This window comes from Carica papaya, chromosome 5, assembly GCF_054855325.1.
Source record: "Carica papaya isolate Zhongbai chromosome 5, ASM5485532v1, whole genome shotgun sequence".
NCBI classification, from domain to species: Eukaryota; Viridiplantae; Streptophyta; class Magnoliopsida; order Brassicales; family Caricaceae; genus Carica; species Carica papaya.
In genome coordinates this window covers 13,756,823-13,901,001 of record NC_142313.1, presented here as the reverse complement: position 1 = coordinate 13,901,001, position 144,179 = coordinate 13,756,823, and the positions used below count along the sequence as shown (strand labels likewise).

At 34.8% G+C, this 144,179-nt stretch overlaps 3 protein-coding genes and 1 long non-coding RNA gene across 12 annotated transcripts; 3 read left to right on the top strand and 1 right to left on the bottom strand.

Moving 5' to 3' along the window:
- Nucleotides 1-47,528: 47,528 nt before the first annotated feature.
- LOC110807178 (squamosa promoter-binding-like protein 1) lies at nt 47,529-59,242 on the top strand. 2 transcript variants are annotated; one of them, XM_088219476.1, is made up of 11 exons: nt 47,529-47,833; nt 47,949-48,844; nt 49,147-49,328; nt 50,157-50,674; nt 55,291-55,365; nt 55,449-55,556; nt 55,666-55,783; nt 55,903-56,044; nt 56,307-56,457; nt 57,309-57,944; nt 58,525-59,242. In XM_088219476.1, exons 2-11 carry the CDS (start codon nt 48,246-48,248, stop codon nt 58,966-58,968), a joined length of 2,973 nt encoding a protein of 990 aa, XP_088075602.1. In that variant the 5' UTR covers nt 47,529-47,833; nt 47,949-48,245; the 3' UTR covers nt 58,969-59,242. The 2 variants fall into 2 exon arrangements, with proteins under 2 accessions (XP_088075602.1, XP_088075603.1); XM_088219477.1 differs by having other exon boundaries at nt 47,529-47,837; nt 47,953-48,844.
- A 6,235-nt stretch (nt 59,243-65,477) lies between these two features.
- On the top strand, nt 65,478-101,668 carry LOC110807179 (general transcription and DNA repair factor IIH subunit TFB1-1-like). 8 transcript variants are annotated; one of them, XM_088219834.1, is made up of 21 exons: nt 65,478-66,231; nt 68,030-68,110; nt 79,505-79,583; nt 79,890-79,951; nt 80,060-80,123; nt 82,716-82,830; nt 91,552-91,627; nt 91,786-91,881; nt 92,007-92,051; nt 97,246-97,302; nt 97,441-97,596; nt 97,736-97,801; nt 98,378-98,501; nt 98,698-98,754; nt 98,923-99,050; nt 99,164-99,352; nt 99,446-99,559; nt 99,751-99,828; nt 100,034-100,081; nt 100,542-100,610; nt 101,153-101,668. In XM_088219834.1, the coding sequence occupies exons 2-21, from the start codon at nt 68,030-68,032 to the stop codon at nt 101,240-101,242; spliced, it is 1,794 nt and encodes a 597-aa protein (XP_088075960.1). In that variant the 5' UTR covers nt 65,478-66,231; the 3' UTR covers nt 101,243-101,668. The 8 variants fall into 8 exon arrangements, 7 of the variants coding, with proteins under 7 accessions (XP_088075960.1, XP_088075961.1, XP_088075959.1 ...); XM_088219835.1 differs by having other exon boundaries at nt 68,016-68,110; XM_088219833.1 differs by having other exon boundaries at nt 67,985-68,110.
- LOC148253768 (uncharacterized) lies at nt 92,058-97,239 on the top strand. The gene is made up of 3 exons (XR_015819069.1): nt 92,058-95,247; nt 95,593-95,618; nt 95,700-97,239. It is a non-coding gene; the product is annotated as an uncharacterized LOC148253768 (long non-coding RNA).
- A 1,837-nt stretch (nt 101,669-103,505) lies between the features above and the next one.
- LOC110807174 (uncharacterized) lies at nt 103,506-105,720 on the bottom strand. The gene is made up of 2 exons (XM_022032214.2): nt 105,494-105,720; nt 103,506-105,349 (listed from the first exon to the last, which is right to left on the bottom strand). The coding sequence occupies exon 2, from the start codon at nt 104,890-104,892 to the stop codon at nt 103,711-103,713; it is 1,182 nt and encodes a 393-aa protein (XP_021887906.2). The 5' UTR covers nt 104,893-105,349; nt 105,494-105,720; the 3' UTR covers nt 103,506-103,710.
- Between the last annotated feature and the right edge of the window lie 38,459 nt (nt 105,721-144,179).

Sequence of the window (144,179 nt, the reverse complement as noted above, 5' to 3'; positions counted from 1 at the left end):
CCTTCTTCTTATTAATTTTATCAATAATTTGATAATTATTAACTCCAGTCTTAATATTTTTATTACTCTTAGTATCAATATCAACCCACGACTCAATATCGACCTTGTTTCTAAGACAAAAGTTGAGAATTCTCCAATCTAAATATTTTCGATCCAGAATTTTCTCGCTATAAAAAAACGATCTTTTCCGAAATAATTAGAGACTAGATAATTATGGATAGGGATACCTACGAGGATATCAAAAAATTTCTGTTTATCCATGTTGTAATTAAAAAAAATATTGTCTTTAGAATTAATAGATTTAGATGATAAAAGATCATATCTCTCATTTTTTTTAAAATTCTATTTTTGATTCAGCAATTAGTCCACTTCGAAAGAGTTTTGTCTTTCGTAATAACTTAATTTGTCCTTTTCATATGAATCCCATTTGTTTAAATCTTTATTTTGAACTCTACAGTATTCTTTGACTCTATTTCGCCATTTTTCTAGTACTAATCTAGGTCATCTAATCTGAGGTAAATCATATTAATAATGACTTCTTAACCAGTTTTTCCATAGATTTTTTTCGTAATTAAAAGGGGGTTTATGTCTTAATTGGTAATCAAATATTCCTTGTTCTTCAAAAGAATCCTTTATTTCATTCTTAAAGAAAAAAAGATGTTCTGTTATATTGATATTGAAGGACAGACCTTAACTTATACAAGTTAATAACTTTTATTTGTGATAATTTGTAAAATACATATGCTTTTGAGAAGGAGGATAGATTACAATAATTTTTTGAATTCTTATTTCTAATATTAGTATTAGAAAGTGAGTTTTTTATATTCAAAATAAATTGACTGGTATTTTTATTTCTTTTATTAATTCTTTCTTGATTTACTTCATTATTGTAAATGTATTTATCAAAAAAAAAAAAAATTGTTGATTCAAGAAAAAGTTGTGTATTCATCCTTGGAATATTAATGATACATAGAAAAATATCTATATATATCCTTTCAATGAAAAATTTTATAAAATAATATGATTTACGAACTAATCGAGCATTTTTTCTTTTTAATATTTGCCAAATATTTTTTGATGATGCTAATATTTTAGCATGATAACTTGGTTTGTTAGAACTAATATTTATTTCTTGAGTTTGGGTTATAAATCCGTTTTTCTTCTCTTTTGTAATTTGTTCTATTTGATTTCTAATTGTACTTTCTCTATCAGTCAAATCTTTTATTTTGTTTTCTGTCCGAGAATAATTTGTCCACTCCATAGATCGAATTTGAACAGATGATTCAGGAATCCTCTGATTACTAATTCTTGAATCTTTTTTCATTTCACTTAATTCACATATTTCTTTCAATCCAAATAATGGACTTCGGTTTATTTTTGAAAATTCTTTTATTATTCCACGTCAACAACTCGGTCAGCAGCCCTGGCCAACCAGGACACGCCGCATGGCAGAGACGCTGACGCGGGAGACCACGCGGAAGGGAGTCGCGTGGCGATCCACGTGCGCTCGATCGAACGGCTGAGATCCATTCCCACACGCACGGACGGCCCAGATCAAAAGTGCGTACGGATGGCCCAGATTGCATGCGTACGGACGGCTAGATCGAATCGCGCAAGGATGGCCCAGATTGCATCCTGATGAACGGCCCAGATTTATTTCCTATTTAATCGCGATCGGATGACCAGATTAAATCGTGATGGCCCAGATTAAATCGCGATGGATGGCTCAGATTAAAAACAAAAGGTTATAAATAATCTCATCCACACCCAAACCCTAACCCTAGCCGCTAGAGCCATCGCCGGAGAAGACAGCCCAGCCACCGGAGAACTGACCGCCGCCACCCGCTGGAGCACCTTCCTGCCGCCAAACGAGGTAAAAATTCTCCCATTGGCTCGGATTTCGATTCTAAACCCACCTGTGGCCAAATCAGAGCCAAAACACTGGCCAATTGGGTAGAAAACACCGCTGAAGCCCAGCAGTGTTGCCGCAAGTTTTCTCAATTTTTACCTCCGATGAAGCCCTTCCCGATTCCCGTTCGATATAATTTTTACACCATTGTGACCACCGTTCCTTCCTCTACAGGTTGACCAGAGCAAAACACCAAATTGTGACTCAAGCCGGAGGCGCCACCGCACCTAAGAGCCCTGCCGCCGGTAAGTTTCAGTTTTCGGTGTTTTTTTTGCCCACAGAGGGCCCTAGGGGTGTTTTATCATAGGAACCAATGCAAATTTGGCCGAATTCGGTCGAAAATGGCCGGAAACGGCTAACCCGAGGCGAATCACCGCCACAATCGGTTGTGCTGTCGTCGGAGCACTGCGGAGCCGCCGTGCCGAAATTCTGAAAGTGCTCGAGTAGGCCCTAGGTCTGATTTTGAGTTATTTGGGGACATGTACAGGTACCATAAGTGTCTTTCAGTTCCCGATAAAAAAAATTCAGGGAATTTAGGGATTGTCCATAGGCGCAGTGAAAAACTAGTTTTAGACTTCGAATCAAGTAAAGATCCCTCACCCTATTTCCTATCGCGGAATTAAAGTTCAATTAAATGATAAAACTGTATTTTATGAATTATATAGATACACGTAATTAATTAAGGTTACTAATGGAGCCCGAATCTAATATATTTTTCGGTCAGTTCCTATTTTATTTATTTTACAGTTTTAAATGCGTTACGATATGTGGCTTATTTATTATATGGTGTCAGATGCATGAATCATTATTTACTTCACTGCTGCTTGGTTTCGTGGATTTAAAGTATGCTTGCCTCGTTGAATGCACGTTACTTGTTTAAGTATTCACGTTTATGTGAGAAATAGAAAACTAAGAAAAGAATGAAAAATGGTATGTGAATTGATAAATGGATAAGTTGATAGCCTCACTAGATATCCTAGGAGATGGTGGACGGATTGGGTCCATAGGGAACCCTACCGGGAATGTTGTCTCATACTGGACGGGGTATGGAGACTTTAAATGTTTTGGCACCCATATCGGACGAGGTATGGAGACGGCCCTGAAATTAAGTTGTTTAAATTAATGGTTCACGTGTAGCGGGGACCCCTATGGATCCCCATGGATACTGATAGGCTGATAAAAGAGGAAAATTGTTATTTGATGATTGAAAAATAGAAGTATGACATGTGCTATGTTACAGAGTATGTATGAATTCACGATATTTTTGATGTTATTGTTTCTATGGGTCGTTTTCATAAATCTCACCGAAGTAAGTGGACAGTAAAGAGTTTTATTATTGATTAATGAATTTGTTAAAAATTGTGCTCCATTGGTCGTTTTTATTTTTCTACTAACCTTTATTTCTGTGACAGTGATATAGTGTGACGTCTTTACTGAGGTAGTGTAGCTCATTCCTTACTTAACTATTTCAAATCAAGAGGATTTGGTTCCCGAGCCCATTCCGCAGGAAGTTGGCGAGTAGATGCTTAAATATTTTATAGTTTTCCTTATAGTATTTCATTTCTAGTATTTTCTTTAGTTAACTTATTCTTTCATATTGTTAGTACGTTTCGGTTATTGTGTAAGAGATATTAATCAGAACTTTTTATTTTGCTTCCGCACTCAAAATTTATATATACATTTCCTTTTTAATTTCCAGGGTCGTTACATTTTATATTAACAAATGAAAAGAAACTAAACATGGAAAACTTTGGAAACCAATTTGTAACAAAACAAAATGTAACACCCACAAATTTTTTGTGGTGATTAAATAATTAGTAAATATAAATTTTATTATTTTATTTTATTTTAATATATTTTGTTTTATTTAATTTAGAGTATAAAAAACGAAATAAAAATTGGAAGATTTAATTGAAAATAATTTTGGAAAAATTGAGTAAAAATTTGGGTTCTAATGGTATTTTTAAAAAGAAATCGAAAACAGGGGCCAAAACGTAATTTTAGAAAGTTTCACCACGTCATATGCCGGGTCAGCAGCCTTGTTCAACCAGGACGCGCCAAGTGGCAGAGACCACATGGGCGATCCGCATGCCCGCGATCGAACGGCTGAGTTCCTTTCCCGCGCGCAAGGACGGCCTGGATGCGCTCCCTCCCAAACGCAATCGAACGGTCAGATTCAAACGCGATCAGACAGTTCAGATCAAATGCGATGGATGACCCAGATCAAAAGCGGATGGATATAATAACCCCCATCTGCATCAAATCCTAACCCTAGCCGCCAGAACCCCTCGCCGAAGAAGACGACACAGCTGCCGGGGAGTTGATCGTTGCCACTCGCCGCTGCACCAGAACCCTTTCCGATCGCCAAAAAAGGTAAAAACTTTTCTTTTTGCAGGAAATTCAATTTTAAGCTCACCTATGGCTAAATCGAAGTGAAAAAATCGGCCAATTAGCTGGAAAACACCGACGAAGCCTGGTGGCGCCGTCGCGAAGAATTTTACAAAATACCTCTGATGAGGCCCTTCCCGATTCTCGTTCGGCGTAATTTTTCCACTATTGTAATCACTGTTCTTTTCTCTATAGGTTGACCATAGCAAAACACCCAACCGCAACTTGAGCCGGAGGAGCCGCCGCATCGGAGCGCCCTGCCGTCAGTGAGTTTTAGTTTTCTGTACTTTTTTGGCCAACCGAGGCATCTAAATGTATTTTATCACAAGGATTGACGCAAAATCAGCTGAATTCGGTCGAAAACAGCTGAAAATAGCCAACCCAGGGCGGGACGCCGCCGCAGGCGGCGGCACCATCACCAGAGCATGGGAGAGCCGCCATGCCGAATTTCTAAAATTGGCCGAGTGGGCCCTTGGACTAATTTTGGGTTTAATTAGAACATTTTTAGGTACTATATGTAACACCCAACATTCATTTTTTTTATAAATATAATTATTTATTTTATTTTATTTTAATTTGATTTAATGAAAATAATAATAATAATAATAATAATAATAATAAGGATGAAAAAATTAGTTAAAGATTTAATTGAAAATAATTTTGGAAAAAATAGGTGAAAATTTTGGTTCTAAATGTATTTTTGAAAGAAAAATCGAAAACCGGAGGTCAAAATGCAATTTAGAAAAGTTATGCCATGTCAGATGCCTAGTCAGCAGCCCCGATCAACCAGGACGTGCCAAGTAGCAGAGGTGCTGATGCGGGAGGCCACGCGGGGGGAGCCACGTTGGCAATCCGCGTGTTCGCGATCGAACGGCTGAGATCCGTTTCCGCGCGCACAGACGGCCCATATTGAAAACGTGCATGGACGGCCCAGATTGCATTGCGCACGGATGACCCAAATTGAATCGCGCACGGACGGCCCAGATTGAATCGCGATGAATAGCTCAGGTTCACTTCCTATTTAATTGCGATCGGACGGTTCAGATTAAAAGCGATGGACGGTCATGATCAAAAGAGGATGGGTATAAATAACCCCATCCGCCCCCAAACCCTAACCCTAGCTTCCAGAGCCCCTCGTCGGAGAAGACAACCCAGCTGCCTGCGAGCCGATCGCCGCCACCCGCCGCCGCACCGGAGTAATTTTTGATCGCCAAACGAGGTAAAAAATGTTCCTCTTGCACGAAATTAAATTTTAAACACACCCATGGCCAAATCGGAGTAAAAGAACCAGCCAATTGGCCTGAAAACGCTGTCAACGCTCGGTAGTGCCGTCGCGGGGTGTTTCGAAAAACGCCTCCGATAAGGCCCTTCCTAATTCCTGTTCGATGTGATCTTTCTGCCATTGTGATCACCGTTTCCTTCTCTACAGGTTAATCGAAGCAAAACACTCAACCGCAACGTGAGCCGGAGGAGCCGCCGCACCGGAGAGCCGCACCGTCGGTGAGTTTCGATTTTTACATTTTTTCAGCCCACCGAGGGCCCTAAGTGTGTTTTCTCGCAGGAACCGATGTAAATTTGACTGAATTAGATCGAAGATGGCTGAAAACAGCCAACCCGAGGTGGATCGCCGCCGTGCTAGAATTTTAAAATTTGCTGAGTAGGCCTTGGGTCTGATTTTTGGGTTATTTAGGACATTTTTAGGTACTGTAATTGCATTTCAGTACTCGAAGAAAAAATCAAGGAACTAAGGGACCGCCCATAGGCGCAGTAACTACTTAGCTTTCGGTGTCAAATCAAGTAAGGACCCCTCACCCTATTTTCTATCATAGATGTGAAATTTGAATAAATAATAATACGGTGTTTTGTACAAGTTAGATAAATATGCATAATTACTTATGGATATCTAATGGAGCCTGAAATCAGACATTGTTCTATGTTGATTCTTGTTGATTTATTTTACAGTATAAAGCATGATGGTATCTGGTTTAGGGTTTTAAATGGATGTATTACTGTCTTACTTGACCACTGTATGATTTTAAGATTTAAGATATGATTGTATTATCGGGTGCATGTTCATTGTTTATGTGATTGTGTTTAATTTGATAACGGAGATTAAGGAGAAACAGGAAAGGGATGTGATCTAATAAACAAATAAGGTGACAGCCTCACTAGATATCTTGGGAGATGGTAGACGGACATGGTTCATAGGGAACATCACTGTGAATGTTGTCTCATACCGGACGGGGTATGCGGACGGCCCGCTTTACCCTCATATCAGACGGAGTATTGAGGTTTAATGTCTTGGTGCTCATATTGGACGGGGTATGGGAACGGCCCTAGAGTTAAGATTGTTAAGGAAAAAGGTTCACATGTAGCGGGGATACCCCTATGGATCCCCATGGATACTAATAGGCTGTGAAACGAGAAACGGTGATGATTAGTTATTTTAATGAATATAAATTTATTATATGTTCTATGTTACTGATTCTACATGAAGTTATGATCTATATGATGTTATTGTCTTTATAGGTTATTTTCACAGATTCTCCAATGGTAAGTAAAATAGTAAATAGTTTTACTTTTAATGAATGTATTGGTTTAAAATTTGTGCTCAATTGGTTGTTTTTGGTTTTCTACCAACCTTTACTTTTGTACCGGCGATATAGTGTGTTGTCCTTACTGCGCTAGTGTAGCTCACCCCTTATTTAACAATTTCATATCAGGAGGACTTGGTTCTCGAGCCCGATCCGCAAGAAAGCTGCGAGTATATGCTAGATACTTTATAGTTTCCTTTATTTTTCTCATTTCTCGTGTTTCTTTCAAATAATTCATTCTGTGATGTTTGTTTAGTACTTTTAAGTTATTGTGTAAGAGATGTAAACCTTAACTTTTTATTTCGCTTCCGCACTTAAATTAGTATATATTTTCTTTTGGATTTCCTGGGTTGTTACAATTGATATCAGAGCCGCATTCCTCATACCCATCCCTTACACAATAATACTTAGAGAAACACCAAACAATGAATTATCACTCAACCCTTCCTTATGAAATGCAGGTACAGAGAGATGAGAAGAGGAAGACCCCCACTAAACTGAGCAGTCCAGGATGATTCGCTCAGGGAAGACGTAGACAGGATATTTGAGATATTAGAGAGACTCATTGCTGCCCAGCAGGGTCGAGAGGAGAGGAGGGAGCTACCTGACCCTCCCCAGTTGTCACAAGTTGAGCCACCACTGCAACAAGAGGATCTCGAGCCACCTCGGTACGACCCTACTCCTCCACAGTGCCACCCGGCACTACCGCAGTATGATCCTGTGCCCCAGCAACAGTACCGCCCGACACCACCACAGTACAATCCGTGCCCCCACCGTATTAGCAAGTACCACCATAGGGCCCCCCAGTCTACCCTCAGCCTGGCCCAGTCCCTTTTCCATGGGACCTAGTTTCTCCCATGATTGACCCGGGCTATATAGAGAGGTACAAGAGACTAAACCCATTCACTTTTGCAGGAAGATTCTCTTTTGAAGATGCTGAGTACAGTTTGGTAAAGACAGAGAAGGCCTTCAAGACCTTAGGGGTGACTTCTGAGTAGAAGGTCACCCTTGCTACCTACATGCTAGTGCTCCAGAAGCAGACCGCTGGTGGGAAAACAAATAGACTACCTTGCCTGTTCCAGTTACTTGGGAATATTTCCTAGCAGCCTTTCATGCAGAGTACCTCCCAGAGCATCTCCGACATCTAAAGGAGATGGAGTTCGTCCACTTAGTCGAGGGGAACATGACTGTATCAGAATATGCCCGTAAGTTCCTAGAGTTGGGCCAATACTCCCTTGAGACGTTGTTGGATGAGGGCAGGAAGACTAAGAGGTTTCAGTGGGGCCTCTACCCAGAGATCAGGCAGCATTTGTTCGTGCTGGAGCTCAGGACCTATTCTGCCATTCTGGCCAGCACCTACTGTGTCTGTCAACAAGAGGCTCAAGCCGGTGATCCAGGCTCCCTCTCAGGCTCTAGTGGTAGGACGTGGTAAGATCTGTCAATATTGCGGCAGGGATCACGGGGACTGACTTTGCTACAGCTTCAACAACACCTGTCGCATATGTGGTAGTGTCTAACATTATGCGAGAGAGTGCCTAAGGAACCAGAATCAGGACAGACCTCCTTTTTAGGGCAGGGCTTACAACCTCACCTAACAGGATGCCGAAGCCGACCCGGACGTGGTACAGGGTATGTACACTATCTGTAACCATCTTGCTCATGTTTTGATTGACACTGGTGCATCGCATTCATTTGTTTCACCTATTTTTGCATCAAAATTTAATGTATTACCTGATAAACTTGATTCTATATTGTTTGTGTCTATTGTTGGGAGTATGACATTATTGGGAGAAGTTGTCTACAGGGCTTGTGCCGTAGAGATAGCAGATAGGAAACTGAGTGTAGACATAATAGAATTAGATACGGGGGATTTTGATGTAATTTTAGGGATGAATTGGCTAGCGACATATCACACCACCGTAGATTGTTTTAGCAAGAATGTTATATTCAATCCTTCTAATGAGGAGCCATTTACAAATTAATAAAATCATTTAGTACTTATTCCTTGATGACAAGTTTTCTTATTCAACGAGTACTTTAACCTTGTCGTTTTCTCTAACTAGGCAAACCTAAGAAAGAGAATTGTATTCAAGAGATTTCGGTAGTCTGAGACTTTCCCGATGTGTTTTCGGATGAACAACCCGGATTGCCAGTGGACAGGAAAGTTGAGCTCACTATAGATCTACAACCAGGAATCCAACCAATTTCGGTTTCTCCTTACCGCATGAGCCGCGTTGAGATGGAGGAGCTAAAGAAACAGATTATTGAATTGCAGGACAGTGGTTTTATCAGACATAGTGTGTCCCCTTGGGGTACCGAAGTCACTTTTTCCAGAAAGGGAGATGGAACATTGAGACTATGTATTGATTACAGAGAATTGAACAGGGTCACAATCAAGAACAAGTATCCCCATCCCAGGACTGATGACTTCTTTAATCAATTGTAGGGTGCGCAGGTCTTCTCCAAAATAGACCTACGATCAGGTTACCATCAGGTGAAAATAAGGACAGAAAACATCCCCAAGACAGCTTTTCGAACCATGTACGGACACTATGAGTTCCTGGTCATGCCATTTGGGCTAACCAACGTCCAATCCATCTTTATGGATCTAATGAACAAGGTCTTCAAACAATTCTTAGATCAATTTGTCATCGTATTCATTGATGACATCCTAATTTATTCAAAAAGCAGAGAGGAACATGTTCACCATGTAGCTCAGGTTTTGTAGGTTCTCAGAGGAAAGAAGCTATATGCAAAGTTAAGTAAGTATGAATTTTGGCTAAAGCAGACCACATTCCTGGGACAAATCATATCAAAGTATGGAGTATCAGTGAACCATGAAAAGGTTGAAGCAGTGCTCGGTTGGGAAAAATTGATATCAGTTAAAGAAATCCGTAGCTTTCTAGGAATGGCGGGCTATTACCACAGGTTTGTTGAAGGATTTTCTAGTTTAGCTGCTCCCCTAACTCGACTCACAAAGAAAAATGCCAAGTTTGAGAGGAATGATGACTGTGAAAGAAGTTTTTTAAAACTAAAGAAGCGGCTGATACTGCACCTGTGCTAGCCTTACCGAGTGGATCGGGGGGATATATAATTTACAGTGATGCCTCCTATCTAGGCCTGGGTTGTGTTCTAATGCAGTATGGGAAGGTCATAGCCTATGGGTTCAGACAGTTAAAGAGTCATGAGAAAAATTATCCCACCCATGATTTAAAGCTTGCTGCAATCATACATGCCCTGAAGACTTGGCGCCATTATTTATATGGAGAGACCTTTCAGATGTATACCGATCACAAGAGTTTGAAACACATATTCACTCAAAAAAATCTCAACATGCGTCAGAGAATGTGGATAGAACTTCTTAAGGACTATGATTGTGATATCTTGTACCATTCGGGTAAGGGCAACGTGGTAGCCGATACACTCAGCAGAAAAAGTACAGGTATATTAGCCCATTTGATGGTTTCAGAATACAAGCAAATTGAGGCCACACAGCAGGTTCAGCTTCAGCACTTGAGTAGAATCATATGTTTGGGTCATCTGACCGTTCAACCTGAGTTAATCCAGAGAATAAGAGAAACTCAGTCAGCTGATCCCGCCTTAGTAGCCCTCAAGAATGATGCAAACCAGGGAGTTAACTCAGAATTCTGAGTCTCCACCGATGGGTTACTCCGATTCTAAGGTAGGGTGTGTATTCCAGGTTACAGTGAGTTAAAGAGAGACATCATGAGAGATGCTCATAACTTAAAGTATGTCACGTATCCCGGAAGCACTAAAATGACTCAAAATATGCGACTCCAGTTTTGGTAGAACGAGATAAAAAGAGACATAGCTGACTTTGTGTCTAAGTGCTTGGTATATCAGCAAGTCAAGGCAGAGCATCAGCGCCCAGGCGAGTTACTTTAACCATTATCGATCCAGAATAGAAGTGGGAACATATCACTATGGATTTCGTGACAGGGTTACCTAAGGCACACTCAGGACATTATGCCATCTTGGTAATTGTTGACCGGCTTACCAAGTCTTCCCACTTCTTGGCCATCAGGATGACCGATCCCTTGGACAAGTTAGCAAGAATGTATATCTGAAAAATAGTCAAATTGCATAGAGTCTTAGTGACAGTGGTGTCCAACAGGGACCCTAGGTTCACTTCTCGATTTTGGAGTAGCTTTCAGCAAGCCATGGGAACGAAGCTGTCCCTCAGTACTATCTTCAACCCTCAGACTGACAGACAGTCAGAAAAGACAATCCGTACACTTGAGGATATGCTCCGAGCTTGTGTTCTTAACTTCGAGGGCCATTGGGACGACCATCTACCCCTGATAGAGTTCGCCTATAACAACAGCTACCAAGCGAGTATTGGCATGGCTTCGTATGAGGCGTTATATGGGCGCCTATGCAAATTGCCGATTTGTTAGGAAGAAGTGGGTGATAGAAAACTATTCAGCCCAGAACTGGTAGAAGAGACTACATCCAAAATAGTTAAGGTCAAGAAGAAAATTCAGATGGCTCAGAGCAAGCAGAAGAGTTATGCGGACACCCGGAGGAGAGATTTAGAATTTAAGAAAGGCGATCGGGTGTTCATCAAGGTCACTTCCTTCAAGGGAATCAGTAGGTTCGGTAGGAGGAAAAAACTGAACTCCTAATTTATTGGACCATTTGAAGTCTTAGACAAGATTGGTACCACCGCCTACAGACTAGCACTGCCTTCGGAACTTTTTAAAATCCACAATGTGTTTCATGTGTCCATACTATGCAAGTACAACCCGAACCTCTCTCATATCTTGGCCCACAAACCCATTCCACTCCAAGATGATTTATCCTACGAGGAAGTACCAGTCGGCATTGCGGATCGAAAGAGCAAGTTACTCCGCAACCGAAAAATATCTTTTGTAAAGGTCATATGACAGAACCACACACCAATGGAGGCTACATGAGAGCTAGAATCAGACTTTAGAGCCCAGTATCCCCAGCTGTTCGATCGAGAGTATGAGACAAATTTGAGGGACCAAATTTCTTTTAAGGGGGGGAGAGTTGTAACACTCAACATTCATTTTTTTTTTATAAATATAATTTTTTATTAATGGAATTTAATTTAATTTATTTTATTTTAATTTGATTTAATGAAAATAAATAATAATAATAATAATAATAAGGGTTAAAAAATTAGTTAAGGATTTAATTGAAAACAATTTTAGAAAAAATTGGATGAAAATTTGGATTCTGGGAGTATTTTTGAAAGAAAAATTAGAAATCCGGAGTCAAAACACAATTTAAAAAAGTTACACCACGTCATATGTCCAGTCAGCAGTCTTGACCAACCAGGACGCGCCAGGTGGCAGAGGCACTGATGCGGGAGGCCACGCGGGGGGAGCCACATTGGTGATCCGCGTGCGCGCAATCGAACAGCTGAGATCCGTTCCTGCGCGCATGGACGGCCCATATTGAAAATGTGCACGGACAACACAGATTGCATTGTGTACGGACGGCCCAGATTGAATCGCGCACGGACATATGACGCGATGAACGGTCCAGATTCATTCCCTATTTAATCGCGATCGAACGGTCCAGATTAAAAGCGATGGACGGCCCATATCAAAAGCGAATGGGTATAAATAACCACATCCACACCCAAACCCTAACCTTAGCCGCTAGAGCCCCTCGTCGGAGAAGACAACCCAGCTGTCAGGGAGCCGACCACCGCCACCCGCCGCCGCACCGGAACTATTTTCGACCGCCAAATAAGATAAAAATTTCTCCTCTTGCACGAAATTCAATTTTAAACCCACCCATAGCCAAATCAAAGTGAAACAACAGGTCAATTGGCTGAACAATACCGCCGAAGCTCGGCGGCACCACAGCAGTGTGTTTCAAAAAATGTCTTGGATGAGGCCCTTCACGATTCCCGTTCGATGTGATTTTTTCACCGTTGTGATCAAAGTTTTCTTTTCTACAGGTTGACCGAAGCAAAACATCCAACCGCAACATGAACCGAGGAGCCACCGCACCAGAGAGCCCCACCGCCGGTGAGTTTTAGTTTTCTACATTTTTTCAGCCCACCGAGGGCCCTAAGTGTGTTTTCTCACAGGAACCGATGCAAATTTAGCTGAATTCGGTCGAAATGGCTGAAAACAGCCAGCCTGATGTGGATCGCCGCCGAGAGCATCGGTACCATCGTCGAAGCACGGCGGAGCTGCCGTTGCCGAAGCAATGCGGAGCTGCCATCACAGGAGCATGACGGAGCCGCCGTCATGAAATTTTGAATTTGGCAGAGTAGGCCATGGATCTGATTTTTAGGTTATTTGGGACATTTGTAGGTACCATAAACACATTTCAGTTTCCGAAGAAAAATTCAGAGAACCCAGGGACCGCCCGTAGGCGCAGTAACCACTTAGGTTTCGGCATTGAATCAAGTAAGGACTCTTCACCCTATTTCTTATCATAGATGTGAAGTTTGAATAAATAATAATACGATCTTTTGTACAAGTTGGATAAATATGAATGATTAATTACGGATATCTAATGGAGCCCGAAATTGAACATTGTTCTCTGTTGATTTCTATTGATTTTTTTACAGTTTAAAGGCATGATGGTATCTGGTTTAGGGTTTTAAATGCATGTATTACTGTCTTACTTTACTACTATATAATTTTGGGATTTAATATATGATTGTATTATCGGGTGCATGTTCATTGTTTATGTAATTGTGTTTAATTTGGTAATAGAGATTAAGGAGAAACAGGAAAGGGATATGATCTAATAAACAGATAAGGTGACAACCTTACTAGATATCCTAGGGGATGGTGGATGGATCGGGTTCATAAAGAACCCTACCGTGAAGGTTGTCTCATACCGGACGTGGTATGGAGACTTGGTTATTCGGTACTCATACCGAACCGAGTATGGGAACAGCCCGCTTCACCCTCATACCGAACGGGGTATTGAACTTTAATATCTTGGTGCTCATACCGGACGGGGTATGGGGACGGCCCTGGAATTAAGATTGTTAAGGAAAATTGTTCACGTGTAGCGGGGACACCCCTATGGATCCTCATGGATACTAGTAGGCTGGTGAAACGAGAAACAGTGATAATTAGTTATTGATAATAAATATGAATTTATGATATGTTCTATGTTACTGATTGTGCATGAAGTTATGATCTGTATGATGTTATTATCTTTATATGTTGTTTTCACATATTCCCCAATGGTAAGTAAAAGGGTAAATGGTTTTACTTTTCATGAATGTATTGGTTTAAAATTTATGCTCCACTGGTTATTTTTTATTTTCTACCAACCTTTACTTCTGTGCCGGCGATATAGTGTGATGTTCTTACTGGGTTAGTGTAACTCACCCCTTATTTAACCATTTCAGATCAGGAGGACCTGGTTCCCGAGCCTGATCCACAAGAAAGCTGCAAGTAGATGCTAGATACTTTATAGTTTCCTTTGTTTTAATCATTTCTCGTGTTTCTTTCATATAATTTATTCTGTGATATTTATTTAGTACTTTTAAGTTATTGTGTAAGGGATGTAAACTTTAACTTTTTATTTTGCTTCCGCACTTAAATTAGTATATATTTCCTTTTGGATTTCCGGAGTCGTTATATTATAAGCGCGTTTCAGTTTCCGAAAAAAAAAATTTAGGGAACTCAGGGACTGCCTGTAGGCAATAAACCGTTTAGCTCTTCGGCGTTAAATCGAGTAAGGGTCCCTCATCCTATTCTCTATCATAGAATTGAAGTCTAAATAAATAATAATATGGTATTTTGTGCGATTTTAGTAAACATGCATAATTAATTACTGATTGCTAATGGAGCTCAAACCAAAAATTATTCTTTGTTAATCTTTGTTGATGTATTTTACGGTTTAAAAGTATGATAGTGTCTTATCAATTTATTTTATGGTTTGAATGCATGAATTGCTGTCTTACGTGACTACTGTTTGATTTGGGATTTGAGACATGATTGCATTACCTGATGCCTGTTTATTTACTTATGTGATTACGTTTGATTTGGAAATGGAGACTAAAGAAAAATGAAAAAGTGGTGTGATTAAATAAGCAGATGGAACGACAGCCTTACTAGATATCATGAGAGATGGTGGACGGATCGGGTACATAGGAAACCCTACTGTGAACGTTGTTTCATACCGAACGGGGTATGGAGACTGAATAATTTGGCGTTTATACCGGACGGGGTATGGGGATGGCCTGCTTCACCCTCATATCGGACGGGGTATGAGGACGGCCCTGTAATTAAGATTGTTAAAGAAAATAGTTCACGTGTAGCGCAGACATCCCTATGAACCCCCATGGATACTAGTAGGCTGGTGAAAAGAGAAACAGTTATGGTTTGGTTTATTGTTAATGGATATGGAATTATAATATGTTCTATGTTACTGATTGTTCATGAAGTTATGATATGTATGGTATTATTGTCTTTATAGGTTGTTTTTATAAATTCCACTATGGTAAGTGAACGGCAAATGGTTTTATTTTTAATAAATGTATTGGTTTAAATTTAATGTTTCATCAGTGGTTTTCAATTTTATACCAACCTTTGTTTCTGTGCCGGTAATATAGTGTGATATCCTTACTAGGCTAGTATAGCTCAGCCTTCATTTAACCATTTCAGATCAAGAGAACCATGTTCTAAAGCCTAATCCGCAAGAAGATTTCGAGTAGATGCTAGATATTTTCTATTTTCTATTTGTTTCCTTATTTCTCGTGTTTCTTTCAAAGAATTAATTTCATAATGTTGTTCAGTACTTTTAAGTTATTATGTAAGGAATGTAAATCTTAACATTTTATTTCGTTTCCGCACTTAAGTTATTATATATTTCCTTTTGGATTTTCGGGGTCATTACAAAAAATATCATAAACTAAATTATAACAAGTGTCAAATTTAAAAATTATTTTTGTAATTTGACCAAAAGACTAAAGAGTTTTTTATGTGTTAATAGATAAATGATCATATAGATTTCATCTTTAGGCTACTATGATTTCGATAAGATTTTAATGATACAGATTATTTACTTGATGTTATAAAGGCAGTACCATGAAATTAAAAATCTTTATTTTATGATACCATATTTATATGTTTGTTCATGTATTTTAATGCCCATAGTCCCTTTATGGCTTATAATAAGTTATTTGTGTTAATCAATTTTACTTAAAGGTGATCACCAAGTGCACACACTCTCATAATGGTTAAGATAATAAGGCATGTGCAAATTATTTAATTTGTGCTATAAGGTGGGTACCTCACATCTTTCGCTCTTGTATCATTTTGACTCAGATTTTTATTTTAGATCAGTTAACGATAATAATGTAAGAATTTCACTTCCAGTATTATCACTAGCAACTATCTTCTATTTTTCACTATTATTTTATATTTTTTAGAGTGCATATGTTTTACTATCACGATACCAACCCAAAGTGAACCACAAATATTAGATTTTTGTGATGTTATAATTAAAAAACTTGTAAGGACATGTAAATTAGGTCTTCGATTTTTATAATCTCTATATGATAATAGTTTCTTCAAAGAGTTATACAAATTTTATCATTGTAGAATTATTTTACAATTATTCATATTAAGGAATAACATATAGTATATCTCTTTCTATCATCCAAAAATTTATATTATTTTGTATTCAGGGAAGTGTATATTACTAATAATAGATTGCTAACAATTTTTCTAATATATATCAAGATTTATTATTTGGATCCTGAAATATATTAAAAATGTCTAAAAGAATTAAAACCTCTTTAAGTATCAATTATGATGCTTAATGAGAAAGACAATTGCATTTAGTGGCACAAGGGGCATGCCATTTTCACTAACATCTCCTTTATATGACACTACTTTTCAATTAATGTACTCCGTCCATCCTCTGTAATATGCTTAAGAAGAATGGTATATATCATATTAAAAAAGACTCTAATATTTTTATTCCAATGTGACTTCTCAATATTTTCTCGAGACTTCAAAATAATTTCATTTTTGTATTATTTTTTGGTTTAATTTAGTTTATGTTCTAATTATGCGCCAAATTAGTTCATATACTTTCTAAAAATGTCCAAATTAATCCATTTCATTAGTGCATACTGATCTTGTTAATGTTTGACACATATTACCATATTTGACACGTTGCATAATTTAATTAGATATTTTCACATTAGATGTCATGTGATATGTGATGTGTAAAAATATAAATTAATTGAACTAGTTTAAACTAGTCCAAAAATAAAAAGAAATAAAATGAAGCACCTCTCTTTTTATACTTCTTCATTTACTTCGGCTTCCTTTTCTTCTTTCTCATCTTTATCTTATCACAATGTGGGTAAGCAATACCATAACTCAGAAGAAATAAAATTTATGTCCAAAAGGAATGAGGGTTACCATTAATCCTTTCACGGTGAAATTAGACAACAGATCACTTATTGATCTTTATTTAAACAAAATCTAGGTTCAAGAATAATATCAGACGGGAGAGGTTGAGGCACCTGTTTGACACGACATTAATGTTAATTTAGGGTAATAAAATTATCATAAGACACAAGAAAAAAAAAAAGAAAACTATAAATGACATAACAACCAAGGATTGGCAAAACATGGTGGAATATAAATCCTAGAAAAGGTTCCCAAGTATTTATTGTAAAAAAAGGAACGTTCTTTTCAAAAAAAAAAAATCAAACATTTTCTTTTTTGGCCTCTTATTTCTTTAAGGCACTTCTATTCTTTAGGTTCTAGAAATTATCAAGATTCTTCATTTTTATACCTACAGTAAACAAACTCCTGATTCAATAACCCAATGCAACCAAAACATACATTTTATTATATTAAAAATGTCATTAAGTCGATATAAAAGAAACCTAAAAATAACATTAATGGATTTCAGGCAAAAAAATAGATTAGATGTGAAGAAAATATGTTTCTAGAGGTTCCTATAACCCTCAAAATAGTGTTCCAATTTTCTCTTGGCAAAGGTCAATAGAATCTATCAAGCACCCTTTTAAAATGTTTCACATTGTCCAAGAAAAATTTAGGGAAAGGTACAACCAATTTTTTTCTACTGAGGAGAACTAATAACCATTAAACTATGCATATATAACTAGAACTTCCATGTTCAAACGATATTTACAAAAATGGAGCTCAATAATTAGATTCGAAGAAACTTAACGCCCTAACCTCCTTTCCCATTTTCCAAGTCATGGCAATATTTGAAATACCAAAAAAAGGCAACAATATGAGTAATTATTGAATAGAAAAGATAAATGGATAAAACCATAAGGGAAATAATTTTTTTTAACGTTTCCAAATATTTAGGCTACATTTGAATTAGAATGATTATCCGAGATCCCAAAAAAAAAAATAGTAAAGACCAATCCTTTTAGCAAAATTGTCCAGTACAAACTTTTTTAAGTGAATGTGAGTTACAAAGGGTGTTTTTGATTTTTAAGGGGGAATTGAATTGCAAAAAAGTTTAAACCATTTTACCATGAACTGCAATTGAAATGGACATTCCTTTGATTTAACATCTTCTTTCTTTAAATCAATAGAGTCCCCATCATTATGACATGGATGCAAACTCACATAACATTCAAATATTATTAAAATAGTAATTTGTTGACATTAGCATTCATATCCTTAAATAATGGCCAATATAATCTTACAAAGAAAAGAGCTTGTGATATAAAAAAACTAAAATCGTTGTTTTAAATCAAACATAAAATTTCTTAGATTTATAAGAAAAGTTAATTAGTTATCTTTGTTATGAACTCATTCCACTTCATCGAGCTTGACCTATATTATGGCATACAATGAAGATGCTTCGATTTTTATGGGTAGCACTGCTCGTTGGTGTTTAATCAACTTTGTGTAGGTTTGTATATGGGTTTATCTTGCATAAATGATTATTAATTTAATTAGTTCCATTTAAAATTGATTAGTTAAATTTAACATATATTGGGCTCTTAATGAACCAAATTAAGTGTAAGATTTTTTATGTGCAGAGATCAAAAGTATTATTTCTGATTTAAGATTGATCAAATTATAAATAATGAAAATTTAAAGATATAAATATGTAGTTATGGTCACCAAATCATATGTAGGGCTTTTCTATTATGTTATCTCGTCACCAGAAATAGTAAAAGTGTGACAACTCTAAAAGACTACATGTTGATTTGGATGATCTACTACACGATATACAGATTTTGTCTGTTATAAATTCAGGTATACTTCCATTTTAGATATAATTTCTTTTATTTAATATGAGTATGGTAATTTAGATTTAGATCTAATTTTATAAAATCTCTGCAAGTGATATAAGAGTCATCTCATATTAAATCTTTGAAATTTATACGGTAAATTTTTGGATTTAAGATTTTGAAAATATATGTGATTTTTATTTGGATTTTCAGATTATTTTTAAATAAAATAAAACAAAATTTTTAGATTTTGGGATTTAGGTCGCACGATCACGTGACCTTTTCATTACACAATCACATGGCCTCATAGCCGTTAGGCGGCATGGCCTCATAACCGATCAACTTCAGTAAGCTGACATGTTGTGGCTGTCAGCAAAAGGAATAAAAGTGGTGGGTAAAAGTCGCTGCATAAAAAAGAAAAGAAAAAGGTTAATTGGTGACCAAAAAACCCCCCGCGAGGCGACTATGCCAGCAATGAAGTTGTGGTTGTCTGGCCGCAGCATTAAGCATGCACCAATGTAGTAGGCGGTCGCTCGATTGCTTTCAGAAGAAGACCAAAAGAAGGAAAAAATAATTTAGGGGTTCTTTTTTTGGATTTAAGCTTCGGGTCGTGGGCCCAATTGAGCAGTGCAATTTTTGGGCTATGGGCTGCGATCCAGGCCAAATAAGAAACAAAGAAGAAAGAAAATGAAAAGAAAAGAAAAAATGAGGGGAGGCCCGCATTTACGTGGGCCCAATGGCCATATGGATTGGGGCTAGGCCCAACTCAGTTCTGAACCTGACCTAGTCAACAACTCGGTCAATGACTCGATCAACCTGGCATGGCTCGGTTAACGATTTGGTCTGGCCCAATCAATATTGACAGGTCAAAGATCAACGGTTAACAGTTAAATCATTGAATAGACAAAAGAAATTACAATTAATTTTTATTTTTAAGGATATTTTAGATATTTTGAATGATATTTTGAATATTTTTCTTCCTTATACAGAACAAATTTAGTATAATTTTAAATTTAAATATTGATTAATGTGTATATATTTTGAAATGAACCTATTTACACAACATGTCATCAAAGTAACATCTCTTGTGTTAAGTTGATTTATTTTAAAATATAAATAGTCGTATGAGTGTTATTTATGTAAATGTTAATCGGCTTAGAGGAAGATTAATATTTAACATGATTGCATTCCTATTTGTGGTAATAAATGCGTGACAGTTATTTGAGTTTGTATGTGAACTATAAATCGGCCCAAAGAAAAATTTATTATTTAGTATGTTCTTACAGTCAAAATTTATTTATTATGTCAAGATATCACTTATAAGTTAATATTTTGTTCAAAGATAGAGTGTTAATGGAGTGTTGAGTATCTTAAGATGTGATTTACCTTTATTTAAATTCATTGTTATTGTTTATACTTTAAATACTTATGTGAGTTTTTGTTTATTCTCTATTCACTTCCTGGTTCTACTGTAAATATCTCCGCAAATGTTAATTCCATTCCAATGTTAAATGATACAAACTTCAAGGCATGAAAAGAGAATGTTCTCATTATTTTCGGAGTAATGGATTTAGACCTTACTTTACGGGTGAATCAACCCGATCCGCTTACTATTGAAAGTACCTCTGATGGTAAGAAGGAGTCTGACAAGTGAAAACGATTGAACAGTATAAGTTTGATGATTATAAAATGTGTTAAATCATAAACCTTTTAGGGCACTATATCCAATCAGATAACTATGGCTAGGAGTTTTTTTGGGAACCTTAAGAAATTTTTTACCAATAATGAGAAGGCTGAAACTAGTACACTCTTAACAAACCTTGTTTTCATGAGATACAAAGAGAAATGAAACGTAAAGAAATATATTATAGAAATGTTTCATACTACTTCCAAACTCAAGGCACTTACACTAGACTTATCAAAAGAATTACTAGTACACTTGGTTTTGATATCTCTTCTGCCACAGTTTTGTTAGTTTAAGGTGAGTTAAACTATCAGAAGAACTCTTAGTCCCTTAATGAGTTCATCTCTTAATGTGTTTAGAAGGAGGAAAGGCTGAAGCATGAAAATATAAAAAGTGTTCATTTAGCCACAGTCTCAAAGGACAAAAATACTAATAAGAAGAAAAAGGGCAATAGTATTGCAGTTCAATCACTACAAAAGAAATAATAAACAAAACAAAATGTAAATTTTTGTTTCTTCTATTAAGCTGTAGGTCATCAGAAGAAGCAATGCACCAACTATCACACATGGTGTGCAAAAAAATGTACGTTTCTTAACTTTATTTATTATGAGATTAATTTAACTCAGGTACCTAAACACACTTAGTGGATAAATTCTTGTGCAATAACTCACATTAGTATATCTATGCAGGGTTACCTTAGTTACCAAAATCCAAGTGAATATGCCATATTCATTTATGTTGGTGACGATAAATTAGTTGAAGTTGAGGCAATTGACACATTTAGATTATTGTTAAGAACTTGTTATTATTAGGATTTAAATTAGACTTATGTTGTACTGTTATTTAGATAGATTTTATTTCTATTTTTGTTTTGGAAAAATTTGGTTATTTTTATTCTTTTATAAATAGATAATTTAGTCTTTTTCATGATTCAAAGTTGGTTGGTACTGGTTCTTTATTAGGTCACGATAATCTTTATTTGCTTGATATAATTACTTCTTTTAATAAATCTTTACATGTGAATATATGAGATATAAAATAAAAATTGACCAGTGAGAATTCTGCCTCATTATGGCACAAACAATTAGGTCATATCTCTAATAGGAGAATTCAGATACTTGTGTCGGATGGAATTCATAATAACCTTGACTTTGTAGATTTTATCATGGGTGTTACTTACATCAAGGGGAAATAGGCTAACATCAGGAGATTGGGTGCCAACAGGGTTATGGATGTATTAGAGCTTATATATACGGACATTTGTGGACCATTCTCTATGGCTTCTTAGAATGGTCGACAATTCTTCATAACGTTCATAGATAACTATTCTACACATGACTACTTTTATCTCATCCATGAAAAATCATAGTCACTTGATGTATTTAAGAATTTTAAAGCTAAAATTGAGAACCAACTCTACAAAAGAATTAAAGTTGTCATATATGATTATGGTCGTGAATATTATGTCAGATATGATGGATCAAGTGAATAACGTCCAGATCTGTTTGCTAAATTCTTAGAGAAATGTTGTATTGTCCCATAGTACGCCGTCAAACATGAATAATGTTGTTGAAATGCAAAATAAAATGCTTAAGGATATGGTGAAGAGTATGATTAGTCATTCAACCTTATCTTAATATCTCTAGAGAAAATCATTAAAAACTGTAACATATATACTCAATAAAGCTATAACTAAAGCAACTGCAAAGAAATCTTATGAGATTTAAACGTGTAAGAAGCCTAGTTTAAAACATTTACACATTTGAAGATGTCCAGCTGAAGTTATGCCTTATAGGCCAAATGAAAGGAAAATGGATTCAAGAATTGTTAGTTGTTATTTTGTTAGTTATTTTAAATGATCCAAGGATTACAAGTTTTACAATCCCACGATTAAATCCATTTTTGAGACAAAAATGTCAAATTCTTTGAAAATGTTAAGTTTTGGGGGGGGGGGGGGGATAGAGAATTCAGAACCTTATCTTTGAAGAAGAATATATTGATATTCTCTCAGTTACTATTGACAATATTCAGGATCAAATTCTTATATTTGACATTATTCAAGAAATAATTCAAAATTAGACAATGTCATAATACATTCTATGCATGCTCAAGAAGTTATTTCAGAATAGCAAACCCTATAAGCTCAAGAACCAATTCCATTAAGAAGATCCACTAGAGAGAGGAGAAGTATAATTCTAGATGATTATATTATATTTTTCTAAGAGTATGAAGTTGACATCGGAATGATAGAAGATAATCCAATCAACTTCCATCAAGTCATGGAAAACTTTAACTCTCAAAAGTGGATTAATATCATGAATGAAGAGATCAAGTACATAAAGGGCAATAACGTATGCATATTATCGCATTGCTTGAATATACGAAATTCATTAGTTGCAAATGAATATTTAAGACCGATAGGGATTTGAAATGTGATATGGAGAGGTACAAGACCTGTATTCTTGTTAAAGTCTTTACATAGAAAGAATGCATCGATTATAAAGAGTTTTCTCTCTGATTTCATCGAAAGACTCTTTCAAAATTATAATGGCTTTAGTGGTGCATTTTGATCTTAAGTTCATTATATGGATGTTAAGATAGTATTTCTTAATAGTGACATTGATGAGGCAATTTTTATAGTGCAACTAGAAAATTTTATATCGGGCGATGTGAAGTAAATGATTTACAAACTATAGAAATCTATCAATGGACTTAAGCAGACTTTCCTTCAATTGTGTCATAAATTCTATCAAGTTATCATCTTGTTTGATTTTGAGATAAATATAGTGGATGATTGTGTATACCATAAGTTTAGTGGGAGTAAATGTATTTTTCTACTTTTATATGTTGATGACATATTGTTTGCTAGTAACGATATAGGCTTATTGTATTAAACCAAAAAAATTTTGATAAAAAATTTGAAATGAAAAATCTTAGGGATGCCTCTTTTGTCTTAGGGATCCATATATATTGGGATCATTATCGGGATATTATTAAATTATCGTAAAAGATGTATATCAGAAAAGTTCTTAAGAGATTTAACATGCAGGATTATAAACCAGGTGACACTTATGTATCTAAAGGAGATATGTTTACTCTAAATTAATCCCCAAGAACGACTTTGAGACTTAGGAAATACAAAAGATTCTTTATTCTTCAGTTGTAAGGACTCTTATGTTTGTGCAAGGTTGTATGCGTCCAGATATTGTGTACACTATTGGGATATTAAAGAGATATCTGAGTAATCTAAGTATAGATCATTAGAAAGTAGTCAAACGTGTCATGTGATATCTATAGAGAACAAATGACTGTATGCTCATATACATGAGGTCAGATCAATTGGAGATCATAGATTATTCTCATTTTGATTTTTTCAGATGCCAAGATAGTAAAAAATCCACATCAAACTAGATCTACTTGTTTGCTATGGGAGCTGTTTCTTAAAAGAGTATTAAGCAAACACTCAAAGTCTCTTTCACCGTAGCAGCATAGTTCATAGCTTATTATGAGATATCTAATCATAGAATACGACTGCGAAATTTTGTCATTAAGTTGCACATTATAGATAGAATTAAAATACCACTAAAGATATTTCGTGATACTAAGTTTGTAATTATGTATTATAATAACAATAGAAGCTCAACAAAGTCAAATTATATAGACATCAAGTTTCTAATTGTTTAATAAAAAGTTTAAAGTAAACATATATCAATAGAGCACATTGAGACGAACTCCATGGTTGCGAATCTACTCACTAAGGTATTACCACCCAAGGTCTTTCATGAGCATATTGTTCATATGGGTGTTGTATCTCTTGATTTTGTATAGTTTCAATGGAATTTTTGTACTATAGTTATTTTTATGATATAGACATGTCTTGAGTTTTGTATTATGGATATAGTTTATATATTTAGTAATTAATTTCAGTTATAGTGGTTTGGTTTATATTTTATCTTTAAATTTGCTTAAAGTTTATCTTACTAAAGTTAAGAAAGGACCAGTTAGAAATAAACATGCTCATATCACATATCATGTAATTTTCATGTTGTACATTTATCCCTGATCCATGTCATTCGGTCATATTGATATACGTGACTCTTGAAAGGTTTAGCTACAACAATTGTAGCAAAGACCGTTTAGTCCTATGTTGATATGATTGATAGACCAGATTGTTTAGAGATACATTCAGGTATTGATGGCAAAATTCTGGGTATTCATAAAGTTGTTAATGCACAATTATAAGGTGATACATATAGTCCAAGTGAGAGATTATTAGATTTTAATCAACCGTATATGGGCTTGTATATGAGTTTATTGTGCATAAATAGCTATTAATTTAATTGGGTCTATTTAAGAGTGATCTGTTAACATTAAACAGATATTGAGCTTTAATATATCAAATAAAATGTGAGTAATTTTATGTGCAGAGATAAAAAATATTATTTTTGATTTTATGATTGGTCAAATTAGAAATACTAAAAATTTAAGGATATAAATAGACGATTATAGTCCCCAAATCATACGTAGGACTTCTTATTATGTTATTCTGTCACCAAAAATAGAGAAAGCTTGACAACTCTAAAAGACTACGTATTGATTTGAAAAATGTATCGCGGAATATACAGATTTCTTTCACTGTGGATTCAGGATGTTTCCGTTTCAAATCTAATCTTTTTTATTTAATATGAGCGTGGTAATTTAGATTCATATATAATTTTATGAGATCCCTACACTACTTCCATGCCATAGATAAGAGAATAAGTAATTGCTCCTTTTAAAGTCCTTATAGAGGTACAACATGCATGCAAGGCAAAGAGAAACATCTCATGCCAATTTTTGTATGTTTGGGTCCTATTTGTCAAAATTTTATTGATGTTCTTATTTATTACTTCATAGCTCCATTCATCTTTGGCATTTACAGGGAAACATTATAATGTTAAACTTGAAATTCCTTGCATACCTCTTTAATCAAGTCATTATTTAAATTCCTAGCATTGACGGTTGTAATCTTCTTTTGTAATCCATACTTGTAAATAAACTCTTTATTAATGAAGCATGTTACCACCTTCTTAGTTATATTGGCATATGATGTAGCTTTGACCCACTTTATAAATAATTAATTGCTAAAAAGATGGAACTCTATGACCGTTTGATGTTGTTGAAAAACATTTGTGCAATAACAAAATGAAAAAAAAAAAAATAGTTAAATAGAGGACACGCTAAATTAGTTCATGCATAATTACGAGATGTATTCTCATATAGTCAGATATGAACCAAAAAATCACCACATCCATAACCAAGTGAAGCAACGTAAAATAAAGAGATATACAAGAAAAAAACAATATAGATAATTTTATATGGATTACTTAGAATATAATCAAAGTCTTATTAGATATATATTTTTTCTTAAGGTAAAAAAGACTCAAAACTATGTTTTTGGTTTATTGAATTTTTCTTTGTGGCCTAAATTTGTCTCAATGCTAAAAATATTTAAGAATGCCCTATGATCAACTAGAAAAATCAAGCTTTTCTTATGAATTGTATAAAGTTTTGGAAATAAATATAATTCCAACTTAATTACTAAAAAATCGTGTTTAATTGGCTTTCCTTTTGGTTACAGATCATAGTTGATGAGATGGTGTAATTAACAATTGGAGCCAGCTGTAACGGCCCCGGAAAATATTAAAAAGAAATGAGTATTTAAATATATCGAATGCGGAAGCGAGATCAAAATTTCAGTTAACATCCCTTACACGAAAAACCAAAAACGTACTTAAAATATAAAAGGTTAAACTAACTAAGAAAGAAAACTCGAAAATAAACTATGCGTATGACTACAGAGTCTCTAGGCATCCCCTTCGTCGTCCTCCTGCGGAACGGGCTCGGGAACCATGTCTTCCTGATCTGAAATGGTTAATTAAGGAGTGAGCTACACTAGCCCAGTAAGAACATCACGATATCTCACCGTCACGGAGATAAAGGTGGGTAGAAAAACACAAAAAGACCAATGGAGCATAATTTACAACAAACTCGTTTATTAACATGAAAACCTTTACCATCCACTTACCTCGGTGGAATTTATGAAAACAATATAAGAAAAATAATAACATTATCACAATCATGGAATAATATAAGCTGTAAAACATAGCACTTATCACGCCTTTTATAATTCAATTATTGTACAACATATCTTTTTCTCATTTACCAGCCTACTAGTATCCGTGGGGGTCCCTAGGGGTCCCGCTACCCGTTAACCTTTAACATTCATAATCAGTTTCCAGGGCCGTCCCCATACCCCGTCCGGTATGGGCGCCAAAACCATAAACCTCAATACCCCGTCCGGTATGAGGGTGAAACGGGCCGTCCCCATACCCCGTCCGGTATGGGCGCCAAAACCATAAGATCTCCATACCCCGTCCGGCATGTGAGACCACAATCCCGGTAGGGTTCCCTACGGACCCGGTCCGTCCACCATCTCCCAGGATATCTAGTCAGGCTGACCCCATCATACAATTATCAGTCTATACAATGTTTCATTTCCCTTTTTCCTCAATAAGCATCATCAATTCACATTTAAACAAGCAAATCGTAATTCATGCCGAACAGACAACATACAGTATCAGTTCTTCAGTCATTCAACCCATAATTAATAAAACAGTAATATATGCATTCGAAACTATAAAATGAACACATCAAACCCCATAATGCATTTAAAGCTGTAAAACAGTGTAAAACAGGCCAAATAACAGTAAATCATCAATCACACTAGACTCGGGCTCCATTAGCAACCTTAAGCAATTTCACACATGCGTTAATTCAAGAAATACCGTTTTATCATTTTGAACTTTAATACCGTGATAGGAAATAGGGTGAGGGGTCCTTACTTGTTTTCGGGATCCGAATACGATTCACAGTGCGCCTGCAGGCCGTCCCTAATTTTCCCTGAATTTTTCCCGGGGAACTGAAACACACTAACAGTACCTGCACGTGTTCCAAAAAAATCCAAATTAGGCCCAGGGCCCCTTTCGGACCAAATCGCAACTCCGGCACGGCGGCTCCGCCGTGCTCCGGCGACGGCACCGCCGCTGGCGGCGGCGAGTCGCCTCGGGTTGGCTGTTTTCGGCCGTTTTCGGCCGAATTCGGCCACACTCGCATTGGTCCTTGTCAGAAAACAACCCTAGGGCCCTCGGGGGGCCAAAAAATCACGGAAAAACGGAGCTTACCGGCGGCGGCGCTCTCGGGTGCAGCGGCTCTCCGGCGAGGTTCGTGTTTTGGTGATTCGGCTCCGGTCAACCTGTAGAGAAAAGAATGGTGATCACGGTGATATAAAAATTGCATCGAACGGAGGCCGGGAAGGGCCTCGTCGGAGGCAAAAACCGAGAGGGGGCGCGGCGGCGCCGCTGGGCTTCGGCCGCGTATTCCGGCCGTTTGGCCGGGATTTCGGCCTCGATTTGGCCATAGGAGGAATCAGCGGGGAAAAACGAGTCGGGGGTATGAAATTTACCTCGATCGGCGGTCGGAAATTTCCCCGGTGCGGCGGCGAGTGGCGGCGGGTGGCGGCGGTCGGCCTCTGGTTCGTCTTCTCCGGCGAGCGGCTGGCGGCTAGGGTTTTTGGTCTGGTGTGGGGGTTCTATTTATAACCCCTTGCCTTTTGATCGCAGCCGTTCATTTCGTTTTAATCTGGGCCGTTCGTTTTTGATTGAATCTGGGCCGTCCGTGCGTTTGAATCTGGGCCGTCCGATCGCGCGATTGATCTGGGCCGTCGGATCGCACCCACGTGGATCGCCAACGTGGCTCCTTTCGGAGTGACGCAATCTTGCCACGTGGCAGGCCCTGGTTGGCCGGGACTGCTGACCGGGCCTGCTGACGTGGCCCCCCCCTTTTTTTTTTTTTTTTTTCCTCCTTTCCGGGTGCTACACCAGCGGACTATATAGAGGGAGAATGAAAGTTGTTCCTTTAGGGGGATAGCTTTGTTGATGGTCGTTAACTCCAGTTGCAGTAACAAAGGATGAAGCTGAAAAAGAAGCTAATGTTACTTCCTCATTTGTCTCGTGTCTTCCATTTACTTTTGTATATTCTAATCTTGTTTTTGGTTGAAATTGGAGGAAGAAAATAACAAGAAGAAAGGGAGGCTCGAGGGGCTCAAAGAGAATTATGTGAATTTTAATCTAATGTGGCATTATCGTGATATGACACGTCATTGATTGTGTGTCATGATTTTGATAAGTCACCTAACTCGTATCCTAGATTTAACAACAACCAAATAATATGACTATTATTTAGATAGAAAATAATATGATATTTTATCATTTGAAGGTTTTATTCTCATATAAAAAATAGATTATGGATCATGCCAAAAGAAAATTAGCAAGGTGTTATTTATATAATTACAATTATTATAACAAAAATGTAATTTATACAACTGCAATGATTTAGATTTTTTTCAAAAAAAAAAATGATTATAATGCATTTTGGCATTTTAAGATGTTATTCTCACATGAAATAGATTGTAGATCATGCAAGGAGAAAATTAGGTAGTATTATTTATATGATTACAATTATTATAAACATAATGTAATTATTACCCATTAGATAACATGTTGGGAGGAATCATAATTTCTAATTAGGCGGTTAAATATTTTTAATTTCTTTTAAATTAATTTGTCTCATCATATGATTGGTCAGGTTGGAAAGGAACCTTGCCAAAATTACGCCTCAACAAGTCACGTTGTTTAGAGATTTTGCTAACTGAAACTGCCATTTTTTTTTTTAATAATTTTTCTTTTTCTTTAATTTATAAAAACACTTTTTGATTTAATATTTAATTAATATATTATTTTTGAAAAATATATGTATGATGTTGGATTTTATTAAATAAAAATTGCAAAGAATATATATGCATGATGTTGGATTTTAATAAGTTCCATCATGTGGTCGGTTGCAGCCCTCTGGAATAAAAATCTCTTATTTGATTAGAGTTTTGTTTCCTATTCTGGAATAAGTCAAAGCGTCGAGAATAATTTGCCGGTTCATGATGGGAGTTTTGTTTCCTATATTATAAAATAATCATCTAAAGTAACAATAATATTATAACAACAATAGAGCTTGTGTGCGAACATCGATTATGCTAATAAAATTAATGTAATTTTAATGGAATACCGATTTAATCGTTATTTGATTATGTTAATGTAAAAATTAAAAAATATTTTACTAATTAAAATTTTTATATAAACTAAACAACTAGAATAGATTAAAACAAATAGTTCAAATTTAACCAAACCATAAATTATTTGATTTTATAACGGCCCGAAACTTAAAAGTAAATAAATTATAAATTGAATGCGGAAGCAAAATAATAGAGTTAGGTTTACAGTTCTTACACAATAATTTAGAATACCCAATTGGACTACGAGAATGACTATTCTAACAAAACAAACGAAAAATCAAGAAACAAATGAAATATAAATAATTAGGTATCCTAAGACGACCTTCATTAGTTTTCGAAGAGAGTTCGGGTGGTGAACTATTCACAACCCACTTATTGATTGGGATTTGGATCTTGATTCTCTTTATCTAAAATGATTAATAAAAGGGTAAGCTACACTACCCCAGTAAGAATATCACACTACTTTCTGATACAGAAATGAAGGTTGGTAAAAATCATAAAAACAACTAATGGAGCTCTTAAATTAAGTAAATTCATTTATTATAAATAAAATTATTTATTACATACTTATCGTAGCGAGATTTTCAAAACCGACCTATAAAAACAATAACATAAATAACATCATAATCTCATATTCAATTAGCCAGAACCACAGCTTTCTCTTTTTATTTGCTTATTAATATCTTCGGGGGTCTATAGGGATGTCCCACTACATGTGAATCTATAACAAATTTGTCAACTAACCAGCCGTCCTCATATCCCGTCTGATATGAGTGCCAAAAGTATCATCCCTCAATACTCCGTCCGGCATGAGGGTGAATCGGGTTGTCCCATATCTCATCCGGTATGAGAGTAAATCAAGCCGTCCCCATACCCCATTCGGTATGAGTGCCAAATGTATCATCCTTCAATACTCCGTCCGGTATGATGGTGAATCGAGTCATCCTTATACCCCGTCCGGTATGAGCGCCAAAAATACCATTTCTCGATATCTCGTCTGGTATGAGATAATGTTCACGGTAAGATTCTCTATGTACTCGGTCCGTTCACTATCTCTCAGGATATCTAGTAAGGCTATCATTCATACATTCAAACAATCAATTTTCCATTTATATTTAATTTTCAGTTTTATAATTTAACTATAAATCATGTAAGACAAACAATATATGTATCAAGAAAATACAATTAAATCGTCTTATCAATTCCAGTATATTATCATACATTTAAAACTGTAAAATCAAACAATCAGTTAAAACATGACAAACAGTAATAAATAACTAGTTCCGGCTTTATTAGTAACATATAATTAATTATCAAAAAATTCTAAATTTTTCAAAATACCGTATTATTTATAATTAAATTTCAATTCTATAATAGAGAATAAAGTGATGAATTTTTACCCGAATAGTGTCCGAAACACTGAACTTTCTATTGCGCAAACTAGCAGTCCTTGAGTTTTTCAAATTTTTATGCGGAGAGTAAAACACACTTCACGTACCTAGAAATACCCCAAAAAATTCAAAATCAGTGTTAAAAATCTTTTTCGATAAATTTCAGAATTCTGGCATGGCAGCACCGTCGTGCTCTCGGACTGGCCGTTTTCGGCCAGTTTTAGCCAGTTTCAGCTGGTTTTATACCAATCCATGCGAAAAAACACGTTAAAGAGTCTTGGTTAGCCGGAAAAATTCGAAAAATAAAAATTTATCAGCGGCAGAATTTTTCAGTGCGACAACTTCGCCAGCTCACCTTCACAGTTACGCATTTTTCTTCAGTCAACCTGTAGAAAACAGAATGATGAACACAATGGTAGAAAAATTGCACAAAACGAGAAACGAGAATGAGCTCATCGAAGGTGATTTTTACTTTTTTTTTCGCGACGCTGCCGCCGAGCTTTACCCGTAGTTTCCAGTTTATCTGCCGTTTCTTTTGCTCCGATTTGGCCATGGAGGTGTTCAAAATTAAATTTCGAGCGAATAGGAGAATTTTTACCTTTTGTGGGGTCAAAGGTGGCTCCGGCACAGCAGCGAACGGTGGTCGGCTCCCTTCTCCGGTGATTGGTTCTTCTTCTCCAGCAGGGGGCTGGCAGTTAGGGTTTGAGTTTGACGTGAAGTGAGATATTTATACCTGTCTCCCTTAAATCTGGGTATTTCATCGCATTTGATCTCGACCGTTCAACCTCATTTAAAGAGAAAATGAATCTGAACCGTACAATCGCATTTAAAGAGAGAATGAATATGAACTGTTCATCGCGTTTAATCGTGACCGTCCGATTGCGCTTGAGGAATGAATGGATCCAGACCGTTCACGCACACGAGAACACATACGAGCCGTCCGATCGCGAGCATGCAGATTGCCAATGTGGCCTCCCGCATGGCACCGAGTCAACATGTCTTGCCACGCGGCACACTCCGGTTCATCGAAGCTACTGACTGGACGTTCCTACATGGCACAATTTTTTAAAATTATATTTTGACCCCCAGTTTTAAATTTTTCTTTCAAAAATACCCCTCGAACCCAAATTTTCACCTCTTTTTTTCAAAATTATTTTTAATTTCATCTTCTACCTATTTTTCTTAATTTTACATTAAATAAATATTTATAAATTTAAAATTTATATTTATATATATATTTTTTCAATTTTAAAATTAATTCTATGGCCAAATTTTGGGCTCGAGTATTACAGATTTTGTCTTTGGACCGAACATTAATGGACTGAAAAAAGTGAGTCCAATTCGGTCCAACACCCTTAGTGTTCATAACTATTTGAATTAAAATATTTTTTCTGATAATTTTTAAAATATTTAAGTCATTACATGCTGACCAAACACAATCATACAAAATTGATGTGTTCAAAAACGCTTGTCTTCTTCCTCGCTCTGATACTAATTATTAAAAAACAAATCTCAGTTTGCACATAATCACACAAAGTTAAGAATAAAATAAGAAAATGCACATTATTTAACATTGTTCAACAAGTATACTTAGATTCACAGATAAATCGAGAAAAAAAATTTCACTATGATAAAAATTAAGAGTGTATCGTTAATATGATTGTAAATTCATATATTGACAAAATATTATGATTTTTTTCCAAAATATTCTCAAGATTTGCACAAAATATTTCATATAATATATACAAAATATTCTCTGATATATACACAAACTTCTTCATCCTGAATCTCTTTCTCAGCTCTTGAGCCCCTTTCTAAGCAATCTCTTTCCATATTCCCCATGGTACATACATAATATTTTCAGAATCAAATCATATCAACATATTTGAATTAAAATATTTTTTCTTATAATTTTGTAAATAAAAAAATAAAACAAGACTTTTTTTAATTGGGAGTTGGGTTTTTCAAGGCCCATTAAGACAAAAAGATGTGGGCCTATGACCTACGACTATTTAGTAAAGACCTGCTTCACTACGAAGAAGACTTGGCTTTTAATTGGTCAGAGTCAACTCATCAGGTTTAAGAAAAAACGAGACATAATTGAGTGCGGATCCATTGTATCAGTGCATCCATTAATAATTGATAAATAGGAATTGATAGCAAATCATGTTCCTGTCTTAATCGCATTTATTATTATTATTATTATTATTATTATTTCATTTGCTTTTGTTTATTTTAGGTAACGACCTTTTTTATTTCAAGTAAATTATTAAATTTATTATTTGAATTATAAATTATATTTGTAATCTAATTTTTTTAGTTAACTAATAAATTTGTTTCAAAAAATGATTATTTAATAAACTTTGCTTATAAATATAAAATTTTATGTTCAAGACTAAGAATTTAAAAATTTTAAACAAATAGTTACTACATATTTATTCTACTCTTGTATGGTGTTACCATTTGTATAATTTATATAAAATAAATAAATTATTCTTATTAAGTTTATTAAATTTAATATTTAGCTGCTATATTTTTTAAATTTTATAAAAAAATATGGACAATAAAAAAAAAATTTATTAAAATTTTCACTTTGTACAGACATCATGAATCATAATAATTTTAAAAACTAAATTTAAAAAAAATTGAAACAAAAATTATTACATGGAGAATAATTAAATTATTAAAATGATAATTTTATTTATATTATAATTTTAAATTTGGTTTCTTTGTTTTGTTTAAATCCTTTTTAACATTTTAAATTTCAAAGTACAAACTACTTTTTTATTTTACTCTTAGTATTTCTATTAAAATAATTAACCAAATATATTATAGTCTAACTCATCATCCATGTTAGTAGAGTATCACCTGGTACATATTTTAGAATCATGTTAAGGCATAATTGCTCAAGCATATTATATGAAGTTGCTTAGACTATTGAGGAACTAGATGGTATCTCATTACTCAAGCATTTAAAATGTAACATCCTAAGTCCAAAATTTAGACTTGGGATGACATAAATTAATTTTAATAATATTATAAAAATATTTAATTTAATTTTTTTAGAATTTTTTTTGAGATATATGCATTTTGAATATTTTTGAAAATAATTTCAAAAGGAATAACCCAAAGTAGAAATAAGAGAGGACCCAATTGAAAAAAAAAACTAAAAACAGGGGTCAAATTGTAAAAAAAAAAAAGAGAAAGGCGGCCACGTAGGACGACTACGTCAACAGCACGGCTAGTCACCATATGCCGTGTGGCAAACACGCCAATACACATTCTACGCGAGAAGCCATGCGGGCAATCTGCATGTCAAGCCGATTGAATGGCTCAGGGCCTCTCCCGTACGCACGAACGACCCAAATTAGTTCTCTAGATAAGCGCGATCAAACGGTCATCGTGTCTACAATTGAACGGCCTAAATTTGTTTCCCGAATAAGTGAGATTTGACGGTTGAGATTTTTCCATGCGGGCCCAGATGGATGGCCCAAATCGACATGAGGGGAGTATTTAAGCATCGCTTCAGATGACCCCCAAAACCCTAGCCACACGCTTGCTCGTTGGAAAAGAAGAAGAAGGGCGACTGAAGGAGAAGACAGCCACCGGTGCCGCCGCACTGGAAACCAAAATCAACACTGGTAAGTGCAATTTTCTCCCGTTTGTTCTAGTTTTCTATTTTAATCCACCCAAAATATTTCTTGATGTAGAAAAATTGGAGGAAAAGCCATAAACAGAGGGTGGAGCTTGGTTGAGCCGCCATACCCAAAATTGAAAAACGCTTCGGTGAACCCAAAATTCTCTCCTGTTTCTTCTGTCTCTCGACCCTAAGCTATCTAACGTGTCTTTCAGTGTAAGGTAGCCGAAGAAAAACTGCAACTATGAGGAAGAAACGGCGGAGCTCAGCGAAGCCACCACACTGGAAAGCTAAAACCACTGGTAAGCTTTAATTTTTTCCCCTTTTTTCGCCGATAGACACCCCCTAATCATGATTTTAAAAAGTTTGTATTAGGAATTGGGCAAAATGATATGACTGAGAGTAAGAGTTGCTGTAGAAGGAGGAATCGGTGGCAGAGCACGGCGGTGACGTTGCACCAGAATGTATTTTCATATAATTTTGACGTAAATTTTATTTTTCCAGAAAAATCTAAGAAATTCAAAAACTAGAAACTGTCAGAAAGTGTAGTAAAAAAGTTAGTGTTTCGAACATCGATTTAGGGTAAGAATCTCTCACCCATTTTTCTTGTTCGGTAAAATTGAAGCTAAACTTATAAATAAAAAAAATAGTTAATCTGCGGTTCTCTAATTGATTAAAGTACAGGTTGCCAATGAGTAAATAACTAGTCAGTTTGCGTCTGTTTGAGTTCTTAATTACAGTTAATATTTCTATAATTGTTATTATATGATTTCGTTCACTGTACTGTTTATTTTGATATATTTGTTTTGCATTCTATAGTGAACACGGTAAGGCCCCCCTTATACATTTTGTCCGTTATCCAGTTGTGTGTTTAATATGTTTCTATCGGTATAATGCATTCTTATTTCATGTACTTACCTTAAAATATAAACGTAGTTGTTATATAGATATACGGGCCCTTTGAGCTAAATAGTAAATAAAAAAGAGGATATGCATAAATTAATTGTGTTAAATAAAAAGGGTTTATCGAGTGATTTTAGAAAGAGTGTACAAACTTGGTGCATAAGGTAAACCCTGCTGTGGGCATTACTCTTAGTCGAACGTAACTGAGAAGTTTCATACGAGAAGGGGTTGATAATTGTTTTGATTACACTTATATCGGACAGGGTATTGAGGCGGTTGTATATTTTGAGCGCCCATTACCAGACGGGATATGGGGATGAGCGTTTAATTAATAGAATGATCCACGTGTAGTGGGAACCCCTATGGACCCCCAGTGACACCGATAGATAAGTTAAAATGATAAAGGTGAATAAGATCGTAACCCAGCTCTGGGAAATAATGAAAGGTTAATTATTTCATGTCTTTTAGAATGCATAGTGTAGATCACTATTCTGATTCTTATTTTCATAAATAGTATTTAGGAACTTATAGGTGAGTTAAGAAAATTAACTTTTTTAGTTAAACGAGTTTTATTTAAAAATGAGCTCCATTGGTTGTTTTACTATTTCTACAAACCTTTGATTTTCAGTATCAGCAGTAAGGTGTTGATATTCTTACTGAGCTAGTGTAGTTTACCTCTTTATTATTAACCATTTTAGATCTGGACGACCAAGATCCGGATCTTAAACAACAAGAAAACTAGCTAGAAGATTGCCTCTCCATTCCTCCAGTTTCAAGCAGAGTTTGATCACATTAGTTTTCTTTATTATTCTTTTTTATTATATTATTTAGGGGTATTCTCGTAACCCTATTAAGCATTTTTAAGCAAACTGTACAAAAAATGTAATACTAGACTCTAAACTGCTTCCGCTAATTTATAAATTTCAGTATTATTTTATTTCGCTATTTTTTGGCCTTTATATAAAATATCTAATTACGCTTGATATTTGACATCTTATTAATGATATTTGGCATTAGCAAGGTACCATAATTATCATATATCTTTTTTTGAATATTAATTATTAGACATCTCACCATATAATACTTAATACTTATTTATTATTGAACATCAAATCAAGTAATTCGTAATAGTAATAATCAGTAAGTAATATTTGGCTAGTCAACCCTTATTAATAGTACCTATTATTAACTAACTAGTTGATAACTTAAATAAGTACTATATGTCTTTATGCTGCCTATAAAACTAACTAGGTAGTATATAATGATATCAAATTATACGAGATCCATATTACTTGGTTATCAAACATCCTACTGTATAATATCTCATGTTATGTTTTTGTTTCTGTTTTACCATATCATATATGATGCTATTGAGCTATATGGTGTCAAAAATTATTGAGTACTAGTACTGTATCAGATAGTACTTAACATTATATAGATAGTAAACACTCTAACAAATAGTATGTAATATTGTCAAGCCACCAAATACCATGTATTATTTGGTTTATTCAAACATTTGCCATGTAATACATACTATTAAATAGTTATTGAGGCATCATATTACATAGTGCCTATTATTAATTACTTGAAAACCTTAATAAGTACCATATACGCCTTATTATTGTTATAGTATCTTAATCCTACTTGAGACTGGACACTATAACCTCATTATTTTGATATAATGAAATAGATATTCTACTAATATATTGATAAGGTGCTTATAGATTTTATATAGTAAAATTATATTAAAAAAAAACAAATAAAGGAACAAATAATGCTAAAATTATAAAGATAAACTACATTTCTATCTCTTAATACACCCCTTAAAAGCTTATGTAAGGTGGACTAAATTGAATTGTAGATCATGAATATTAGTTTCATTCTTAAGAATTTGGTATGACTAAACCCTTTAGATACATGTCATTGATGAAACTAAATATACACTCATGTTTGTTGTTATTGACCAAGATGATTTATGATGGACACTACTAGCATAATGATGTTAATTCCAACAATTAAGTAGATGACTCATTAACCTAGTGTTTTATTTTTTTATCTATTTATAACGATTGAAGTTAACTAAAAGTATGTTTAAATAATAATAAATAACTGTTACAAAGGAAAATATGTCTTAATAAAGTAGGTGACCTTAAAATAAAATATAATTATTATAGTTTATGAGAATTAACATATAATAATTATATTTTATGAGAATTAAATATAATTATTATACTTTATAAGAACTAAAATATAATAATTATATTTAATTATAGAAAAACAGTTATCAACACATTCAATTATCATGAATGTATTTTGTCATCTTTTCTAATTTATAAAAATAGCACAAATTTTTCTTTCATAGTATACTTTCATCAACTAAAGTTTTAAAATACTTATGCATAATAGTTAGATAGAGAGAAGAAGAGAGTAAAAAAATTAGGAATTTTTATCAAAGGAATATCTCAATTACGCTATGGCTACATCATCTTTGAACGGTATGTAATTTTAATTTTTTATTTTCTTAAAATATATTGAATTCAATAAAATTGGGCAAATTAACTTCTATTTTAAAATTTCTTACATGTGGTATCAGAGCAACTTGAATTCATGCAATTTAGAATTTTGGCTTTATTCTAATATTATTTAGAATTATAACTTTATTCTAATATTGACAATTCACATGTTTATTTATAAGAACAAGACATGTTAATATGTTGTGATTTTATTGCATTTGACTTATGTTTATATATTATAGTTGTATATATAAAGATAACATGCATAATTATATATCATAATGAATTTTAATTATGCCAACTATTAAATGTGGAGTTGGATTTGACCAATTTTGTGGTGTACATTAACAGTCAATTTTGGAATGTAAATATATACGAATATATTTTTTATATAAATTATGATTGTATAGTTCTATGACATAAGGTTTATTAACTTAGAACGTTATCAAAGTAACCTAAGTTGATGAGTCTTGCATTAATTAAATTACATCAAAAAATTAAGGGAGACTTATAAAAGAATAATATATATATATATTTAATATTCATAATTAGGAAACTAAGATTAGTCCGAAGGAGAGTCACTTTTTATTAATTATGAACTGATAAATTATTTTATATCATTTAGATGGAGACCCAAAGGTACCACATAAATGCCACAAAATATTAAGTATTTTAAGCTCCATTCGAGTGGATAATAGATATGCTAAAGTTTTTTCCAAATAAAAAACTATAGTGATATCAATAGTTCATTGTTTATAAATTTTAATTCTATATTATTAGTATATTTGAGGACTTACTGTGAGTATTACCTTATTTGAATGTTCTCACTTCATTGTATTTTCTTGTATCTAGAATAACAACTTTTGATGGATCCAATTTTTCGAATTGATACGAAAGGATCCAATTCTCACTAGGTGTGCTAGATCTTGACATGACTTTAATAATTTAAAAACCTCCTAAAACTACCATGATAGTATTCTAGAGCAGGTGGAGCAATTAAAAGCTTAGATAAGGTTGAATAGACTCAGTCTTATGTTTATGAGTATGATCTTTCCTATTAACATCAAGATCTCCCTTCCTCAAATTGAGATAGCCTTAGAATTTCTGAAATTTATGGAGGAGCATTTCAGACGCATCAATAAGTCTCTTACAGACACATTAATGACTGAATTAACCACTATGAAATATGATGGTCATAAAATAATTCAACAACACATTTTGAATATGGCTAAAAAGGATGCAAAATTTAAGGCATTGGACATGAATATGGATGAATCCTTCTTACTATAGTTTGTCCTTAACTCAATTCCTTTGTAATTTACTCCATTCAAGATCTACTATAACATTAGTAATGAGCAATGGAACATAAATGTTCTTATTAGTACGTGTATTTGAAAGGAAATAAGATTAAAGAAATATGAAAATAATTTTGCCTTTGCCGTAACTCATGAAGCTATGAAGAATAAAGTCAAAGTGGACCTGGGGAGAATAACTAGAATCATAATGAAAAATTCACTTTGAATTGCTACTTTTGTGGCAAGAAATGTCATGTGAAGAAAGTCTGTATTAAGCGTAAGACTTGGTTCAAAAAAAGAGGTATAAATATTTCTTTTGTATGTTATGAATCAAATCTTGCTGAGATTCTTTATATTACTTTATAGGTTGATTCTAGAGTCATAACTCATATTATTAATTTAATGCAAAGATTCCTTATAACTCGAAAACAAAAACAAAAAGTAAAAAGTTCCTCTATATGAGAAACCCGTCTCAAAGTAAAAGTGGTAGTTATGAGTACCTATCACTTGTTGTTAGAGACTGATCATCAGATAAATCTTTTGAATACTTTTTATGTACCTTCGATTTGTATAAATTTAATTTTTCGATCCAAATTAGATGTTGTTAGATATTCAGTTTATTTTAATTATGAAAAATTAAGTTTGTTGTTTCATTTGATGACAATTAGCTATGATATTTTATATGATGATTTATATAAAAATTGTTTAAATCATAAATTTGCACAAGCTTTAGTTACACTATATTTAAATATTGGTTCAAAACATGGTTTAGTTAATAAAATCCTTCTTTCTTGTGGCACAAAAGGTTATGGCATATCTTTAGAGAGAGAATTAAGAGATTACTGAATGATGAAATTTTAGAAAGTCTTAACTTCACTTTTTTTTTCAAACATGCATAGATTGTACTAAAAGAAAGCAAACTAAGCATGCAAAGAAAAGTGTCACAAAAGTAATGAGTTTCTTGAGATAATTCATATAGACATTTGCGAATCATACTCTATTCCTTGTTCCACAAGAGAGAGATATTTTATCACTCTTATAGATGATCTATCTCTATATGATTATATATATTAATGGATGATAAATTTCAAGCCATTGTCATCTTTGAGGTGTACATTACAGGGGTTGAGAGAAAATTAGATAGAAAAGTTAAAATTATGAGATCAAGTTGAGATAGTGAATACTAAAGTAGATATGATAAGTCAGGATAAAATCTTGAACTCTTTGCCAAATTCCTAGAAAAGCATGACATTTTTGCTCAATACACAATGCCATATACGCTATGGCAGATTGATATTGTCGAAAAATATAATCGTACTTTAATAAAAATGGTTAGGAGTATGATGAGTTACTATTTTATACATATTTTTTTATGGCGTGATGCCTTAAAAACCATAATGTATATCTTGAATAGAGTTCCTAGTAAGTAATTCTTACAACTACTTTTGAGTGCGAACTAGTAGAAAACTAATTTAAGACATTTACATATATATGGTTATTTAACGGAGGCAAGAATTTTTAATCTTCATGAGAAAAAACTAGATTCAAGAACAATATTTGGATATTTTATTGGTTATCTGAATAAGTCTAAATGGTATAGATTTTATCTTAACCATGGTATGAGAATAGTTGAAACTGGTAATGCCAAATTATTAGAGAATAGTGAAATTAGTGGGAGTCCTGAACTAAAAAAAATAGACATGAAGGAAATAAGAATGGATATCCCACCACCCTTTATGCCTCAAGAAATAATTATTGCTCAACGTTCTCAGTAAGCTACGTGAAATGAGCTACATAATAAAAATAGTTTATTACCACAAGAAGATATCGTCATTGAAAATATTGTAAAACAACTTTGATCAATGTCTTTGAGAAGATTTCAAAGGGACATGAAATCTGCTATATCAAATGATTATGTGTATACCTACAAGAATTTAATTTTGATATTAAGATGGGAACATATTTGGTTACATTTTCACAAGCCGTAGAATGATGATTCTAATAAATAGATAGAAATTGTGAAAGAAGAGTTGAAATCTATGCATCATAATGGTGTCTAGGATCTTATTGAATTGTTTGAGAATTGTAAAAGTGCTGGCTGTAAATGGGTCTTCAAGACCAAATAGGATGCTAAAAGCAATGTTGAAATATTTAAAGCCACACTAGTGGTCAAAGGTTTAACTCAAAAGGAAGGTATATATTACAAAGATACATTATCTCCAATTTCTAAGAAGGACTCTTTTAGAATCAGCATAACATTTATAACACATTTCGATTTAAAGTTATATCAAATAAATGTGAAAAAGTTTTCTTGAATAAGAATTTGGATGAAGATATCTATATGGAACAACATGAATGGTTCATAAATAAATGAAAAGAACACCTAGTTTGCAAATTAAACAAATTAATTTATGGTCTTAAGCAAGCTTCCAGACAATAATATATAAAGTTTAATGATATCATTATATCTTTCTGATTTAAGGAAAATATTGTTGATTAGTGCATATACTTGAAAATTAGTGGGAGCAAGTTTATATTTTTTATACTATATGTGGATAATATTGTGCTAGCTAGTAGTGATATTACTTTGTTATATGAAACCAAGAAATGTCTCTCCAAAAATTTTCAGATGGTTGATCTGGGTGAGACAACGTATATTATTGGAATAAAAATCTTTAGAGATTGATCTTGAGGATTGTTAAGCTTGTCTCAAAAAAGATATATTAACCAAGTTTTAGAAAGATTCAATATGCAGTTATGTTCAGTCAGTGTTGCGCCCATTCTGAAGGATGATAGATTAAGTAAAAGTCAGTATCCAAAGAATGACTTAGAATGAGAATTGATGAAGAACATTCCTTATGCATATGTTGTGGGAAGTTTGATGCATACTCAAAGCTGTACTAGACAAGATATAACACATCACTCACCACTGTGCTTAATTATATTTGAAAAATCTTATTTATTCGGTTCTTAAGGCCACACGAAACTCATTTATTTTATTCAACAGCTTCTTATCATAATTTGTAAATTATGTCAATTTTTATTTTATTTAATTTTATCTTGATTTTATTATTAAATAGTTATTTTTAAAAAATAAACAATTTTCATAAAAAATGAAAAAACAAGAGGAAAATTCTGTGAGAAAATCCCACAAAAAGGTGTCGCCGCTTGAGGTGCCATCGCCAGTGGAGGAGGTTTTTCCTTAGTTTTTTGTGTCGCGTCAAATCAAGCATCTTTTATTTTTCAACACTCTCTTTCTTCACCGGATTTCACCACTTGGTGCAAATCTAACGACCCTTGTTTCCTATAAATAGGGGCCCTTCCTTCCATTTTCTTTTCACTTCTATTCTTCCACATTTCAAAAGTTAGAGAGAGAAAAAGAGAGTGATCTAGAGAGAGAATGAGAGGATGATAAGAATAATGGTGTAAGACAAATTATCAAGGTTTCGGTAAAGAATTTAATATTTTTTTAAACGTCTTAAGGAGTATTTTTAGACAAAATTAAATTAATGATTTTGTGATTTTATCTGTTTACATGTTACGTGTCTGGTAGATCTGATACATTGAATTGTTCTTGATTTCAAGCATATTATGTGATTTATAGACACTTGATGATTTGAATGTAAATAAAATAATGTGAAACCGGTTAAGTTATCTGGAAAATAATAAACAGAAAAAAAAAGTGGAATGAAGCATAAATGGTCTGTGCATAATGCATCAAGTATCTCGTTAGACTTTTTATCTCTGAGGGGTATATATTCCCCTATTCTCATCCGGAGTATATGTTTTCTCCCTCCCCCATTTGGTCTGGAAAGATCTAAGAGAACCTCTAATTGTGGATGACAGAGTACCGTCTGATGAGAGTGGTGATACGAATATCTATTAGGGGTCATATTTTACTAAGTACTGTCGTGACTGTAGAATATTTAATAGAACCACTATGGTTGGTACGACCGTGATCATAAAACATACCATAGTTTAGCAAGCCAGAAATGTGTCTGAGCAAATTTTCGTTATCTGTATCTGATCTGATCATTCCACACGGGTAGTCAAAATCTGTATCTATCTTTAGAGATGGAAGTCGTAACGACTTTATGAAGCATGACACAAAAATCTGAGTATTTCATGATTTATTTGATTTTCTCTATTGTCAGGTATGTTGTGTGTTTTATCTTGATGGTTGTGACTATAACATGATGTTTTTCTTTAAATAAATAAATTATTTTCATAAGGTAAGTTACGACTACGACGTGACCTAATGATAAGTGTTTGTGTTATAATTATTCACATTTTAAAACCTTACGATGTTATCTAAATATTATTTTTCTTACTGAGCATATAAAACTCACAATTTCCATGCCCCCGTCAGATGAGGAAGATAGTGAGGAATTGTCAGCTGACCTACTCATTGAAGTCTATAAGGATCTCGTGGATCCACAAGCCTTGAGTGCATGATTGTTTCCGTACTCTGATGAGTCCAATAGTATAATGATAGAAGTAGTCATCTTTTGTATTTTGACATTGTATTTTGCAGCCACTTCTGCCCTTAGTTATATATATATAATTGAAACTCATATATTTTAATAGATTTGTATTAATTTGCTCTACTGCATATAATTTTTATTATGCACTCGTAATCTATTTTTGTATTTGACACCCTTATATATTAATTAGTATTTGGGATATCACACCAGAAATCAGCTTTGATGTTGGTATGTTGAGAAGGTATTAAAGTGATCCCGTCATTGAACACTAAAAAGCTGCAAAGAAGGTTATGAGGTATCTTTAAGGAACATAGGATTATATACTCACATATAAAAGATCATAATAATTAAAGGTGATTGGATACTCAGAATCGCATGTGATGATTGTCGTGATAACTTAAAGTTTATTTCAAGGTTTGTCTTTATGCTATTAAATAAAGCAATCTCGTGGAAGAGTATAAAATAGTCCATTACTACCTCATCCACCACAGAGGTCGAGTTTATAACATGTTTTGAAGGCTTAAGTCATGCTTGTGGTTGTAGAATTTCATCTCATGATTTGATGTTGTCGACTCTATTGCCAAACCACTAAGAATATTTTATGATAACGCGACAATTGTTTTCTTTTTTAAGAATGATAAATATTTTAGTAAATCCAAAAACATGAATTTAAAGTATCTATTTCTTAGAGGAAGAGTTCAGAAACAACAAATGTCAATTAAAAATATTAATACCACAGTTATGATTACTGATCAAGTGACTAAAGGACTACCTCCAAAGACATATACGAAACATGTAGTAAGGATGAGTCTTTTGAGTAATCCTAAATGTATATGGTGATAGATATTTCAATAGTTGTATAATTAACATTTTGCACATTAAAGTTTGTTTTTATTTTTTCATGTTATTTTAAGTTATGGGTGCACAATTTTTTTGTATTTAATCAAAAAAAAATATTTTGACAAGACAAATTCTATGAGCTATTTTGGCATTATGGACTGAATTAGTAAGAATTATTAATGTGTGATGCATAAAAAGAAATATGACATTGAAGTCGTATGACTGTTATAATTCACATTTATAATCTAAGTTATTTCAATATTATGGTATAGTATTTTTGGACATGTTAGCTGATTTTATTGTGATCATGTATCAAATTTATTTTACAAATAAATATATTTTAGTATAAAATGTATATATATTATTATAAGTTTTATAATCGATTTAGTGAGTCAAGTGGGAGAATATTAATTCTAGCAATTAAGTAGATGATCCACAAATTTAGTGTTTTATTTTTGTTATCCACTTATAATGGATGGAGGATCCACTAACTTAGTATTTTATTTTTGTTATCCATTTATAACGGATGGAGTCAATTAAAAGTATGTCTAAATAATAATAGATAACCATTAAAAAGGAAAAAGTACTTTGATGAAATGAGTAATCTTAAAATAAAATATTATTATTATAGTTTATGAGGATTAAATATAATTATTATATTTTATGAGGATTAAATATAATTATTTTATTTTATGAGTATCAAAATATAATAATTATATATTAATTATAAAAAAATAATTATTAACACATTCAATTATCATGAATGTACTTTATCTTCTTCTCTTATCTATAAAATAAGCACAAATTCTTTTTTTACAATATGTTTCCATCAGCTGAAGTTCTAAACTACTTGTGCATAATAGTTAGATAGAGAGAAAAAGAGAGTAAGAGAATTAGAAATTTTTATTAAATGAATCTCTCAATCATACTTTGTTGCATCATATTTGAACGATATGTAATTTTAATTTTTTATTTTTTTAAGATGTATTGAATTTAATAAGATTGAGCAAATTAGCTCCTGCTTTAAAATTTCTTAAATATGAAACTCTTATATGTTGTGTGTTTTTTACAAAAAGACCTGTTGTACTCTAAGAGTTTTAATCTATCTTAAAATTATCATATAGATATAATTTTTTTAAATCTTTTTAATAAGGTAATGAATACAATCATACTACTATATAGTATAACATATACATTTATACTCTTCTAAGGTGTTTGTAAAAAATCCTTGAACAAAGTTAAAACATATTTTAAAGGTTTTTCTCTTCTTTTCTATATAGTGGACCATTAATCTTTCTCCATCTATTTCCATTTAGCATAGAAAGAGATATTCTCATATAATAATAGTTCTAAATATGATATTTGGTCTATCTTTTTTGTATTGTCTTGGTTTGATTAATTAATGATCATACAAAAATTTAATACTGATATATTCATAACTGTTGTAATATTTTTGGGAAGATTATGCACGAGTATGAATACGTGAGAATTTATTAGAAAATCACATTTCTATAAACTTTAATATAAGGTTTATTGTTGAGGTTTCTTTTAGGGTTTGAGATTATTTTTAGATTCATTATTGGCATACTAAGTTTTAAATTATTAAGTTATTATAATCTACTACTATTGGATCAGTATTCAATTCTTGAACAACCTTTTTATTATATTCAAACTTTGTTTATATATATACTTATAAGAATTGTAATTAATGTGGATGAACCTCTTTTTTGGAATTCAATAAAAATCATTTTGTCTATAACATTCATTTGTTAAATCTTTTGCAATTTGAAATGACGAGTGATTTAGTTTGAATTTGCAAACATTGTTCAGGATAAAGTCATAAAATTTTTTAGCTTTGAACATATCGTAGAATTTCTTTTTAAATCATATTAAGTTTTATTTGTGTATATTATTTAAAAATTAAGAAACCGATATGTATTGCTTCTCTCATTTATGATAAGTTATCCGAACAAAAAGTTATAGAATTTATTTTAAATAAGATAATATAATTTTATTTAATATTCTGTTCAATTGTGATATAACGATAACAAATATAATAAAAGTTTGATCAATATAGAATCTTATAGAGGGAAGGAAGAAAGTTCTTATATATATATATATATATATTTCATTTTTGTGTATTTGAATTATTTTTCTCTCCTTTTTTTAATGACTTAATTTAGTTAGTTATATTCTTGATAAAGACCGCTAACATGTTTCTACTTCAATTCGGACGCAAAGTAAAAAATGCAAAACTAAATTGTAATTACTTACTTCATATCACTGAGTGAGTACATTGCATTTTTCTATAATATATTATTTAGATTAAATTTTTGTACGTTGATGTTACTTATCAAGGATATCATTTGAAATTGATAAAATTGAGATATAACGAAAAAATTATGTATGTATAGATTGAGATGTGGAGAAAATAGTGAAAGGAGAAGAAGCGTGAAGTAACACGAGGAGGGAAAGTCTGGTTAGGGTGCATAATTCGGTGGCGTGCACTTGTGGGCAATTTGGTAGTGGGAAGCACTGGATAGAAAACTCTCATAAGGAAGAGAGTCGTACAAAGCATCTTTTTGGATTGTGAGCTCGAGAGGGACACGCGGTGTGCAATTCCTGACCCACCATTTTTATCTTCATTACCCCATTTAATTTAATAATTTAATAATATTTCTTTCCTACCACTGTCCATCTTCATCACCTTCATCATCACCTCTCGCACTTTCCTTCTACCTGTTTTGGATTCGAGCACTTCTGGGCAACTACTCTGCTCTACCTGCTGTTTCTTTCCGATTATCAACGGTTTCTGGCAAGTACTTTTTACTTTATTTGTTCAATTGAACTTATTTTTCAGACTCCTTTCTGTTGGTTCTTTTACTTTATATGTGAAAAGCTCAGTTTTAAAATTTGGGTTTTCATGGCAGGAAGGGATTAATTACTGATTCGGGACTACTGGGCATGTGGGTTGCTCTTAATTGGAACCATGGATGTGTCGCCGTACTGTTTCTGGACTTTTGGGGAAGAAATGAAGCTGATTGGGATTATTTAGAAGTTAATAGTTGAGTGTTTTTACCTCTGATCTGTACTCGGCGGTGGGTTTCTTTTTCAGCCTTGTGCTTTCCTTTCACGTTCTTGAGAGGGGTTTAATCTTTTTGGATTCTTCTTCTTTTTTGGATTTAGAGTACTGGATTTGGATCTTTTTAGTTATCTGCGTTTGATTAATGGAAACCAGATTAGGAACTCAAGCTCACCATTTTTATGACATGAGCTCCGCGGATATGCGGGGAGTAGGGAAAAGGAGACATGAATGGGATTTGAATGAATGGAAATGGGATGGTGATCTTTTTATCGCTCGCCAGTTGAATCCAGGTTCCCCTGATGTCATGGGCCAACAATTTTTCCCGCTCGGTAGTGGGATTTCTCTGCCGGGTAATTTATCAAATAGCTCCTCATCCTGCTCTGATGAAGTTAATGTGGGATTTGAAAAAGGTAAAACTGAATTGGAGAAGAGGAGGAGGGTTGTTACAGAGGAAGAAGACGCTTTGAACGAGGAAGTTGGTAATCTTACTTTGAAGCTTGGTGGGCATGGTTATCCAATTAGGGGACGGGGGGTAGGGAATTGGGAGGGAACTAGTGGGAAAAAGACAAAACTGGGTGGAGCTGCTTCAAATCGTGCAGTTTGTCAGGTGGAAGACTGTGGAACTGATCTCAGTAATTCCAAGGATTATCACAGACGGCATAAGGTATGTGAGATGCATTCAAAGGCCAGTAGAGCCCTTGTGGGAGGTCTTATGCAGCGGTTCTGTCAGCAGTGTAGTAGGTAAGCATTTGTTTGTGTGAATTTCTATTGACTGTTTATGTTTACTTACTTTCTTAGACTCTTGCTACTAGTCATGTTCTAGCCAATATAGACTAGACGCAGTATGTCCTTTAAACATTGACATAGCTGTAAATATTTTTGCTTCTAAATGAATTGCTGGATTTCATTAAAGTGATACCTGCCTCCTAAAAAAATCTTTGAGGATCATTGTTTCGTAATTGTTAAAAGGTCAGAAGTTCATATGTCTAAATTATGATTCAGGAACTTATAGCATTACTAAATTATGCTCTCAAACGTTACAGATTTCATGTTCTTCAAGAATTTGATGAAGGAAAGAGAAGTTGCCGCAGACGGTTGGCTGGGCATAATAAACGTAGGAGGAAAACAAATCCTGATGCTGGTGCAAATGGGAATCCTTTAAAAGATGATCAGACTAGTAGTTATTTATTGATAAGTCTCTTAAGGATACTTTCCAACATGCATTGTAAGTAACTTTCTTACTATAACATGATATTTTGTTCTGGGAATGATTTTCAGCTTTTTACTTGGGTGTAATTTACCTTCCTTACATGTAAATAATACTTCAATTTTCTTTCACATGCATGGGTTCACTCTTTTTACAAGGCTATAAACTTTCATGGATTAAATAAGCTAGGAGGACTGACTTGAAAACCAAGACGGACCAGAATGATTTTGAACATAATCATAATTTCAAAATTTTCAAAAAGAAGATTGAAGGGTTTGTAGGTGAACCAGGTAACTACTGCGAAGTTACTTGGTTAACTTTGTAGAGATAAAAAAAGATTTATTTTTTTTTAATAATGTAAATGGTAGTACCAAACATTAATAAAGGAGAAAGCACTTGCAATAACCTATTCTGGCTTTTTTCCTCCCATAATTCATGTTTAATAGAAACATTATATTTTTAAGTCATTCCTTGCATCACTCAAGTAAAACTGAAAGCACCAAAACTGTTTCTGTGAAATATTTTCATTTAAAAAGCACCTTTTAAAAGAATATTGTAAGTTATGCGACTAAAATTATGATGAAAATAACTTTGAGACTGAATTGCATCATAGCTCATGGTTCAAGGGTTAAATCCTTTGGGTCTTTCTTAAAATATTAGACATGGGTCTGAAAAAGTAACACCATTTTTCTTTTATTTTCTTTCTCCATGTTCAGTTCCTTGTAGGGATGGGGTAAAGGAAACTTTTTGTTTCTGGCTGTCTCAATACCCTATTTATCATTCTTCTGCTTGGAATTGTTATGGCACCATTAGGTTTGGATTAAGTGGTTCTGTCTTAAATTGCAGCCAATAGGTCAGGCCAGATCACTGATCAGGATCTGCTAACCCATCTTCTAAGGAGCCTTGCTGGCAATGCTGGTGAAAATGGTGGAAGAAACATATCTGGGCTTCTGCAGGAACCTCAAGATATGCTAAATGATGTTACTTCTGTAGGGAATTCAGAAGTGGTATCAGCTCTTCTATCCAATGGACAGGCCCCTTCTAGGGCTTTCAAACATATTATGGTACCTGTGTCTGAGATTCCACGTCAAGGGCTACATTCCCATGAAGCTAGAGGTGCAGAACTTCGCAGTTCTGCTGGACTGGTTAAGATAAACAATTTTGATTTAAATGACATATATATTGACTCAGATGATGGCACTGAGGAAATTGGGAGATCGTCAGTTCCTACAAATCTAGGGACTACCTCCGTTGATACTCCTTGGATGCAGCAAGACTCTCATCAGTCAAGTCCACCGCAAACAAGTGGAAATTCAGATTCAGCATCTGCACAATCACCTTCTAGTTCTAGTGGGGATACTCAGGTATGTGTTTGTAGCAAGTAATCTACATGTGTTTTTTCTTTTCCACAATGTTTGAAAATTACAGTATTATATTCAGATATACAATTGCAGAATCTACTTGCTATATTCAAATTAGATTAGCGTGATTTTGGATTTCTTGATAAAATTTTGAACTTCCTCCAGATCGCTCAATTTACAATTGTCACTTTGGCCTGGAACAGAAATCAGAAAGAGCTAAAAAAAGTGGAATGAAACTATGCAGTGACTTTTTTTTTTTTTTTTTTCATATTTTACCTTCGCGAGATTAATGTGAGATACAACAATTGTCTCTATAGTCGATTGTTTAATTGATTTGTAAAGTTTTTGTAAATGGGTGGTGCCCCTTTGGCACCTTTACTTCAATTCAACTTCATACTTTTATTTCAAAAAAAAAATGTGAGATACAACAATTCCAGAGTGTACTTGATGATGCTATAAAATGAGATTAGTATGATTCCACAGTTCTTGATTAAGTTTTAAAACTTTTTTTATATCTCCCAACTTCCACACCTTGCCCTCCCCAATAAAGGAAAGAATAAACGGATAAAGAGAGGGGAATGAAACTACAAAGTGAACTCAAATTCTTTGGGCATGAGAACTATTTTTTTTAATAGTAAAAATGAATATACTCAAGAGCACCTAGGGGGTGGAACTCTTGTATAAAGATTTACAAATCAATCAAAATATCAATAAATTCCCTAAGATTCTCGTTGTAATAAAGCAAATGACCCTCGACCAAAAAGTTTAGAGTCTAGAACCAAGAATCTATGAAGTGAACAAAATTAGATTTAGAACCCAAAAAAGCCCTTTTATTCATCTCGTTTTAGATAATTCAAAAAGTAGTCCGAGGGATAAGTTCTTTTTTTTCTTTTTTTTGAAATAAAGTCATAGGGATAAGTCTTATCCTCTTATCCCCTTCCGTGCTTCTCTAAGCACAAAGTTCCTCCTTAACGAATCCAACAATAACCCAATTCAAACCCAACAAATTATAAGCGAAGCTCGAAGGTCGATATGCAAACGGACACCACAAGAGAATATGCCTGCAAGATTTGGCATACTTCTGGCATAGAAAACATTCATTCACTAAAATGTGTATGGGTAGGGACATATGACAAAAGTTGGTACGCTAGTACACTATCAAGACCTCATGGGAAAGCAATGTAGAAAAAAATATGCATAGGTAGGAACATATTCCAGAACTGTATTTAATGGGGGGTTGGCAAGGTGACAGAGTCAGTTTTTGTTAGGACTGGTGGCTGGAAAGTTCCGCTTTCTTAGAGACCAATATCCTCAGATTTTTGTTATAGCACAACAAAAAGATATTTTGATAAGTGACTTTTTCAGAGAAATGGGGGCCGTCTAAAGGAGTGGCATGTAAATTTGCCGAGAGATCTTAATGATTGAGAGATTAATGAGTATGAGAATCTCCTAACTACTTTGTCACTCATAACTTTGGACGGCAGCAACGATCAAACTGTGTGGAATCTTACTACTCAAGGGTCTTTTTCAGTAAGATCATTCTACGAGCATCTTACTAAGCAGGAATGCTCTGGTTACAGGTTTCCTTTTAGACAAATATGGAAGGTTGAAGTCCCTCGCAAATTGGCTTTCTTTGCGTGGGAGGCCAGAAGGGGGTACATCCTGACTATTGATAAATTAATGAGGGAAATGACTATGGTGAACCATGCTACTTGTGTAAAAGGACAATGGAATCTTGTAATCATGTCCTTTTATGGTTTCCGGTTGCGTACAAGCTATGGTATACGGTTTATAGATTATTGGGTATTAGTTGTACGATGGCGGGGTCGGTTAGAGATGAAATATGGGCATAGACCTTATCCCACTTACCATCATTTGGATAATCCAGAAGGAGAGGATAAAAGAGCTTTTGAGAGGGTAAATGATGTGGGAGATTTTGATAGGATTAAGAATAGATGTTTCCAAATTCTTAGCTTTTTTATCTTCGGTCATTCTCTCTATTATATGGAGGATTTTAGGAACCATGTTGACATTTTGGTAGATATGTAAATACTTTGTATATGAGTTGACATCCTCTTAGTGCCTTTTAACACATTATTTTACATTTTTATTTCAAATAAAAATTTTCCCCTCAACTTTCTAAAGTCAAGATGCATTATTTTGTTGTCTCCCAAGCACAGAAAGCTACCCTTGGTGTTGCTTTAGCCTTCCAATCTGCCTGGCTTAAAAATCTCCACTGCTTACCTCACCAGCTATCAAATGCCCATAAAAAGATTTCACTGAAAAGATTTCAGATGAGGTCAACTTCCAGACTGGCTCATCGTCAGAATTATGATCATTTTTTTTTGGGAATGCCATCAAATTCATATATTCTGTTATCCCCCATTTCTTTAAATTTCTAATCAACTCCATACACTAAGCCTCATTGCCTCAGGTACTCATCCAGGACTCTTAGTAGTGGCGTCCTTATTATGAGCAACAACATATATATTAGAGAGCTGTGGGATAAAGGCCCCTCAATCTTATCCAAACATCCCGCCAAAATCTCACTCTTTCCTCTGCCCCCATCCCCCTACTGATACATCCCCAAAATCCCCCGGTTCCCATGCTTATTCTTTTCAACAACCCCACCCCATGAAAACCCCTAGGGAAGTTAGTGAATAATCCCAGCCCTGCTACCCCATATTTTGCCTCAGTTATCCTTCTCCTAAACCTTACTTGCTCCTTAAACCTCCATAACCACTTATCTTAAAATGCTATATAAAACCCATTGAATATTCTTTTGAAATAAAATATAAAACCCCTCCAGTGATCTCAACCCCAATCTTTCCCTCTGAATAGGTTGTTTCACCCAATCCCATGCCACTAGGTGATATCTTCTCCTCTATGCACTATCACCCCACAAGAGATTACACTGCATTTTCTCCAACCTCTTCGCCGCATTAGAGGGAATCATGGACAGGAATATTAAATAGATTGGAATGCTCGCTAATGTGCTCTTTTTGAGTGTCAGCCTTCCTCCTTTAGATAACAACCACCTTTTCCTGCTGGCCAACCTAGATTCAACTCTTCTCACTACTGGGTCCCAAGTTGCAATCTCCTTGAATTTTGTTCCTAGTGGCATCCCCAGGTAATTCATTGAAATGTCCATGTTGTTGCAACCCAAAATATCAGCCTTCTGAACAGCTTCCCTGTTATCCCCAATCATCACAAGTGCTGATTTCACCAAATTTATATTGATTCTCTACATTGCCTCCAAAAAAGTAACAGCATCTTACATTATGCAAAGCATTGTCCTCCTGTCACAGAGTAATAAGGTGTCATCTGCAAAGAAATGAATAATCTCCACTTTCCTTTTCCCCTTCCCCTCCCACAATCTCCTAAATATCCCCACCTCTCTGGCTCTCACTAGGAGTTTGTTTAGAGCCCCCATCACCATTATGAATAATAAGGGAGAAAAAGGGTCTCCTTTCCTCAAACCTCTAGTGGCCTTAAAGAAGTTGGAAGAACCTGTATTAACCATAACTGCGAAAGTCGTTGATATAATGCACGCTTTAATCCAACTGCACCATTTATGTCCTAAGCCCAGTCTATTCAGCATTTTAAAAGAGGAAATTCCGTGCTACATGATCATGTCTTTTCCATATTTAACTTACACAAACCCCTACTCTCCCCACTTTCAAGAGGCTATCAACAACTTCATTAGCAATCAAGGGTGCATTAAAGTTTTGTCTACTCCCACAAAAGCACATTGACGATCACTTATCACCTTTACCGCCACTACAATCATTCTCTTTGCTAAAACTTTTACCATTTTCTTTTGTTTTTTTGAGATAGAAGTTTTACCATTATCTTGTACACTCCACTCACCAGATTGACTGGCCTGAAATCTTTGATGTTCAAGGCGCCTTCAACTTTTGGAATTAAGATTAAAAAGTTAGAATTCATGCTTTTAGCAAAAGAACTTATTCTATGAAATTCCTTAAACAGAGCCATCAGATCCCCTTTTATGATCTCCCAGTTCTGTTGGAAAAAGCTCATGTTGGAGCCATCTGGACCATGGCTTTATCACCCCTATAATTCATAAGCTCCCCATAGATTTCTTCCTCTTTGAATTCTCGAGTAAGGAATGATCTTTCTTGGTCCCCCAAACTATCAAAACTCAGGTCATCTAGTTTAGGCCTCCAATGAGAATTTTCAGAGTACAGATCTCTAAAGTAAGACATGACTTCCCACCTCAACTCCTCATTCTCCACCACCACTCTCCCCCTCACCTTCAATTCCTCCACATAATTGACTCGTCGGTGGTTGATTTGGCGAACTATATAAGAATTTTGTATTCCTATCCCCCTCCTCAATCCACTTAAATCTAAAATTTTGCTTTCACTCTATTCCTCCATAATTAAAAGGTGAGCCAAATCGAGAGTTATTGAATTTCTTTAGTGCTTTACTCAGGTTTCTAAAGTTCATATGTTATTTTCTGATTGCCTTTACTTATTTTCTGGAGAGATTTTTTTCTATTATATCTGGAACCCACTTGATTCAGACAAATGGCTATGCTTAAGGTTTTGGGTCTGCTTGTTCTAAACATTTTTCTTTCTTTGCTTCCTTCTTTTCAGAGTCGCACGGACCGCGTTGTTTTTAAACTTTTTGGCAAGGAGCCAAATGATGTTCCTATTGTCTTGCGAGCACAGGTTCTTGCTTCAAAGTTAGTTATGCAACTGTTATTGTTTTCTCACAATGAAAGCATATTTACGTAAAGAACTTGAACTTCCAGATTCTTGACTGGTTGTCGCACAGTCCCACTGACATGGAGAGCTACATCAGACCTGGCTGTATAATTCTGACTATTTACCTTCGTCAAACTGAGTCTGCATGGGAAGAAGTAAGATTGGCGTAAATGAAACTGAATGTGAATTTCCATGCACATTCAGGTCTTAACTTTATCATGCTAAACTTCTTATCTTACAGAGTCTTGCTTGCCTTCTTTACAGCTGTGCAGTGATCTCAGTTTCAGTTTGAGTAGGCTTCTAGATCTCTCAGATAACACATTCTGGACAGCTGGCTGGTTTTTCATTAGAGTGCAGCATCAGATTGCATTTATTCATAATGGTTTGTGGGCTTTGGTTTTTGTATTTTTATCCCTCTGTTCTTTATGTTTGTATGAGTAAAATAGTTGAGAATCAGAACTCCTGTTCCAAAGTTTGTTTCCTGAGTCTCTTATGTTGCAGGCCAGGTTGTTGTAGACACATCCTTACCTCTTACAAGTAACAGCTACAGTAAAATTTTAAGTGTCAAACCAATTGCGATATCTGCATCTGAGAGAGCTCAGTTTTCAGTGAAAGGCATCAATTTGTGTTGGCCTGCTACGAGGTATTAGTTAGTTGTCCATGTGGATTATTTCTTCCAAATTTATCGGCATGATTTCCAATACTCAAGTTCATCTGGAAAAAGTGTGAAACTATTGTTATATATATGTATATATATACACATATTTATATATCCGTAATACTCAAGTTCATCTGGAAAAAGTGCTAAACTATTGTTATATATATGTATATGTATACACATATCTATATATCCGTAATTAGCACTTGGCTAACATTCTCTTATATCCTTTCAAATGTCTAAACAGGTTACTATGTGCAGTAGAAGGGACGTATCTGGTTCAGGAAGATATTCATGAGCTATTAGATGGTGATGATGGTTCCAAGGAGCATGATGATCTCCAGTGTGTTAGTTTCTCTTGCACCATACCAACAGTGAATGGAAGAGGATTTATTGAGGTGCCTTTTCTTTTTCCACATTTCATATTTACACATCCTATTCTTATTTTTATCAATGGAACAATAAAATCAGCAGGTAGATATTAGATGATTGTTATTTAAAAAAAAAGATATTAGATGATTGTTGTCTCTTGATGGCTAGCTATTCATCACCTTTTACACTAGAAGTCTTTTCTGTGGTACCTGAGCAATAGTAGCTTCTCATATCTGTGGAAGTGTATAATCACACTAATGAAGCACAGTTACATTTAGTAGAAGAGGATGGTATATGATGTACTAACTGGTTACCAAAGTAGCTGATTCTTTCTGTTTGTTATTATTACCAAAAGCATAGTTGTTTTTTTTAAATTCCTTTTATCCCACTATTTTCCAACCACTTTATTCTTTGCACCAGAGAAATGATATGCTCTGGTTACTTCTTTCCTCACTGTTTTCTTGTATAATAACTCTGCAATTACATATGTATGTCTATATAGGTTCGAACAAAAATTGGCTAATTTTTCTGATTGCTATTGCGTCCAAGATATGAGGAAAAAAAAGATGTCGAAAATAAAAACCTTTTTTCATAATTTCTTGTACTGTTTTTCTGCTAAGACTCTTTGCTGGAGAAATATAATGTACTGTGATAACTTCCTTTCCCCTTACTGTTGTCTGTCTGACAACTATGCAATTACATTAATATTTCTATACACAGGCATACTTAGTTGAGTCAATTATAACGAGCTAATTCTCTTTGCAGTTTATTATATTTATCAATGTTCTGATATGCATATGTTAACAGTTGACTGTTTATTATCAAAGATGGACAAATTCTTGAATAACTTTCCTTGAGTTGATTGCATGATATCCAGATCGAAGATCACAGTCTTAGCAGCAGTTTCTTTCCTTTTATAGTCGCGGAAGACGATGTTTGTTCAGAGATCCGTATGCTTGAAAATGCATTAGAGTTTACTGGGACAGATGCTGATGTTGGGGAAACTGGAAAAATTGAAGCCAGGAATCAAGCAATGGATTTCATTCATGAAATCGGTTGGCTACTTCATAGAAGTCAAGTGAAGCATAGACTGGTCCACTTAGATCCTAATACTGACCTTTTTCCTTTAAGGCGTTTCAAGTGGCTCATGGAATTCTCTATGGGCCATGAATGGTGTGCTGTTGTGAAGAAACTCCTAAATATCTTTTTTGATGGTACTGTGGCTGCTGGAGAACACCAGACGGTCCAGCTTGCATTATCTGATATGTGTCTTCTTCATAGAGCTGTGAGAAAAAATTGCAAATCTTTGGTGGAACTCCTGTTGAGATATGTTCCTGAGAATGCTCTAGAGGACTTGGAGTCTAAGCAGAAGGAACTGGTAGACGCTGGTCACCAGAGTTTGTTATTTAAACCTGATGCCATAGGCCCTGCTGGTTTGACACCTCTCCACATTGCAGCTGGGAAAGATGGTTCTGAGGACGTACTTGATGCATTAACTGAAGATCCTGGAATGGTAATTCGTCTTATTTTTCACGAATTTTCTTTACAACATCGATTAAAATTCACTTTTCTTTGTTTAACCGTGCTACTCAATCTGGAAACAGTCCCGGTCCATGCTTATTTCCAATCTTTATTCAGTGTCTGGAATTCCTATCAAGTTGCTTCCTTAATTTTTTCAATCGGAAATCAGCAGTGATTTAAATAATTTGTGCTTAGAACATGAGTCAACCATTAGGATCACTGATCAATATTTATAGCCTCTATAATTAAATTTTATTTGTGGAAAGATTCTTTCTACAAGTATTATGTTCTCGCATATTTTATTTCCAGAGTAAGGTACTTGATGTTTTCAGACTTAAGTCAAACTTTCTAACCCAACTTTTTATTCTCCTTGTGTTGATGGTAATTTTTTGCAGACAAATAGGTAACCAGTAGTGCAGAATTCCTTGTTTGTTGTTTCCATTTGTGTTTATAATATCAGATACAATTGCAGAAAGTTTTCTGAACAAAGACAAGAATGTGAGAAAAGTTAAAAACAGAACACTTCGTGAAATTTCTCCACAAACATGCTAATTGGTGTATGTCTATCTCAGGTGGGAATTGAAGCATGGAAGAGTGCCCGTGACAGCACAGGCTTCACCCCTGAAGATTATGCTCGTTTGCGAGGCCACTTCTCATACATCCACCTGGTACAGAGGAAAATTAACAAGAGATCTGCGGCTGGCCATGTGGTTGTTGACGTTCCTGCTCCTCTCTCAGACAGTAAAGTAAGCCAGAAACAAAGTTCTGCGTTGACAACCAGCTTTGAGATTGGACAGGCTGATTTTACATCCATCGGAGGAAACTGCAAGCTTTGCAGCCAGAAGCTGGCTTACGGAACAGCCAGCAGATCTCTGGTGTACAGGCCTGCAATGCTCTCAATGGTGGCCATTGCTGCAGTTTGCGTGTGTGTCGCTCTTATATTTAAAAGCTGCCCTGAAGTTCTGTATGTGTTCCGTCCCTTCAGGTGGGAAATGTTGGACTACGGAGCAAGCTGAAGTCCTCTTTTATCTCCCAACTTAGATGGCGTGGTATAGGTGTTTGTACCTGTGTAAGCATTTATAGACTGTAAAGATCGGTATAACCTGTGATTATGACAGAGTTCTGGACTTAGTAATATTTATCTGACTGTTCACTGTAATTTTGTCATGGCAGTAGAATGGTTATGTATTTCTGTCTATGTGGTATCTTATTTAACACCCATAAGCCTTGTAGCTTGTACCTTATTCCCTAATAACAACAATAATATTGGTTGGCCTATTTTAAGATTCAGGTGTGAATGTTGTGTTTTTATCTGAATCAAATAGATTGCTTTTCCTTTGATGCAGTGGAGCTAAATATTGTGAATCACGCGACACTAGTTCTTCAACATTATACAGTTAATGTTAGTAGTAAATTATTATTTTAATTTTTGACTGACATTCATATGACAATTTTCTCTAATCGTAAATTATCTAAGATAAATTTTAAATTTAGATTACCTCTATAAAGGTGAATTATCAAACTATTGTAAGAATAAATTTTTCAAAACAATAAAATTTTTTTCGTATTATTTTATTTTATTTCTTCTTTTAATAATTATAGCAATTAGGAGTCAATTTTAAAATTTAATAAAAATAATTAATTTATTTTGTTAAAACTACAAATATTAGAAGTATTGATTTGAAACAAGAATATCCCAAGATTCATGAACTCCATAAAACATGCAAAAGAAATGAAAAAAGCTGCAGAATAGTTTTGTAGGTTGAAGTGTTTGAGAGGAAGAGTCTTGTTGGTCTCCTCTCTCTCGGACAACTAACGCATCAAGATGAAAAGTTAGTAGCAAAAAAACAAGGAGAACTTGAATGAGACAAGGATATTTGTACCGAGCAATTACCTGGTTTGTCACTTGTGAAGACTCAGCTAGTCTTCTTTGAAATTTAATTCACTAAATCCGAATTTTAAAAAAAAAATAAATGTGTAGTTTAAATATTTGTGGGTAGTTTTAAGAAATTCGAAAGATTGGGGCAGAGTGAAATTAAGAAAATAGTGTGGGCAAAATGAGAATTTTAAAAAAGAAAAAAGAAGATTTTTGAAAGGAGAGAAGAGAGGGTGTCGAGAAGAGAGAGAAGAAGAGAGTCTGAGAGAGAGAGAGAGAGAGAGAAAAGTCTTTAGAGAGGGAAAGAGATATAATACAGATGTGTGAAAGAGAGAATATTTTAGAGAGAGACAAAGACTGATTTTAGAGAGAGAAAAAAAGGGAAAAAAAGAAGGATAAACAGAGAAGAGAGATAAAGATTGGGGGTAAAGAAAAGATAATTTTATTTGAAATTCATTTCCAAAAGATTACATGCTTTCTTTAGCTTTACAATACTTTATTTATAAACACCAAATGGTACATAAAATTCTTTCCAATTGTTGTTATTGTTGCCGAAATGATGTTTCAGCTATAAATGGCATCACATGGAGGAAGAAGATGAACAGTTGGGCTGGTTTAGAGATGAAGGGTCAGGTTGGTTCACTGTGAGAAGCTGTTATGTGAAATCCCATTTTTTTTTTTCACTGTAGCCAATTCCTAACGTCACTCTCTCTCTTAATATTAATGTCACGAATACTATCCAAACTCTCACTTCTGAGTTAAGAATATTCTTTGTTGATGTTTTTTATTGAATAGTATAATCCTATATATATATATATATATATATACAGATTTTTTAGGACCAAAAAAGAAATAAATAATTAATTATAAATGATACAATTTTATCTTTTTAATTTAATGTACTTTCTTTATAATATCTTTATTTATTTATTTTTTTTAATATTATGATTTTTTTATTTATTAATATCATGATTTTCTTTTTTTCATCTTTACTCAATTTTTAATATTATAATTTCTTCATCTTTAATATATTGATTTACTTCTTTTTTTAACATTCACTATCAAGCTGAAGAGTAGATGTTTATACCAAACTTACTTTGACATCCCAAATGTTAATTAAAATAAATGAATGTCAGATACAGATTTAAAATAATGAGTGCATAATAAAATTTATCCAGCGGAACAAAATCATTATAAATCCCTTACAAATATATAAGAGTTTCAATACATATATATACTAAGGTCAAAAATAGCTATAAAATACAAAACATAAAGACTACTTCTTTCACTATGCTACTGGACTCATCAGAATGCGAGAACGGTCATGCAATCCGACTTGTAGATCCACATTATCCTCATAAACTTTTAAGGGTAAGTCAGCCTGCGGTTTGTCACTTTCTTCCTCATCTGAAAAGAGGCACGGAAAAAGTGAGTTCTATATGTTTAGAAAGGAAAACAGTATTAAATTAATATCGTAAAATTTTAAAAGTTAATTATTTTATCTTACATTTTAACTTCCTCGTTTATCAATCTCACATTATGAAAAATCATTTATTTGTTAAAAAAACGATACGTTAATACAAAATATCAAATATATATCGTGCTAGATAACAGAGAAAATTAAATAAATCATGAAATGCTCAATTTTTTCGTATTATGGTTCGTGAAATCGTTATAACTTTCATATCTGAGAGTATATACAAATTTTCAACTACCCAAGTGGAATGATCAGATTAGATACAAATACGAAAATTTGCTCAGACTTATATTCGGTTGGTCAAACCATGGTATGATATATGACTATGATCGTATTGACCATAGTGGCCCTAGTAGATATTTACAGTCACAACATTACTTAGTAGTGCGTTACCACTCTTGCTAGAGGATACACCGTCATTCCAAACTAAATAGGGAAGGGAAAAAACAGATACTCCTCAGAGATAAAAAGTTTAACGAGACACTTGATGCAATATGCATATCAATATAGATACATTTCAGACCATACAGGCTGTATTCCACTTTCTCTTTTTTTTTTCTTTTATATTTTTTACTGTTACCGATTACATATTATATTTATTACATGCAAATTCATCAAATGTCTACAATTCACATAGCATACTTGAAAACGAGACCGATGCATACAAAATAGGTAAATTAACAATCATATTAAATTAATTTATCTAAAAATACTTCTTAAAACGTCGAAATAAATATTAGATTTCTTACCAAAATCTTGATGTTTTCTCTCTCACCGTTCTCATTTTTTTCTCTTCTTCTTTCACTAGACTACTATCTTTCTCTCTCTCTCTCTAAACCTTTAAGAAATGGAAGAATGGAAGTGTGGAGAAGAAGACAAGGAGGAGGGCAATTTATAGAATTTCAGAACCATTGGATTCGCACCAAATGGCGAAATTCGATGAAGAGAGAGGAGAAAAAGATGCTCGAGACGAAAAAATAAGGGAGGAGGCCTCCTTGGTCGTCGGCGGCGGTGCATCACCCAAGGCAACGGTAGCACACTGCCCAAGGTGACAGGGCTTCGGCTGGCGCACTGCAGGCGCACAGGCCTCCTGCCGCGTGTGTAGGCCCCAGGCACATAGGGCCTCTCCGTGCAGGCTTATTGTGCAGATAGTGCGCGTATAGTGTGCAGTGCTTGTCCGTATACAAGGTGATGCGCGGACGACCTACCTGTGTGTGACAGGACGAGCGTGCAGGTCCTAACCCCATGCCATGCGCGCGGATGGGACATGCACGTTGTGCATACGTCCCACAGCCACTGTACACGTGAATAGTTCCCAACACCCGTACAGGCAACAAGCCTTCTTGTGGGATTTTCCCGCGGGAATATTTTTTTTTTCATTTTGCTATTTTCTAATTTTTTTTCTAAATTTTTATTTTCAATTTAATTTAGTTAAATCAAAATTATTTAAAATAAAATAATTTAAAATAAAACTTAAATAAATAAAAATCAACTAAAATCACAAATCACGATAAATGTTAAATAACGTAAATTAATTAAGTCCAAAGCGGTCAAATACTCAAATAAATAGAGTTTTCAAATCATTTAATACAGTAATGGGCGGGGTGTTACACTTACTAACAAGAGCTAAGCACCTTTTAGTTAAAATGTCTGTCAGTTAAGAATTGATGAGCATGTATGACATACATATTAAGTTATTGTCAAACTTTTCTTTGATAAAATATTTGTCAACCTCAATATTTTTGATCCGGTCCTATTGTATCAGATTGTGAATGATATCTTGGTTGATCTATTGTTAAAGAGTCAACGTATAAAAATTTTCACTTGATCTTAATATATTTTAAGGTTCTTTTTATCCATAATAGTTTACATACCCCTTGTGCCATTACTTGAAACTCTGATTTTACACTTGATCTTGAAATGACATTTTGTTTCTTTCTTCTTCAAGTGATTAGGTTATCTCCAAAGAATATACAGTAGCCTATAGTAGATCTTTTATTTATAATCGATCCTACATAATTTGCATTAATATAGGCTTCTAGGAGTAATTTGACATTATTCTTAAACATAATTTATTTCCATGGTGATCCCTTTAAGTATTGCAGTACTCTATAGATTGCTTGTAGGTGCATTTATTTTGCAATGTGCATAAATTGACTTGTAACACTTACTTCATAGACAATGTTTAGTCTTGTATGGAATAAATAAATTAATCTTTCAAATATTTTTTGATACATTTCCTTGTTGTTGATATATCTCCCTCTACTATTTTTAATTTGTGATTATGACTAATATGGGTGCTACTTGGTTTGCATGCTAATTTGTCAATACTTTTTGGTAGGTTGTGAATGTATTTATGTTAAGAAATAAAAATTTCAGATATAGAGTGAACAACTTTAATTCTCATAAAATACTTTAAGTTGCCTAATTCCTTAATTTCGAATTCTTTTTCTAGTCATTGTTTTAATGTTTGTTATTTATTCTTATCGTTTCTTATTATAATAATGTCATCATGTTTCATTGTGAATTTTCTCATTTTGTCATTTTTAAATCACTTTGTATTGGTTGTTTAAGAATATGAATGTCAAAAATGAAGTTATCATGTTTTATACCTTTTTGCCTTTTTTTTTTCTTTTTCTCATTTTCTTTGTCTTGTTTTCATTTCTTATTTACTATTTTGCGTGTTGCTATTTGGTAAATTTTATTGTTGGTTCTTTTTACCTTAAGTTGTTGTTGTAACCCTTAGTTAGATTTTTGTTGTTGAGCCATTGTGTACTTTTTTTGTATTGGTTTTACATGCATAAACTCATGTTAGTGTATGATTAGCCATATGTTTTCTTTTAAGTATTGTCTATGAACACTCCAGTAAAAAAGACAACTTTTGTACAATAGGCTCTCTTTTAATTTTAGTGAAGAAAAGTTTGTTTAGTAACCTTATAATTATTTTTCTCATTTTACTTTACTTTTTATTGTACAAGTTTGACAAGTAAAGATTACTAAAAACTTAAGGAAATGGTGTTGGTTGTTAGTTTCTAGTTCTTTCTTTTAAAAATCATGACTTTAATGCTTTATGGAACATTTCAAAATTTCATAACAAAAGTTGTCTTCGTTTTGGTATGCTTTTGAATTCATTTTTGCATTATGTTCATTTAAATTAGATTGACTTTTGAGGTTTTAACCATTTTAATAACATATCAGTAACTTTCTTTTTAACCTCCTATAGTCATTTAAGTTTAGTGGCAATAATATGTTATACTTTATTTTTGTACACATTTTGCTAGGACCACCATATTTTCCCTAAAGTATACTTGCATTGTCTCTTTTTTGCTTGCTACTTGTTATTCCCTTCCTTATGGCTTGTTAATTGTTTTATTTGAACTGTTTGCCACTAATTGAGTTAACTTTCTAATTTTTTTACTTTTTTTATTCTGTTTATATTATGATATATTTCTTTAGATGTATGAGGATTTAATATGATTAAAAAAATATTTAATTATTATTTAGTAATATATCATATTATTATAAAATGAAATGTTTTGACAAGAGTTTGGTGGCTACCAAATTAGCTTAATGAGCACATTAAAGATATATAAAGTGACAAGAATGATTTTTAAAATAAATACTTAATATTTTAAGAGATCAAACATTCCGTCGTATATGACATAATATATATTAGTTTATCCAAATTCAGTAGTATTCTTATCATGTTGGTATTGTGATGAGTTGTTTAGAAAAGAACTATATTTAAAGTGAATTGATTTCATAACAATAAAAATTCAATAAATATTGTAAATTTAAATATCTGTTTATTAATTTAAATAATTATTTTTTGTAACAAATAAAAAGCAAATAATTTTTTCTCCTATGAGCTGAATAATGATTGTATTCATAATATTTTAAATAAGCTCTTACGATAATGTTGTTGTATGAATGCTTGTAAGCATATTATTAAGAATACATTCTAAATTTAGTTCCCATGTGAATATAAAGGGAGCATGGATGATTTTTTGCTGAAGGGAATTTGAAGAGAAATTGATCCCGTTGAGTTAAATTTAGCCTTGTAATACTCTAATTTTATTAGAACTAATTTTATTATTATTTTTTTAATTATTATTAAGTTTTTCTTTCGAAGCACATCCCCTTATTAAAGTTAACCCATTCTTCTTTTGAAGCAATCACAAAGCCAGCCCAAAAGAAAATCAAACCCAACCCCGCGACGTAAACTCTGCGCATGAAGTACGACAACCCAGCTTCGTAGTGGAAAAGCCATGGACGCCGTCGTTTGAAAAAGAATCCATGTTTTGCTTCTGGTATTCGAACACAATCAATAGGTCGGGTTTTCATTTGATTCAGTAGGCTTCCATGGAGAGAGAGGGAGCTGTGGATGAGAGAGGCACGCAATGAGTTGGCATCGAATCATGAAATCAACGCCGAGAGGGGCTTGTAGATTTTGTTGCAAAGGTATCGAGCTGGAACACGAGAATCGTGGGTACGCGTGATTCTCGGGAAGAAGAAAGACTCGTGGCGGCACCTGTAAAGGAGAGGAGTGGACCGCAATTGTGAGAGAAAAGGGAAGGTTGCTGCGGGGTTCTTGTATTTGGTATACGGGGAGGGCGAACGGGAAGAGGAAGATGGATGTTTGGGTCTGTTATTGAGTAAAAATGGAGACTGAACAGTGACAGTGATTCAGAGAGATAGAAAGATGAAGATTTTCAGGGTTGAGAAGTGCCAGAACAGTGAGGAAAAATGTCTGAGGTGAATTTCGGGTATTGATTGGAAAATCAGAGGAAAAAAGTGGAGACCGTGAGCAAGAGAGTGTGAGCCGAGAGGGAGGATTTTGGTAAACTTTTGGGTTTCTTTTTCAGGTCCGTGTGCAACGTTGTGTAGAGAGAAGAAGTGAAAAAAGGATTTGCTCTTTGATTTCAGGTACTCTTTAAATTTGTTTAATTTCTGTTTGCTTTATTCTATGTTTTATGGATGTGATTTGAGGATTTCTTGAATGTCAAAGGAAAAAGATGCCGTTAGTTGACTTGAAATAGGACTATCAAACACTTCTTCTGTGGTGTCCTATGTCCTATCAACTTTAGTCCCTGGTTTATAGTCTTTCGCGAGTGAAGTGGTTGTGGTCGACCAGGTCAAAGAAGAGACATGGGCAAGGAGAGGCATATGAGGGAATAAACAATACAATAAGAAACTAGGCCTTGTCACATTGGCTACCTTAGAGGTTATTTGAAAAGAAAGAAATAGGAGAGCCTTTTGAGAGTATAGAATTGTCCTTTTGGTAGAACTAAAGATACTTGGATCCATACACTTAGTTTTTTTTAAAGTACTGTTTTTACACCAGTAAGGACTTAGTAAATGTGATTCATTTTGTCAAATTTGTAAATAAGTTTGTCTATGGGTTGCATTTTGTTGGTGTGGGTCAGTATTACACTCTCTTGTCTTTCGAAGTGTATCTTAGTTTTTGTTCTATGTCACTTAAGGCTTGTATATTTTGCTTACTAAATTAGTAGTCCCAAAATACTCCTTTGTGACTCTATATATAATTCTAATTTTTACTCTTGAGCAAATAATCGTTAATATTAAAAGCATTCTCCATCCTCGGAGTCAATATAAAAAGTTGAATTTAGAGAATCAACAAATTTATTTTTCTCATGGAACTCCTTGAACAAGCCCAAAAATGTCACTCATAATCACATCCCAACTACTTTAGAGAAATGCCGTATCATGAGTAGGAACTTTGTTGCAAGGCGACCCTCATCTCATCTTTAGAAAACCCTTTGAAAGCTAATGCATCATGTCTAACTAAGGAGGCAAAAGCATTATTGCCAATTTCGCACTCCATGTTTTAGGTTCAATGTAAGGCTGCAATATAACTTCACAATTGCTTCTTTCAACGTGTTATTAATTTGAAACTCAATTACTTCTTTCAGCCAAATGGATGGATCAGTGACCTGAAACTTCTCACTCTTTTTTTTTTGCTGGGTAGAAAACTCCTCTCTCCTAACATCTTGGATGTTGTCTAGCTTTCCCAATAGGCGGATAGTAAGATGTGGACATTCGAATCCTTGGGAAATTAAACTTGCAAATCCTTTTTGAAAATAAGAAGTACGATTTTCAGACATTGCTCTATCGGCATTACATAGGAATTGATAGACAGTGATCTTGTAATGATATGGGATTTGGAGCCGATAATCCTCTGCTTGGTCTTTTGTATTTTTGAGTTTCTTTTTTGTTTATTTTTTTTGATTCTTTTACTTGAAGTTTTGAGGATGATGTTTTATTCTCTAATTATGTATTTTCTTCCTCTTCTTTATAGTGCTTTTTTTTAATCAAAAGCACTTGATCCTTTTTCGATCACATACTCAACATTCTGATTGTTGACTCGTGTTCATTTGCTTCAAAATGTTCTTTGTGCTTATTTTAAGCTTGGTATAGATGTTTTTTCTCCTTTTTTTTTGTTTCCTTCCCCTGTTCAAACACTTGCATCTTCACTCTTTTGAGAAAGTTATCAAAGTTTTTTTACTCATTATATTATTATTATTTTCTAGAGTACCTCTCATGACTAATTTTCTTATAAAATCCATCTGTAAAGTAAATATTCACTGTGAATGTAATTTTAAAAAATTATTTGTTAAAGGAAAAATAATTGATATTTTTATATCAAATTAAAGAGCAGATATATCTAAATTTAAATTCAATGATCGAAGCTCTTTTATTGAAGATGGCAACCAGGCCAGTGGAGAAACGAGTCAAGTACAAAACTTCAGTGAAAGATCCGGGTACTCCTGGTTTCCTCAGAATGGTAATTTACCTTCACTTTAGCTATTTTATTAATGTTCTTTTCAACTATAAGCAGATTCATGTTTCAACAAAGAGAAAATTATGTTGTGCTTTATTGAGTTTATTTCTCTTTTACATTTTACGTATTTTTTTGCAATCAAGTAATAAGATAAAATTGTAAATAAGAAGTGTTCCCTTTTCCCAGTTGCTTTAATAGGTTTAAGATGAGGTGGCAAAGTAGTTTCATATTCTTTAGATTCTATATAGTGGTATTATGATTGGTAGATATAGAAAATGTTACTTGTCCAAAGAAAAGATAGAGGAGCTTATAAAATTTATATTATTAATGTGGGATATAATAGTTAAGGTGAAGAGGCTTACTCTTGGAATCCTGTATGCATCAAACATTAGGTGAGGGTTTATCCTAGAGAGAGAAAAATAGTGATGTAAGCTTCTAAGAAGAAGACTTTCATGTTTTTTCTACAACTAGGATCCTAGTTGCAGAAAGAAAGTCTTTCGACTTGGAATAATGTGTAGAGAAGTTGATGGAATTGAGATGAATGAGAATGGCCGAGGCTTTGGACGAGAAGGGAGGTGGTAAGTACCTGTCCTCACAAAGAGACGGGAAGAAGGGAGGAGAAATCTTCTTCCCTAAGGATTCTCATGAAGGTGGATGGTTGAGGTTGTTAGTGTCATTATGCGATCAGGTTGGGAAACCATGAATGGCCCATGCAGGAATCAGTACCTTGAAAACCACCATTGACAAGCGGCTTCGAGGGTTCAAAGCCACATAGTTGGTCATTGGAAGTTCAGTGTTGCCCTGACTGTTGCACCTACTTGAGGGTGTCGTTGGAGTTGAAGTTGGAGCGATTGTCTGTAGAGGTGGTGAATGAGCAGGAGAGACACAGAATCAAGTAGGGAAGATGGAGCAAAATTTGAATTTAGACTCAATTCTGTTGAGCCTTTTAAGTTCGGTTATAAGTAGGCCCTAAGTGCCTAATTTCATCCAAGCTCACTCTTTCTTAGGTTGAAAAATTGGAGAAGTCCAAAAGGAAGTTCTTTGTGGGGGAAAAGAGGAAATAGATATCAAAGGTTTGGTCCAGAGTTTGGGTGGCATGTGAATTCAAGTAGGAGGGGAGAAAAGTCAATGTTTTTTATTAGGCTCTGTTGGCGTGATGGACCTTCCTGAGGTCAGATAGCTCTTCGAAGGTCTATTTTTTCTAAACATACTTGGTGAGAGCAGTCGACTTGGGTTTGATGTTTTGTAGGTGGTGTTGGGAGAGGGGGGGGGGGGGGTTGATTTCGAGGGAGGAGGGAGGTTTGGGAATGAAGCAGGAGGAGGAATGATGGAGGCTTTTGCTTCTGAGGTGCTCATGTTGAAGTGCATTAGGGGGAGATGTTGGTGGTAGACAATGATGTCATGGGTAGAGAGAGAGGGGAGAAAAATTGGGAATTGGCTGTTGTTGGTTTTAGTGAGGGCAATACTAATTGTGTGTGGGGGGGATGAGAATGAGGAACGAGTAATCAACATTATTAAAAAAAATAAACAAGATGTTGGGAATGAGTTTGAACGGTTTTAAGGACCAAGCCCTCGAGCTCTTTAGGGCTATTATCAACCAAAAGAGGGCAAAGGGAAAATCAAAGGCCCCAAGATCCACGTAGCCAAAAAGGGGAGTAGACAAGGAGAGGGAGTTGAAAAGGTTTTAGTTATCCATTAGTTATGACAAGCCAAGTAAGGGAGAGAAGGGTAACAATGGGGATCCTCAATTGTTCTAGTATGTTAAACAAAATCATTTCATATAAAGCGCGAAGTTTGATTGACCCAAAGAAAAGAATAGCAGTAAAGGGTGCTTGGCAAGGTGGAAGCCTATTGTCATATGTTTTTAAGAATCAAAAGTAGAAATTTTTTTTAATGAGGTGGCCCATAGTTTATGCCAAATTGAGAGTTGGGGTGGAGAAATTTACTAGTAGGTGGGGTGTTAGTGTTTTGGAACGAGAATGTTCTGAAAGTAGGGAGGGTGCTTGATCTCTCGGGTGTTCAAACATTAGGTGAAAGGATGGAGATGGATATTCACAGGGGGTTTATGGGCTAGGTGAGGGAGGGGAGAAAGAGAAAGTGTGGAGGATATGGAGGAGTGAAAAAGGTGGTGGGACCTTCCATGGTTGAATGGCGGAGATTTCAATATGGTCCTGACAAGTTATAAGAGGTATGATGGAAGTTTTTTTATAACCTATTATGAGTAATCTCATGAGATAATGGATAGGCTAAATTTTATGGATTTACGTTTTTCTGGTGGGAAATGGATATGGTTGAATGCCAAAGAGAGTCCATCCTTCTCTAGAATTGACTGTTTTACTGTTTCTAATTCTTTTTAGGATAAGTTGCTTGGATTAATGTAGAAAACAATGCAGCGCAAATTGTCTCCAATCAGTTCCCAATATGCTTGAAGATGAATGCCATTAGTTAGGATTCGGCTCTTTCAGATTTGAGAACAAGTGGTACACAATTGCTGGTTCCAATGAAAAAAATCAAAGGATGGTGGGAGGAAATGGAGGTTGAGGGTTTTGCTAGATCCAAAATTGCTAAGAAGGCAACAAATGTAATAGGTGGAATAAGGAGGTATTGGGAGAGGGAAATAGGATGCGGAACGAGCTCTTTACCGAGTTACAGGGACTAGATTATTTGGAGGGGGAAGGAGTCTTTCTGAGGAAAAAGTTGGAAGGTGATAGAGGGTTAGACTAGAGTTAGCCGACCATATCGTTTTGTAGGAGATTGATTGGAAGCAACAATCTAGGTCCGAATAGATTAAGGAGAGGGGCAAAAACACAAAATTCTTTTATTGCATAACCAACAACCACAAAAAGTGCCATTTCATTGAGTTGGAAGTGGAAAAAAGGATGGTAAGAGGGAACAAGGAGCTAAGGGAGAGTGTCAAGTTTTTTATGAGAGCCTATAGAAGGAGGTGGAGTTGTGAGGACCCGCTCTTGATGGGCTCAGTTTCATTAGACTAATTGATGCAATCTTAAATAGGCGTTGTTGCAGAAGAAAATTCATGAGGCTATGAGTTGCCAGTGGGACAAAGCTCTGGGGAATAAGTGGTTTAATATAAAGTTTTCTATTATAATTGGAGGTTTTAAAGGGAAACTTATTGACTCTTTTGAAGAATTTCACGCTTCTGGTGCCTTTATGAAAAGCCTAAACTCTACTTTATTGGTGTTCATCTTGAAGGTTCAGGATGCTTCTATTATCATGAGCTTGAGGCTTGTTAGCCTAGTCAGTGGGGTCTACAAAATTGTGGCCAAAGTCTTGGCAACAAGATTGGCTAGGGTGGTTGGGAGTATGGTGGGGCAGTGTTAACATGCCTTTGTGGGAGTTAGACGGATTCTAGATGGTGTCTTATAGCAAATGATGTTGTAGGTAATGTGTTGAAAAAGGGAGTATGAGGATTTTTATGTAAACTTGACATAGACAAGCCATATGACCATGTAGCTTAGAGCTTTTTGTTCTACATGATGAGAAGGTTAGGGTTCAAATTCAAGCAGAGAACTTGGATGAAATCATGCAAAGAGACCTCCTGTTTTACTCTCTTGGTTAATGGAGGACTATCTAAGTTTTTCGAGGCTTTCTAGAGGTTGGGACATGGTAATCCCTTGCCCTTGTTCTTTTTTTATGGTTATGGAGGCTTTTAACAAATTATTAATGAAGGTAAGGAACTTCATCTCTTTAGGGAGTGAAGGTAGGGAAGACAGGGGAGGAGGTGGAGCTTGCACATTTATTTTTCATTGAAACACTATTATTTTGTAAGCTGAACATTAGAGACATTCTCAATTTAAAATGTATTATGTTGAGCTTCCAAGCTGTTTTTGGTCTCGATATTAACATGCCAAAGTTAAAATTAGTTCAACTGGGGAATTCCAGGGAAGTTGAGGATCTAGTCACCATGTTGGGGTACAAGAATATCAATCTTCCTATTGATTGTAATATTTTATTATTTAATTAGTTAAAATGATGTATTTAGAGTTCTTTTAAAATAGTAATCTCATGTTATTAGAATTATAGTAGAATAAGAATTTTCTTATCAATAAATTAGGAATTCTATAAATACTCGAATGTAACAACATAAATGGTGAAAAAATAAAGTATATATTTTTTCTCTATAAATCAATATGGTATTAGAATTAAATAAAGTTATTTTAGGGTTCTAATTTTAAGATTTTTTTCAAAATCTAAAATAACAAAATAGACTGATTTGAGAATCACCTGTCAAGATCTAATCTCACCACCACCCTAGACGGAGTCGCAGCTTCATCGTCGGCCTACCCTTGACTCAGATTACCCAATTCTACAAGCGCCGTGACACACACTGCCGCCGGTCGCTGCACACGCCACCACCGACTGCCATGGTCCGCTGCGATTTTACTGGGAATCTTTATAGAGATTGTTGGTGAGCTCAGATACGGCACGGATCTGGTGAAAATTTCGCTGGAATTGCTCGGATCTTGCTTTCTCGAGCCTGGTCTCCGCAGATTGTCTTCTTCTCTGGTTCTTCGGCTGCATCTGCACACAAATATGCCTTCTTCTCGTGCGAGCTGCTTCGACCGGCCTTCTTCTCATGCGAGCTGCTTCGACCGGCCTTCTTCTCGTGCGAGCTGCTTCGACCGGCCTTCTGTGGTCCTTTTTTTGGCTCTTTCGTGTGCGTCCACCTAAAAGTTAGTGATATCGACGCTAATCTGGCTTTTTCGCATGCGAGCCATTCTGACCAGCTTTTTCTGGTCCTTTTTTCGGCTCCTTAGTGTGCATCCGCCTATGATTTTGCGATACTGGTGCTTATCTGGTTTTTCGCGTGTGAATCCATTTCGACCAGCTTTTTTTGATTCTTTTTTCAGCTCCTCTGTGCATGTACATCTCTGGTTTTGCGAACCAACACTAATCCGATTCCTCCGTGCGCGAGCCGCTCTGACTAGCTTTTTTTGGTCCTTTTCAAAACTCTTCCACGCGCATCCGCCGCTAGTTTGTAACTTGATCTGCAAGTTGGACATGTGTGATATCAATGCACCAACTTGAGGAGAAGTGTTGATTAAGATATTTTATTATTTAATTAGTTGAAATGATGTAATTAAAGTTTTATTAAAATAGTAATCTCATGTTATTAGGATTCTAGTAGAACATGAATTTCTTTATCAGTAGTTTAGAAATTTTATAAATATTCTAAGTGTAACAAAATAAAGGGTGAAAAAATAAAATATATATTTTTTTTTCCAAAAATTAGCACTTCCAATTAAATATATGGGTCTTCCTAGTGCAAAATTCGAGGGCATTGCATCATCTGACCCAGTGGTATACATATGTGAGTCTCGTTTGGTAGGTTAGAAGAGGAGTTTACTTTCAGATGTAGAAAGATTCACTCTCATCAAAAGCTGAATGAGTAATATCTCTATATATTTCATGTTTTTAGCCACTAACCCTGTAAGTATGGCTAAGAGATCGGAAGCAATTCAAGGTAGATTTTCATGGGGTGACTCAGATGAGAAAATGCGATATCATCTTGTGGCTTGGGGTATGGTGAAGTACTTGCATAAAAAAAAGGTGGTATGGTAGTGAGGTCTTTGGTCGAGTTCAACATGGCTCTTCAAGGGAAAAGGCTATGGAGATTCATGAGAGAGAGGGAGAGTATGTGGAGGAAGGTGATTGGGGCAAAATTTGTGGTCAAGAAACTTAGGTGGTACGCCAAAATTCTCAAGGGGCTGTATGGTGCTGGGCTGTGGAAGAGAATTAGTATGTGTAAGGAGAATTGCATTAAATACATTTAATGGAGAGTTACGTCGGGAGAAAACATGAGCTTATGGAAGGACAACTGGTTGAAAGGGAGGGTTCTTTATTTGAAATTCCCAACAATTTATGATATTTCTTGAAACAAGGATATTAATGTGAAGGATATTTATCGTGGAGGGGGATCGGATGTTGAGTTGTGGAGAAAGTTGAACAACTGGGAGGTTTATGATTACTTGGGGCTACTCAGTGCACTTTCCCAGATGGTGAGGGGCTTTTCTCAGTCAAATCTTACTACCAATATTTGACAAGAGGAGAGGTGATGGAGTGGTTTCCACGGAAGTTGGTGTGGAAGGTGAGGGCTACTCTCAGTGGTGCGTTTTTTGTATGGGAAGTAATTTAAGAATGCATTCTCATGCTGCATAAGTTGATTAAGAGTGCCAAGATTTTGGTGAATAACCGCTACTTATGCAAAAGCGGAGATGGGACATGTCATGTTCTCCTTTATTGCTCATTAATGCGCCAATTATGGTCTGTGGCTTACAGTTTATTGGGTTTGAGCTGGGATGATGCAGGAACTGTAAGGATGAGTTGCGGGTATGGTGAGACATTTAGAGTGATATCTTTTGTATAGGCTTATCCCTTTGGCTACATATTGGGTTATTTAGCAAAAGAGTAATATGAAGGCTTTTGAGGACATAAAAGCTAATTTTAGTTGATCTAATGACTATTGGTTTTAGGCTCGGAGTTTTTTGATTAAGTTTCAACTGCTTTTCTCGGATGAGAATTTTGGGACCTAATTGACTTTTTGCTAGAATTACATTTCTTTTATTTAGAGGATATAATGATTCATATTAGAGCAAAAGGTTATGAGCTATTTACGTTCGATATTTGAATATTTTCGCACAAACTTATGAGGAGGATGGAGAGCAAGACTGCGTCATATTCGAGTTATTGATAGGTCATTTGGATGAAGTTCCTAGAGAACTTTGTGCCAGTAGAAGTGCACCACGTGAATAAGGAGAAGATGACATCCATCATGGTCATAGAGAGCACCCTGATGGTAGTCTTGCTGTAGAAAGCCTTTTTTCCAAAGTACAACAAACTTGATATCCGCAATAAGAAACATAAAAGGGCTGCTAGGAAGTCCTGACACCATGAAATAACCAATCAGGTAGATGCTCTTAATTGTACCTTTTATTGGACTCCAAATTAAGAAATATGATCAAGGTGATGGTGGTGTGAATCTGGAGCAGCCTTCACCAGAAAAAAGGAGACGACAAAGAAGAAGGGGAACACAGTTTGAAGAATCAATTACTGGAAAATCAACATGGTTCTTACCTTTTTTTTTTGAGATAAAACTGTAGTAATATATTGAAATAGGGCGCCAAGGGGGCGTCAACCCATGTACAAAAAGATTTATAAGTTAATTAACATATTTATAATTTACTCTAAATCATCATAATGGGTGATGCTATGTTCTATTATTATGAAACTAAAAATATGGAACCATTTGTTCAAAATATTGCTAAAGCTATCTTCTTTCTCTTCAAAAGCTCTATTGTTCCTTTCATTTCAAATAATCCAGAAGATGGTAAGAGGGATGAGTCTGAATTTTTTGTTATTTCTGCTTATCATTTCCCATGCAAGCAATTAATTTTCGACGGCTCCAGTCATGACCCAATGGATGCCAAGTAAACCATAGACCATGAACTATAGAGAATAAGTGCTGGGGCACCAAAGCAAAAGATGGTTACAGGATTCTAAATTATTCTTGCACAAGTAGCATCTGTTTGTTAGGATAATGCCTATTTTCATGAGATTATCTATGGTAAGTATACGATTTTTGGAAGCTTCCCAGGCAAAGAAAGAGATTCTAGGAGATGCATCTGCCTTCCATATCATTTTTGCTGGGTACACCTGCTTGAACCTGCTATTTTGACCAGCAATGTGGTTATAGAAGGATTTGATGCTAATTGATCCACTTTTATTCAAAGTCCACATCAACTTGTCTTCTCTATTGATACTTGTAGATTTCAGCAAATCCATCAAATTTTCAAACTCCTTAAGTTCCCAATCATTCAAATTTCTGTGCAATACAATATTTCAGCTCCTGCCAATGCTGTTATCAAACGCGTGCTCAATACTCATTAGTTTGTCCTTGAATAAAGCATAAATTTAGGGAAAACGGGATTGCAGATTATTGTTTCCGCGCTAAATATCTGACCATTTTAACCATTGCCCACCTCCCATTTAGAGCAGTGCATAGCTTCATTGCCCACTTTAGAGATACTCTTCCAAAGACTCACACCATAGTTACTACGGTTTATCAAATTTTGATAGGCATCCTTCATGTTCCATTTGGAGTCAACAATTTTTTTCCACAAACTGTTTGATTCATTCCAATATCTCCAGACTCATTTACCATGTAAGACTTTATTTAAAGTCTTTAAGGATCTCAAACTAAGGACACAAGAACTGATGGGAGTTTTCACCTCTTCCCAATTTACGAGATGGAATTTTTTCTTATTTTCCTCATCTCCCCATAGGAATCTGCATTGTATGCTTTCAAGGATTTTGACAACCTTTGTAGGGTTGGTGAGGAGGGAAAGATAGTAAGTTGGGAGGTTTGATAATGTGCTCTTGATCAAAGTCAATCTCCCTCCCTTAGACAAGTAATTTCTTTTCCAACCAGCGAGATGTTTATAAAAAATATCATTTATTGGCTCCCAACTTTTTGGATCTTTACGTTTCACTCCAAGAGGGACCCCAAGGTATTTGATGGGAACCGTTGCTTATTTGCACTTTAAAATTGAAGCAAGAGGTTCCACAATGTTGTTAATCCCAAAACCCGCAATCTCAGATTTTGACATGTTGATCTTGAACCCCGAAACAGCTTGGAAATAGAGAAGAATACATTTAAGATTAAGCAGCATATTAACATCGAGTTGGCAGAAAATTAGGTGTCGTCGGTAAAGAATAGATGAGTGATCTCAATGTTTTCCTCTTTACCCATTCTGATCCCTCCAATGAGATTCAAATTTTTTGCTTTCTCAATAAGATTGTTTAATGCTTTCATAACCATAATGAAGAGTAATGGAGACAACGGGTTGCTTCGGCCCAACCCTTTAGAAGCATTAAAGAAAGTGGAAGGACCATCATTGACCATGACAGCGAAACTTATTGTGGAGATGCAAGTATTAATCCATTTTCGCCATTTTGAATTGAAACCAAAACGAATGAGCATATAGTGTATGAAGTCCCAGCTAACATTGTCAAAAGCCTTTTGCATATCCAATTTACATAGTAGCCCCCCCTTTTTGTCTCTATTAAGATCATTAGCCACTTTATTTGTAATTAGAATGACATCAAGAATTTTTTTTCCTTCAATGAAAGCGTGTTGACAGTCCCCGATGATGAAATTTAATGCCTTAGAGAGTCATCTAGCAATACCTTGGATAATAATTTGTGAACATTGCCCACAAGACTGACTAGTCTAAAATCAGTGAATCTGTTGGCTCCTTCCTTTTTAGGGATCAAGACAAGAAACGTGGAGTTGATTGATTTAACAAATGAGCCATTCTTGTGGAAATCATTGAAAAATTCAAGAATATCATTTTTTAGCACATACTAGAATTCTTGAAAGAATTTTAGATTAAAACCATCAGACCCTGGAGTTTTGTCACTATTACTCTCTTTTAAACAGTTGTAAATTTCTTCTTCAGAGAATTCAGCTTCAAGTGTTGTTCTGTCAGTATTATTTATTTTGCTGAAATGTATGTTATCGAGTTTCGGCCGTTTTTCAGTAGTTTCTTGGTATAAGGATTTGAAATGATCTTTTGCAGCTTCTCTTATGGCTTTGTTACCTCTGACCAGTTGACCATTAACCGAAAATTCCTCCACATAGTTTACTCTTCTTCTATGATTCGCCAAACAATGAAAAACTATGTGTTCTTGTCTTCATTTCTAATCCATTTTTCACGTGTTTTCTGTTTCCATAATACAACTTCCAAATGCACTCTGTTAGCAAGTTCCTCGCGTACACTATTTCTTTTCTCAACATGTTCAGGAAGGAGAACATAATTGTTTGCCAAGATGTCCATTTCAGCCAGCTCATTTAGTAGATCGTCAGTTTTGTTTTCTTCCTTCAAATCTACTTCCTTGGTACAAGATACAAGATTTAATTTCGTGTTTGAGTCTGATTAGCTTTTTAGAGAGTCCGAAACTTGCTATGCCATTTACAATCTGTTAGTTCTATGTCAAGCTGATTATAGACTTAAAACTGTTCACTAATAACCCACTTGTTGTCAAATCGGAACGGGGTTGGTCTCCATTTGATCCCATTAGAAGTAAGACATATAGGAAAATGATCAGATATAGGTCGAGGGAGTACTTTTTGGTTGAGATTCGACAGAGACAGAAGAAGCTCAGTGGATATCAAGAATCTATCAATTCTGGAGTGAGAAAGCTTGTCTCTTTGGTTGCTTCAAGTCCACTTTTCCCCTTTGAGAGGAATGTCTTCTAGCCCCAGATTGTCAATATTAACTTTGAATTCTTGAGCGACAGAAGTAGAAAAGTTTTTCCTTGATTGTTCATTGCGGTGCATAACCATGTTGCAGTCCCGCCCACTATCCCATTTTCCCCCTATCTGGATTGACATTGGAGCAGCTCATTCCATAATTTTTCTCTGTTCGATGTGTGTCTTCAGCAGTAAATTCCAGAGAAGGACCATTTTTCTTTATTTTTCTTATTGAGAAATAAGCAAGAAATAGAAGTTTCACTTTTTATGTAGTCGGTACATTCCACCAATTCTGATATCCAACAAATGAGGATACCACCAGCAGTGTTGTCCGCCGGAAGATAGAGCCAGTCAGAATAATGAGAACCCCACACACTTTTGACGGTATTCTTGTCAATATTAATGTGGTTCTCTTATTGGCGGTCAATTTTACCTCGACTTCTATATATGTACGTGACTTATGCAGCTAATCTGAACAAGCTATGCATAAAAGGTTGAGTTCTCTTGCGTGGTTCTCAAAGAGATCGTTGAGTTCTCACTTAACAAGCCTATTCTATTGAGTTCTCACTTAAAAAGGTTGAGTTCTCTTGCGTGGTTCTCAAAGAGATCGTTGAGTTCTCACTTAACAAGCCTATTCTATTGACCAAAATCTCATAACTAGATCCTAAGTCAGGAATATAGGACTTTCTCACTCAAGGAGATTTTTGGGTTTCCTCTTAAAAACCAGAACTTTTCTAGGCAAGATAGGTCCAGAAGAAGCATGCAGAAGACTTCTGTAATTTCTTTTTATGATTTTCTGTTTCAAGATCTATAACAGAGCAGGAGGGCTGAGAAAAAATTCCAATTTGTTCCTTCACTAAGGTCTAATGGTTGGTGGTCCTTATAGAGCTTTGACTAATTTTCTGCAATTGTAAATCCTTTATATAGTAGACCCAGTTGGAAGCCCAGAATGGATTTTATTATATTTTTTAAGAAAAAAAATCTAATAGACACTGTAACTTTTGTTATAATAAATATTGGGCTTATAGGACGGTGAAGCGACTTCTCTGAGTAATTGATTAAACATGTATACATGTGCATTCCTGTGATACAGCTATGTGGCTAAGAGATTGTTGTATTCTCTACAGAGGGAAGAGATGTTTATATTCATCCCCAATGATCCAAGGTCAACTACAAAGCTCAAAGTGCAGCTTCAAACCATAAAAGGTCCACTTTTGGTGCTTACTGTTGTATGGGTTTCTGTGATTTTGGTATATATGAATATATGTGTAACCAAATGTTTTCATGGAAGTATAGAATTCTTTAAAAAAAGAGGTAAAATAAAGAGGTATTGATTTTAACCCAATTTACGTTGTCAGCTACTAATTCTGAATCTTTGGCGGAATGAATATGGGAATGCATAAGTTTATAACTTGCTTTGATATGTTTTATTTAACAAGGACTTTGTTTTTCCTCTTAGTTGTCTACTGGTTCTGCGGCTATGTTTTCATCTTCTTTGTGATAAATTTTTAGGTCAAAAACACACCAAGGAGGGATCAAATAAACCACCCTGGCTTAATCTAAGCAATAAGCAGGTTTTTGTCCTTGAAATTAGTTTTCATTCTTGTCTTTGCTGGTTGTTTATGAATTCTGTTTAATTCTTATGTATTTGCTCTCTTCAATGCCTTACTGTTTTGTTTCAGGGTGGAAGTTACATATTTGAGTTTGAAAATTATTCTGATCTCCAAGTTTGCCGAGATTTTGTGGGTAAATCACAATCTCCAACCATAGTCACATTGCTGGATACATATCATATCCATCTATTTGTGCATAGCTTAATTAATTTTTTATAGATTCATTATGATGGGGTTTCTCGGTTTGCTGTCTCCTTATTGTTAAGATGGCATTTGGGATTGCTTAAAGAAATATACTTAATGCACTATAGTGCGTCAAATTAAAGCATTAAAGTGCTTTAAATTACTCAAAGCTATTGGGTTCTTATCTAAAATAAGTGGTTACATATTCGGATAAATTACTCAATATGAAAAATAAACAGTTTGTGTTTGGTAAAAAGATATGCTTATAAGCACTTTGTGACATTAAAATGACCAACTAGAGTATTGCAGTCTTTTCTTGTATTTTAACCATTTGAAATCTTCCAAATTGGTTAAACAAAACATATTTCTGACAAATATTTTATCACGTACCTTATGATGTATGCACAAACATTTACACACATCATTGTTAATTTGAATAACTATGTTATTTTCTAAATTATATTTTAAATGTGTAGGTGTACACATATATATATATATAATGCTTTATAATTTTGGTTTATTAATTGTATGCTATACGGAGATTTACTATTTGCATTGCTTTGTGAAATGAAGGTATATGAAATCATAATTAGAAAAAGAATTCAAAAAATTAAAGTTAGGTTAATTACTAGCAGCCTAAGAATAAAAATGAGTTGATCAATCACTCACTGCATCATTATCAACACACAACACACTAGAAAGCAAAGCAGGGCCACAGTAAAAGTGAAGTACCAGAACTCAAAGCAACAGAGTAGAAGCTACTGATGATGGCTCAGAGGCATAATAGTCATTTACTTGGGTTATTTTATGTTTCTAGTTTATTATCTTTTGTATTCCTATTTCTTTTGGCATTATTATTTCCTATTTTATCAGGATTACTATTCATAATTTTATTAGCATTGGTTTCCTATTTTATTAAGGAGTAGTGTTTTTAATCTTACTATTTTAGTATTTTTTATTCTCCGGGAAAGACTTATTTAATACTCTGTAAATACATTTTTAACCTCTAAATTATCACTCAATTATTCAATACTATATTTTAAGAATTTCTTAATACTTGATGGTGCAATTCAATCCATCTTAGAGTTATACCTAAGAGCCCTAGATGCGATATCTAGATTTTTTTTCCAAATTTGCAAGTGCTGTTAATTATCTTACTTTGTCCTACATCAACTAGAAAGCAGAAATCAGACTCGGATACCCAATATATGACAACATCAATAACCCATCCTTACTGGCGACACCATCGCTGGATTGGGTTGTTGGATTTATATGCAATTTATAAGAGCAGTTTATATACATAATATATATATCTATTTCAAAAAAAATACATAATATATATATATATATTGTTCTTGGTTGACTGGCCAGATATTTGTACATTTGTGTTATTTTTTTATTTTTTTATTTATTTCAAAAGGCAGAAAGTAGAGACAGAGGGTGAGGGGTGGTTCTTAGATGACAGACTAAAGCAGAGAAAGAACTTGATGAAGGAATGAGTAGCAAAATAGGACGAAGTAAATGACATGGTTAGCTATTGGCAGGAAGCGAGAAAGAAAAATAAGGCTAGAAGGAAAATGGAAACAGAAAACAGAGGCAGAGAAGGAGAAGAAAGGCTTACATGGTGAGAAGTGAAGCAGATCAGCTGGTAAAGAAAATTGCACTTGTATCTGCTCGGAGAGAGGAAAAAGAAAAAAGTTAGTAGATGAAGAGAAAAGAACGAAGATGGAAATCAGAAGAGAGTGAAAGAGATGAAGGCATTACTTAAGATGGAAGCAGGATGAATGCACAGTGGAAGATGCAATGTGCCTGCAAAGAGGAAGAGAAGCAGAGAAGCTGCACCAGAGTTAATGTGATTTTAGGTTAGAGAATGATAAAGTGTATGATTAGAGGACTATGAGAGGATAAGATAGTGTCTATTCAGATAAGAAAAAAGAACCTAAAAGGTTAGAAGCACCTTGTTAAAGAACATCTAAGAACCTAGTAAAAACCTAGAAAACCCTTGCTTTTTGTGTTACCAGACGTGAAATGGCACTTATAGCTGCTTTTCAGTAGTACATAAGCAATCTCAAGCATCCTCTAGTTATAAGCATAATATCTGCTTACTGTCATTATCTCAGAGGGTTAGACGAAGAGTTAAAATCCTATGGGAACTATGTTTAGCCTTCTCTGTGGGTGTTGTGATATTTTGATCTCATGTTTAAGACTAATTCTCTACTCTTGTTCTTTCTGGAGGATTCAGCATGAAGGATCCTATGGTTTTCTAGGAAGAAATCCTTAGGTTTCAGCGTATACTTGCGTGAACATATCATTGCTCACATGCTTTGTGTGTATTCTCATATAACTATGCTCTCGTGCTCAAGGTAAAATGTATTCGTGCCTTTGCTTTTGTGGTGTTTGTAAAATGATCTTTTCCCTAGGAACTAATTTTTTGATATTACTTTTGCATAATTTTGTTCACTTTTCTAGCAATCTTCGCAACAGTAAATTCTGTTTTGAGTTCTAACTTCTGAGTTCATGATGCTTGCTTCCTTCTGATCAGGCAAAGTCCTTGCAAAAGGTGAAGATACGTATGAGAAACCTACCATAACATCTCATGATGAGCAACTCAGTGCAGCAGAAATGGAGCTCCGAATCAAGCTGTTGCGAGAAAATAGGTAGACTTATATTTAGTTTTTGGTTTCTTGGCCAATAAGAATAGGTATTATTAAAGTGCTTGTATATCAATATCCTTAAATTTCAGTTGTCTTGTTCTCTCCCTCTCTCTCTCCCTCTCCCTCTCCCTCTCCCTCTCCCTCTCTCTCTCTTCATGATGCATGTTTATTGAAATGAAGTTTTTGGTTTGTTTTGATGTACTACCTCTTGAAGTAGAAGAGATTTTTTTTTTTTGAAATAAAAGTGAAGTATTATTATGCACATAAGTATTAAGGGGATATTGTTCATATACAAAATAGTTAAATATCAATCAAGTGGTCAATGATTAAACTTTGATGTAGAAGAGAATAAAAACGAGCAAAGGAATTTTTTTTTGTAATAACTAACTAAGAAAAATATCCATCCAGCTCCTTAAATCCTATGTGTTTTAAATCTCACTACATGTACTTCAATGATATACAGTTGTGTATTGTTTCAAGTCTTTGCATTATCTGCAGAGTAAGTAAAATTTTCAAATGAGATGGAAGAATCAGAATATCAAAGATAACTAGAAAGTTGTAAATGGTGCTGATAATGCACCTTTGATGTTTGAAGAGAAATTATCCGTTCGATGGTGATATTTTAGTTTCATCAACCTTAGCATGTTCATTTGTGAAATAATATTTGTCTACCTCAAAATTTGAATTGTTGATCTTGTCTACTCTACCAAAGTCTCCAAGTATCGGATCTCATGTTCCTAAAACTAGCATTTAGTTGGTTTATGCAAGGGCACTGGAGCAGTACTATACCATAATGTAAGTTTGCTGAAATGCTTTTTAGCAAACTTCATATTAATATCTTCTTATAAAACAAGCAACTGCTGCATGAGATGTGGCTTATAGTCTGCAATTGTATCTGTGGAATTGTTCTAGGATTTGGTTTCTCTTATTTGTTATCTTTTGTTTTCTCTTCTGTTGCTTCCCAATCAGGATAATTGGGAGATTTGATCTTCCTTTGGTCAAGGGGTTTATTAGCTGATTTAGGCGTAGATGTCCTTTTTTTTTTTTGTAAATATTTGTCAACTTTCTCTCTTTATTGGGAGAGGCTTTTTTCTGTATATAAACTAGTCAATCCAACCATAATACTGTAACCTATTTTTCAGTCAAAATCCTCATGGTATTGGAGCAAACTAGGATGGCCCCTGAAGAAAGAAAAAAGAATGGGAGTCAAAAACCTCCATGGACATTGAGAGACGAGCTTCATCATTGGAAGTCATCTCAAGTCTTGTCAGCCAACCGAGAGGCATATATACCTCATCAATCTCCATCATTAGTCACAAACTGAACAGTCAGAACTACCTGTGAGAGATCTCGATCGGTTTTGATCTTTATATATGGGAAAGCTAAAGATGATTACCTCTCAAAGTAGTCTGGCTGGAAAAGGGAGAATTTGGCGTTTCGCCATGGAAGATAGGTACAACCAGGTTATGTCATGGCTCCTCAACTCCATGACAAATGAAATAGGAGAGAATTTTCCCTTATACGCAATGATGTTAGAAATATGGGAAGCTGTAAAGGATGCATACTCACTTGAAAACACATTTGAACTATTCAACATTGAATGTCTTCTTCATGATCATCAATAAGGAAAACCTATCGTCATCGAGTACTTCAACATTTTCAATAGACATCGGCGGCCTTTTTGGATATGTTTGAACACGTGTGGAAACATTTGGATGGTGCTTTATACTATAAGAAACTTGTTGAGTATAAGTGATTATACAAGTCCTTAATAGGTCTCAATGAAAACTTAGATGGGATAGGTGGAAGATGCTTTCAAGATAAACAATCCCTAGTCGTATATAAGTATTCGTTAAAGTGAGTCGTGAGCTATTCCACTAAAGTTTTCAAAAGTTTGTGTGAATTTTAGGATATGGATCTGGGAGGACAATTGCTAGGAGTGCTTGAGGTTGCACGTACTTATTAGCAATAAGACTCCCAGTGGACCAGCTCTACAAGTTGGTAGTTTAAATTCTTGTAGTTCATCTTTTCATGTTTCTATTTCCAAGATGCCATGTTGTGACACTTTCGTTTATGTCATCCAAACTATGTGTATCCTGAAAAACTGTTTCCGCTATTATTTGGAATTAAATCAAAATATCTTCCAATATGAAGTATGTCAGTTTCAAAACATATTTGTAGCATATTTTGCTTGTCGTTCCTTTGTAATGTTTCATAGTGATGTATGGGGCCCTCTTGGGTAAGATATGTTATAAGGTTATGTTGGTTTATATTCTTTATTGATGATCATACTCGATTGACATTAGTATTTCTCCTAAAAGAAAAATCTGAGGCGGGTCGAGTCATCAAAAACTTCAACATGATGACATAATCTTAATTTCAAATCAAAATTCAAATCATTATAATAGACGACGCCAGAGAATATTTTAAGTATGTTTTAGGAGACTGTTAGGGCAAGAAACTATTCATAAAAATTGACACCCACAACAAAATGGTATTACAGAACACAAACACATACACTTTCTTGGAGTTGACCGATCCCTGATGTTTTCAGCATTGTCCCAAAAAGATTGATGAGGAAATGCCATTATCATTGCTGTAACTCTAATAAACCGAATGTCATCTTGTATCCTCAAGTGGCAAACGCCAAACATCATCCATGTTCTCTTGAAATATTATCTTTCCTCTCAGCTTTTGTCCATAGTTCCTTAAAATATTTGGGTGTTCCATATTCATCCACATTCATTCTTGTAACTGTGGGGAACTAGATTTTTGGGACATAAAATGAATTTTTATAGCATATTCACCAAATAAAAAGGGTTTAAGTGTTATCCACTAACAACAAAGAGGTACTACCATTCTATGGATGTTGCTTTCTTTGGAAATTAACTGTTTTATCCCAATAATATCATTTAGAGAGAGAGTGAATACAATGAGGAATGCCAATCTTGCAATGTTGAGAGTTTGGTAAATCAAATCCCTCATGTTCCACATCAAATATCATCGAAACTCTAACTTCCACAATATTTTCGAATTCCATTGAGCCTGAGACTTGTGTCAACCCTATTCAATCTAAGTCCACGCTTCATGGGCACAATTCTTCATCAGTCTTGCTGACAAATAATAAGGATCTACTCCATGAGAGAAAAACCTCAGTATTAAGAAGAACCTTGGACGTTACATGAATTAAACTAAGAGTCCAATCCGGATCCATTGAATGAAGGTAACTCAATTTCTAAAAATCTTACTAGTGATAATCCTAAGGATGATTTAAGTTAGCCAGTTGCTCTGTTAGAATATTATGGAATGTTCTATATGCATAATAATTTGATTATCTTTCCAAATATGTAAACGTAATTGGAAAGAAAATAATTACGGTAATATATGTTAGTTACCCTATATGAATCCTTTTACATGTATATATATCCCTACTTTCATTTTAATAATAATAAAAAAATTATTCAGTATTTTTCTTCCCTAACCCTTTATATGGTATAAGAGCTATGGTCAGGGTTAGAGTTACGGTTAGGGTTAGGGTTTTAGGGGTTAAATCACATCAGACCAAAAGAAGGGTTGAACAACTCATTCTCGGTGTTGGAGGAAGACAACCACCGATCTCTGGCTAGTTCAGAGTGTGGCTAGCACGGTGGTGTACATGGGAGAAGCCGAGGAAGCGGTTTGGGTGACAGTTTGAGGTTGCATGCGGCGTGATTGTTAGAGGAGAGCATTCTCGTGCGTGTTGGGTTCCCGTTCGAGGATAGAAGCAACAGAGGAGCTAGGTCGGCCAATTCTGTGCACAAAACCAGAAGGCCGAAGAGGGAAAAGGCAGGGTGGAACAGATCTTGCGACAGCAAGCGATTCTCTACTCTCCGACGCGATTTGGGGTGTTTCTGCGAGCGCTATTCCAGATTAGGGCTGACATTGAAGTTCTATGGTGATTTCAAGCCGAAAGGAGGCTATTTAGTGGTTTTAGGAGGTGGTGCGTGGCTTTTCAGCGGCGGTGCATGCGGTAGCGCAGGTCCTCCAGTTGTTGATAGTGAGGTCCTGATAGGGTTGTTGATACCCGTGCGTGAAGAGATACTCTGTTTTTTCAGATTTTCTGGTGTATTTGCAGTGTTTTTCGGGTATCTCTGATTGTTGTGATTTGAGTATTCTGATTGTCATTTTTTTGTAATTCCTGAATTGAAATGGATGATAACATTGTTTGCTATTACTGTCGTGAATAAGGCATATAAAGCAGTATTGTAAAAAATTGCAGAATTACAATTGGAGGACACAAACTGCTAATATTATTGTCGCTATTGCTAGTTCATTTTTTGAGAGAACTGTTATGATTTCAGCTGATGAGTATACTAAATTCACTCAGTATCAGGAATGTTTGAATAAATTTTTTGTTATTGCCGAATCAGAGAAAAAAATATCTTATCTATTCTCAAATAGATGGGTGATTGATTCTGGTGTTATAGATCACATGATAGGTAATCCTAATATTTTTTCTAGTTTTTGACCACACAAAACACATTTTCTTATAACAATTGCTGATGGGTCGACATATAATATTGTGAGTTTGGGGACCACAAAACCAATGTTATCTATTACTCTGTCATTTGTATTAAGTTTAGTTAAACTTATTTTAAATCTGATTTCTGTGAATAAGGTTATTAAAAATTTGAATTGTTATATCACATTTGTTTTTGATTACTGTGTTCTTCAAGATTTTGACAAAACAAATTAGTGGTAAAAGAAATATATCAAATGGTGTTTACATTCTTACTACTTGGGTATCTCGATCAGTTGCCTGCTCTAATATTATCTCTCTATTTAAAGCACATTGTCAATTGGGACATCCATCTCTACCTGTGTTGAAGAAAGTATGTTCTTAGTTTCATGATGTATCCTCACTAGATTGTGAGTCATGTCGGTTTGCAAAACATCACCGTAGTTCATCAGGTACAAGGATTAATAGACAAGCTGAATATGTTTTTGAGTTAGTTCATTCTAATAGTTGGAGCCCCTGCCTTGTTCCGTCCAAAACTGGATTCAAGTATTTCGTTATTTTTGTGGATGATTTTTCTCGCATGACTTGAATATATTTTATGAGGAATCGTTCAGAAGTATTCTCACTTTTGTGCTTTCTGTACTGAAGTTAAGATACAATTCAATATTTCTGTGCATGTATTGAGGAGTGATAATGCCAAGAAATATATGTCAGATTCAATTCAGAATTATATGACTCAACAGGAGATCCTTCATCAATTCTCGTTTGTTGATACACCATCTCGAAATGGGGTTGCTGAGAGGAAGAAGAAGCATTTACTTGAGATAGCTCGAGCCCTCTTATTTCAAACACAAATCTCTAAGCAATTTTGGGTGGATGTCGTTTCCACAACTTGTTTCTTGATTAATCGTTTGCCATCTATAGGGCATGATGGGGATGTTCCTTACGGTCTCAGTTTTTCATACAAATCTTTGTTTTCGGTACAACCTAAAATATTTGGTAGCATCTGTTATGTTCGAGATGTGCGATCGATTGTGACAAAATTAGACGCAAATACCTTGAAGTGTGTATTTTTGGGATATTCTCGCTTCCAGAAAAGATACAGGTGCTATTTTTCAGACCTTAATAAATATTTGGTATCAACTGATGTGATTTTTTCAGAGAATATACTATTCTCCTCATCATCAGAGTCTACAGGTTCGGAGGCGGACGAGTGACTCATTTATAGCTTCACACTAGGTGTCTTTATTGAGTAAACAGATAAAAGTATTCCTCTAGATGATGTGCCTCCAGCTTTGGTTTATCACGAGTTATCATGAAAAAGTAAGAAGTAAACAGTTGTATCTCGCTCAAGTGCAGAGTCCGAATTTAGAGTTATGATCTAGTTCACATGCAAAATTTTATGGATATATCATCTGTTAGATGAAATGGATTTGAAACCCACATCTCCTGCAAAACTTTGGTGCAATAATCAGACTGTCTCCATATTGCCTGAAATTCTGTGTATTATGAGAGAACTAAATATATCGAGGTTGATTGTTATTTTGTCCGAGAGAAAATTTAAAAAAACTTCATATATACTGGTTATGTGAAGACAGGAGAACAATTTGGTGATATATTCACAAAACATCTGAATGAATTACGGATTGAGTATCTTCATAATAAGTTGGGCATGATTAATATTTATACTTCAGTTTGAGGGAGAGTGATAAAATATTATAGAATGTTCTTTATATATAATAATATGATTATCTTTTCAAATATGTAAGCGTAATTAAGAAGAAAATAATTAGGGTAATTTATGTTGGTTACTATATATGAATCCGTTTACATGTATATATATTTCTACTTTCATTTCAATAATAATACAAGAATTATTCAATATTTTTCTTCCCTAACCTTTTACATGCTCCAAGGAAGGGAGTGAGATCGTGCACACAACACCCTGTTCATAACTATATCTTGTGTTTGAACCTCATCTCCAATTTCAAAGCAATGTTACCAATTTGGATGCTGTACAGGATCCCAAAGATCCTACAGTAAAGGAAGTAGTACATGATGAGATTTGGGCTTTAAAAAGAATTACACATGGGAAATCACAAATTTGCTCCTTGGGAAAAATCCAGTAGGGTACAAGTCTTTCTTTTCTGTGAAGTATGAGGAGGATGACGGTGTCAACAAGTACAAAGGATGCTGTCTTGCAAGAGGCTTCAGTATTATGAAGTTGACTATCAAAAAATGTTTACTCCTGTAGCAAAACACAACACTATCAGAGTTATTTTGTTTCTAGCTGCTATATGTTATTGTTCACTTTTCAATTAGATGTGAATAATGTCTTCTTAAATGGAGATCTGGCAGGCGAAGTGTATATGAGGATTCCTCATAGCTTTCAGATCCAAGCCTCATGGAATCAAGTTTGCAAGTTGAAAAGGTCTCTAAACAGTCCCTGACAATATGGTTTAACATATTTACCAGAGGGGTGAAGTTACAAGGTTACTCTCAATTCCAAGCCGATTATACTTAATTCATAAAGAGATCTCAAAAAGTAAATTGTCTGTTTTGATAGTGCATGTCATTCTCTGCTATGTTTTTTTCTTTTGCTTTAGCTAGATGACTTATCCATTATTTTTATTGTAATGTTACCCTCTTTTTCTCAATAGAATTCTTTTTTTATCAAAAAAACAAAAGATAGTGTATGTCGATATAGTTGGCACTGGTGAGCACATAGAAGAAATGGTTAATCTAAACAAAACTCTTGCAACAGAATTTGAAATTAAAGACCTAAGAAATATATGTATTTCCTATGAATGGAGGTAGCTTGATTAAGCAGTGGAATCTCTAGTGTCTTAGAGAAAATATGTTCTGAACTTACTCGAAGACTGATGCTAGGATGTAAACCAATTGGCACTCTACCGGGAACTACTACGAAGCTTGCAATGACAGAAAAGGATACTCTAGCTGATAGGATACTCTAGTTGATTAGTGTTGATATCAAAGTTGATAGGCAGACTCATCTTCCTCACACATATCGCTCTGGACATTGTCTTCTTGGTCAGTATTGTGGGTCAGTTCATGAATTATCCAAGGGAAGAACACATGGAGGCCGTATACGGTATACAGGATCCTAAGCTACTTGAAGTTGACACCTGATGAGGGCTTATTCTTTAAGAAAGATTGCGATCGTGAAGTGAAGATTTACAGTGATGAAGATTGGGCTAGATCAATAATTGGTCCAAGGTCTATAACTGGGTTTTACCTATACATGGGGAACTTGGTTACTTTAGAAAAGCAAAAACCAACCTTTATGTTTCAAGAAGTAATGCAGAAGTTAAATTTTGTGCATGACTCATGACATTTCTGAAGGAATTTGGATAAGAAGACTACATGAAGAAACTGAAGTCAAGATTGGAGGACCTATAAATCTTTTCTCTAACAATCAATCAGCCATCAATATTGCCAAGAATCTGATTCATCATGACAGGACCAAACACGTGGAGATCGATCGTCATTTTATTAAAGAAAGGATTGAAGGCAATGTCATTAAATAATCTACGTACCAAGAAGTTCCCAAGTTGTAGGCATCTTAACTAAAGCCTTGACTCTGAAGTGCTTTGAAGCCCTAAGTGCCAAACTTGGGATGAACAATGACTTCAGCCCTGCTTCAGTGAAGTGTAGAATTATTCTAGGCTTTGGTTTCTTTGATTTGTTATCTTTTGTTTCTTATTCTACTGCTTCCCGATTAAGATAATTAGGAGATTTGATTATTTCTTTATCTGGGGCTTTTATTAGCTTATGTTAGGCATCAATGTTGTTTCTCTATGTATAAATATTTTTCAACTTTTCCTTTTTCTTGGGAGGTTATTTTCTGTATATAAGCTGGTTAATCCAGCAATAATACTATGAACTCTTTTCAGTCAAAATCCTCAGTATCTATAATAATGCTTTGGAAAGTAGGGAAGTAGATGCTAAAGAACAGTCATACTTGACAATCACCCTTAAAATATCAACTAGCCAGCTGTAGAAGGCAGTTTCTTTTCTCCTAGACCTAGTGGGAGAGGGGAACTGAATATCTCTTTTGCTGCTGTAGGTTGCATCAGCCTTAAAAAAACATGTGGAGACAGTTGAAGACAATTTTTTTACCATTTCTTTTGACTGTTTTCCCCATTAACTTTTCTGGAGGAAAATTTCCTTAGGATTGCTTGATTACCAAATTTTTTGTTTTACAGTGAGTTGCAGAAATTGCATAAGCAATTTGTGATAAGTGGCGTCTTGACAGAAGCCGAATTTTGGGCAACTAGAAAAGTTAGTTTCCTTTCCGAGCTTGGGGTTAATATCAGTTGTTTTCTTGATTCCAAAATTCTTTCTCTGATTGATTTATACCTTTTTTTTGCTCATCAAGTGGCAACCTGGAAGCAATTATGTTAACAGAATTGAAATTACCTGATTGGTTCTAAATGCAGAAGTTGCTTGGTGGGGAATCCAACAAGAGGTCAAAGCAACAGGTTGGTCTTAAAAGTGGCATGGTTTCAGATATCAAACCATCCACTGATGGTCGGGTACAATACAAACCTTGTCTGCATATACGTACAACCTAAGCACTTGATTTCCTATTTTCTGATACTATTTCATGGTAATTTTGTCATGTGGAGACTAAATGGTTTTCAAATTGTTCTATTCTCAGACGAACAGAGTCACATTTAACCTGACGCCTGAGGTCATTTTTCAGGTATGTGTTGTTGAGATGGTTATTATTTTGATCCCGCATGTCACAGTGCAGATATGAACTGGTATTCAGAGGATGATTTTATTTATTACACAAATTTGCTAATGTTGTAGGACACTAGAATGTAGAGTTCAACACAAAGTATACTACATATGAAATAGAAAAGTATATTTACTCCTTTAGTTATTAGATGCTAAAATGTCGAAAAGATTTGTAGAAATGAAAATTGTAGGGGATTCATTATTGGAAACTAAATGATGGGTTGTTAGAATATTGTAAAAGATCTATATACATAATAGATTGATTATGTTTCCAAATGTATTAAATTAATTAGGAAAGAAATTAACAGGATAATTTATATTTGTTACTATATATAATTCTATTTACATGTATATATATCCCTACTTTCATTTTAATAAAATATAAAAAATATTCAGTATTTTTCTCTAAAGTTTACATGGTATCAGAGTTAGAGTTAGAGTTTTTAGAGGTCAAATTATATCAGACCACATAAAGGATTGAACAACCCATTCCCGATACCGGAGGAAGCCAACCATCATTCTTTGATTAGTTCAGATCGCGGCCGATACGGTGGTGCATGCAGAAGAGGTGGACGAACTTGCTAGCCGGCGGTTCTATGTCATCAGGCGTCGGGTGAACCGGAGGAGGTCGGTTCGCGTGTGGGAAGAGTTTGACACAAAGTCAAAACACGAAGAAACGTTCGGCCGGCCTATTCTGAGCAAGAAACCAGAAGGCTAGAGCGGAGGAAGTCGTGGCGGAGCAGATCACGTGACAACAAGTGTTCTTCGGTTTTCCAGTGCGATTTGAGGTATTTTTTTGCAAGCCCCTTCTGCATTTCGATTGTCCGGTGGGGTCTGTGATGATTTCAGACCAAACAGAGGCATTTCGATGATTTCCGGCAGTCGTGTGGTGTTCCGGCGGCAACGCGTGAACTTCCACGGCAACGCGTGCAGCGGCAGTTAGTCTCCGGTGGTGGCAGTGTGCTTCTGTTAGTTTCCATGTTGGAAAAGGTAATGTGTCCCGCATGTATGATGTTTGTAAGACCTTCTATTGTATTGAGAAGGAGGCCAAATCTCTCACAGTTTACTTTATGGAATTCAAAAAGATTTATGAGGAGCTTAATGTATTTTTGCCGTTTAGTATTGACATCAAGGTACAACAAACATAGAGAGAGCAGATGGCCGTAATGAGATTATTGGCTAGTCTTCCACCTGAATTTGAGACTACTAAATCTCAAATTTTATCCGGTTCCGAGATCACATCTCTTCAGTAAGTTTTCAGTAGGATGTTACGCACAGAGAATACTATACTCAATCAGCACCCTAATGTTCTTGTCGACAGAGGAGAAAGAAATAATAACATGGGAAAAAACAGAGCAATGAATAGTCGGAACAATGATTCAAGTAATATTGTTTGTTATTACTGTCATGAGCAGGGACATACAAAACGACAATGTTAGAAATTGCAGAATCAGAATCAGGGAATACAGACTACTAATATTGCAACTGCTGCTACTATTAGCTCCTCTTATGAGAAAACTATTATAGTTTTAGCTGATGAGTATACAAGATTCTCTCAGTTTCAAGAATATTTGAAAGAATACCCACCGGCTACTACTTTTGCTGAATTAGGTAAAATATGTCTTATCTTTTCATCAAACAAATGGGTGATTGATTCTGCTGTTACAGATCACATGATAGGTAAGTCTAATATTTTTAGATTTCGATCGCACAAAGCACCCTATCCTATAACTATTGTTGATGGATCAACTTAAAATATTGAGGGTTCTAGGACTATAAAACCAACTCCCTTCATTACCCTGATATTTATTTTAAGTTTACCTAAACTTAATTTCAATTTGATTTATGTAAGTAGACTTACCAAATAACTTAATTGTTATATCTCATTGTTTCCTGATCATTGTTTTTTTCAAAATCTTATGACAAAACAAATTATTGGTAGAGGATGTGTATAAGAAGGTCTCTACATTCTTGATAGTTGGGTGCCTCAACCAGTTGCCTGCTCTAGTATGATCTCTCCATTTGAAGTACATTGTCAGTCAGAATATCCATCTCTCACTATGTTAAAGAAGTTGTGTCCTCAGTTTCATGCTAAATCTTCATTAGATTGTGAGTCGTGTCAATTTGCAAAATATTATCGTAACTCGTCAAGTTCAAGAATTAATAAATGAGCTAAGTTTACTTTTGAATTAGTTCATTATGATATATGGGGTCCATGTCCTGTTATGTCAAAAATAAGGTTTAAATATTTTGTTATTATTGTGGATGATTTTTCTCGAATGATTTGGATATACTTTATGAAAAATCGTTATGAAGTGTTTACTCATGTTTGTACTTTTCATGCGGAAAACAAAATTCAATTTAATGTGTTGGTGCATATGTTAAGAAGTGATAATGGTAAAGAATATATGTCAAATTCATTTCAAACTTATATGACTCAACATAAGACTCTTCATCAGTTTTTGTATGTCGATACATCATTTCAAAATGGGGTTGCTGAGAGAAAGAACATACATTCACTTAAGACTGTTTGAGCTCTTTTTATTCTAGACACAAGTTCCTAAGCAATTCTGGGCAGATGTTGTATCCACTGTATGTTTTTTGATTAATCGTCTACCATCTATAGTACTTGAATGTGATATTACTTATAATATTTTTTTTTTTCAAATAAGTCATTATTTACAGTACAACCGCGACTATTTGGTACTATTTGTTATGTTCGAGATGTGCAACCAATATTACTAAGTTGGATCCCAAAACTTTGAGATGTGTCTTTTTGGGATATTCTCGTTTGCAAAAGGGATACCGGTATTACTCTTCAAATCTCGATAAATATCTTGTATCAGCCGATGTAGTCTTTTAAGAGAATATACTATTCTTCTCTTCATAGTCCAGCTCTACAGATCAGGTGAAGGACGATGAGTGGTTCATCTATAAATTCCAACACAATACTACTATGGAGCAACAAAGTAATAGTATTTCTTTTTGTGTGCCTTCTGAACAAACTGATGATGGTATGACTCCAACTCAAGAACCACCGCCAATTATTCATGTTTATTCCAAAAGACAAAAGACTAATGATACATGTCCTGCACCAGCTTTTTCGTCATTTGATCCTACCACCCATGATCTTGATCTTCCCATCAATCTTCGTAAAGGTACATGTCAATGCACCATTCCTTATTCTACTTATCCCATTGCTAATTTCATTTTATATGATCATTTGTCTAATTACTTCTATAGAGTCAACTTCTATACTAAAAATAGTTAAAGAGGTTTTGAATCACTCCGGTTGGCGTAATGCCATGCTGGAAAAGATAAATACTCTTGATGATAATCATACTTGGGATCTGGTGGATTTACTCAAAGGAAAAAAGGCTGTAGGGTGCAAATGAATGTTTGCAGCCAAAATGAATCCAGATGGCTCTGTAGCGAGACTTATTTCTGTTCATTCTCTCTAGTGGTCAAACTTATTTTTGTTCGTTTATTTGTATCTATTGCAGCCTTTCGTGATTGACCCTTACACCAGGTAAACATTAAAAATATATTTCTTCATGGTGATCTATTAGAAGAAGTGTATATGGAGCTAACACCTGGGTTTGTTGCTCAGGGAGAGTACAGAAAAATTTGTCATTTGAAAAAATCTCTATATGGTTTGAAATAGAGTCCCCGCGCGTGGTTTGTCAAAGTTCAGTGAGGTAGTCTGTCAGTTCGAATTGAAGAAGAGTAAGTGTGATCATTTAGTTTTTTTACAGACAATCAACAGTTGGTAGTATATTTTTTTGTTGTTTATGTTGATGATATTATAATTACAGGAGATGATCATGCACGAATATCCTCTCTCAAGTTATTCCTACATACTAAGTTTAATACCAAAGATTTGGGATAACTAAAATACTTTTTGGGTATTGAAGTAACAAGAAGTAGGGAAGAGATTTTATTATCTCAGAGGAAATATGTACTTGACCTACTTGCAGAAACAGAAAAGTTAGGAGCTAAGTCATGCAATACACCAATAGTACCAAATGTACATCTTACAAAAGATGATGGTGATCCCCTTGATAATCCAGAGACATACAGGCGACTAGTTAGGAAATTGAATTACCTTACTGTGACTCGTCTAGATATTGGATATTCTGTTAGTATTGCAAATCAATTTATGTCTGCACCTATATTCAAACATTGGGAAGTTGTGGAACATATTTTGTGATATTTAAAAGGTGCCCTGGGACTTGGCATAATCTTTAGAAATCACCAACATTCTCTTATTGAATGTTTTACAGATATTGATTGGGCTGGATGTAAAATTGATAGAAGATCTACTACGGGATACTGTGTTTTTGTTGGTAAAAATCTCGCATCATGAAAAAATAAGAAGTAAACAGTTGTATCTCGTTCAAGTACAGAGTCTGAATATAGAGATATGACCCAATCTACATGCGAAATCTTATGAATACATTATTTTTTAGATAAATTGGGTTTGAAGCCCACGTCTTCTACAAAATTCTGGTGTGATAATCAGGCTGGCCTTCATATTGTCTCAAATTCTGTATATTATGAAAGAACTAAACATTTCGAGATTGATTGTCATTTTATCCGAGATAAGATTTAGGAAAATTGCATATCTATTGTTATGTGAAGACAATAAAACAATTTGGTGATATATACACAAAGCCTTTTAATAGAATACGGATTGAATATCTTTAGAACAACTTGTGCATGATTAATGTTTATGCTCTAGTTTGAGGGAGGGTGTTAAAATATTATAAAAGAACTGTATACATAATAGGTTGGTTATGTTTCTAAATGTATTAAACTAATTAAAAAAAAAATTAATAGGGTACTTTATATTAGTTATCATATATAATTCTATTTACATGTATATATATCCTTATTTTTATTTTCATAAAATATAAGAAATATTTAGTATTTTTCTCTAAAGTTTACATGGATATTTAACTCTAATTTTCTGGATATATGCCATAAATTTCTTCATGCATTTTTCAGCTACAAGACTTCTAATCGCTGGTGATGCAGCATATTATATTAGCCTCCATCAGTAGTCTACAAATATGATTTTTTTTTTTAGATTCTTTTTACGATCTACCATTTTTTTCTTCATATGTACATTTTGTAACAATACATTTGTCTTCCAGATATTTGCTGAGAAGCCAGCTGTTCGGCAGGCATTTTTAAATTTTGTTCCACATAAGGTAACAAAGACAATGTCGTGTTATACTTGTTTTATGTTATCCATTTTATGATCATATTCAATATATTAATATCTTTCAGTGTGCTGAAATTCTTTTGGCATCTTTGTTACCATTCTTTTTTGGGGGGATTTGATTTAGATGTCCGAAAAAGATTTCTGGACCAAATATTTTAGAGCAGAATATCTCCATAGTACAAAAAATGCTGTTGCTGCTGCAGCAGAGGCTGCTGAAGATGAGGAGCTTGCTGTTTTTCTGAAGCCTGATGATATATTGGCCAGTGAAGCTCGGAGAAAGGTGGTCTTTCTTTGAGAATTGAATACGTAGTTTTCTTCTTAATACATCAAATACAAGAATAAAATTCTGCTGCTTCTGCATTAAACTGTACAATATTAAATTATTATTTTACTTATCTCATAATTTCTTTTGTCAGTAGATTAGACGAGTTGATCCAACTCTTGACATGGATGCTGATCTGGGGGATGATTACACACATGTAGCTGTAAGATAACTGTTGCTTATTATATTTATCAGTATTAAGCGTGAACATTGAAAGCACTGAAGGGGTCATCATGAAGGTTTTTTATGCTCTTCTATGTTAATTTCTAGCACCAAAATTTTACTCGAGAATTTAGAAAACATTTTAGTCAATATTGCAACTGTAAATAGTGAGATGCTGGTTTTTTGCTTGTGCATTTTTAGAGAGTGCACTAGTTAATTTTTCTTCACCTCTTGATAAGAGAAAAATTATAAAGCATAATGGCATATTAAACTTCAGCAGCCTCTGCTGCAGAAGGAACAGAAGTACAAGCTTACAGCATCACAAATTTTAAGATCTTGTAAATGAGGTCTGATTGGTTCATACCCGAACAGTTAGGTAATTACTGGTGGAACATTGTGGGTTTTACAAATCTTCGATTCAGTTATATCCATCTTCCCAGGGCTTATTATGCTTGATGCTGTCATCAATTTTGCAGTGCTCTTGTATTGGATCTTTATGGTTGCGTCTCTTGGCCTAACAGCTTCATTTACTTAAAGTTAGAGATATACGATGCTAGTTGCCCTCTTTAACATGCAGGATCATGGGATCTTTCGTTATGAAATCAAGGAAGCAACCGAAGAACTGAATGACTTATACAGGAGGACTCTGTCGCAAGACCTTAATCGCCATGCTGCAGTTGTTCTTGAAGGGAGAGCTGTAGGTTAGGTTCTATCTTTTGTTTCTTCTAAATTGCAGCTATATTTTATCTTTTAGTTTTAGTAGTTCATGTCAAGAATAACTATGACGAGGTACGTGTTAGTCAAGTCACCCACTTAAATATGTCTCATTCAGCTTTAAGACTTTTAGTTTGTAAAACTAAATTGCAGATGTTTAATGTGTTTCAAACTTGAATGTAGACATTGACTCAGAAGACACAAGGACTGTAGCAGAGGCGCTTGCGCAGGCAAAACAAGGTTAGCATTCAATTTTTATGGATAAGATTTATACCTAGATACTGTGCACCCAGCTCGTCGCAGTTCAACCTTCACAAAAAGTCTGTTAGCAATTTTTGTTTACTACCTATCTTTTCCTCCTCTGATTTCTATTTTTGAAATGCACTTAAATTTTGTTGCTGTTTGCAGTAAGTAGGGCTAATGTGGAAATTGATGGAGGGGAAAACCAGGAGAGATTGGATAGAATTTCCCGGATGACGGAGATGGAGGATCTTCAGGCACCCTGTGACCCTCCTTTGGCAGCACTTTGCATCAAGGTTGGATTTTCCGATCTTCATATTCTGCCTGTTGCTTGCTATAGTGTAGTATTTTTAATCTCTCTTTTTGTTTTCAGTAGAATATATTTTAGATGTTTTGTTTTCGAAAATAGGATCCTCGAGATTATTTTGATTCTCAACAAGCTAATGCACTTAGAACATCCAAAGATACATCGGGTGCAATGGAACGAACGAAGAGCTTTAACACGCAGGAAGCGTTTGAATCTCTTAAAGAAACCATTTCTCTGGTTAAAGCGAAAGGCTTGAGTAATCCCATAGTCAAATCAGACGTGGCTTTTAAGGTGATAACGTTGTTGTAAATGTTTTGCATGGCCATTAAATGCTGATATATTGTTTTAAATGCACGAGATTAACAGTAAAAATTTATCATTCAGGTTTTTAATGGTTTAACGCATAATATATCAAGTGCTAAATATCATTTAGGGAAGAATCCTCAGGAGAGTGTCCTGGACAGGTTACCAAACTCAACAAAAGAGGAACTTCTGCATGTGAGTTCATTTAGTCCTCGTCGCCTTTAATACAATCTGTACTTCTTTTTCTTGATCAGTGGGTTGTGGAAGCATGGTGTATTCTCAGTTATTAGAAATGCAATTTTACTTGAATTTTGGTCTTTTTAAACTTATTTATCTTAATATAAACTCTTGAATTTATACTTATATCAAACTTTACTGATCTACAGCACTGGACATCTATTCAAGAATTACTGAAACATTTCTGGTCATCGTATCCAATTACTGCTACACATCTTCAGATTAAGGTAAAAGCTAGGTTTTTCTTTGTGGTATTTCTATTCGTGTTTGTTTATGATATTTGATTTTTATTGGAAAGATAGAGGAGTTTGTTTTGAGTTGGGAGTTGCGGAGTAAGGTTTATGAACTTATACCTTACTCTCTGGATATCACATTTTGATCCAATTTTGCTTTCTCTTTTTTTTTTCTTGCTTATTTACTTACTAAATGCAGGTTGGTAGACTGAAGGACGCTATGTCAGATATTTATCCACAGCTAGAGGTATTTTACTGACTTCTCTATAAGCACGATGGAACCTGACTTCTCTATCAACGTAGTGTTGCCATGGTTGTTGATTATAATACCTTTTAGTAAAATGAATAGCTTGGTAGCTTTTGTGGTGTAAAAATATTTGCGTAAACCATTCTTTTTATGCTACATTTAGTAACTTCTCTATCAATATGGTTCCCGCATGTTGTTGATTACCTTTTAATAAAATAAATAGCTTCATATATTGTATGGTGTATATATATTTGTGTAAACCCTTCTCTTTTTTGGTACATTTACTAACGCCTCTGTCAACATGGTGCTCCAATGGTGTTGATTACCTTTTAGTAAAATGAATAGCTTGATAGCTTTTATGGTGTATCAGTACTTGTAGCTTTGTATGATCTAACTGTTGTTTCTAAATGATGTCTGTAATGCATGTCTTTATAATTCCACTCACCTTATAAACTTCCAGGCATTGAAGGAATCAGTGCAATCTGAACTCCGGCACCATGTTTCTCTCCTTGTTCGTCCAATGCAGCAGGTCAGTGCTTTACTCATGACCTCAGAACTTTCCTTTTGGAGGAAATGTTTAACACTTACTTATACTGCGATGTTTCTGAAGTTTCTAATAAAGACATAAGTTTTTGTGGTTGAGTTGAATAAAATTTCAAACAATGAGTTGACCTGCATGAATAATACCTCATTTTTCTAGTTGGATTCGGGTTTGATCAGAAAGTACTTGTGTATTTCAATCAAATAGTAAGGGGTTTGCTTGAAGTGTTTTTGAAAAATATATTATGTGGTATAGTCATCTGGCTGGAGCTTAGTTTTGCGAACTAAACACAATTAAAATGTGTTCCTTTTGTGCAACAGCGGGTTTAAGGTGGAAAAGGAGCTATGGTTTTTTGATATAGGCTATCCATTGCTTGTTTTGCTTCTTGATATTTATACAGTTAAAAGTCACCTTCTATTTTAATTTATCAGTAAACAGGTAACTAAAATTGCAATGCAACCAATTAATTTGGGTGTGCTTATATGTTGGTGTTGCGTGGAACTCATGAAGAAAGACCACCTTTTCTGCAGGCTCTGGAAGCGGCTTTTCAGCATTATGATGCAGATTTGCAGAGAAGGTCATCCAAGGTTGGGGAGAGACCAAACGGATATTATGTCTAATGGAACGGCTACTCCATTTAATCTAAAGATTTTTGCTGCAACATAATGTTCCTCCCTTTTGCAGCTACTACGATGGTCGATCAAAACAATTTTTATTGAGTTCCATATAAATATTTTCCGGCCCATTTCTCGATCCATTGAAATATGAGTGCAATTTAAGGTTTTAAACTTATCAAACACACAATTATTACAGTTGAGCCAAATTGAAAGTTGTTAAAAGAAGATTGCGGCAGTTTCGCTTTTTTCTTTTAATTTATTGAAATTCAAGTCCATTGTACCTATTATATTTCTCTCTCCAGATTGCTCGAGCTCCGTTCTAAGTGGAAGTGTTAGCAATCTGTATAAAAAGGTTTGCTACGATTAGGGTTGACAGGCTCCATACATTGGTTTGAGATTTTTAATATCTAAATTTGTGAATCTTTATTATGAGTTGCCATTTTGGATACCGATAAGCTATTTCATTTTCTGTTTTTTTTTTTGTGGGCTAACATTATTGGAAAAGAAAATTCATGGAAATCAGCGGGGTCTATCCCCGACTTCAAACTGCTGCTCTTTTGGTCTCACTGAGTCACTGTTTCCTCACTGATTCTTAGATTTTTCTCTTAAGGCAAACACTACACAAAGTGGATCCTTTGGCAATATCTGGCTATGGTTTTTGGTTGTAGTTTTTGCATTTTCAAAGTATTTTGTTATAAAAAAATGAAACAAGTTTCTTTTTTCACCAAAGTTGAAGGCAAAATGTAGTTTATCATTTTTGATAATTTTGAGAACACAAGTTAAATAGTACATGATCGAGCCTTAGCTCCCACTTGTTCTGCCTAGCAATCAGCCTCTGACCTCTCTCGCCGCAAGATCAGAACATTGTCCGTCGTTCAGAACATTGTCTGTCCTTTTCCTTTCTTCTTTCATTTGCTATTCTCGCGCACGGTCTCCTCATTATTTATTGCTGCTGCTTGTTTGGGAGCTGTCTTGCTTCTGCTTGTCTGGCCGTGGTCCCTTGTCTTCCTTCTGTTCAGCTTTTCCCATCCATATATGAATACATATATATTATATATGCAATACATATCATAATGTTTTAATAAATAACACATTTATAAACCAAAATGTTATATTATTGACAACACCTATATATTACACACTTCGTTATATACAGCTGTTTTGCTTCAGTTGATAATTTTAATATCTAACAGTTGGTTCCACCAAACATGAAGTCGTTTTTACTGTTTAAAGGGATAACATTATAAAATTCTCTTAAATAGTATTTTTGCAACTCAAGCTATACCCGCGTTAACATAGCTGTAATCTTCTTCCCAATTTTGACGACCATCACTTCTTTTTATAGTAAGGTTAATTAATTTCAAATAAATCTTAAGTTAATGGTAAGAGTACCAGGCCTGTATTATCATATCATAGGCAATTATCTGTTCAAGTACTCTTGGATACATCACAAACATGCAGAAAATGATGTTATGAAACCAACAGAGCACTAACAACCTCTTTTCTCGTCTCCTCGGGAGTATCAAATCATCACAAATTTATAAACTATAATTATTTATCAAATTCATAAGTAATAAATAAATAAATATTAATTTATCAAATATCAATACATAATTAAAATTTTTAAAAAAATTTCAGTTCAAGATCAAAATTTTCAATCCTTCCATCCTTGAACTAGTTCGGTCCAATCGATCTAATTTTCAAATCCGTATCAAAATTTAAGCACTCTTTTAAACAAGCAGTCAGTTTAAGAATTTCTGCAATCCTTTTGAAATTTTTTTTAAAGAATACATAACAGTAATTTTGCTGGTTCATCTGCTAGCTAGCTCAATTTAAAATTTTGGAGATTAGGGGATTATGTCTTTTTTCTAAAACTTTAATATTCATAATTCATAAGAATGTTTTTTCTTTTTCATTCTCCACCCTACACCCTAACCAAATGTAGAAACCAGGTAAGTTAAGATCAGAGTTATCTGGTGAGAAGACCCAAGAAATTGGATTTTTTAATCAAAATTCTATTACAAGAGCTTCCATGCTGTTTAATTTGCAAGTGCTTTCTAGCCAAACAATCACAACCCAGAATCTACACATTCAAAAACTTACAAACATGCCCCTTATCCCCTCTACATGAACATGCAATGGCAGATCTGACAGAAATTTGTTGACAATCGTAAAATTTAGGTAGAGAGGTTCATGCTTCTATAGTGAGAACTCATAATATAAAGATCTGATAAATCCATGGTAAGCCCAGAACATGCATAGAAAGTGGAAGCAAAAAAGGTGAGATTATATATAGTAACAATGCTCTATCAATTATTTCTTCAACTATAACTGAAAAATATCTCCAGCATTATTACTCCCCACAGATTCAAGAAGAAAAGAGGCTGAATACCCACGACATATCATACAACAAAAGCTAGCAGTTAAGATACCAATTAACACTAAAAAAGATAGTACAAGGTATAGTTTCATTACCCACCGGCATTCCCAGCAGATATCTCATTCCCCTCGTCATCACCCTGCCGTATTTTTGCAATTTCAGCCTGTGCTCTCTCCATAATCTGCCTCTTCTGCATTTCCAATTCTCTGTGGAAATCCATCCTCATCTTCTCCAGTTCCAGCATCTGCTGCCTTTTACTATTCTCAATTTTCTCATAGATTTCGCTAAATTTCTGAATAGAATCTGCAAGCAGACTAAATGAAGACCCGTCAGATTCCCTCCCATATTTTCTCTTTTTAAGCGGAAGCCCATCTGATTCATCATCCTCACCATCAGTGGATTCTGAATTCCCCGGACTGTCTCTCATCTCATCTAATCCATTTGCCCGGTTCAGATAAACTCTTGGGTTCATAAAAACGTATTCTCCAGAGTCCAAGCCACAAGAAAGTCCACCTTGCTGAGGAGGTGATGACATTAGCATATCCATTTTCTTGAAGTAAACCCATTTGCTACTGTTACCTTTCTCGGCCAAATTCATTTTTTCCTTCTTATACTTTTTTTTCAATGTATCAAGACGATTCCTACACTGAGTATCTGTCCTCTCAATCTCTGAAACTTCTGAAACCTTCTCTGCGACTTCTTGCCACTCCTCAGAACGAAGACTCTTTTTACCACGTTGCAAAAATCGTTCACCCCAAGCATCAAGCAGAACAAGTGTTTCACGTTCGGTCCAATCAGTAAGAGAATTCCGTCCACCAAATGATGGTTTTGGCACTGCCAGAGCTGCAACTGGGGACACCTGTACTCGAGGAGCAAACTCATAACTTGAAACCAAACTCTTCAACTTCCTTTTTTTTGGGTGGCTCTCAATATTATCATCCTCGATCCTCCTTGCATAACTTTGTCGCTCGCGAGGAAGTTCATCCATATCCTCCTCATATTCATCATCCTCATCATCCTCATCATCCATATCTTTGCCTACATACTGCAAACCACTATTTTGATTATTGTTCTCTTCTTCCTCCACCAGGTCCTCATCTTCCAACTCATCATCATCATTCTCGTCATCATCAACAAATTGACCATCAATTGGTCTAGAATATGGAGCATTCCTTACAGGAAGTTTTTGCCGATTTGAAGAACCATAACCCTGCTGCTGTTTCAACCCATAAGGATTTGGGGGATACCTTGCATCATCTTCAGTGTCATCCATTTAATCTAAAAGTTACGTCTAAAAGCAGGAAGACTTGAAATTGTTTGGAGCTATCTTAATTTCAAATACCACAAAGCTAAAGATCAAAAGCCCAAGAGCCAACCAAAAGAACACTCCTCAATACCCGAATTCTGTAAGCAATCAAGAAATATCTTCATGTTTATATAATCAAATTCCAAAAACTGAAAATATCCACGACGTTTGGGATTTTCCTCAAATTGTTAGCCTAATGACTTGTTCTACTCACTGACTACCATCGTTCGTATTCCCAAAATTAGAGCCCCTCGTAAACAACAACCATGAATCCTCATTCACGAAAAACTTAAGTTTTAACTCCAAAATTCAAAGCAATTTCGTTCTCTCAACAATCAAATTATCCGAATGAGAAGAACCCCCATCTCATTTGCCTCCAAAAAGACATCCCCTTTTTCAGCTACCATTCACGATCAAACATTTCCTAATACATTAATTTTAGAATAAAATAAAAAAGAATCATGAGAAGCCCTAAATTTCAACGACACAATCATACTCAAAAAGCCCTAAACTTCAAGCTGAGAACAAAATCCCAGCTTACAAGCAAAATAAAGCACGTAGTTCTTACCTCAAAAGGAGATCAAATTCTCAATATTTTCTATGAAACGAAAACCTGGTTGGAGTTCTGGAAGTCCCGAACCTCAAACTTGAGAAAACTTGCGAGAAAAAGAGATATACACAGGCAAGAAAAATCGAACGGAAAGAAAATGAATCTTTTGGGGATAAGGAGAGTCGCTGTTATCGTACGCCTTGTGTTCGGCTTTCGGCCCTGAACTTTGGGCTAAACATTTTCTCTGGTTCCTTAAAATGGGTCCGTATCTCTCTTATTCTTTTATTAAATTTTTTTTATTAATTAGATAATAAATATATCAATTATAATATAATAAAAATAATTTTTAAATAAAAATAAACATAAAAACATAATCTAATTCTAGTGACGGTCTCTTGTTTAGAAAGTGATATTCAATTAGTTAATAGTTGATAAATCTAATTAAATCCTAGTTAAAACAAAAAAAAAATTATAAATTAAAAATAAAATTTTAAAAAGGTATCTGAAAAATGTGTCTTAATTTTAGTAGTAATATAATATATTTTAATTTTAATACCTCGGTAATAAATAATATAATTTTAAATATTCATTACCATTTGATAGCTTTTGGTAACTAATGATCTTCTAAATCTTTATGTTCTTTAACATAATGAATAAATGCAACAATAAAATTAAGAATGTTCAAAACTCAAATTTGTCCAAAGTTTTACTTATTCTATATAGAATTTAAAATAATACATTGATTTTCATTGAACAAATGTGAGGTATATATGCAGGTACAACCTTAATTAAAAGTTAATCAAATATTTTAGTCTTAATCAATCACCTTTTTTGTTGAATTTATTATTAATCACTTAATTTATGAGATTTATTATCAATTAACTAATTTATGTGACTTATCGTGTGACGTCTTGATACCAAATAGGGTACCAATGTCTAATTGAGCAGATATAAAGAGAATATATTCGTAGCAGCGAAACCATACATCCTAATACAAAATACAAAAGCTTGTATTATGAGAGCAAGAGACTATCTACTTTTACTTACACTACAAAAGATAACCTATACACAAAATATATTAGCCTCTAAAAGTTTTAAAAAAGGTACATAATCTATTCTTGCAACTAATATTCCTGAAATAAATCTAAACAAGGCCCCTCCACAAACTCATCAGAATTTGCATCGATGGGGGTTTCGGTTTGGGTGAGTTCTAATACTCAATAAGGTAAGCAATATTAAAGTCACACAAATATGTTTCGAAAATATTTCCAAAATGCAAAATTTATTTAAAATAATGATATATTAACATAATTATAATTTCATGCTATACAATTTTTACAGTAACAATGCAACATTGCTAGGTGCTCAATACCGTATTTAATGTGTTTATATAACATATACATAGCTAGACTTGTCTTTAAAATTTTATTACCGGTTATTAAATATAATTTATATTTTACTAATTACAAACCTACACGTGCAACTACTTTGTAACACCCCGAAACCTTTGCACTTAAATGTGATGTCTAAAAACTCTATGATTTCTAGACCTTATGGCCTTTAACAATTAATTTCCTATTGACATTGTGGTTGCATCATTTTTGGTATGTCGTTGGCATGAAATGTTTGTTTTAGCTATTTCTAAATTGTTTTTAATTAATTAATTATTTTAATTTTAATTTAATTTATTTTAGAAATTATTTTTTAATTATTTTAGAAGGAAAGAAAGAAGGAAAAATTGGAAACAAGGAAAAAATCATGTGAACCCTCGAGAGAAACTGCTCGCGCTGGTGAGCCCGCATGCATGTGTGCATGCACAAAAGGGGGACTATGCACACATGCCTGCTTGTACATTGTGTCCACCTTGCGCGTGGTGTCACATCGTGCGTGACTGCGCACAGTCTCATCGTGTAGTCAAGTCACAGGACTACGTGCCAATCGTGCACTGACGGTGCGCGTCCCATCGGCCCGAGCGCTGACAGCGCACGTCCCATTAGCCTGCGCAGTCTTGTCACCTTGTCTGCCACACGACTTTATCACCTCGGCTGTCATGCAGTTTTGTTCCCTCAGCCGTCGTGCTAACTTATCCCGTCAGCCGCTCGTACAGTCTTCTCAGTCATCCCGTTGTCGACTGCCCCTTTCTCTCTCCGTTACGTGTCCTCACAGATGGATGCCATGTGGCGAGCATCCAAGACCTCTTCCATGACTATTTAAAGGGCCTTTTCTCTTCATTTTTTTCCATTCTCCATTTCCTTCTTCCATTTTCCACCTTAAAAAAAAAGAGAGAGAAGGAGAGTTTAGGGACAGAAAGAGAGTAATAAAGGGTGAAAAGGAGAAAAAGAGTTTTTTTAACTTGTTCGAAGATCTATAGATGCAAGTTCCTTCCTCTTCACCTCCCAAAAAGACACGTCACTCATGAAAAGCTTAAGGTTTCGGTAAGAAATTTCTTGAGTATTTCCTCTTACATTTCTATGTGAATTTTCTAGATAAATTATATTAAAAATTAAATAATTTTGATGCATGAACCTTAAATGTGATTGATTGTTAATTTACTTGAGCATGAAAACATGAAATAATATGCTTGATTGATGCAAATCATGATGATTGGAAGAATGTTTGAGTTTGGCCATTTGCCTTGTCTTTGATAATGGTGAATAAGGTCATCCTTTGGAGCCTTGGGTTAAAAGGATGGCCCGATGGTCAAGTCTAGGTAGCATGGGCTTTCTTGAGGGATTTCTTGAGTATTGTTTATTACATTTCTATATGAATTTTATAGATAAATCATATTGAAAATTGAATAATTTTGATGCATGAACCTAAATGTGGTTGATTGATAATTTACTTGAGCATAAAAACATGACATAATATGCTTGATTGATGCAAATCATGATGATTAGAAGAATGTGAGTTTGGCCATTTGCCTTGCCTTTGGTAATGGTGAAGAAGGTCATCCGTTGGGGCCTTGGGTCAAGAGAATGACCCAATGGTCAAGTTTGAGTAGCATGGGCTTTTGTGCCAAGTTACATTGATGGGCCCCCAACGAGTTCTAAATATCTTAAATATGTGACTGTTATGAATGAAATCAGTATAAAGAAGAGAAAAGAATGAAAAATTCGTTTGACTATTATCTCAGAGTTTTTCTCTCTATCTAACTCTATATATAAAAATGTTGGTGAATCTGTAATACCTCGAAAATCTTTGTGCTTAATTGTTGTGTAAAACCTCTACTTATTCGGGCCTTAAGGCCATTAACTCTTTAAATTTAATTTTTTTTTTTAAAATTTCAAATGAAAACAAGTTTAAAATGTTAATTTTATATTTTACGAATAAATTTAATTTTTACGCATTTATTTTGCCTATATACAAATTTGTTTTTATCATTTATTAAAATTAAAAATTTCAAGAAGAATAAAGAAGGAAAATGCCAAAAAAATCCCGCAGAAAGGGCCGCAGGAAAATTTTCCCCATCCATGTGGATCTCGCGAGTTGCGTGCCCTCGCACGCGTGCACGACTAGCAAGGGACGTGCACCAGTGCACATCTCCCATCCATGAGAAGCGCGAGGCGCGCGTCTCCGTGTGCCCTGTGCTCGTGCTTATGCGCGTAGGCACTCAGCCAGCGCACTTGGTATGAGCCACCTGCGTGGAGTAGGCCTGTGCACATTGTAGGCTTGGGCGGTGCGTGCTGCCCCTTGGGGGCGTGCACTGCCATTCGGACGACATGCTACTACTGTTTGGGCAATGTGCCTTCAGTTTTTACACCATTGTCGCATCATCATCATCGTGTCAGCCATCCATCAGTTGCGTCCATCAGCTATTGCATCGCATCAAGTCACTTTTTTTCCTCCCTCTCTCCTCACAGGATTTCACCTCTTAGTGAAAATCCAATAATCCTCAAACCTGAGAGCCTTCTAGATGGGTTACAGGAAGCAAACACCTAGCTCGGGTTTGCTTTTCTTGAGGTAAGTACAATAAATTCCTTTACAGTTTTATGTAAGAATTTTACTAACATGATAAACAAGATCTTGCAATAATTTTAGGAAAAATAAACAACCAAAAAGCTCTTCTAAAGTAGGAGCAAACCACAGAAGGTACTCAAACCCAAAACTGTAGTTGAGAAGATAGAATGTGGTGAGTTTTTTAAGAGTATTTACTTCGAAATATTTGGTAATTTTTAGGGAGAATCACATGACATATTTGGCAAGAGAATATAATAATTTTAGGAGTAAAAGACCAACAAAAAAATCATCCAAAACTAGGTACAAAAAATCAAACATGTAACAGCCTAAACCTCAATATCGTGGGTATGGATATTTGTACAAAATTTTCAATTAATGGAACTGATAAATATTAACTATGCAGTAGAACTATAATTTAATACACATCCTTTGTAACAGAATAACTATTTTTTTACAGATAATTGAGGCATCTAAATTAATATACAAATATAAAATAAAACTAATAAGGTTTTCTTTACCATCTTCTATTGATCTTGGACTTGTTTCTCAACCCTTCTAACCTGGATGAGGGTGAATTGAGGTGAGTTTCACGTGCTCAGTAAGAAAAATGATTCTATAATGGAGACTTATGTACATATATTCACGTCAAAAATATACATAATAGAATGCACTAATGAAAATGACAAACAATCACCATAATATCATATACATAAGAAATCCCAAATAGAATATAAACAATACAATACCGAGCAAAACATAAAATAGAATGCAAATCTTAATCTAACGAGATATCAATCTAAATATCCCAATGAACATTCTCACAAAAAAAATGATTATGATTTTCTTCTTCTTACACATTCTTCATAAATCTTATCTATATTAAAATTACACACTTATGGATTCACAGATTCATCAAAACAAAATGGATTTACTCACACACACAAATCTCTCCACTTGAATTTCAATTCAGATTTCTCACCCACAAATATCATTCCACTTGGATTAATAATTTTATATTATTTAGTCCTTTAAAGTTTATTAAGGTTACCACTGTGCGATGCCCATCATACCTTTATCGAGGAGAGGCGAAAAGGACCCCCCCATCACATGGAGAGTATACCCACAAATTTCATATTAACCACAATAGGAACATTTGCTCAGTGACCCACACACTCACAAATACCTATCCACATCTAGACTACATTTTACAAAGCTATCCATGTGCAAGTTCACCATAACCGCTGAACTTCAGCCACACACGCACCTTCCCCTCCTCGATTCGTGATTAACGAATTAAATATCTTATTAATTCTTCATAGTTTTCTTATTCTATCATCAAAAGTTTCTTTTTTTCTTCTATCTATTTGTTACATGATTTATTTTCAAATTTATCTAAATTTTAAAACTACTATGCATGTTTACCTTCTTAGTGGCTTATTTAGTCTATTTCTCTAACTAACTTACACTTTTCTATTTATTTGGTGTTTGTTTTCTATACCTTTTCAACTTGTTCAATTTCTTATTTAAACATCTATAGTCTATATTAACTTAAGATTTATAATTCTTACAAATAATCTAACACAAATATTATTATCTTAATTTCTATATGCAGTTAAATACAAATACATACACTGTTACATATATACGGATTACACATCCACATGCATAACATGTGTGCACACATAATATTACACACATACATATATTGTATACATACATGTATCCTCACTGTATGACTCACACAAAATATCTGATACATACACACACATTCATACTTAAACATGCATATGCAATTACACACAACATACCATATATATAATTATTCATGTATTTGTTCTTATGAATTCATATCTCATTCATTATATATTTTTATATATATACACACACATGCATAACAATGTATATATATATACACTATATAAACACACATAAATATAAATTAGATATATTAAGTATATTTATATGCACATATATAAATACCTATATACATGTATATAGATATATATATATTATATTGCACACATATTTAAACATTCACACATAATGCACTATACATATGCAGATTTACATAAACATATAATTTATGTCCCTGTATAGAATACACATAAGTTTTACCTACAGCGTAATCGAAAAAGCTTTGGGAATCCTTTCTAGCTCTGTCCTCTCAAAAATCTGTATATCGTTTGGATAATTTTTCTTGTTTACAACAGAAAATACACATATTAAATTACAAACAATTTGGAAAACTATATGACGCAAAATGAAGAACAAATTTTACCTTGGGACATGCGGTCCTAGTCGCCAGCATCACTCGCACTACCACACGCATGTCACCAAAAATGCCACGCATCGATGCTTGGATCAATGCGCATCGCCGCATGCGATGTACCAGGGATAGATCTGGTTGTTGCACTTCCTTTTTTCTTCCCTCTTTTTCTTCTTTCTTTTTTTTTCTTTTCTTTCTCTTTTGGTTTCTTTTCTTTCTCTTTTTTTCTTTTCATTCCTTTCTTCTTTTTTTTCCTTTTTTTTGTAATAGTCAGCTATGTGCTTCCATATACTAGGTTTAGGAAATTTTTACGAATTTTATTTACAAATGTAAACTAAATAAATATATAGATATAAATTCTCTAATAAAAATATAATAGAATGGAATAACAAGTTAAATATAATTATTCTAAAATAGGAGGGTAAAACTTATAAAATCTCATAGAAATGATGTATTTTTAATTAAGTTCTTAAACTTCATAAGAATTAAAAGCTCCTAAAAATTCAATTATCTTAAGTGCATAGTAAGAAGAACTAAAATTCCTGACTTCCTTAGATGTTTATGATCACCTACATACATTACCTAATCATTGAAATTACTGCAACAAGCTTCGAAAGTTGAAGTTGTGCTGCTATATCCGATATTTAGGTAGGTGTTTGTTCTTCGTTTAAATTCCTTCTTAATTTGTTTTTTCCTTTCCAAAATCTTGTAGTTAGTTGTTAGAATAAAAAGTTAGGAGTGTTAGGAAATTATTTCTCAAAGGTAACTGGATTATAAACTTGACTATTAATCAAAACTCTCACCATACTTTGTTTTAATTACCGTAAGTTGTAAAGGAGAGTTTTTTGAAATTTCCAGCATTCCTTCATATAAAATTTGCTTTTGTTTCATGTATTTCTTAGGTAAGATAGACTAAAATCTTTTTGATGCATGATATACATTTTTTAGTTGCTTTAAATAACATGTTTTGGTGAATTAATCTTACTGCATGCGTGTGTGAAAGGAAAACAGAGTGTGTGCATGTGTGAGTGTTAAAATATGGTTTTCATTAATTATCACCGTGTTGCTGCTATTGAATGGAGGTGAAATTTTTGGGTTGTAGCAGTGGAAAAGGGATGCTTCTGGGCACCCATATTTTTCTAAAGACATCCTTATACACAAGTTAGCACAACATTGTGCAATGTGGACATCAAACATTGTCAGGCACCGAGTGTGCCGAGAATGTCGTGCGCGCACATACATAGTGTTGCCATATGTGTCACTATGTATATATGCACTAGAACTATATTCAGGATGCCTTCGTACTTTCGTATATGTTCAATGGCATGCTATATTATAGCAAGCCTATATGCCGTGTTGATTCGACAAGCATCTATGGACGCCGAGGGATCATCGCGGGTAGTACTCCTTATCCACAAGTATGGGTGTGATGGAAATTCTTTTTCGAGCACGGGATAAGTAAAAAGGAAGTAGAAATGTGTGAAATTAAAATATGGAAATTTACAGCTTAATTTGAGTTGACAAAAAAAATTAAATAACTAAATAACTAATTAATAAAATTTAAATTAAGTCTAAAAGAATAAACAAAATAAAATTTTAGTTTCTGGAATTAATTTAATACTCTAAACTATATAAATAAAATTAAAAGTAAAAAACTTAAACATAGAATCTGGTTTAAATTCGATTAACTGTAGTTTCTTCGAGGGTATTTGCTTTGATTATTTTTTCTGAAGCCACTAGGTTATGGGTGCTAGTTTTGGTTCCGTCATGGAACATATAGTTCAATTGTCCTGAGGGGCTCTGGAAGATTTGATATTCATGTTCTGGAGGTCAAGGGCATGTATGATGGCAACATGGAGAGACCTGAGAGTATTTCATTTGTATTTGTTATATATGAATGTATGTTTGTAAACATTTACGCACCCACCCGTGACTAGATTGTATCCTGTTTGCCTTCGTTGGAAATAGGTGTAGGAGGTTGCATACGTAGGTTTGTAATAAGTGAAACATAATTTAAGATAATTAATTTATAATTAAAATTGAGTCAGAAGATAAGTCCTATCTTGTGTGCATGAGTTGTGTAAAAATTAATTTGTAATTAAAATTGAGTTAGAAGAAAAGTCTTGTCCTGTGTGCATGAGTTGTGTAAAATTATTGAATGTAGTATTGATCGACTTTGTGATAATTTGAGTAAGATGAATATTTGATTTGGATAGAAATATTGACTATTTGACTTGGCAATGAAATTGGATCTAGTTTGTTTCTAAATATTATTTTTCAACTATGCATTAATGAAGGTTTTTAAACTTATTTGTGTTGCATTATTCCTATCTATCATACTGAGTATTGGGACTCACCCAAATCCACCCCTCCCCTTCAGACGCAGAGTTGGAAGAGAACACTGAAGAACCCTATTTAGATTCCTTTTAGGAGGAATAGTTTGTAGCAGACTTGTAGTTTGCTTTAAATTGAGGCGAGTATGTTGTATTTTATAATGTAAATAGCCTATTTGTCGTCAGGATAAAGCCTTTTATAAATCTTGTATGGGCTGTATAGTTCTGCTATAATGTGAATATTTATTTAATGTTTGCTATTTTGGATGTTGGTGTCCTATTTGGCATCGGGGCATTACATTATTTTTCTTTCTTTTTTCTTTTCTTCGTCCTTTTTCCTTTTTTATTCTTCTTCCCCCTTTCCCATAAATTTTTTTTTTCTTTATTTTTTTCTTCTTCCTTTCTCCTTTCTTCTTCTTTTTCTTCATTTTTATGTTCTTCTTCTCCTTATTCTTTTTCTTCTTCCTTTCTCCTTTTTTTTTCTTCCTCTTTTCTCTCTCTCCTTATCTTTTCCTTTTTGCCCCATCACGTTCATGGGTTTAGGAGCCGCACACAGATAAGGCAATGCACAGATCTGGAGCCGCATAGGGGTCAATCATTCATCGTCTGCATTGGGTTGCCACTTCAATTACCTCCTTCTTTTCTACTTCTCTTTTTTTTTTCTTTTTCTCTCATTTTTTTGTCTTTTGTTTTTTTTTTCCTTTTATTTTAAATATATATAGGCACATAAATATCCATATATATATGCATATATATTTGTCACATGTTTCTCTTATACTCTCAAAGGTGTACACGACTCTAGGCCTTTCTTTTTTTTAATATATTTTTATTTTTTCAGTTATAATTAATTATATATATATCTTATTATATTTTCTTTTTTTTTGTACCTAATTGGTACCCAGTTGGGTATTACAAATCTCTTCCCTCCCCCAAAAAAAAATTGGTCTTCTAGATTGCATGTCAAGGAATTCGAATCACTCACCTCCCGACTTAGGGAAGTTTGCATATAAGTAGGAGATTTTTCTCCCACTAGGGAGATGCTTATCTTTCTTGGGAGAATTTATGCCACTTAGGAAAATTTCTCTTATGTGGGAATTTCCCCTCCTAGTAAATTTTGTCCTCTATATTTTTATTTGTAAGAACCTTGAAAAAACCGTCCATGTATTCTATTGACATTTTTATCAATAGATTGGAGTGGTTATTACATATTCTTTAATGGAATCGTTTTAGGTTGTGATATCTTCTTCTTTAAATTTTATATGTAAAGGTATGTTTGTTTAAGGGGTGTCTTTGATGCCTAATTGTTTTTATATTTTTCAAGTGTTATGATAATGGTTCTATTACCGGAACACATCCTTTAGGGATTTTGTTTATGAGTATGTTTCTTTATTTTAAAGATTAGATTTAATGGTATTTTATTCAAACTTTCTTAAAAACAATTAGTATTCTTAGAGAAGTATTGTTTCATCTAAGGTCATATCAATCCTTAAGTTCCAGGTATTTAATTTAATTCATTGTTTTATTAACTTCTAAAAATTAAAGAGTGATTGGTTGAAATAGGCTTAAAGAGTTACGGAATCGATGATTCTTTTTGGAGGTGATTAAGAATTCTTTTAATAGCAGATTTAGTCATTAGTTTTGTTACAAACTGTTATATCTAGTTCTAGTTCTTGCTTGTACCCTTCATGTTTCCAAGAATTCAAGGAGACTACCCTTAAGTATGACCTTAAGATACGAGTCACTAGTTTATCACACCATCAATTTACTCTTTTTGGTTTAAAGAGAAAAATTGTCCAGGCGTGGTGATTGTAGTTCGTCATGCTTTTGATATGCTACTTTGATGAGAAACACATTGAAAGTTTGCTGAATACTTGGATGTGTGGCCAACTCCTACAACCATACCCCTCACCTACGAAAATTTTCTACGAGTACTAGAACTCTTAATAATGAGAATTTTAGTTAGATTTTGTTCACTATCAAAGTCTTTAAACAAAGTTAGAAAAAGAATTTTGGAATAGTGAGGGTATTTGTTTTCCCAGAGGGATGCAAGGAGTATTCTTAGAAAAATTTAAATCATCATTTGATTCCTATTAGCCTAGAGTTTGTTATATGGAGTATATCTATTTAGGGGTTTCTTTTATTTAGGGAATTTATTCCTATTGGAAAATTTTCTCACTGAGAGATTTGCTTTCCACCTAAGGGATTTCTCTTATTTAGGGAAAGTTGCTCTTATTCAGGAAATCTCCTTACTAGGGATTTTTTTTAACTAAGGAATCTTCCTGTTACGTAGGAAAATTTCTCACACTAGGGAATGTTCTTCATTTTAAGGGATTTTTTTCATTCGAGAAACTCCCATTTGAGGGATTTTTGGTGCCACTTTGGGGACTTCCACCTAGATAGGAAATCTTCTCCCACTTGAGGTATTTGCTCCTAATGGGAAAGTGTTTCTCACTCCTGGATCTTTTCTCTCAGTTGGGAATTTTTACCCCCCCTTTTTGGAACATCTTCTCCTATTCAAGGTGACCTCAATATTTCCCTAAGGTGTGACCAAGCAATTGCTATGTTCAATTATGGTAATTATGCATCTGTAGATGTTTTCAAGGAGTTTTGAGACATCTTCTATGGGCATCTTCTCAATATTTTATAGTCCTAGACCTTATAAGGTTTCTATGCCTCAGGTAACAAGGGATAGTTCCGAGGAAAGTGTACTTTAATAGTAGCTATTACAGCCCGAACCCTAATATCGGTGGGTATAGACGTTTGCACAATATTTTCAACTAGTAGAATAGATAAATATTAAATATACAGTAAAATTACACTTTAATACACATCTCTTGTGACAGAATAATTATTTGTTTATAAATAATTGAGACATCTAAATTAATTTATAAATCTAAAATAGAAACTAATAACATTTTTTCCACTATCTTCTATTGATCTTTGACTTGTTTCTCATCTCTTCTGACCTGGATGGGCGTGAATTGGGTACACATCCCTTGTGACATATAGGATTTTTGGGATTAGTTGGGTATTACTATAGATTTGTGAAGTTTGTTAGCTAACCTATCCAAAGAATCTGTCATTTTCATTGACAGAAAGTGGGAGGACTTAGTTAACCTATCCACAATCACCCAAATAGCATCATGGCCTACTCGGGTCCTAGGCAATCCAATCACAAAGTCCATGGTGATATGTCCCCATTTTCACTCAGGAATTAGTAAAGGTTGGAGGGATCCATCAGGACACTATTGTTCTGCTTTCACCTATTGACAAGTAAGGCATTTAGAAACATACTCAACAATGTATTTTTTCATACCATTCCACCAAAATTGGGATCTCAAATTTTGATATATTTTAGTATTGCCCGGATGCATGGTGAATTTGGAGTAATGAGCCTTAGTCAAAATACCTTTCTTTAGTTCATCATTATTGGGAACACACACTCTGTCGTTAAATCTGAGTAACCCATCATCTGACACTCTGAACTCTAGCTTCAAATCGTGCTCTGTGTCCTTCTTAACGGCCGATAATGTGGAGTCAGTCAACTGAGCATCTATGATATGTTGAAGTATTACAGATTAGACATTTAAATTGGCCAAATAAACACCTTCAGTCTGATCATGAAGTTGAATTTCCCTCATAAACTCTAATAATTTCCACTCAGAAACCATCATGCAAACCAACATACTCACATTCTTCCTGCTAAGTGCATCCGTTACTACATTACCCTTGCCTAGATGATACAAGATCTTACAGTCATAATCTTTTAGGAGTTCTATCAATCGCCTTTGGTGCATCTTGAGATCCTTCTGAATGAAAATATATTTTAGATTTTTATTTCCAATATAGATCTCAAATGTCTCACCATATAAATAATGATGTGAGAGTTTCAGAGCATAGACAATTACAGCGAGCTTCAAATCATGAGTGGGTTAATTTCATTAATATATCTTCAGTTGTCCAGATCCATAAGCTATTACCCATCCATGCTACATCAATACACATCCCACCCCCTGATAAGAAGCATCACTATATATTGTATATCCACCAGTTCCATTCGGTACAGCCAACACAGGAGTTGTTGTCAACCGTTTCTTGAGCTCTATGAAACTTCTCTCACATGCTTCATCCCATTTAAATTTGATGTTCTTCTTTGTAAGTCGAGTAAGAAGAGCTGCAATCTTGGAGAATCCCTTCACAAATATACGATAATACCTAGCTAATCCTAAAAATCATCTGATATCTTTAACTATACTAGGTTGTTCCCAATTTAGCACGGTCTCATTTTGCAGGGATCCACTAATACACCATCTTTTGATATAACATGTCCTAAAAAGGCAATCTGATCAAGCCAAAAACCACACTTGCTTAGCTTTGCATAAAACTTCTTTTCTCTGTTTACTTGCAAAACTTGAGCCAGATTCAAAACATGTTCTTCCTTACTCTTAGAGTAGATCAAGATGTCATCGATGAAGACTGTAACAAATTAATCCAAAAATAGTCTAAAGAGCCTATTCATTAAGTCTATGAAGATTGCAGGTACATTAGTCAACCCAAACGACATGACAAGAAATTTATAATGTTCGTACGTAGTCCGGAAAGCTGTCTTCATAGTGTCTTCAGATTTTATCTTTATCTGATGATACCTTGAACGTACATTAATCCTAGAAAAGACTCATGCTCCCTATAATTAGTTAAAGAGATCATCAATTATGGGGAAAGGGTTCTTATTCTTAATTGTAACTCTATTTAGCTCCCTGTAATCTATGCATAATCTTAATGTCCCCTCATTCTTATTTGCAAATATGACTGAAGCACCCCAAGGAGACACACTATACTGGATAAAACCTTATCCAAAAGTTCTTGAATTTGCTTCCCCAACTCTTTTATTGCAATCCAACTCATCCTGTATGGGGCCAATGAAATCGATTGAGTACTTAGCTGAAAATCAATGGCAAGTTCCACTTCTCGATCTACAGGCAATCTTGGTAGGTCATCAGAGAAGACATCTAGGAATTCCCTGACTACTGGAATTTTTTGGATATCAGTTCCCTTACTTGTCTTGCCTAATACATATTAAGATTGTTAAATCACATAATTTAAGATCAATAGATTATTTTCTTTGTACACAAATAATTAACAATAGAAAAAAGGGAAAGTCATTAGCATGAAAATGGAAACTGACTAGGACTATTGAATACAAGCTTTTTGTGGTAGTAGTCAATAATAACATGATATATTGCTAACCAATTTATTCCTAGTATCACATCAAAATTCCTAATATCTAGTAATTTCAAATCTACCTCAAATTCCCTACCTGTAATCTCTATAACACATGACTTATACAATATATTGGTTGTCAGATTACCACTTGCTGGCAAGGATACTACTAAAGAAAAATCAAGGAACACAGGAGAAACATTTAAGTTCCATGCAAATGTAGGTGAAACAAAAGAATGAGTAGATATAGGATCAATTAAAACATTTGCTATGTGCTTACTAATAGAGTATGTACCCTGAATCATATCAGTAGCAGGTTCAGCATATACTTGGCCTTACACTACTGGTCTAGGTTGTTCTTTGACTTTAGGACAATCACAGATTCGATGTTGTGTACTTCCACACTTAAAGCAACCATTATTGAGACGGTAACAATGGGTATTACATGATTTTTTCCACAATGAACACAATTATAACCTTGTCTAACTGACAGAAACTGTAGTGGGGCAAATGGAGCTATTCAAAGTCTTTTATTCTAATGGCCCTGACTTGGGACTTGAGGCCTGGAACTACATGTTGCTTGTGTAGAGGTCCTAATAGTACTCTCAATGAGTTATGCCTTAACTAGAACCTATTGATAGGTATGAAGCTCAAGTACTACCAAAATCTTTGGGCCATATTTCCTTCATCAAACATAATCTCGGGAGTGTAGCAGCTAAGCTCTGTGAATCTTCTGGCATAATCAGTAACTCAAAGGCTTTCCTAGGTAAGCTAGGTGAACTCTATCTCTTTCTAATTACAAATGTGATTGGGGAAGTATTTAGCATTAAATGCCTCTAAAAAGTGTTCCCATGTAATGAGTGTGGGCAGAGTAGTCTGCTTAACTTCCCACCAGTGCTTTGTTTCTCCCGCAAGCATAAAGGTGGCGAGGACAACCTTCTATTCATTAGTCACCCTCATAACTCTAAAGAACTTTTCAATTGCCTTTAGCCACTTTTTAGCCTCATAGAAAGTCAATGCTCTTGCAAATTGGACTGGATTCAATCGCTTATACTTCTCAATATAACCTGGATCCATCGCTAGTGGAGTTGGGTTTGAGGTGGAGGTGGAGGTGGAGGATTTGACAAATCTCCCCTCGTAGGAACCAGGGGAGGATCAGCAAGGTCCCTCCTTTCTTCTCTAGCCTGTTGGCCAGTAACAAACCTCTCCACCAAGTTGTAAAGACGATCAACATCTTTCTGTACTGATTCTACTTGAGAAGATCTGTTCATAGGGGTTCATCGTCGCTTCATTTTCATTTGCTTACATCACCAAACAAAAATTTTAAGATTTACCTTTTTGAAATTCTATTCTCAACTATAGTCTTATCCTTAAGCCTTATGTACAAGAGATCATTCCAAGGAACGTGGGCTTTGATACCAATTGTAACAACCCCAACTCTCATATGGAGTCATGACTGCATACACACTATAAAATGATAAAAGAACCTAACAACATAACCTTGTGCAGTAATTTAAAATAGAGATTACATCCCTTGTCTCTTTAAATTAAATATTTAAAGTATATGAAGTTGGTCGAACATCCAAAATAAATACTTACAATAAATAAAATAAATAATCATAAGTCTTACTGAAGCAAAATAAATAGATCTACTAGGATTCCCCTTTACTGCTCGGGAGTGGAATCTTGGGTGTTTTGATCTAAAAAAAAGAATAATAATAAGGTGAGCTAACGAGCTCAGTAAGTAGGTAAACATCATCAAATAATAGAATAATCTCATCTAAGTTTGTATAAAAAATAAAACCTCTGACGTGCAAGATTATCAAGTACTTTTTATTCTTTCCTGAAAAATACGTGATGTTGAGATTTTACTTATCAGTTAGGTCTACTTGTCATCTTATTCATGAATTCATTACCATCTATTTCGAATTTCTCCCAGAATGAACAATTATAATTCCAATTCACTTTTCCCTATCCCTGTGGTTTCAACACACTATAATTTCTCTCCAATTTCTTGTTTATGTTATTCACATATTATGATCCATTCTTCATTCATTATGACACAACATGTCACTACATCATATTGTCATTACTTTTATCATTTGCCTTTTTAAGGCCTAAACACTTCACTGAACATTACATCTCAACTATGTTCTATACTGCATTCTTTATACTTAGTTCTAGGTTCATTTTATTCATTTTTCATTTTATTAATAAATAGTTTCATCACACGATGCCGTTTCTGCCAGCATGAATGAGGGCATTAAGGATCTCCTCTACCACATGGATATACCACATCACTTTATCACTTTCATTTTCATTTTCTCAATGCACCTGAACACGGAATGGTTATGCATTGAGCATCAGTTATAACTTTTCACATACACCCGAACACGGAATGGATATATACGAGACTTTCCAACCACATTTGGCTAAGGCTATATCCACGGGTAGGGTTCACCACCCTTCACTTATCAAACTGGCTACGCACGCACACTCCCCTCCTTGATACCGGTTAAATGGATTTTTAAGTCTTTTAGGATTCCTTTTCACGTTTATTACTTCCCTATTAAGGTTGCTACTCTAGGATCAATATACTTCTAAGGTTTACTACTAACTTATTGTTTTGCCTTTCCTAACTTGATCTTCTTTATTTTTAATATCTCTAATCTAATTCAAATCTGCTATGTTACTCAAATATTTTTAGCTATATTCACTAACCATATTTAAATCCCCTAATTCAAACTTAACTTTCATTATAATATTTACTCATAACTCTAATTAAATTGTAAATTTATTTTCTTCTCAACACATCTCCTTTTAACATTCATTCCTAATTTAATTTAAAATATAATGAAGTGATGACATAATATGCAAAAACCTTAAAACAATTGCATAATAAAAGATAGAAAATGTAAAAATAATTTTAATAAAACATTAAAAGAATTTATAAATTAAATTGGAAGGTCCTGTTGGCATCCTGCACCAATTTATTAATTTAGATAAGGCATATGTATTTTTTTAGATATTGTTATTTAATCTCTTAGATGAAATTAATCTGCATTTAAAGGTACCAACACACTTACCTAATTTTCTTTCACATATCTACTTTGCAGAAGGATCCCTGAATGACAAATTCAATATGTTGAAATGAATTTCGCTTCGGGTCAACGGTGAACTTGACGTTTAACTCTCCCAACATTCATGCTAATAATTAATTTAATTTTTAACTATCTACTCTACCCATCGATCAAATTAATTATGCATGATTAATTTAAACCATATAGAATTTAATCGAGTCAAATTATGTTTAAGGTTTTAGGATTTTGAAACTCATCATGCGTAACTACCAACAAATCGCACTATTGCACGCCTCCACACACTATCACCAGAGTGTACATGCACCGTTGCCGGAAGCTGCCATGTGTTTCTGCTACCTGACCGATAACCACCACAAAAATAGTGCACATGACTGGATCTATTTAGTATCCCTTCCGCATGCAGATCTTCTTAGTTTTTTTCTCTCGCACAACTCTCCCCCTCTCTTTGACTCCTTCTACTTTTATAATGGGAAAGGGAAACTCCTGCACGCCCCTTCTTCTCCAATGTGTAGTTTTCTTCTTCCTCTTCTTCTAAAGGCATGTATGCCTCTGGTTCTAATTTTTTTCTTCTTCTTTACATCTAAAACAGCGTCGTTTTAGTCTATTACAAAAAGAATTAGATACAATGTATTATTGGGTATTTTAACTTTGTTTGTCGGGTGGGGGGGGGGGGGGGGGGGGGGGGGAGGCATGGGACGGGGGGGTTTGTGCCCAAGAAGGAGCTGACTCTTTTATACAGGTAGAAAAGGAAATATATTATTGAATTACCTAAATAACCTTCTTTAAAGTTTTACTACATCCACATATAAAGAAATATTCATTTTTTTGTTTGGGTAAAAAAATCTCCTAATCTGTACATGTATTTTTTTATTTATATAACTAGTTAATGTAGCATATATATTATAAAAAGTGAGAATATATTGCATTTTTTAAAATATCAATAAAATTTAAAAATACATATTTAATTAAAAGTAAAAATATATTATATATACAAAATTAAAATATATATTGTATTTCTTATTAAAATTAAAAATATATTATACATAACTATCTTGGGTCTAGATTGATTTTTTATGTCGAATCAGAAGTCAACTCGTCATGCTTTAGAAAGAAAAATAGATCTAATATGTCCTACATGTCTTGGATCTTTTGGCTGAAAGAACAAGGGCGAGTTTTGGAGGATTGGGTATGTCTGAACTATGTTGGGTTTAGATGAGCTTTTAATATCTAATAAGAACTTGACTCATCATGCTTTAAAAAAAATTGATCCAATCTATCATACCTTGGATCTTTTGAGCGAAAGAACTAGGACTTGTTTTGGAGGGTTAGATCAAGTCAATTAGGCATGTCTGAACTTTTTTAGCCATAAATGAAGTACCATGTAAACAACTTAATAAGATGTTAATGGAGTAAGAAAATTTTAGAAAAAATAAAGAAAGTTTATCAAAAATGGGGAATTTGAAGTTTAATTTAACTCTAACACAATATTTTTTTTATATCCTTCGCATCAATCAATTCATGTATTAAAAAAATGAACTAATAATGAGGAGAAACTCATACCTTGTCAACTTTTGTATTGCTAGTGTCAATTCTTTTTTCAATGTCAGAAATCATATTACGAATGTCTTGTTCAGATGGAGAGCGAGACATCGTCGATTGAGAGGAAAAGAACTAGATACAATATATTACTGGGTATTTTAACTTTGCTTGTCAAAAGGGGAGGAGGGGTTGGTGTGCAAGAGGGAAGAGACTCTTTTATATAGGTAGAGAAAGGAAGATATTATTGAATTATGTAAATAATTTTATGTAAAGTGTCGCTGCATTCGCACATAAAGAAATATTCATTCTTTTTTCGGGTAAAAAATATACTAATTGATAGTTGTATTTTTGTTCTTTATGTAACAACTACTTAATGTAGCATATATATAATAAAAAAGTGAGAATATATTATATTTTTTAAATTATTTACATATATCAATAAAATTAAAAAATATATATTTAATTAAAATTAAAAGTATATTACATACAAAAAATTAAAATATATATTATATTTCTTATTAAAATTAAAAATATATTATATATAACCATGTCAAGTTTAAATAGGCTTTTAATATCGAATCAAAAGTCGACTCATCATGCTTTGAGAAAGAAAATAGATCTAATATATCCTATCTACCTTTGTTTTGGGTGAAAGAACTAGGGCGGGTTTTGGAGGGTTGGGTCAAGTCAGTTAAGTATGTCCAAATTTCCTTAACCATAAATGAATTACCACATAAACAACTGAATAAGATGTTAATGGAGGAAGAGAATTTTAGGAAAAATAAAGAAAATTTATCAACAAGGGGAATTTGAGGTTTAGTCAAATTCTAACACATGATTTTTTATATCATTCACTTAGATAAATTAAAATGAATTAATCATGAAGAGAAACTTATACCTTGTTAACTTCTGTATCATTCGTGTCGATTTTATTTTCAATTTTAGAAATATGTTACGAACTTCTTGTTCAATTAGACAACGAGACATTTTTGATTAAGAGTAAAAGACTAGGTACAATGTATTACTGGTTATCTTCAATTTGTTTTTCAAAAATGGAGGACGACTTGGTGCTGAAGAAGGAAGGGACCTTTTATATAGTTTAAGAAGGTAAAATATTGTTGAATGACCTAAACAACCTTATTTAAAGTGTCACTACATCCACTTATAAAGATGTATTCATCCTTTTTTGGGTAAAAAATTTCTGAATGATTTATGGTTCAAATTGGGACTTCTATTTTTTCTGTGTATGTAAGCATCTTGTTTATGTAGCATACATATTCTACAAAAGTGAATATTTTACATTTTTTAAGGCATTTATAGATATAAATAAAATTAAAGTATAAATTAAAATATATACTTAATTAAAATTAAAAATATGTTATAAATTACCAAATTGAAATATATATTGTATTTCTTATCAAAATTAAAAAGATATTAGATATAATTTTATTGAGTTTAGATGGGCTTTTAATATCGAATCAAAAGTCTACTTGTCATGCTTTAAGAAAAAAATATATCTAATATGTTCAACCTGCCTTAGATCTTTTAGGAGAAAGAACTAGGGTGAGTTTGGGAGGGTTTGTCCAAGTCAATTAAGTATGTTTGAACTTTCTTAACCATAAATGTAAAAATTGTGTCATACTAGCTTCATAATCCTCCTCCATGATTGCTCCAATCATTATCATCTCTTTCTCTTTGTGATAATCCTCAACGGATATGGATCTTTTCGTCAATCATTATAAATTTTGGTACATCTCACGATAATAGTATGAAGGAGCAAATCTCTTCCTCATGATGTTCTTCATCTCTCTCCATGTCGAGATAGACCTCTCCCAATTATGCCTCCTATAGATTAATAGTTGATCCCACCAAAGTAGTGCATAGTCGGTGAACTTAATCGTAGCAAGCTTTACCTTCTTCCCCGTACTATAATTGTGGTAGTTAAAAAATTCTATTTTTTGCTCCATTCTAAAGAGCTTTTGTATCATTCCTTATTTTAAAAGATGGATCTTTATCTTAATAAAACTCAAATTATTGTCTCTTTTATCTTCCTTTCTAGTTAATTGTTCTTCCTCTAAACAATCATCATATGGTTCAGTCTTCTCCTCTTGCATTCGAATTTTGAATATTGATGAACTAAAGGATCTTTTTTTACTTGCTCAAGGTCAAATCTTATATCTCACCCTTCTCCATATCTCGAATAGACAAGATTGATGTGCGATGTAAGTTTCTTTCTTCAACCGTAGTTGTTCAAATGTGATATACACAGAGATTTATTTCAGTATTCAATCTAGGATTGCGAGAGTCCTTTGGATTTGAGTTTTCAAGGGAAAGAAAATTTATCAAATAGAAAAATAACTCTTGGGTCGACATTCAGGCATCAACAAGTGGAGGCTTGTGCATTTCTTCTTCTTTTATTTCCTCCCTTAGCTCATCACCGCTCATTTTCTCTTTCTCTTACGATGAATCGTCTCGCTCTCCCTCTCACTCTCTCTCCCTCCTTTCTACCGTTCCATTTTCTCTCTAGGATTTGATTTAGTAGAAGAAAGGTATTTGTACTCAGGTGGAGTGAATTTTTGGCCATTTGATCTAGGGATTTACTTCCAGCCGTTCAATCTAGGTCTTATTAAGGGTATTTTGCCATTTTATTCTCCATTTTAATACTAGTCCTTGGATCCCCCTTATGTAATCTATGCTGTCTAATTCTTTTGGGTTGTTACATCCAATCTATTCTGCTTGCCTTGGATCGTTTGACTGAAAGATTTAAGGTGAGTTTTAGAGGGTTTGGTCAAGTCAATTTGGTATGTGCAAACTTTCTTAACCATAAATGAATTACCACATAAACAACTTAATAAGACATTAATGGAGCAAGAAAATTTTAGGAAAAAAAAAGAAAATTTATCTAAAAAGGGGATTTAAATTTTAGTTAAACTCTAACACGTGATTTTTTTATATCCCTTCACATTGATCAATTCATGTATTAAAAAAATGAATTAATAAACAGGAGAAATTCATACCTTGTCAACTTCTGTATCACTAGTGTCAATTCTACTATCAATTTTAGAAAACATGTTGCGAACTTCTTGGTCAGATGGAGAGCGAGACATCGTCAATTGAGAGTAAAAGAACTATACACAATGTATTTCTAGGTACTTTGACTTAGCTTGTCAAAGGGAGAGAAGGGTTGCTGTGAAACAAGGAAGGGACCCTTTTATATAGGTAAAGAAGGGAAGATATTATTGAATTAGTGAAATAATCTTATTTAAAGTGTCACTACATCCGCATATAAAGACGTATTAATCTTTTTTTGGGTAAAAAATCACCTAATTGGTACTTGAATTTTTTTTTTTTGTTTATGTAAGCAACTAGTTAATATAGCATATATATTGTAAAAAAGTGAGAATATATTACATTTTTCAGAGCATTTATAGATATCAATAAAAATTGAAAAATATATTTAATCAAAATAAAAAATATATTATAATACCAAAATTAAAATATGTCATATTTTTTTTATTAAAATTAAAAATATATTATATATAACTATGCTAGGCTTAGATGGGCTTTTAATATCGAATTAGAAGCTGACTTGTCATACTTTGAGAAAGAAAATAAATCTAATATGTCTTACCTGCATTGGATTATTTAGATCTTTTGGAGGGTTGGGTCAAGTAAATTAGGCATGTCAGAACTATGTTGGGTTTAGATGGGTTTCTAATATCAAATCAGAACTCAGCTCTTCATTTTTTTTAAAAAAATAGGTCTAATTTATCTTACCTGCCTTCGATATTTTGAGGGAAAGAACTAGGGTTGGATCAAGTTAATTAGGTATGTACAAACTTTCTTAACCATAAATGAATTGTCACATAAACAACTTAATAAGATGTTAATGAAATAAGATAATTTTAGTAGATATAAAGAAAATTTATTGAAAATGAGGAATTCAAAGTTGAATTAAACTCTAACACATGATTTTTTTTTATATCATTCGCATCGATCAATTCATGTACTAAAGAAAAAGAAAATAATGAATTAATAATAAGGAGACACTTAAACCTTGTTAACTTCAATATTGCTAGTGTCAATTCTACTTTTAATTTCAGAAAATATGTTGCAAATTTCTTATTCAAATGGAGAGTGAGACATCATCAATTAAGATTAAAAGAACTAGATACAATATATTATTGGGCATTTTGACTTTGTTTGTGAAGGGGAGGGGGGAGGGGGGGATTGGTGCACAAGACAGAAGAGACTCTTTTATATAGGTAGAGAAAGGAAGATATTATTAAATTACCTAAATAATCCTATTTAGAGTGTCACTACATTCGTGAATAAAGATTTATCCTTGGGTAAAAAGAAATCCTAATCGGTACATGCATTTTTTTGTTTACATGACCAATTAGTTAATGTAGCATATAAATTAAAAACAAAATTGAGTATATTACATTTTTAAAGCATTTATATATTTGTTAATAAAATTAAAAAATAAATTTAATTAAAATTAAAAATTTATTATATATACCAAATTAAAATATATATTTTATTTCTCATTAAAATTGAAAATATATTATATATAACTATTTCAAGTTTAGGTGGACTTTTAATATCAAATCAGAAATCGAGTCATCATGGTTTAAGAAAGAAAATAGATCTAATATGTCTTACTCGCCTTGGATCTTTTGGGTGAAAGAACTAGGGTGGATTTTGGAGGGTTTGGTCAAGTCAATTAGGTGCGTCCGAACTATGTTTGGTTTAGATGGGCTCTTAATATCGAATCAGAACTCAACTTGTCATACTTTAAGAAAACATATATCTAATCTATCCTACCCACTTTTGATCTTTTGAGCGAAAGAACAAGGGCGGGTTTTGGAGAGTTGGGTCAAATCAATTAGGTATGTCTGAACTTTCTTAACCATAAATGAATTACCATATAAACAACTTAATAAGATGTTAATGGAGTAAGAAATTTTAAGTGATATAAAGAAAATTTATTGAAAACAGGTAATTTGAAGTTCAATTAAACTTTAACACATGATTTTTTTATATCCTTCGCATCGATCAATTCATGTATTAAAAAAAAGAAAATAATAAATCAATAATAAGGAGACACTCATACTTTGTCAACTTCTCTATCACTAATGTCGATTCTTCTTTCAATTTAAAAAAATATATTTCGAACTTCTTGTTTAGGTGGAGAGCAAGATATTGTCGATTAAGAGTAAGATGACTAGATATGATGTATGACTGGGTATTTTGACTTTGCTTGTCAAAAAGGGGGAGGGGTTGGTGCGCAAAAAGGAAGGGATCCTTTAATATAGGCAGAGAGTGGAAGATATTGTTGAATTACCTAAATAACCTTATTTAAAATTACCATACATCCACATATAAAGAAGTATTCATCCTTTTTTTGGGTAAAAAATCTCCTAATCTGTACTTGTATTTTTCTGTTTATATGAACAACTAGTTAATGTAGCATATATATATATATATTATACAAAAAGTGAGAATATATTACCTTTTTAAAAAATTTATATATATCAATAAAATTAAAAATATATTTAATTAAAAATAAAAATAAATTATGTATACAAATAATATATATATATATTATATTTCTTATCAAAATTAAAAGTATATTTTATATAACTATGTTTGATTTATATGAACTTTTAATGTCAGAATAGAAGTCGACATGTCATGCTTTAAGAAAGAAAATAAATCTAATATGTCCTACCCGTCTTGGATCTTTTGGGAGAAAAAACTTAGGTGGGTTTTGGAGGGTTGGGTCAAGTCAGTTAGGTATGTTCAAACTGTGTTGGGTTTAGATGGGCTTTTAATATCTAATTAGAACTCGACCCGTCATGCTTTAATAAAAATAGATCCAATCTAACCTACGATCCTTGGATCTTTTGAGCAAAAGAACTAGGGCAAGTTTTGGAGGGTTGGATCAAGCCAATTAAGAACTTTCTTAACCATAAATAAATTATCACATAAAATTTTTTAATAAAACGTTAAGGGAGTAAAAAACTTTTAGCAAAAATAAAGAAATTTTATTAGAAATGAGGAGTTTGAAGTTTAATTAGACTTTAACACATGATTTTTTTATGTCCTTCCTATTAATCAATTCATGTATTGAAAAAAAACAAAATAATGAATTAAAAATGAAAGAAACTAATACCTTGTCAACTTTTGTATTGCTAGTGTCAATTCTACTTTCAAATTTAAAGAACATGTCGCGAACTTCTTGTTCAGATGGAAAACAAGACATCATCGATTGAGAGTAAAAAGAACTAGATACAATGTATTACTTGGTATTTTGACTTTGTTTGTCAAAAGGAGGGGGAGACGTTTAGGTAGTCATGCAAGCACCAAGGTGGTGTACCGTCGTAGATATAGAGGTAAGATCTTTGCTTAGATGATTTTTCTTCCATTTTAATCTCGAACCTGAAGGTACCTTGTTGTTCTGACATTAAAGCCATAACAAAGGATATCCCAATAAAAGAATGAGATGCGTAGGACTCTAAAGTCCTTGATGAATGAGGCCCAATCACCCGAAGCTAGGCCTGCAAGCTTTAAGGAATTTTCAATCTACTAGTCCAGGATTGGGTAAACAACATAATCATCGATGAAGCACAAAGGGAGGCCCAAAGTTCAGCACAAAGATGGAAGACACGTGGGGTATGCGTAAACTACCTTTGGCGCGTGAGTAACAAGCTTGGAGATCCACCCGTGCAGGTGTATAACTCGCATACGTAAAAAGCATACGAGTGTTCAGACGAAACAGCCCGCACGCCCCATGTGCACCGCATGCACACAAGACCCAAACGGCCCCACGCATGTGCGTAAACCCCGGGTCGCACACCCCATCGGGATACGTGCGACCCATGGCCTGTGATTCCCACTTGGCCACCCATGCGGACAAGCTTGTAGATGGCCCAACCAGCCCAAGCCCACTAGCTCGCGACTTCCTCGATCTTTTTTCTGCCGGACCGACCAGCCTAGCCCATCTGGGTGACCCAAACCCGGTTTAATTATTTAATATTTATTTATTTATTTTATTATTTTAATATTTTAAAAGGCTTTAAAGACCCATTTTTAAAATTACCCATGTTTTAAATTAAAATCCCACATGGCTAAATTAATTTCCACATGTGTTTTACATGAAATTCACATAAGATAAATATTAAAATATTTTAATTATTATTTTATTGTAAATCTATACATTAAGATTATTTAATTAATTTATTTGGGATAGAATAATTATTTTATTATGTAATTATCCTAGATTTAGATAGAATTTTATCTAAGATATTATTTTATCTCAAGAGTTTGTACTCATCTAGATTGCTTGAGAAAGGGTATAAATAGACCTTTGCCCATAGGATGTAAACAAACCCAATTACAATTAATTTGAGAAAATTCTTGAAAGGTTAGACTTTTTTACTTTTAGTATTTTTGCTAAAATTAGCTTCTTCAAGTTCTTCAAGATGCAGGAGTATTCAGAAGTCTTGTTGAGCTAAGGAGCGGGGATCAACTTATCAATAAGTCTGTGTCATTTTTTAATTCCTTGTTTTATTTTCCTAATCTTTATTTTTACATTCCTTTTAGGATCATAGATTTAATTAGAGGGAGGAATTTATTTAGGCGGTTATAGTTTCGGTATTGTATAACATTGAGTGGGTTTTATGAGTTGATTTGATTCTCCTCATACCCTCTCATGTCATCTGGCATCAGAACTTAGGTTCCTAGAAACCCAAATCTATCTTTATTTGCTTTCAGCATTTTGTTCATCAACAATTTAAATTAATTTTTGATTTATTCGTATTGCATCCTACTTGAATTCATATATATCCGTTCAATTCAAGTAGTTAGTGTTATTATTAAAAAAAATTATATCTATCAAAAATACAAAAAAAAAACCCTAGTTGCACCCCAAAGGCAATTGGTACATTGTTTGCATTTTGTATCACAAGAGCATAATAGTTGCCTAATTGGTGACCGAAAATCCTTTGAGAAATCGAAAGCAAAGTACGTTTCCTAACTAGCGTGAGCGAAAACTTTTATTTTGATTTCGCACACTATCCAAATTTAATTTTCTAATTATATTTCTATAATCTGCATCAACATTGCATGAAGAAACTTGACCAGTCATAGAGGGTAGCCGACAAATTGGGGGTAATATAGGAAGATACATTGCTGATTATATCCATTTGGATTAATCGGATCCCTACGCATCAGTCCGAATTGTCATTCTTTGTGATCTGCATTTCTATTTTCTTTAGTTTACATTTGTTCCATTACATAATTAAGTGTCTAATTTTTTCTAGTTTCTCAACACACAAAGGGCACATCATTCCTTTTTTGTGTGAGCTTAATTATGAGCTTTAGTAGAAATCAAAATCCTTTAGGGTTCCTTGTTATGTCCTAAAGACTAACACACAGACTCACTTCAAGCGGTTCCAATTTCGAAAACTCAATAGACGAATTTGTCAATTGAGAGACTGCAAGGTAAAAACAAGCGAAGGTAAGGGAGTTATACGCAGTGTGCCTATACAGTGGAATTACACTTTAATATACATCTCTTGTGATAGAATAATTATTTATTTACAAATAATTGAGGCATCTAAATTAATTTATGAATCTAAAATAAAAATTAATAAGGTTTTCTTCACCATCTTCTGTAACGGCCCCGGAAAATATTAAAAAAGAAATGAGTATTTAAATATATCGAATGCGGAAGCGAGATCAAAATTTCAGTTAACATCCCTTACACGAAAAACCAAAAAAACGTACTTAAAATATAAAAGGTTAAACTAACTAAGAAAGAAAACTCGAAAATAAACTATGCGTATGACTACAGAGTCTCTAGGCATCCCCTTCGTCGTCCTCCTGCGGAACGGGCTCGGGAACCATGTCTTCCTGATCTGAAATGGTTAATTAAGGAGTGAGCTACACTAGCCCAGTAAGAACATCACGATATCTCACCGTCACGGAGATAAAGGTGGGTAGAAAACCACAAAAAGACCAATGGAGCATAATTTACAACAAACTCGTTTATTAACATGAAAACCTTTACCATCCACTTACCTTGGTGGAATTTATGAAAACAATATGAGAAAAACAATAACATCATCATAATCATTGAATAATCTAAGCTGTAAAACATAACACTTATCACGCCTCTTGTAATTCAATCATTGTACAACATATCTCTTTTCTCATTTACCAGCCTACTAGTATCCGTGGGGGTCCATAGGGGTTCCGCTACCCGTTAATCTTTAACATTCATAATCAGTTTCCAGGGCCGTCCCCATACCCCGTCCGGTATGGGCGCCAAAACCATGAACCTCAATACCCCGTCCGGTATGAGGGTGAAACGGGCCGTCCCCATACCCCGTCCGGTATGGGCGCCAAAACCATAAGATCTCCATACCCCGTCCGGCATGTGAGACCACAATCCCGGTAGGGTTCCCTACGGACCCGGTCCGTCCACCATCTCCCAGGATATCTAGTCAGGCTAACCCCATCATACAATTATCAGTCTACACAATCTTTCATTTTCCTTTTCCTCAATAAGCATCATCAATTCACATACAAACAAGCAAACAGTAGTTCATGCCAAACAGACAACATACAGTATCGGTTTTTCAGTCATTCAACCCATGATTAATAAAAACGTAGTAAATGCACACAAATCTGTAAAATAAACACATCAAACCTCATTTTGCATTTAAAGCTGTAAACAGGCCAAATAACAGTAAACCACCAATCACACTAGACTCGGGCTCCATTAGCTACCTTAAGCAATTTCACACATGCGTTAATTCAAGAAATACCGTTTTATCATTTTGAACTTTAATACCGTGATAGGAAATAGGGTGAGGGGTCCTTACTTGTTTTCGGGATCCGAATACGATTCATAGTGCGCCTGCAGGCTGTCCCTAATTTTCCCTGAATTTTTCCCGGGGAACTGAAACACACTAACAGTACCTGCACGTGTTCCAAAAAAAATCCAAATTAGGCCCAGGGCCTCTTTCGGCCCAAATCGCAACTCCGGCACGGCGGCTCCGCCGTGCTCCGGCGACGGCGCCGCCGCTGGCGGCGGCGAGTCGCCTCGGGTTGACTGTTTTCGGCCGTTTTTGGCCGAATTCGGCCACACTCGCATTGGTCCTTGTCAGAAAACAACCCTAGGGCCCTCGGGGGGCCAAAAAATCACGAAAAAGCGGAGCTTACCGGCGGCGGCGCTCTCGGGTACGGCGACTCTCCGGTGAGGTTCGTGTTTTGGTGATTTGGCTTCGGTCAACCTGTAGAGAAAAGAATGGTGATCACGGTGATATAAAAATTGCATCGAACGGAGGCCGGGAAGGGCCTCGTCGGAGGCAAAAACCGAGAGGGGGCGCGGCGGCGCCGCTGGGCTTCGGCCGCGTATTCCGGCCGTTTGGCCGGGATTTCGGCTTCGATTTGGCCATAGGAGGAATCAGTGGGGAAAAACGAGTCGGGGGTATGAAATTTACCTCGATCGGCGGTCGGAAATTTCCCCGGTGCGGCGGCGAGTGGCGGCGGGTGGCGGCGGTCGGCCTCTGGTTCGTCTTCTCCGGCGAGCGGCTGGCAGCTAGGGTTTGTGGTCTGGTGTGGGGGTTCTATTTATAACCCCTTGCCTTTTGATCACAGCCGTTCATTTCGTTTTAGTCTGGGCCGTTCGTTTTTGATTGAATCTGGGCCGTCCGTGCGTTTGAATCTGGGCCGTCCGATCGCGCGATTGATCTGGGCCGTCGGATCGCACCCACGCGGATCGCCAACGTGGCTCCTTTTGGAGTGACGCGATCTTGCCACGTGGCAGGCCCCGGTTGGCCGGGACTGCTGACCGGGCCTGCTGACGTGGCTGCTGACGTGGCCTCCCCCTTTTTTTTTTTTTTTTTTTTTTTTTTTTTTTTTTCTCCTCCTCCTTTCTGGGTGCTACATCTTCTATTGATCTTGGACTTGTTTCTGATCTCCTTTGACCTGGATGGCGGCGAATTGGGTACACATCCCTTGTGACATAATAGGATTTTTGGGATTAGCTTGGTATTATTGTAGATTTGTGAAGTTGGTTAGCTAACTTATGCAAAGATTCTATCGTTTTCACTAGCAAGAAGTGGGAGGACTTGGTTAACCTATCCACGATCACCTAGATAGCATCATGGCCTACTCAGGTCCTAGGTAATCCAATCACGAAGTCCATAATGATATGTTTCCATTTCCACTCAAAAATTGGCAAAAATTGGAGGGGTCCACCAGGACGCTGTTGTTATGCTTTCACCTGCTGACAAATAAGGCATTTAAAAACATACTTAGCAATGTATCTTTTCATACCATTCTACTAAAATTAGGGTTTTAAATTTTGAAACATTTTAGTGCTAGCTAGATGCATGGCGAATTTGGAGTAAAGAGCCTCAGTCAAAATGCCTTTTTTGAGTTCATCATTATTGAGAACACACACTCTGTCGTTAAATCTGAGTAACCCATCATTCGACACTCTAAACTCTGGCTTCAAACTTTGCTTTATGTTCTTCCTAATGGCCGGCAATGTGGATTCAGTCAACTGGGCATCTCTTGAAGTATTGCAGGTTAGACATTTAAAATGGCCAAAGAAACACCTTTAGTCTGATCATGAAGTTGAATTTCCTACATAGCCTCTAATAGTTTCCACTCAGAAACAGTCATGTAAGCTAGTGTACCTACATTCTTCATGCTAAGTGCATCCTCTACTATATTATCCTTGCCTGGATGATACAAGATCTTATAGTCATAATTTTTTAGGAGTTCTATCCATCGCTTCGGGTGCATGTTGAGATCCTTCTGAGTGAAAATATATTTCAGACTTTTATGGTCAGTATAGATCTCAAATGTCTCACCATACAAATAATGACATAAGAGTTTCAGGGCATAAAAAATCACAGCGAGCTCCAAGTCATGAGTGAGGTAATTTCGTTCATGTGTCTTCAATTGTCTAGACTTATAAGCTATGACCCATCCATGCTGCATCAATACACATCCCAATCCTTGGTAAGAAGCATCACTATATATTGTATATTCAGCAGTTCCATTTGGTAGAGCCAACATAGGATTTGTGGTCAACCGTTTCTTGAGCTCTATGAAACTTCTCTCACATGCTTCATCCCATTTCAAATTTGATGTCCTTCTTTGTAAGTTGAGTAAGAAAAGCTACAATCTTAGAGAATCCCTTCAGAAATCTACGGTAATACCTAGCTAATCCCAAAAACCCTCTGATATCCTTGACTATAGTAGGTTGTTCCCAATTTAGCACGATCTCAATTTTGCAGGGATCCACTAATAGACCATCTTTTGATATTACATGCCGTAGAAAGGCAATATGATCGAGCCAAAAACCACACTTAGCTTTGCATAGAACTTCTTTTCTCTGAGAACCTGCAAAACTTGAGCCATATGCAAAGCATGTTACTCTGTGCTCTTATAGTAAACCAAGATGTCATCGATGAAGACTATAACAAATTGATCCAAAAATGGTCTAAAGAGCCTATCAATTAAGTCTATGAAGATTGCAGGTGCATTAGTCAACCCAAATTGCATGACAAGAAATTCATAATGTCCATACATAGTCTGAAAAGTTGTCTTCGGAATGTCTTCAGCTTTTATCTTTATCTGATGATACCTTGAACGTAGATCAATCCTAAAAAAGACTTGTGCACCCTGTAATTAGTCAAAGAGATCATCCATTATGGGGAGAGGGTACTTATTCTTGATTGTAACTCTATTTAGCTTCCTGTAATCTATGCACAATCTCAATGTCCCCTCATTCTTCTTTACAAATGTGACTGGAGCACCCCAAGGGGACACACTATACCGAATAAAACCCTTATCTAAATTTCCATGAACTTGCTTCCCCAACTCTTTCATTGCAATGTGGCTCATCTTGTATGGGGCCAATGAAATAAGTTGAATACTTAGCTAAAGATCAATGGCGAATTCCACTTCTCGATCTACAGGCAATCATGGTAGGTCATCAGGGAAGACACCAGGAATTTCCTAACTACTGGTGTAACACCCCGCTCACCAAAGTACTAAATTTTTATTTGAAAAACCTCTACTTATTCAGGCCATAAGGCCACATGGGCTCATTTAAGTTTATTTCTCAGCTTTATACCATAATTCGTGATTTAAACTCGTAATTTCAATTTTATACTAATTCTGCTACTTTATTTTTATTTTTACTTTTTATTTAATTTTATTTGTTATTATTTTTATTTTGATTTATTTTGTACTTTATTTTTATTATTTCTTTTAAAAAAATAAATTTCAGGAGAAAATAGAAAAGAGGGAGAAATCCCACGGGAAAAAACCTATGGGAAAGGCTCGCCCATGCACTGTGCGTGGGCATGCACCCGTGACCAAGCATAGGACGTGCATATTGTGTGAACGTCCCATTCGTGCAAGGCGCGGGGTCGATCTTGCGTGCATATGTTGTCACGCGCTGACAAGCAAGTCCACGCACGATGTGATCCATGCATTGCGTATTTTAGAAATGCCATCTGCGCAGTAGGCCTACATGGATAGGATTGCGCGCTGAGGGCCTGTGCGTAGTAGGCTTGCGCGCTGTAGGCCTTGTATCCGGTCGGCCTAGGTGAGCATACTGTCGTCTCAGTAGTGTGCCGCCGCCCCCTTGGGCATCGTGTGCCACCTTAAGCGGTGTGCTGCTGCCTTAGGTAGTGAGCTGCCGCTAATAGAGGAAATTTTCCTCCATTTTTTGAATCGTCGTCGCGTCGCATTAAATCGATCATCTTCCACTCAACTCTCTTTCTCTTCACCAGATTTCGCCACTTGGTGCAAATTCAACGGTCCCCATTTTCTATAAATAGGGACCCTTTTCTTCTATTTCCTCATCATTTCCATTTTATTCTTCCATCTTGAAATAGTTTAGAGAGAGGGAGTGATCTAGAGAGAGAAGGAGAAAAGAAAAAGAAAAACGGTGTAGGAAAACTTCAAGGTTTCGGTAAAAAATTTAGTATTTCTTTAAACATCTTAAGGAGTATTTTTAGAAAATTAAAATTACGCAGTTTGTGTTTGTGTTTTGCATTTTCCATGTTTACTAGTTCTAATAAAGTGATTTATTCTTGATTCCAAGCATGCTATGTGATTTTATAGGCACTTGATGATTTGCATAAAAATTTAATAATATGAATTTTGTGATATTTGCCTAAAATATGTGACAAAAAAAAGAAAAGAGAAAAAAAGGGAAGGTGAATGAGGCTGAATGGTCCAAAAAATATATGTATTTATATTGACATGCATAATGCATCAAGTGTCTCGTTAGGCTTTTTATCTCTGAGGGGTATCTATTTTTCCCTCCTCTATTTGGTCTGGAAAGATATGAGAGGACCGCTCTCTGATGAGTCCAATTGCATAATGATAGAAGTGGCCCTTTTGTATTTTTAATATCTTTTATTTTGTTATCACTTCTTGCCTTAGGTATGCATATGTGTAATTGAAACTCATATTTTTGGTAAGGGATTTGAAATAATTTGCTCCGCTGCATACAATTTTTATCATGCACTCATAATTCATTTATGTATTTGGCACCCTTATGCCTTAATTAGCATTTGGGATGTCACAGATGGCATCAGAGTAGTTACGTGGACCAAATCCCTTACAATTAAGGTCGTAGGTAGAAATACCCTTAGGATATCAAGGAAAATAAGTCATCTTTTTCAAATTCGACTCCTAACTCGTGTTTTCCTTTCTTTTATTGGAATGATACGGGGAAGACCTTCCGTAGAACGTACCAAAAGACCCGAGGCCTAGGACCATCTAACTAAGGCTGAGTTTACTGAACTCTTTCGAGCTATCCAAGGATTGACCATAGACGTACGACAAAACCAAGCCAACCCTTTTCAACACCCTTCCCTGGAATACCAAACAACCGAAAGGTCTATCTCTCACAATATAGCGGAGTTTAGGAAACTTAACCCACCATACTTTGAAGGTGGCCCCGACCCCTTAGTAGCTAATTCCTGGATCCTACAGATAGAGAAGCTTTTCTTTGTCCTAAACCTAACTGAGGAACAAAAAGTTCACCTAGCAGCCTTTATGTTGATCGGTGAAGCAGAACACTGGTGGCAACTTAAGAAAGAAGTCCTGCCTACCCCGACCACCTGAAAAGTTTTCATGGATGCATTGTTTGATAACTTTTTCCTAGCCTATGTCCAAGAGAAGAAGGAGGAGGAATTACAAGACCTCCACCAAAAAAATCTAGCGGTTACCTAATATGCAGCCCGATTTGTCCAACTGTCTAGGTTTGCTCCTTTAATGGTCACCCCTAAAAGTAATAAGGGTAGAAAGTTTCTAAAAGACCTTCGTGGCAATATCTATGATTGGGTTGTGATGATGAGACCCAACTCATATGCTGAGGTGCTCGAACATGCTCAATTAGCTGAAGATCTCATCTCAGCTAGGCACAACACACTACCTGAGTCCGTATCCAAGAACAACAACCCCAATAGCCTAGAAAATGATTGCCCGACCTAGTAAGTAGCCACCTCGATAAACAAACCTGAATTGCCCTCCTCCCTGCTCTACCTCTGCCTACTAGACAACTTACCCAATATTCCCAACCATGTCAGCATTGTGGTCGCTCGCATGGTGAATTACCCTGTCAGCGTGTCAATCATGCCTGATATCGATGCGGAAGCACCCAACATCTTATAAAGGACTACCCTCAGAAGTTAGAGGACATGGCTATACTTGTAGCCCAAGCTTGTGTGTAACACCTAGATGAACCTGGTGCCCTCCCCACTCCTGTTCTTATCAAGGGTATGCCTTCTATTCATGATAGTTTTACCAAGACTTTGATCAATACAAGTACTACCCACTCTTTTATCTCTTGTGCATTTGCTTGTAAATTTAATATTAAGCCTAAACCTTTAAAAGAAATATTAACTGTAGAGACTCCCTCTAGGGAATTATTAGAAGCTCGCTGTATATATAAAAATTGTAAGATAAAAGCTTTAAAACTAGACATATTTGTAGACTTAATACTCTTAGATTTCTTAAGATTTGACATTATTCTAGGGATGGATTAGTTGGAAAAATATAGAGCACTTATTGATTATGATAGTAAAGTTGTGACCTTGCAAACTCTAAAAAAGAAATAAAAATCTATTTTTCCTAACAATTGAATAAATAGGAATATAGATGTTAATCTTACTATGTACTCCATTTCTACTGTTTACAACTTTTTAGAAGTTTTTCCTGTCGAATTACCTGACCTACCTTCCCCATGAGAGGTAGAATTTTCTATCAAACTGCTTCTTAGAACCCAACTAATTTTGAAACCTACCTATCGCATGAGTCGTACTGAGTTCGCAGAACTGGAGAATCAGCTTTCTGAGCCTCTTGGCTAGAAGTTTATTCGCCCCAGTCACTCCCTTTGGGTCCAGTGTTATTTGGGAAAAAGAAGCATGGCTCCCTTAAACTATGCATAGACTACTGAGAACTCAACCAAGTAATAATAAAGAGCAAGTATCCCTTACCTCAAATTGATGACCTTTTTGACCAACTGTAAGGAGTCATAATCTTCTCAAAGATTAACCTCAGATCGAGATGCTACCAGTTGAGAGTCAAAGAAGAAAATATTTTTAAGACCACTTTTCGGTGTAGATACGACATGTATGTGTTGAAGGTGATGCCATTTGGATTAACTAATGCCCATGTTACCTTTATGAATTTCATGAACAGAATTTTTCAGCATGCACTAGATCAGCACATCATTGTATTCATTGATGACATCCTAGTATACTCCAAGAGGCCAGAGAACATGCAGTCCACCTGTCTGAAGTGTTGGTAATTTATCGATGGATTTTCTAAGATTGCTACTCCGTTGACTCGACTCATTTGAAAGGGCATACCTTGTGTTTGGGATTTTGAATATGGTGAAAGCTTTATGGAATTAAAGTATCGTTTTACCTCTGCTACGGTGTTGATCTTTCCCAACAACACTGAAAGATTTTAGGTCTACTATGATGCATCTCATATTATCTTGGGATGCATTTTGACGCATTATAGAGTGGTCGCTTATGGATCTAGACAGTTGAAATTCCATGAGCGGAACTACCCTACTCTTGACCTGGAATTGACAGCCATCATCTTTACCTTGAAGATATGGTGTCATTACCTATTTGGTCAGACCTTTGAAATTTATATTAACCACAAAATTTTAAAGTACATCTTCTCGCAGAGGGAGTTGAAGATGAGATAGAGATGCTGGATGGACCTCCTGAAGGACTATGACTGCGAGATTATTTAACATCCCGATAGAGGAAATGTAGTCGCTGATGCACTAAGCTAAAAGGAGTCTACAGTGTTGGCCCAAACCATGGCCTCTAGTTGAAAGTTAGTAGACACTATGCAGGCACTCCGCCTCAATCACTATGGCAACGGTACCTATCTCGCTCAAATTCGAGCTTTGCTTGATCTTTTCATGTACACTTTGGAAGCTTAGTCCACAGACCAAGAAATCACCAAAAACTTAAGTTAATTCTCTTCTGATGAATTTCCTAATTTTAGACTCTCAGATGATTGGTTGTGTAGATTTTAGGATCGAATTTGGGTCCCTGTCACTATCAGGATGGATGTTTTTAAGGCTACCCATGCCTCCAAATTGTCCATCCACCCCGAGAATACCAAGATGTACAGAGACCTGAAGCGTCAATACTAGTGTCTGAGAATGAAGAAGGACATTGTTGACTATGTCTCCCGATGCCTTACTTACGAGTGAGTCAAGACAGAACATTAGAAACTCAACAATTTGTTATAGGGCCTCCCGATTCTGGAATGGAAGTAGGAGCATGTAACCATAGATTTTGTCACCGAACTACTAGGACCTGTTCTTATCATAATGTTATTTGGGTCATTATTAATAGACTAACCAAGACTGCCCATTTCTTACCCATCTGGACCACTTACTCCACCAGTAAATTTGCCTGCCTTTATTTCGATGTAATTGATTGACTCAATGGTGTTCCCTCATCCATTATATCTTATCGAGACCCTCGATTCACCTCTCACTTTTGGGACAGCTTTTAAGAAGTGCTTGGGTTTCGATTATACTTCAGCACTGCTTGTCATCCCCAAACTGATGGTAAGTCTGAATGCACTATCTAGATGTTGGAAGACATGTTGAACTCTTGCTTCCTCAAGTATGGCGATAACTGGTATGAGTGCTTTCTCCTGTGTTAATTTGCTTATAATAATAGTTATCATTCCAACATCGGCATGCCTCTGTATGAAGCCATGGATGGTAGGCCCTGTTATTCTTCCACTTGCTGGAGCAAGGTCAGAAACTAGCGTCATTTGGGACCAGACTTCATCTAGAAGACTATTGAGAATGTTGCAATCATCCGTAGGAACTTAGCTACCGCCTAGAGTCACTAGAAGAGTTATGCTGATAATCGTAGAATACCACTAGAATTCGTTGTTGGAGACCAAGTCTTCCTTAAGATCTTCCCCTATAAGAGAAAAATGCAGTTTGGGAAAAGAGGGAAGTTAAGCCCCTGTTATGTGGGACCTTTTCGGATCGTGGAGTGTATTGGACCCGTGGCGTATCGCCTTACTCTACCATGAGAGTTTGCAAGTCTACATGATATTTTTCACGTCTCCATGCTCAAAAGGTACCACCCTCCTTATCATATCATTCCTCATGATGAGATGCAGGTACAAACTGATATGCCTTACGAGGAACTTCCTGTAAAAATTCTTGATTTGACCGAAAAAGTCTAATGCAATAAAAAGATCCCCATGGTGAAGGTGTCTTGGCAACACCACACTCCAGAAATGGCAATATGGGAATTAGAAAGCGAGATGAAAGAAAAGTTTCCAAACCTATTCGTAACAAATTTGGGTAAGGTGGGGAGGATGTAACACCCAACTTGCCACCGTGCTAAATTTGTATTTAGAAAATCTCTATTTATTCGGGGCTTAAGGCCATCTGAACTAATTTAAATTTATTTCGTATCTTTATATCATAATTTATGATTTAAACTTATAATTTCACTTTTATGCTGATTCCGTCATTTTGTTTTTATTTTTTATTTTTATTTAATTTTATATGTTATTATTTTTATTTTTATTTATTTTATGCTTTATTATTATTATTTTTATTAAAAAAATAATAATAATTTTAAGGAGAAAATGGAAAAGGGGGAGAAATCCTGTAGGAAAACACCAGCAGGAGAGGCTCACCTGAGCTGGCACCACGCAGGTAACTAAGCACAGGATGCGCGCACTGTGCGCACGTCCCATCTGCGCGGGGCGCGAGGCCGATCTTGCAAGTGCATCTTGTCGCGTGTAAGAAGGCCAATCCTTGAGTGTCACATTGTACATAGACAGGACCATGCGTCGTGCACTGTGCTTGTGTCGTCTGCGCAATAGGCCTGCGTGCGCGCAGGCTAACTCTTGTGGGCAGCAGGGTAGTCCGGCGCCTACAAGCTAGGCGTGTAGTGTGCCGCCACCCCCTTGGGCAATGTGCTACTGCCTTGGGTGGTAAAATGCTACCGATGGAGGAATTTTTCCTCTATTTTTCAAACTGTCGTCACGTCGCATCAAATCGATCATCTTCCACTCAACTCTCTCTCTTCATCAGATTTTTTCATTTAGCACAAATTTGACGATCCCCATTTTCTATAAATAGGGACCCCTTTCTTCTATTTCCTTCTCACTTCCATTTTATTCTTCCATCTTTCAAGAGCTTAGAGAGAGAAAGGGAGTGATCTAGAGAGAGAAGGAGAAAAGAACAAGAAAAAAGGTGTAAGAAAACTTTGAAGTTTTGGTAAGGAATTTAGTATTTCTTTAAACATCTTAAGGAGTATTTCTAAAAAATTAAAATTATGAAGTTTGTGTTTATGTTTTGCATGTTCCATGTTTAGTGGTTCTAATAAAGTGATTTGTTCTTGATTTCAAGCATGCTATGCGATTTTATAGGCACTTGATGGCTTACCTTCTAACGAGAGTGGTGATGCGAATATCTATTAAGGATCACCTTTGACTAAGTACTACCGTGATTATAAAATATCTAATAGGACCATTGTGTTTAGTAAGGCCGTGGTCATATATCATACCATGGTTTAGCAAGCCACAAATGTACCTGAGCAAATCGTCGTTATCTGTATCTAATTTGGTCATTTAACATGAACAGTCAGAAATTCGTATCTGCCCTCAAGGATAGAAGTCGAAAAGACTTCGCGAAGCACGACATAAAAATATGAGTATTTCAAAAT

Bases quoted from the DNA above. Each gene is read 5' to 3' on its own strand.
- LOC110807174 (XM_022032214.2), bottom strand. From the start codon at position 104,892: ATGGATGACACTGAAGATGATGCAAGGTATCCCCCAAATCCTTATGGG.
- LOC110807178 (XM_088219476.1), top strand. From the start codon at position 48,246: ATGGAAACCAGATTAGGAACTCAAGCTCACCATTTTTATGACATGAGC. The intron at 55,366-55,448 runs GTTCTTGCTTCA...TTGAACTTCCAG, and splicing joins CTATTGTCTTGCGAGCACAG to ATTCTTGACTGGTTGTCGCA. The intron at 55,784-55,902 runs GTTTGTGGGCTT...CTTATGTTGCAG, and splicing joins GATTGCATTTATTCATAATG to GCCAGGTTGTTGTAGACACA.
- LOC110807179 (XM_088219833.1), top strand. From the start codon at position 68,006: ATGATCGAAGCTCTTTTATTGAAGATGGCAACCAGGCCAGTGGAGAAA. The intron at 91,882-92,006 runs GTACAATACAAA...TTCTATTCTCAG, and splicing joins AACCATCCACTGATGGTCGG to ACGAACAGAGTCACATTTAA. The intron at 98,502-98,697 runs GTTAGGTTCTAT...ACTTGAATGTAG, and splicing joins TCTTGAAGGGAGAGCTGTAG to ACATTGACTCAGAAGACACA.